Source organism: Lissotriton helveticus, chromosome 1_1 (assembly GCF_964261635.1).
Source record: "Lissotriton helveticus chromosome 1_1, aLisHel1.1, whole genome shotgun sequence".
Classification (NCBI taxonomy): domain Eukaryota; kingdom Metazoa; phylum Chordata; class Amphibia; order Caudata; family Salamandridae; genus Lissotriton; species Lissotriton helveticus.
The window spans coordinates 1,462,855,050-1,462,976,945 of NC_136057.1; the positions used below are offsets into that span (position 1 = coordinate 1,462,855,050).

The 121,896-nt window shown below is 46.7% G+C and overlaps 1 protein-coding gene across 3 annotated transcripts; it reads left to right on the plus strand.

Annotated features, from left to right (window-relative positions):
- Positions 1-1,708: 1,708 nt before the first annotated feature.
- On the plus strand, positions 1,709-121,388 carry CNPY2 (canopy FGF signaling regulator 2). Of its 3 annotated transcripts, XM_078686149.1 has the most exons (7): positions 1,709-2,037; positions 21,708-21,834; positions 34,473-34,604; positions 51,963-52,078; positions 98,229-98,426; positions 102,501-102,597; positions 120,527-121,388. In XM_078686149.1, the coding sequence occupies exons 3-7, from the start codon at positions 34,505-34,507 to the stop codon at positions 120,568-120,570; spliced, it is 555 nt and encodes a 184-aa protein (XP_078542275.1). In that variant the 5' UTR covers positions 1,709-2,037; positions 21,708-21,834; positions 34,473-34,504; the 3' UTR covers positions 120,571-121,388. The 3 variants fall into 3 exon arrangements, with proteins under 3 accessions (XP_078542275.1, XP_078542269.1, XP_078542274.1); XM_078686143.1 differs by lacking the exon at positions 21,708-21,834 and having other exon boundaries at positions 1,710-2,037; XM_078686148.1 differs by lacking the exon at positions 21,708-21,834 and having other exon boundaries at positions 1,710-2,032.
- Positions 121,389-121,896: the final 508 nt, after the last annotated feature.

Sequence of the window (121,896 nt, forward strand, 5' to 3'; positions counted from 1 at the left end):
TGGTCAGTGGGAGAGAGAGCCTGTGTGCTCTAATTTGAGATGCTGGCTGAGCCCCCACCCACACGTGCAGCTCTTCTGCTGTATCTCGGTTATCTCTCCTTGGTAATGCCTTGGGAGAGGCCGGCGGCTCTCTGAAGCGACTGGAAAGGTTTTATTTATTGCTTGGTAAAGGAGCCCTCCCCCCACCCTCTCATTGGGCCTCCTTGTTTATTCAGAGCGACTCTCTTCCTCACAAGTAGAGGAAAAGATATAAGAAGCAGCACATTCAGAAGCAATCAGTCTGCCCGGGTCAGGGCAGCTAGCACAGGACAGCAAACCCCACTCCCTTAGCGAACACATATTTATTAGAGCTTATTATTAAATCGAATAAAGGGTGCCATGTTTATTCAGGAACTCAAATTAAATGCCATGGATTACTTTCGATTTATTAGGGCATTTTAAACTGCAGAGAACTTTAACCATTTAAACTAATAAAAACAGACAGTGCAAACATACTTGAAAGCTTACCCAGTTCTATGTGTGAAGTGTGGCTCATCTCAATCAGGTGCCTACCCACACACCTACTTGCAAATGCACTCCATTCTAGACTTATTCTGAGTTTGCCTGTGCCCCTGTCACTCACACAGAAGGTCTCTGCTTTGTTTTTCAGTTTCGTTACAGCTCAGGTCACTGGTGGCTGTTGAGTGAGACTGCGAGTCACTCAGCTGATTATAATGACATTTTCAACCACTTCCAAGCTGCTTTATGTAATTTCTGCAATTTTAGCTAGGGTCTGATCAATGGAAGTCGTTTATATTTCTTACGTTTTGCAGCAGTTAACTTAGTTTCTGGTTCCTCAAATGTGTGCATTTTCTAATATTATTGTTTCCCTCATCTTCATTGCTTAATTTTGCTCACGAGACCGTGTCACTCATAGTCATTCAAATGTCACTCATAATTACTCTAAAATTATTAAAATGTCACACACAGCAATCTGAAACCTTGGCAGCTATGGTGTGTGTGAGGAAGCTTTGGCAATGTTAAGATCTAACAGCACAGAGTGGGTATCTATAGGTATGGCGAAATTCCTTGGATGGGCTTGGATCATCAGAGCTAGGCACTAATTGGTGGAAAAAGATAAACAAGTTAATCGTATGAATCAATTGTTTTAAATCACCACGAATCATGACCGATATGTACATTTCTTTTCCTTTTATGACTCATGTAACGTCCTTCGATACTATTTAATTCTATTTTATTGTGTAAATATTGAATTGTGTTTTTAATATTTTTTATTATGTTGTATTATGTATGTATTTTATTGTTGTCTTTTATGAAGAAATTTCGAAATAAAGACGTTTTGAACTGAACTGATTTGGTTTCTAGTTAGTATGCACTTTGGGCCAGATGTACCTACATTGGTGGCAGTATGCTGCTTGGAAATATTTTGCAAATCGCTGTTTGGTGGTTGCTATTGCTGCTAAAGGATGTACTAAAGGATTGCCTAGACCTATTGGCTTTGCCAATGCTTGTTTCTCTCTTTTACCAGTAGGCTCGTCAAACAAGGAACCAAGACTGGCTGCGTGCTAATCCCGCCCATTTTCAGAATTGACCATTCTGTTTCCTGCATTGGAAGCGTCTTTTCCTCTCATTGCTCCGCTCTCCAGTACAAACCCCGCCCCTCCCTCGCGTACACGTGGAACGGATCCGCCACGCAGGGTGGGGTCCTAGCCTGACTCTCGTATGGACTGACCTCTGTGCGCCTGTCAGTGGGAGCAGCGGGGCCCGGGAAAAGACAAGAAGGCAGCTTGGCAGTGTAGCTACTACAGGCTAAAACGTAGTCTCCGGTCCTCACGCCGGCGGACGTCGAGTCCGCTTTCCCCCAAGAGCCAAAGATGTAGATATAGGCGAGCACGAGGCAGCCCCAGGGCAAAGCTAGCATGGTGGGTGTGTCGCCAGCTGGGCGGAGTCGAGAGGGGGCTGGGCCTGAATTAAATTCCGGCAGGCACCGATCCGCGATTGAAGTTACCGGGTTAGGAGAGGGTGCAAGGAGGTAACGTAAGTAAAACGTTGTTTTTTTTTTGTTACGTCTAGCAGTTCTTCGGAAAATCAGGGAGATGTTCACATGAGTTTTCCCAGCCCCCCTAATGAACGTAAGCTCCACAACAACTTTGTAGAAGAGTCATGAGTTATAGGAGCATCACTAAAGTGATGCCAGTCCATCGGTGGCAGGCACAGTGAAAGATAAATTGATTGATTGCATTCTGGGTTTTGCAGTTTATTTTTTAGCATTGTACTTTTAAGTTTGAAAATACCAGCAGGGAAACGTATTTATGTGGGACCTGCTAAAAGTGCATTGGTCCACACTACACAGTGCAGCTTTGTTATGCTTAGGTACTTGACTCCTTAAGCACGTTGGTTTTAGATACACGATAATATGCCTGCGATTGGAGGCTTGTTCATTGAGAATTTTTCTTGTGTTGGTGCACAAACCTTGTTGTGGTACAGAGCTCTTAAGCATTTGAGTTTCTATTTGCGTAGCTCCTCCAGTATGTTTTTAGGTCTAGACTAGGCAGCGCCTGCGCTGTCTTTGTGAGATCAGCTGTATACAGGTATGTACTTCAAACTCTGCCCATCTTTTCAAATGGATCCTATTACTGGCCTTTGTCAATGTTGGCTTTTGATTCGTGCATAAACTTAGTAGTCCCTCCTTAGTACCTTCCTCTCTTCTGTTGTTACCAGTGATTGAAGTGGGGTAAAAAAAGTTGGGGAACTGTGGGCGGAGAATCAGAAGGCAGGAATAACCTGAGGATAGGGTCAGTGGGCGGAGTCAAAAGTGTGAACAGAAAGAGCGAATCATTGTAAGTTATTAGGACATTCTTATTGTTGCCGAAAATTGCTTGAGGCCATGAAGGAGGCAGCCAGTGCTTTTAGAAACCTAATCCACTTGCAAACATGACCCCTCCACCCGAAGTCAGCGCCCTGTGCGATCACACCGCCCAAGAGCCACCCTGTGACCTCAGTAGCATAGTCACTTTCACTCTAGGGGGTGCTGCTTCATAGGCTTGCCTGCAAGACTGGGGGTGAACTTCCGCATGAATTGTGGGGGACAGGCCTTCAAGATTAGTCCACACTTGCCACCCGCTGGTGCTAAGACACAAGGGCTTCTAAGGTCTTGCAGGGCCTTCAACAGTCTAGCACGGGAATGTGTTTCCTCAGGAGAGTGGACTGGTCAATAATGCTGAACTTGGTTTCCCAGTTCCAAATTCGGCAGCTCTGACCATAGAGCCACATCCTCTCCCCCAATGAACACCATACTGCCCCACTGAGAGAAACTCGCACTGCCTTAATCTGTAACCCAATTGTGCCCCTCTATAAACACCTGGATATGACTCAATTCAAATTACGCACTAGACAAGAGTAATATGCTGGCAAAAAAAAAAAAAAAGTAACAACATCCTGAAAGAAGCAAACACTCAAGGAAATGCAAGATTGAGTAAAGTGTGTGAAATGTAAGCAGAACAACACGGTTACTTTAACGCTTTTACACTCCTTCAGAAATCAGTGAGTGCTTTTGTAGAAAAAGCTAAGGACAGGATTACAGGTCCCAGAAGGGACCTGTTTCAATTCTTATTGCTTATATCCTTGCAAAACATAAGCAGTATGGTTTATAAAGACCATATCCCTGAAGACAGAGCGAAAGTGCACAATTTGTTTTCCAATCCACCCATCAGCATGTATTGCACAGTACCTCCAGGAATGGTGCACTTCCCCACCCAGGGAAAACAATGTTGTTGAAAGAAATAAGAGAACACAAAAGTAGCGCTTCTCTGGCAAACTCTGTAAAGTGGCACTAATGTGTGGGTGTGAATAAAATCAAACTGTCCACTTTGGACCACTCTGTTTCTTTGGTTGTTTTTTACATTTTGAACCTTTTATTTCTCTCCAAAGCTACACTTTGGAATAGAAAAAGGCATTTCCAGCAAAAGTGCTTTTCTTTTTCTTGGATCCATTTCCCAGCAGCGGCAGAGCAGAAATGGAGACAGTCCTTGTTTTCTCTGGGCAAGGAGGATAAGACAGTCCTTTTCTGCCTGCCTGCCCATCCCTTAACTGCCACGAACGCCGAGCCTCCTCTGCAGGCCGTGACTATTTCTGCCGTCCTGGAACGCGTGTTTAAAAATTTTAAAAAGTAGGGGAACGGAATCTATTAAATTAAAGAAGTAGAGGCACGCCGTGCCCTGCCGACCCCTCCCACTTCTACCACTGGTTGTTACCTCCCATGAGGACTGCCTTTTACATCTGTTACTCGGAATGCTTTATTTATAGTCTTTGGCACTATTTTCTTAAATGGGTTTTTCCTACAACTGCTGTTGCAAGCACGCGTTTCGCTTCCCATATGACACACACAGCATTTGTTTCCTGCTCATCATCAGAGGCGTTTTGAAAGGCGCCTGTTCCATGTACTTCCCCCTCCATCTTTGTTTCCTGCTCATTAGACTCCTGAGTTTGGCTGGCAACATTTTCACCTGATCTTATAACTGTACTGGTTCGACTATTGCATAATTCTATTTGTTACATTTATTTAATGCCATCTGCTTATTTTTTATAGAGCCTACGCCGAGGTTCGAAGTCCGGTCCCCAGGACCAAGTCGGCAACTCTATTTACTATGCCATGTCATAGTTGTTGCAAGCACTAACCCCTCCTTCTTTGTTTACTGCTTTACAAAGTGTTTGGAGGGCGCCTGGTCTGTTCTGTGCACTACCCCCGTAAGCTTGTTTTCTTTTGATCTGCAACATTTGGTCACCCGATCTCGTAACTGAACGCTGATGCCGGCTCTACCAAATGGATAAGCCTACCAGGTACCCCTGCTGCCTTCTGTGTCGCAAAGACGTCACTGACTTGCTCTAATGAGCAGAACAAGCTTTGAAAATGCAATAGGTCTCGCCTTTGATTAAGTTAAAGCCATTTGCTTTGCTAATGGTATTGTATAGCGAAGCAAATGGCTTTAACTTAATGCTTGTAATTTATTTAATGCCATTTTATCTAGAGCCAACTTTACCCAAAGGTGTCAGAGCGCTTTACAAAAGAACCAATTAAATTACATAAGGACTTCTGAGGACATGAGTTACATAAAATGTATTTCAAAGGATGCCTTACATGTGTAAGGATGAATGCTTGAGCACTCCTGTAGGCAAAATTAATTGCTGTGTATAGGCGCGTGGCGGGTACACAAACGTTGATTGAGTGAGTTTTCCAAATTTTATTCAATTAGTAATGTGGGTCATATTACTTCATATGATCAGATAAACAGATACACTCCAATGTAGCTGTCGAGCCACGGAAAGAGCAATCTAGAAATGCGAACCAGGACCGTGTAAAAGATACCAGGCATACTGAAAAAGAATGAGTGTGCAGGAACAAATAAATCTAAGACAAGAAATAGAAACAAGTAATTGTAGACAGAAATATGCAAAAAAGCCAGAGAGAGAGCAAGCACGGAACTGAATCGAATTGTCAAAATTCAAAAGTAGCTGCTGTATTCCAGTCTCTCATTGAGGCCCGTCGGATGGATGGAGCTCAATTTGTGAATCCAATAAAGTTCTCGTTGTAACAGGAATTTTTTGGGGTCCTTCCCTTTTTGAACTTTATACTAGTGATAACGTAGATTTCCTACAATGGAGTGCAGCGGTTTCATCGTTTTCAGTTACATAAAATTTAGAAACAGAAAAACTCTAAATTCACATAAGAATGGTAGTAAGTGCACACGTCTACTACAGATGCTAGTGGTTAGAGTTGAATATGTGCGCGTTGTAAGTTCACTCAAGATTACATTATAAAAAGCGATTCGGGTTGTACAATTATATATTACATACTTACAGAGCATTAAATTGTTGCTGTTCAGCCAGTATTTTTTTTTTGTTTGTTTTTTGCAGTTTATGTAGCGCAAACTCGACACGAAGGTATTGGAGCGCTTTACATGAGCTCCGGTTACCTTACACAAGGACACATTAATTTTTTATTTTATTTTTTAGGGTAGAAACAGGGAGATTAAATGATTTGGCCAGAGTCACTGGATGAAAAGTCGTCCCCGAGGCTCGAACCATGGTTTGACCAGCTCCAAGGTCGGCAGCTCTGGCCGTCCGACCACATCCTCTCCGTGTTGCACTCACAGGCAGTGGACTTGTGTCTGTAGGGATCCCGGAGGCAGTGGTGGAGATGGCTGTAGGGGTAGAATGGCTGCCTTCCAGGAGTGCCCCAGCCTTTCATGGAACAAACCAGTGCATTCTGGAAGTTGTAGTGCAGCGCAGGGGCGCACTCGCCCTTTTCTGCTCTCTGCCCTCCAGGTGGATAGTGTGAAGTGACCTTGACACTATGTCGCCGCTCCATGCTTTAATGTACTCAACTAGTGCGTTCTGGAAAATGTAGTTCTATGTAGAGGTTCGGTGTCACTCCTCGGGATGGAGGGTGCAGCAGGGGACGCTCCTTCTGTCCTGCCCCCAGCCACCCACAAAGATGACGTGTAATATGCTGCAGCCTGACCCCTGACCCCGTCATGCTGTTACAGCAGCGCCCTTGTTTGTATAGCGCACATTCCCCCTGGTGCCGCCTCAAAAGAGCTTCCAGCTCTCCACAGACCTTCTATGGGTCCAGTGCGGACATGGGTAGCAGTGAATGTCTGCCACATCATAGAACAGTGCCGTGTGACCTGGGGGGGGGGGGAGGTTTAGAAGCTCAAGGGGCAGCCTCTGATCCTGGGGGCCCGGATCATGCAGGACTGGCTCCCTCCTTCCCCACTTTAATGAAGGGAAAACTGCAGTGTCAGCCTGGGAATTAAGGCTCTGCTGTTTCGCAGCATAAATGGCTGCCAGGCCACAAAGTGCCTTAATTCGGACAAGAGGTCACAAGCACCCTCGGTCGCGAGTATATGACCACTTCATGGCGCCTGCCTTAGGGGGGCATCTGCCAGATGATGACTGGGGCCATGGGCAGAACATGGAGGCCAGAGGGCACGTGAAGGGATCGACACGGACACACCTCACACCATCCTCCCCCATGGTCTGCAGTGTAAAGGCCTTCGCCAGTATCACCAACCCCACAACAAACACACAGAGCAGAGCACATGCCAAGCGGTGCAAGCGTCCTAGACACACTGAGCAGGCATAGTACAGGCAGTAGCAGCAGCGCAAGCTTCCCAGACACAAAACAAGCTGTCGCCATTAAACCCGCAATGTTAAAATGAAAGCGGGCTTGTGGTTCTCCAAATTTATGTAGCGCAAACTCGACCCAACGGTATTGGAGCGCTTTACATGAGCTCCGGTTACGTTACACAAGGACAAATTCATATTTGTTTTTTGGTAAGCAGTGAGTTTAATGATTTGCCCCCACGTACCTTTCAGATCAGACAGCATGGTCGCCCGTGCTGCTGCATTCTCTGCAGTTCCAGCGATTGTCTCAGTAAGATCTTGGCTTGTGCTTGCTGCCTCCCCCACCCCCCTCTCTCCATCGCACACGGAGCGGAGTCTCAACCATGGGAGGGGGCGGACACCGGCAAACGCGACTTAAAAAACAGCGCGGTCCCGAAAGTGAAAGAGTATCTCTTGTCTTTATGGGGCCATGTGTTTTGAACACGTGGCCCCATAAAGATAAGAAACGTTTTGCGACAGGAGGAAAGCAGGTGAGCATGTCCAAGTGGGCCGTCTGCAAAAGCTAAAAATATACGTCACAAAAATCTCTTTTCCAATGGCTGGCCACCGTTTAGCATAAACGGTGACGCCAGCCAATGGAAAAGAGGGGCAGGGCTTAAAGCCCTCTTACTGATTCTCCTTCAAAACATAAAATCTCGCCGAACGAACTGAGCATGTGCGCAGCCACACTAGCCGAGACCTAAAAACAGAAGCACGATAAAGCCTGGGAAGGGGCTGTTTCTGTGTTCAAGGGAAGCTTCCGTGACAACCCTGTCCTGGCAGAGTGAGTCAGGGAGCTGTCTTTTGTTCAACCACACGCTCCCTGTCTGTTCGTTGGCCTGTGCTTCTGATGTTTTTAGCAGCCTGACGTCTCATTTGTTTGTACCCTGCGCTGGTGCACTGCTATCAAACTACAATATTTTTCGGGTTTACGCAAGATCGTACGTCAATTTTCCCAATACATAAAGAAATAGTATGACGCACCAAACTTCACAGTGCAGTAAATGCGACATTACCCATCCATATTCACAGTGTACAGAAAAGTATCAGGCACCAACATTTTCAGTGTACACAGAGAGCCAAATAGACATAAATATTAAGTGTACACAGAAACGGGGGCAGTTCTTACTATTCAGCGTGCAAACATCAAGAGCAAACATCTATATTCACAGTGGAAAGAGACAATATGATACACCATTATTTGCAGTGCAAACAAGAAACCCAGACACCAATATTCACAATGCAAAGAGTAATATCATACATCACTATTCACAATGCACACAGAACAATATTGGACTCTGATATCAACAAGGCACACAAAGAACACTATCAGACATCAATATTTAAAGTACGCAGAGAAGCAGTGTAAAAAACCAATAGTGACAGCCTGAAAAGCAATAGCATATGTTAAAATTCAGATGGTGCACAGAGAACACCTTACACAGACATTGACTGTACACAGATCATAACTAGACACCAATATTCAGTGTGTATAGAAAACCGTATCAACACTACTATTTGCAGTGCACACAAACTAGATCAGACCTCAATATTCAGAGTGTGCAGAGGCAATAGAAGACACCGATATTTTCAGTTCACAGGGCAAGATGTAGCAAGACCAGGCATCAGTATTCATAGTACACACAGACCGTACAAGACCCCAATATTCAGAGTATTGTATTGTAATTGCATTTACATAGCGCTTACTACCGCTGACGAGGCGTCTAAGCACTTTTTCGGCGAGTAGCATGCTACTCTGGAATCCATAAAGGATTAGTGTTGAATTAGTATAGTGAAATATGAAAGTAATTTAAGTGGGTAATAGGTTAGTCAGTTATTTGGATTCAAAAGGATAGAAGGGGGGGGGGGGGAGTTTGTATTTATATAGCACTTGTTACCCCTGATGGGGTGTTGAAGCGCTTTTTTGGCAAGCAGCATGCTTCTCTGGAAACCCATAAAGGATTAGTATAGTGAAATATGAAAGTAATTTGACTTGTGGATATTAGTCAGTTATTTGGAATGAGAAGGATAGCGGAGGGATAGAAGAGGGGAAAAAGGTTTGCATTTACATAGCACTTGTTACCCCTGATGGGGTGTTGAAGGGGTTTTTTGGTGAGTAGCATGCTACTAGGAAACCCATAAAGAATTCTATTACAGGACCGGAGGCTTCGGATTATGCTTTCTCTTTCTTTACTGTTAAATCACAGCAGCCAATAAACACACAATTTAATATGAAAAAACTACATTGTCCATGATGCTTAGCCTTAGCCACGCCTCCTTAGCCCTCATAAGAGCCCTGGTAACAGTCCCCATCTTCCTCTTTCTTTTCTGCTCACAGCAAGAGATAAGTACCCTACTCATTACTGTCTGATTGATGTCTTGATATGACCTGATTGGTGTATATACTCTGGTTATAGCGCCTCGTGCGCTGTGGGACATTGCTCAGCTGTGCTGTTATTTCGCCCGATTTATCTGGGGCTGATTGTTATTTATGGTTTCACCGTTCTTATCCGGATTCTGTCATCTGTTTTCACTCGCGAGTGCTTCCCGCGCTGTTGCAGGGTATTTTTCAATTGTGTGACTGATTTATTGTATTTGTGGCAGTTTCTTAGCCTGGAGCCGCTAGACGCGGCGTTGTCTATCGGGCGCTCCTGCGATCACAGTCGGAGCTCGGCTCAGTGTAATTTCTTACCTCCGCTTCGCGCTTTGGCGCTGCCAGTACCGGGCCGCGGGGCGGCTGTGATTTCCGCTGTCAGCGGCCCGGTTGACAAGCAGGCGCGAGGGGCTCTCCCTGATCACCCGCAAGCGCTTGAGGAGCCGTGTACCACCCAGCCGGCCTGTGCAGCGTGATGCGTGCCCATTGGTCTTCTTTTTGGTAGGATTTGGGTGCGCGTTGGGCTGCACACGCCGGTTTGGTCCCGAATTTCGGATTTTCACCACGTTTTGCCTGAAGAGCTGGTGGAGAGGGACACCTGACCGGTTAAAACAGTAGTTTGCCTTTTGGAGTGCGCACACGCTCCTTATACTTGTACTATTGGCTCCTACGCCCTTCTGGGGCTGCAAGAATTGGACTACAGCATTGCTGAGGGGGTCTGGTACTGAGTTAACTTATTCATTATAATTGTGTGCAGTTGGGCTGGACCCCCCCCTCCCCCCATTACTCCTCCTGACTGCCTACCTCCGGAGAGCATTATTATTCTTACATTGCCCCACTGTAGTGTAGATTATGGAGGAGTGGGTGCATTATGATGAGGAGGTGGAGGATGAATATTATGAGGAACACTCAAAAAACAAAAAGGGTGTATGGAGGGTCAGGGGGAATAGTTTAATGACCTGTCTGCTCGCTCCCCAATCTTACATATACAAAACGCACGAGAGCAGATCAAGTCAAGGGAATGTGTGTGTCTGTAGTATCAACGTACGACACCAATGGTGAGACGTGAGACAAGGGTACCAAACAAAAAACCTCTTGGCGGCACGTGGCTGATAAAATTCCCATCAGACCACCCATGTGGTGGAGTTTGCGTCATGTGGGAATTCTGATAATCATGCCATCCAAAAACCAACCAATCAGTGTCGGTACAGGCAAAAATATCACAAATATGTGATCATTATGTGTATCCTAAAAGTGATGCAAACTAAAAAAGAGGGAAGTAACAGTGCTCAAAATAATTTAAAATTGGCTACCCAGACTTCAGAGGATGTACTAGAAGTCCGAGTGTCAAGGAATAAAAACACGCTAGGTAGTAAGACTACCATATGGCGCTAAATAGTGTGGTCATGTTGTGGTCGACATGTTTCAGCCGTCAGGGCATCTAGCCCGGCTTTCTTCAGGACCTCTATGTAACAAATCTTACTCCTGCAACACCAGATAAGACGTCACAGTGAAGAAGTGACAGACATGCACTCAAAAAGTTACAACCATAGCTAGAAAACTTAGAATACTTAAGCATCCACTCAAGGGGAAGTAATATTTCTTCTTCCTATCAAAGAGAACAAGAGAGAAAAATGTTAAAGTCACACCAAGTCCCATACCAACACCATAGTGTTCACACGTAAAGACAATTCAGACACACCTGCATGAATAATTTACATTCTGCATACAGGGAAAGCATACTAGCTTAATCACATTGAGGCATTTCCTCAACAGTGATACTCACCCAGCTTTGTGTGGGTGATGGCCTCACCTCACCCGGCAACCGCTCGGGAGTATGAGGCCCCGCTCTAAAATGTAGAGAGAGACACAGTAAGTGTACAACTTTACCATGTCCAACCAATCGTTCTACATTCAAAATCCAACAGACATACGATAGTATCCACTCTGTCAAGACTGAACCCAAACCCACATCAGAGCTTACAAAAAGGTTCTTAGAGTCATATTAGCAGGACAAGAAATAAATCAACTTGTGTACCGCAGGGCAGACCCGCCCGAGATAATGCATTTACAGTAATAGTAATAGCCTTATAATCAACTAGTGGACCTGGCTTATGGATGGACACGTTGTCGCCCCCCCATGGTAGTTGCCTGAGCTAATTCTTAAGTTCAAAAATGCTCAATACATACAGTGGTTTGCATATATATGTATATATAATGAATGGGATATAAGGCCACTCCCCAGCGAAAATTAACGAGGACTGGAGGCCACACAGGCTCTCATCACTTGGCCTAGCCTGGTATACTGTTGCTGACTCAATAGTAGACGATACAAAAACAGGCTGTGTCGCAATAAAAAAGAAGGGAGAGCAGCGCCCAACCAACCTACCTCTCCGTCGGTGCCTCGGAGTATTAGCGAGCGGAAGTGGAGGTAGGTTGCGGCGGAAGCCTGTTTCCTTAAATACCCGCCCCAAATGGGGCACACAGAACCCCACCAATATCTCGCCGAAATCTCCTTAGGCGCCATAAAAATGCGTGAACACGGAAGGGAGACCGCTATCATTCCGCGCATGTGCGGGAGTAGGCAACTGGCACCACTCACTCGCGCATGCGCGGACACGGAAGGAAGACCGTTCTCTTGGCGCGCATGTGCGGGAGTAGGCAGCTAGCACTACTCACTCGCGCATGCGCCTACACAGATGCCCTTTGCAATCCTTTTCTGATATCGAGATCCGTTATTAGGTGCAATTAGGAAGGTTGGTTCACAGATGCCCGTGAAAACCTTTTGCTGATACCAAGAAGTGTTATTATGTGTAATTAGAAAAGCTGGTTCAAGGCCAAAAGAGTTTTGCCCATCTCCCAATTAATTCGTGTAGTAAATCACTACCAAAGACTGATATAAGCTGGTGATTACACCATGTATAGCCGTCGTTAGAGACAAATATATACTTCTACGGGAGATAAACCTATACTTCTAAGTAGTAAAAGGGATTCATTATTCAATGTCCGCTTCGCTCGGGGAGATATATGGAGGGAATAACTGGTCAAGGCCATTTGTTTAGAGGAATAACATTATTTGCTTCTTGTTTACAGCCAAAAACGTAAATTGTAGGTACATATAACACCCTTAAATTCTTATGTGTCGAATGTAAGGATGACGGAACCCCTTTATGTGCAATAATGGGGAACAGGTAACAGCTTGACAGAGGGGCAAACATTCACAGTTAAGTTGGATGAGCTTAGGAGGTGCAAATTATACTGTATTTGCTACCAAATGTAATAGACCCGCAACCAAAGGCTGCACTAAATACTCAAAAAACAAAAAGGGTGTATGGAGGGTCAGGGGGAATAGTTTAATGACCTGTCTGCTCGCTCCCCAATCTTACATATACAAAACGCACGAGAGCAGATCAAGTCAAGGGAATGTGTGTGTCTGTAGTATCAACGTACGACACCAATGGTGAGACGTGAGACAAGGGTACCAAACAAAAAACCTCTTGGCGGCACGTGGCTGATAAAATTCCCATCAGACCACCCATGTGGTGGAGTTTGCGTCATGTGGGAATTCTGATAATCATGCCATCCAAAAACCAACCAATCAGTGTCGGTACAGGCAAAAATATCACAAATATGTGATCATTATGTGTATCCTAAAAGTGATGCAAACTAAAAAAGAGGGAAGTAACAGTGCTCAAAATAATTTAAAATTGGCTACCCAGACTTCAGAGGATGTACTAGAAGTCCGAGTGTCAAGGAATAAAAACACGCTAGGTAGTAAGACTACCATATGGCGCTAAATAGTGTGGTCATGTTGTGGTCGACATGTTTCAGCCGTCAGGGCATCTAGCCCGGCTTTCTTCAGGACCTCTATGTAACAAATCTTACTCCTGCAACACCAGATAAGACGTCACAGTGAAGAAGTGACAGACATGCACTCAAAAAGTTACAACCATAGCTAGAAAACTTAGAATACTTAAGCATCCACTCAAGGGGAAGTAATATTTCTTCTTCCTATCAAAGAGAACAAGAGAGAAAAATGTTAAAGTCACACCAAGTCCCATACCAACACCATAGTGTTCACACGTAAAGACAATTCAGACACACCTGCATGAATAATTTACATTCTGCATACAGGGAAAGCATACTAGCTTAATCACATTGAGGCATTTCCTCAACAGTGATACTCACCCAGCTTTGTGTGGGTGATGGCCTCACCTCACCCGGCAACCGCTCGGGAGTATGAGGCCCCGCTCTAAAATGTAGAGAGAGACACAGTAAGTGTACAACTTTACCATGTCCAACCAATCGTTCTACATTCAAAATCCAACAGACATACGATAGTATCCACTCTGTCAAGACTGAACCCAAACCCACATCAGAGCTTACAAAAAGGTTCTTAGAGTCATATTAGCAGGACAAGAAATAAATCAACTTGTGTACCGCAGGGCAGACCCGCCCGAGATAATGCATTTACAGTAATAGTAATAGCCTTATAATCAACTAGTGGACCTGGCTTATGCAAACCACTGTATGTATTGAGCATTTTTGAACTTAAGAATTAGCTCAGGTAACTACCATGGGGGGGCGACAACGTGTCCATCCATAAGCCAGAGCGGGGCCTCATACTCCCGAGCGGTTGCCGGGTGAGGTGAGGCCATCACCCACACAAAGCTGGGTGAGTATCACTGTTGAGGAAATGCCTCAATGTGATTAAGCTAGTATGCTTTCCCTGTATGCAGAATGTAAATTATTCATGCAGGTGTGTCTGAATTGTCTTTACGTGTGAACACTATGGTGTTGGTATGGGACTTGGTGTGACTTTAACATTTTTCTCTCTTGTTCTCTTTGATAGGAAGAAGAAATATTACTTCCCCTTGAGTGGATGCTTAAGTATTCTAAGTTTTCTAGCTATGGTTGTAACTTTTTGAGTGCATGTCTGTCACTTCTTCACTGTGACGTCTTATCTGGTGTTGCAGGAGTAAGATTTGTTACATAGAGGTCCTGAAGAAAGCCGGGCTAGATGCCCTGACGGCTGAAACATGTCGACCACAACATGACCACACTATTTAGCGCCATATGGTAGTCTTACTACCTAGCGTGTTTTTATTCCTTGACACTCGGACTTCTAGTACATCCTCTGAAGTCTGGGTAGCCAATTTTAAATTATTTTGAGCACTGTTACTTCCCTCTTTTTTAGTTTGCATCACTTTTAGGATACACATAATGATCACATATTTGTGATATTTTTGCCTGTACCGACACTGATTGGTTGGTTTTTGGATGGCATGATTATCAGAATTCCCACATGACGCAAACTCCACCACATGGGTGGTCTGATGGGAATTTTATCAGCCACGTGCCGCCAAGAGGTTTTTTGTTTGGTACCCTTGTCTCACGTCTCACCATTGGTGTCGTACGTTGATACTACAGACACACACATTCCCTTGACTTGATCTGCTCTCGTGCGTTTTGTATATGTAAGATTGGGGAGCGAGCAGACAGGTCATTAAACTATTCCCCCTGACCCTCCATACACCCTTTTTGTTTTTTGAGTATTTAGTGCAGCCTTTGGTTGCGGGTCTATTACATTTGGTAGCAAATACAGTATAATTTGCACCTCCTAAGCTCATCCAACTTAACTGTGAATGTTTGCCCCTCTGTCAAGCTGTTACCTGTTCCCCATTATTGCACATAAAGGGGTTCCGTCATCCTTACATTCGACACATAAGAATTTAAGGGTGTTATATGTACCTACAATTTACGTTTTTGGCTGTAAACAAGAAGCAAATAATGTTATTCCTCTAAACAAATGGCCTTGACCAGTTATTCCCTCCATATATCTCCCCGAGCGAAGCGGACATTGAATAATGAATCCCTTTTACTACTTAGAAGTATAGGTTTATCTCCCGTAGAAGTATATATTTGTCTCTAACGACGGCTATACATGGTGTAATCACCAGCTTATATCAGTCTTTGGTAGTGATTTACTACACGAATTAATTGGGAGATGGGCAAAACTCTTTTGGCCTTGAACCAGCTTTTCTAATTACACATAATAACACTTCTTGGTATCAGCAAAAGGTTTTCACGGGCATCTGTGAACCAACCTTCCTAATTGCACCTAATAACGGATCTCGATATCAGAAAAGGATTGCAAAGGGCATCTGTGTAGGCGCATGCGCGAGTGAGTAGTGCTAGCTGCCTACTCCCGCACATGCGCGCCAAGAGAACGGTCTTCCTTCCGTGTCCGCGCATGCGCGAGTGAGTGGTGCCAGTTGCCTACTCCCGCACATGCGCGGAATGATAGCGGTCTCCCTTCCGTGTTCACGCATTTTTATGGCGCCTAAGGAGATTTCGGCGAGATATTGGTGGGGTTCTGTGTGCCCCATTTGGGGCGGGTATTTAAGGAAACAGGCTTCCGCCGCAACCTACCTCCACTTCCGCTCGCTAATACTCCGAGGCACCGACGGAGAGGTAGGTTGGTTGGGCGCTGCTCTCCCTTCTTTTTTATTGCGACACAGCCTGTTTTTGTATCGTCTACTATTGAGTCAGCAACAGTATACCAGGCTAGGCCAAGTGATGAGAGCCTGTGTGGCCTCCAGTCCTCGTTAATTTTCGCTGGGGAGTGGCCTTATATCCCATTCATTATATATACATATATATGCAAACCACTGTATGTATTGAGCATTTTTGAACTTAAGAATTAGCTCAGGCAACTACCATGGGGGGGCGACAACGTGTCCATCCATAAGCCAGGTCCACTAGTTGATTATAAGGCTATTACTATTACTGTAAATGCATTATCTCGGGCGGGTCTGCCCTGCGGTACACAAGTTGATTTATTTCTTGTCCTGCTAATATGACTCTAAGAACCTTTTTGTAAGCTCTGATGTGGGTTTGGGTTCAGTCTTGACAGAGTGGATACTATCGTATGTCTGTTGGATTTTGAATGTAGAACGATTGGTTGGACATGGTAAAGTTGTACACTTACTGTGTCTCTCTCTACATTTTAGAGCGGGGCCTCATACTCCCGAGCGGTTGCCGGGTGAGGTGAGGCCATCACCCACACAAAGCTGGGTGAGTATCACTGTTGAGGAAATGCCTCAATGTGATTAAGCTAGTATGCTTTCCCTGTATGCAGAATGTAAATTATTCATGCAGGTGTGTCTGAATTGTCTTTACGTGTGAACACTATGGTGTTGGTATGGGACTTGGTGTGACTTTAACATTTTTCTCTCTTGTTCTCTTTGATAGGAAGAAGAAATATTACTTCCCCTTGAGTGGATGCTTAAGTATTCTAAGTTTTCTAGCTATGGTTGTAACTTTTTGAGTGCATGTCTGTCACTTCTTCACTGTGACGTCTTATCTGGTGTTGCAGGAGTAAGATTTGTTACATAGAGGTCCTGAAGAAAGCCGGGCTAGATGCCCTGACGGCTGAAACATGTCGACCACAACATGACCACACTATTTAGCGCCATATGGTAGTCTTACTACCTAGCGTGTTTTTATTCCTTGACACTCGGACTTCTAGTACATCCTCTGAAGTCTGGGTAGCCAATTTTAAATTATTTTGAGCACTGTTACTTCCCTCTTTTTTAGTTTGCATCACTTTTAGGATACACATAATGATCACATATTTGTGATATTTTTGCCTGTACCGACACTGATTGGTTGGTTTTTGGATGGCATGATTATCAGAATTCCCACATGACGCAAACTCCACCACATGGGTGGTCTGATGGGAATTTTATCAGCCACGTGCCGCCAAGAGGTTTTTTGTTTGGTACCCTTGTCTCACGTCTCACCATTGGTGTCGTACGTTGATACTACAGACACACACATTCCCTTGACTTGATCTGCTCTCGTGCGTTTTGTATTATGAGGAACAACCTGGGGCTGTTATTGAGGATAAGATTGTTTAGGCTCTGGACTCTTCCGTCCAATCCTCGGTCAATAAGGCAATTGAGAGCGCAGTACCCACGACTGTGCAACAAGCATTGGCAGCTGCTCTGAAACCTATCACCAAGCAGCTTGAAAGTTTCGCAAAGCGTCATGGGTTCACGAAGAATAAGGCTAGCAGGGATACTCCACCAGCTACTGAGTCAGTGAAAGATAGTCAATGGCCTCACGCTAGTGCCTTGGGTTCCCTGCCCCCAGCATCGGGTCAAGATCATGTGTATGCTTCCAGCGGCAAGGCGAAGAGTAAGCAAAAGGTCTATGTGGACACGGACATTGACACTACCGATACAGATGAGGAGGCCCCTCCCAAGAAGAAGGCAAAGAAGGCTGCCTCTTCAAGTTCAGCTCCTCCTGTTAACACCCCATTTACTTTCAATCCCAGTGAGATTGTTCACCCTAGATCTTCCGATTGGGTTCCAGTGCCAGAAGTGGCGGAGTATCTTCAAGATAACATTTAGAAAAGGCCTTGATAAGGAGGTTCGGAACTGTCTTCGATCGGAGTGTCCCCGACTGGACCTGGCCCATAAGGTCGCGGAGACCCCGGAGACAGATGTTAGCCTTCTCACTTTCTTAAAGAAATTTGCTAAGGACCCTAAAAAGGGGATAGACCGCGCCTGGCGCGGTTGTCAGGACAAGATGCTTGATGTGGTTGGCCCGCTGGCAAAGATTCTAGAAATGGCCTCTGCGGCCAAGGAAGCCAACATTGCGGTAGACCCCGACATTCTTGCAGGTTGGACCCAAAAAGCCATTTGTTTGCTCGGTAATGCCAACTGTGCAATATCCACCGAGCGGCGCAAATCCCTGCTTATGAGAATGGACACTAACCTGACTGATCTAGCGGCAGCGGAACCAGGGCCCCTGGCAGAGGGCAACCTGTTCGAGGGAGCGCTTTGTGAAGGATGTCTCCAAGTACGTTGACACCTTCACCTCACTTGATAAAGCGCAATCAGGTATTAAGCGTGTGTTTCAGCAGGGCCTTTTTAACAGGGCCGGGCGAGGCAGGGGACGCTCGCCAGGCCGCTTCTCCAATCAGGGTCCCACCAGAGGTGGATATGGACGTGGTAGAGGAGAATGGGACTCGACGAGAGGAGGCACCTTTTATCCCACCCAACGCCATTTTTCCAAAGGCGGGTTCCAAGGAGGTGGCAACAGAGCTGGTTTCCACACCCAGAACTCATCAAGTGAGCGCACTGGACTGTTTTCTTTTACCATTGGGGGGCCACACTCAGTTCTTCTTTCACAATTGGCGCCTTCTTACTCAGGACGCGTGGGTCTTGCAGACAGTTCAGGGGTTTCACTTAGACTTTTACGAAATGCCCAGGCAGAATACATCCCCGGGGACTCTCCATTTTTTCCCAACAAGAGATAGTTTTTATAGACAGCGAAATAGAGGAATTGCTTCAAAAGCACGTAATTGCAGTGTGCGACTACAGTCCACATGGATTTTGCAGCAATATCTTTCTAGTTGAAAAGAAAGGTGGAACTCGCAGACTAGTTTTGAATTTGAGGGAGTTCAATTATTTCCTGGTTTACAACCATTTCAAGATGGAGGGAATCCATCTGTTGGCAGATTTACTGCAGCAAGGTGATTGGATGGCCAGGCTAGATCTCAAGGATGCTTACCTCTCCATCCCCATTTATCCTCCACACCGACGTTTCCTTCAGTTTCAATGGGACGGTCGGTGGTTCGAGTATTTGGCCCTTCCTTTCGGGCTTTCCTCGGCTCCTTGGTGCTTCACCAAGGTGTTGAAGCCAGTGGTCGCGCATCTCCGAGAACAGGGAGTGCGCTTGATAATTTATCTGGGCGACATCCTGATCATGGCTCACAGTCCGAAGCTGGTGGCCCAGCATCTGCAGATGACTATTTCATTGTTACAGAACCTAGGGTTTGTAATCAATCAGGCCAAATCGGCACTGATCCCGTCACAATTGGCGGACTTTCTGGGCTTTGTGATCGATTCTCAGAGGGCTCAGTTGAACCTTCCGAAGTCCATGTTGAAGGACCTGAAGAAGGAGATTGTGTCACTTCTCGGCAAGCAGATGGTCTCACTCAGGACGATCGCCAGAGTAGTGGGGTTGTTGGCGTCGTCCATTCAGGCAATATTCCCTGGACCCCTTTATTACAGGACGCTACAGAGGCTCAAGATACAACATCTTCGGAGAGGTCTGGCTTAAACGGATCTAGTTCCTCTGTCGCAGGAGGTGGGAGACGAAATGCGTTAGTGGTTGAGCCATGTAGAGGCATGGAACAGCAGAGCCATTTTCGGCTCTCAACCCAAGGTGGTTATAGAGTCTGACGCCAGCCGTTGGGCCTGGGGAGCGCGCTGCGGCGGTGTTCCCACAGGCGGCAGGTGGTCGCCTCAGGAGCTGGACTTACACACACATTGTCTAGAGCTCCTCGCAGGGTCGATCGCAAATCGGACCCTTTTCCCCCCAGCAGACCTCATGTTGCATTCTCCTTCGAATGGACAACGTGTCTGCGGTGCGGTACATAAACAAATTGGGGGGGACGAGATCGTCCATGCTAGTGGAGATAGCCAAGGATTTCTGGCACTATTGCCTCAATCGTCAGAGCACGGTGATAGCAGAATACATTCCAGGACAGTCCAGTGTCATAGCGGACTGGAATTCGAGACATCTCAAGGATTACAGCGATTGGCGGCTTCTTCCCAGAATGTTCCAATGGTTACGGGACCTGTGGGGTCCGTTCCAGATCGATTTGTTTGCATCCAGGCTGAACCGGCACCTCCCCAGGTTTTTCAGTTGGAGGCCGGATTCAGCAGCGGCAGCTGCGGATACATTTCTGCATCATTGGTCGGGGGCAGTGAACTACGCATTCCCACCTTTCCATCTCATTCCACGAGTGACTTCTCACATTCTCAAGCAGAGAGCGGAGGTTGTCTTAGTGACGCCTCTGTGGAGGTCGCAGCCTTGGTTCCCGGTCCGGTTGGGGATGTGCTGCGACCTTCCCAGGATGCTCCCTTGGTCGGAGTCTCTTCTCCTGGGACCTCTCGGGGAACAGCACCCGTTGATTCTGTCACAACGCCTATCGCTGATGTCATGGAGGCTTTCAGGCAACAATGGGATTTGCCTGGAGTTTCGGGAACGGCTTCTGACTTCATCAAACAAGCTTGGGCCCCATCCACGAGGAGGCGATACTCATCAGCCTGGAAGAGCTGGTTGGGTTGGTGCGTGGAACGGGACTTTGATCCCGTGGGGCAGGACTTTCCCATATCGTAATTATTTTGTCGGAAAAGGCGGCTGGCGGTCTGGCTTATTGATCGGTGAATAATTTCCGGTCGGCTATTTCCGCGGGGCACACCCACATTGACGGGAAACCGGTGGGCATGCACCCTTTGATATGCAAACTTCTTAAGGGAATACGAGTGGCAAACCCTCCTAAACCCAAGTATTCAGAGTTATGGGATGTTTCCTTAGTGATCAAACTCTTCGATAGTTGGCCTTCTAACAACCTGCTGTCGAGAAAGCAGTTGTTTGCAAAGTTAGCTATGCTGTTACGCTTGTCGGCTTGCAGGCGTTCATCGGATGTACGGGCACTGGAGATTACAGGTAGAGTATTTACTCCGGAAGGAGTTTCTTTTACTATTACTGATCGTACGAAAACTCTCTCCAGGCAGGTTGCATATAATGATTTTCCCAGTAATGCTAAACTATGTGTTGTCCAATGCTTGAAAACTTACGAGGAATGTAATCGTTCTCTGAGACCGACTGGTGTCACCCAACTTTTGATTGCTGTGCAAAAACATTCAAACCTGTGTCTGCTGCAATCATTGCCAAATGGCTCAAGTCTATCATGAAAGAGGCTGGTATTGATGTTCAATTGTTTGGTGCACACTCGTTGCGTGGTGCCATAGCATCAAAGTCATATTTGTTGGGAGCTAACATTCAGGATATTATGCATTGTGCTGATTGGTCGTCTGAGTCGACATTCAAACAGTTTTATTATAAGCCGGTGGGAGACCTAAGATCTGTGGTTTTTGATAAAGCGTTAAACTAGCATAATCCGAAGCCTCCGGTCCTGTAATAGAATCAAAAATTAGCTAGCATTCGCGCCAAGAATTTTCAATTCTATTAAGGACATCCCACCCGGCTATGTTCAATGTTTGATCATGCTTACCCGCCCGTTGTGATGTAGCTTTATGCTGATCTTAAACAGAAGTTACGGGTTGTTCATATTTGTTTTTTCCAGGCGCTGACAAGCAAAAAGAATGAGGATTCTTCAGTTGAAGACTTGAGCTCCGGTTATTTCCATGTTGGAGAATATTATTAGACTGTTTGGTTATTGGACTTCTTCTGCAAGATCGAGCAAAGAAAGAGTAAGATGGGACTGTTACCAGGGCTCTTATGAGGGCTAAGGATGCGTGGCTAAGGCTAAGCATCATGGACAATGTAGTTTTTTCATATTAAATTGTGTGTTTATTGGCTGCTGTGATTTAACAGTAAAGAAAGAGAAAGCGTAATCCTTGCCTCCGTGTCTTTAATAGAATTGAAAATTCTTGGCGCGAATGCTAGCTAATTTTTGATTAGTGTTGAAAATTAGTATAGTGAAATATGAAAGTAATTTGAGTGATGGATATGTTATTAAGATATTTGGAGTGAGAAGGGGAGTGGTAGGACAGAAGACGGAAAGAGGTTTGCATTTATATAGCGCTTGATACCACTGATGTGGCGTTAAAGGACTTTATTTGGCGAGTACAGACACACAACCTAGCATACACCAATATCTGTAGCGCACAATGCAAGCCCAGGCATCAGTATTGATAGTACACACTGAGCCAGTATCAGACACCAATATTCACAGTGCACATAGGGATGATTTCAGACACCACCATTCACAGTGCACATAGGGAGGATATCCGATACCACCATTTACAATGCGCATAGGGACGATTTTGGAACTACCATTTACAGTGCGCATAGGAACAGTATCAGACGCCAACATTCACATTGAATGTAAATGTAAATGTAGTATACTTGTAAAGCGCACAGCTGCCCCAGCAACGGGGCGTCCCGGCGCTGTATAACTCTGGGGAACCCGTCCCGGCTTTCCCTGTGGGATGGTCCCTTGCTGGGAGTCCCCAAGGTGGAGCCAGGCATCCCCGGAATTGGTGGGGCCGTTGTGGAGATTAGGCAAGCTAATGCCCAGAGTTGCCGAGTGGAACCCCTGATTAGAGTAAGCACCGAAGCGAGAATTATCGAGTCCGCTGGCCAAGGTCCACGACCCTGCCGCGTCGGGAATTGAACCCTGGTCCCGGGCTGACTTCTGCTCTCAGGCCTGCCGCCTCTAACCAGTGAGCCACACTACTCCACAGACAATATCAGGCACCAACATTCACAGTGCACATAGGGATGATATCAGACGCCAACATTCACAGTTCACATAGGGATGATAGAGACCAATGTTCAGTGCACACAGACCATATCAGAAACCAACATTCACACTGCACACAGACAATATCAGGCACCAACCTTCACAGTGCACATAGGCATGATATCAGACGCCAATATTCACAGTGCATATAGGAATATCAGACACTACCATTCACAGTACACACAGACAATATCAGACACCCCCATTCACAGTGCACATAAAAATGATAGACACCAATATTCAATGCACACAGACCATATTAGACACTAACATTCACAGTGCACAGAGACACCAAAATTCACAGTGCACATAGGGATGATATCTGACACATATATATATATATATGTCCAGCTCCAAACACCAGCTAGCTGCACACATGAGCGGGTGCACGCCAAAACGGGGGTGTGCCCGTTGTATAAATCAAAGCTCCAAGCATCCACAAACGGTAAGTCTGTATAGAAAGCAGCACACGCAGGGGGTGATTCCTCAAAAGATTTTAATGGGGAACCTCACAGCATACGACGCGTTTCGCCAGAGGGCTTCGTCAAGTAATGCAAAGAGCCAAGGCGCTCAACTCATTTTTAAAACAAACAAGGGTGCATCCACATGATTGTTGAAAAGCAAAGAAGGACAACATTTGTGGCATCAAATGGATCAGCCATCTTTGAATGGTAAACTCAGGCATGTGCGCATGTATAAACACATAAAGAAAACCATCGTTTCTAAATATATGTACACATATATACATTATTTACATGAGATTCAACATAAATATGCATAGAATAACATGTGACATCTCGCCCGAAAATGGGCATAAACATTCCCTCCAAAAGCCTTCAATGCAAAGTGATGATCATGGGAAGCATAGAAGGACTATAAATGAGGCGACAAATGGGTCGGCCATCTTAAGATGTTAAACCCAAGCCTGTGTGCATGTATAAACGTAAACACAAGCACTCATTTTCTATATGTATGTACAAAATTTTGTTACATGAAACCCAACACAAATGTGCTAGCAAAAACCTGAGATACATGTTATTCTATGCATATTTATGTTGAATCTCATGTAAATAATGTATATATGTGTACATATATTTAGAAACGATGGTTTTCTTTATGTGTTTATACATGCGCACATGCCTGAGTTTTCCATTCAAAGATGGCTGATCCATTTGATGCCACAAATGTTGTCCTTCTTTGCTTTTCAACAATCATGTGGATGCACCCTTGTTTGTTTTAAAAATGAGTTGAGCGCCTTGGCTCTTTGCATTACTTGACGAAGCCCTCTGGCGAAACGCGTCGTATGCTGTGAGGTTCCCCATTAAAATCTTTTGAGGAATCACCCCCTGCGTGTGCTGCTTTCTATACAGACTTACCGTTTGTGGATGCTTGGAGCTTTGATTTATACAACGGGCACACCCCCGTTTTGGCGTGCACCCGCTCATGTGTGCAGCTAGCTGGTGTTTGGAGCTGGACATTTGATTTACTGGCTGCACCGAGTTTGCCATCAACGTGTACCGCATTTACCGGATCTCAAAGACATCGCTGTGAGGTACAGCAACACTCGCATGAATTCAGCGTGTCATTTGCATTCGGGTAAGAAGCGGAATTTGCACAACTGACGATTGGACTTCTGTTGTGCATTGGCATTTAACTTCGAGCGAGGGGGGGAGGCAGCTTGTTCAAATACAGGTAGTTGCGGCTGCACTACCTTTCATTATGTTCAGCGAGGCAGAGAGGCGGAACTTGGAATGTTCAAAAATAAGAAAAAAACAGACGGGACACTTAAGGCGGGCACTAGTAACGCTGGAGGGGGCAACACCACTTTAAACTCAAAACTGGCCACGTTAGAACGGCTTTACGAGAGAGAAATTCGTAAGTGGTGGGAGGCAACATCACTGCAAAACTATATTGATGTTGACCGAGTCCCTCGTGGCTTGAGAATATACACGATCCCAGCCTATGAGAATCCGGACCCCAAATTATTGGATGCTTGGGCAGAACACACCGCAGCATCCTGTAGGGGTAGTCTACAGATACTAGTTCGCTTTGCCTGGAGCGATAGAGATAAAGCTCTGACTCAGATCAAGGAGTTGGAGGACGAACTACTGAAGGAAGAGGATCAGACCGGCTTGGAGGATAAGCGTGAACTAATCAAAAAACGTCTGAAAAAATATGAACTAAAAATAAAACAACAAAAGGAAGAAAAATTCGAAAGGGACGAAAATGACTACAAAATGGGGAGAGTATTAACTTTTGCCAAAAAATACGATCACACCAGGAAACAACTGAGAAAAAAGGCAAGTGGTCCCAGCATTGAGGAACCTCCAACCTCTGAATCGGATGCCAATGCGGATGACGCCATGAGTGAGGAAGGGAGTGAAGAGGCATCTTCTTTTCAGGTGGAATATCAAGTCATGCGCAACAATTTGCTGGAAGGCAGCAGGGGCAAACCCCCGGACAATCAAAGACCAAGAGGAAGACGAGGAGGGGCGGCTGCGGGAAGAAAACCTCCAGGTTCACCACCAGTAACACGCAGCATGAAGACCTATGCAAAGAAAAAGAATTAAGCTGGGACTCCAAAGATTCCAACACATCCGACAAACTAACTATCATCAACCTAACTAATAAAGTACTCACCACTGAAGAACATTCCATTCTTCAATTGGGTCTATCTTTTTGTCCCCAAAGAAATTTCGAATTTGCTCAGACGCGGATAGACCTTTTCAAGTTCACGCGCAAACTAAAATTATATAAATTTTTCAAATTGAAGCCGCACACAGAGAGCACAGTGCGCAGCAGCGAAAACACTGGCGTTAGTCTTGGATGTCGAGAATTGAGGGGTCTGCAGGCCATGGAGAGCCTTGATCGAGAGATTAACTTGGATCAGGGAGTAGAAATTACGAACACCCAGATACTGGCGGCCTCCAATATTCGACAGGAAGGGGGATGTAGTGATTTTAAACCCCTATCTACCTTTATGCCGATGATGAGTACTGATGCCATTGATATATTTTCAGATGCTGTTTTGAGAGACCTCACCAGATTACGTAAGGTGAAACAACATGCTTTGTCAAATGACAATTTCACCAATAAACAGAAGATCGCTCTCAACAAATTGTGCTCAGACTCTGGCTTGGTCTGTAAACCCTCTGATAAGGGGGGTAACATTGTGCTTTTGACTGCCGAACAATATGAGAACGAGGCCAAACGACTTCTCGGTGACATTGACACCTACATCAAGGTGGGTGAGACTGATTACAACCGAAGTGTGGGTGAGTACCATGAAATGATAACCAAATGGTACAACAGTAATATGCTCAGCACAGATGAATATTTGTTTCTGCGTTGCCTTAGCCCTGTCATCCCCACCTTTTACTACCTGCCTAAGGTACACAAAGACTTATGTAACCCACCAGGAAGGCCCATAGTTGCCTCCAACGGCAGTCTTACGGAAAACCTCTCAATTTTTGTGGATTCGTTCCTCTCCCCCTTGGTCACGTCATTGCCTTCGTATCTTAGAGATACCAAACACTTTTTGACTCTCATCAATACTATTGTTTGGAAAGAGACTTATTGCATGATGGTACTGGACATCGCCAGTTTATACACATGTATATCACATGAGGACGGTTTAAGATCTATGGCGAGCTTTCTAGATAAACGTCCTATTTGTTATTATGAACACAATAAGATGTTACTTGACTTCATGAATTTCAGCTTGAAAAATAACATCTTTCTTTTCAGCAACCAGCTTTACAGGCAGATCTCAGGAGTCGCCATGGGAGCGTGCTCGGCTCCCAGCTTTGCCAACCTGTTTGTAGGTAGATGGGAAGAACAGGCCACCTGGAAAGTAATTGATCCGGAGTGGGAAAATAGAATTATTAGTTGGCATCGTTATATTGATGACTTGTTTGTTATTCTTGACAGTCCTGTAGAATCTGCCTATGTGTTCATAGATATGCTAAACAACAATGATATGAATTTAAAATTCACAGGGCATATCAGTAGGAGCTCTGTCAATTATTTAGATCTGACAGTGTATATTGATGACATGGGTATGGTGCAAACCAAATTATTCAGAAAAGAGACGGCAGGTAATTCCACCCTGTTTGCCACTAGTAGCCATCCACGCCAATTGGTCGAAAGTATACCGTACGGGGAACTTTTGAGGCTAAGGCGTAATAATTCTAATCCTGATGATTTTAAGAAGGCAGCGGCTGCTAGTCTTCAGAGATTCAGGGTAAGGGGTTATAGTGAAAAAGTGCTCAGCAGTGCTTTTGATAGAGCCAATAAGATGCAGAGGAAATCACTGTTGGAGACGAAAAAAACTGCCAAAACCAAAAACGGTGCATTTCGTCTGATTACCACTTTTTCCAGTAATGCTGGGCAAATTAAAAAGATACTCAAAAAGAATTGGAATATTCTTATGTCAGACAACATCATCAAGGCTGAGTTACCCAGTAATCCCCTTGTAACTTTCAGGAAGGCGAGATCTCTCAGAGACCAGTTGGTCTCAAGTCATTATATTGCTCCTGAGAAAAAATCGAAACTCCCTGTCCTGAATGGCTTCTATCCATGTGGCCGGTGTAAGGCCTGCAAACATAGCAAGCGGACGCTTGCTTATAAGGTGCCAGGTCTTTCTACACCCAAAAAGATAATGAAGTTCCTGACGTGCTCTACTGCATATGTAATCTACTGTCTCACCTGCCATGCGGCTTAAATTACATTGGCAGTACCACCAATGCTGTGAAGCTAAGGATATTAGAGCACATGCGTGCAATAGCTAAAAAGGATGTCACATACCCCGTAGCGAGGCACTTCGAGAAAAAACATAAGAGTAACAGGGATCTGTTAACTTACATCTGTCTCGACAGTGTAGCAGCTAGCATTAGGGGGGGCGATCGTTTACAAAAACTGCGGAGACTTGAGTCCAGATATATCATTGATCTACAGAGCAAGTACCCCAATGGCCTTAATATGCATGAAGAACTTTCGGTTCATTTGGGTTAATCATGTCTGCTCTGCTTGTGATTCTTTTTGTATCTGGACATTTTCTCATATGTAAATAGTTTCTCTTTAGGTCTCTTTTCATGTCAGTAACTCTGGTTTTAGATATTTGTAGATAATATTTGATTTTGGTATTTGTGGGTGCATCCACTCGATATATTTTCTTAACAGGAGTAGCAGTTGATACATAGCCCAATGTGGGGAATGATATTTATGAATTTGTCACATGTCATGTCATTGCAGAATGAATGTATTTTTATGATTAATTTCATGAGGATTTTTAACACTGCGCCATTGTTAGGTACTCTGATCAATGGTACCTTTATCACTGCTTTCCTGTGTTTTGCCCATTCAGGGCGGTATTGTGTATTGAAGGCTTAAGGGATTATTATTTATGCCCATCTGCGGGCTAGATATCTCAGGTTTTTGCTAGCACATTTGTGTTGGGTTTCATGTAAACAAAATTTTGTACATACATATAGAAATGAGTGCTTGTGTTTACGTTTATACATGCACACAGGCTTGGGTTTAACATCTTAAGATGGCCGACCCATTTGTCGCCTCATTTATAGTCCTTCTATGCTTCCCATGATCATCACTTTGCATTGAAGGCTTTTGGAGGGAATGTTTATGCCCATTTTCGGGCGAGATGTCACATGTTATTCTATGCATATTTATGTTGAATCTCATGTAAATAATGTATATATGTGTACATATATTTAGAAACGATGGTTTTCTTTATGTGTTTATACATGCGCACATGCCTGAGTTTACCATTCAAAGATGGCTGATCCATTTGATGCCACAAATGTTGTCCTTCTTTGCTTTTCAACAATCATGTGGATGCACCCTTGTTTGTTTTTAAAAATGAGTTGAGCGCCTTGGCTCTTTGCATTACTTGACGAAGCCCTCTGGCGAAACGCGTCGTATGCTGTGAGGTTCCCCATTAAAATCTTTTGAGGAATCACCCCCTGCGTGTGCTGCTTTCTATACAGACTTACCGTTTGTGGATGCTTGGAGCTTAGATATATATATATATATATATATATATATATATATATATATATATATATATATATATGTTCCACCAAAATGCGCTCGCGCTCTGAAAGGTCACTCTTGACATCCCCGCTATCCAGCTTACTTGCCTTGAGACAGCCAAAGTGCCCTTTCTCCAGTTATACTTCTGATTCCCAACGCGTTTCAAAGCAACTCCGCTTCTTCCTCAGGGGACAAACACACGAGCACGCTTGAGGCTCACTTTCACGTTTCACCTATATTTCAGTATAAACACCGCCCTCAGTGGGTGGGGCTTAGCGTTATGCACCATCAGGCATGATGGTATTTGTAGTCCATAGGTGAGCGCCTATTTACATATTCCTTTAGTAGGTTGCAAGCTCGTGTATTAGAGAAAATGTCCAATTTGATCCTTTAGTAGGTAAGGAGAACAGGGTAGGTTGGCCAGTCTTACATTCGGGATGTCGTGCCTTAGGAGAAAGACTCGTTCTTAAACCAAGGCATCTCTGCGTCGTAGTGGCGTATCTGCGAGCAGAGCGGTGCTCCTTTCCACGGCCAGGAAGCCGTGCATCTATTCCGCGAGCGCATTTTGGTGGAACACATATATATATATATATATATATATATATATATATATATATATATATATATATATATATATATATATATATATAATCAGACGCTACCATTCACACTGCACACAGACTATATCATACTCCAACATTAACAGTGTGCATTGGGATGATATCCGACACCACCATTCACAGTGCGCATTGGGATGATAGAGACAAATATTCAGTGCACACAGACCATATCCGACCCCAACATTCCCAGTGCACACGTACAATATCAGACACCAACATTTACAGTGCGCATAGGGATGATATCAGACGCCAATATTTACAGTGCACATAGGGACGATAGACACCAATATTCAGTGCACATAGACCATATCCAACACCAACATTCACAGTGCCCATAGGGATGATATTAGATGCTGATATTCATAGCGCACATAGGGACGACATCAAATACCCGATCTTGGGCAAAACATTTAGTGTGTCTCGCACAGATATGCACCGTGGAGACACAGGACAGGGTATAAGACACCAATGTGCTCAGGGAGAACAGAAGCTGACCATGTCCTCAGTGTACAATATCAGAAGCCGATATTCACGGGATATGCGGTGGATAAGAACAAACACAGATAACCTGTCTGCAGATACGTTATTTGTAAATAGAGTTGAAATGCGAATGACTCGATAGTTTAAAGGGCCACAGCAACTCTCGTGTAACACCCCAAAGTTCGCAATGCAAAGAAAAATACTAAAATAAACTGGTCACGCTCCTCAAAAATAGTCTGATGCCAATTAGAAAACAAAACATCACCGTGACATTATTCATTGGAACCAAACACAACAACACAAACCGCACTAGAACAAAATAGTATAGCGGGAAACCACAAATAGAGCAATAATACAAGGAAATCTAGTTGTAGCTGGAGAGCAGGCAGGGTGGAAGACCGTGATGTGCATTGAAATGGGCGGAGTACCGGTCATTACCTGCCATCGCATAGATAGGCCTGGCTTATTACTGAGTGCCTTGTCAGTCACTGGTGAGCTTAGGCACTCGACATGTAGTCACAAATGCTCTCTGCTGCGCACCCTCAGTGCCTGTATACCCTCACGGGTGACCAGAAGCACTCTACAAGTCTACTGATTGATTGATAGACAGAACAATGCATTTGCGAAAGTCTGAGCTATTGGAAATGACAAGGTAATTTTCAATTTGCGATTCCCAAATAGCGATTTTTAAGGAATCGATATTTGAGAATAGCAAAATGGAATGTAGGTAAAAAGTCGCAATTGTTTTGCGAATCTTTAACATTCCTTATTTGCGATTAGCAAATTGCGAATCGCAATTAAGGAATGAGTGTCCCATTCATTCCTATGGGCCAAAAGGCCCATAGGAATGAATGGGGATACATTCTCAAATTGCGATTTTCTGTGTGAAAATCGCAAGTTGAGAGTCGCAATTCTAAGGGTGCCAGGGTGTCCAAAGGACACCTGTTGCACCCTGGAATGTGCCTGTAAGTACATGTGGTGCACATACATGCCCTAAGGGCATGTCTGTGCGCCACATAGCACTTTGAATTTTTTGCAAAAATTCATTTTTGAAGGAAATCGCAAAATACCATCTACTTTGAAGTAGGTGGTATTTTGCGATTCCTTATGCAAAAATCGCATTTTTTAAAGCACCCCTACATAGCATTTAAGGAATCGCAAAATTGCGATTCCTTAAATGCTATGCACAATAAGGAATCGCAATTTTTGCGATTCCTTATTTTGCTAAGTGGCACCTACATATTAAAACGCCGTTTGCGATTCGCAAACGCCGAATTTCGGCGTTTGCAAATCGCAAACGGCTACCTACATATGCCCCAATGTCTTTTCTTTATATGTTTTGAAAAGCTGCAAGTGGTGCGTAAAACACGTACTTTGTGCTTGCTTACGAGAAGCAATTCTGGCAGTAACTGCACCTCTTTTACTGCCAGCCTTGCTTCTCGTAAGCACCTACTTTAAGTACAGTGTGTGTTTATACACTACTTGCGGGTTTTCAAAACATGTAAATGACAATGCCTGTTATTTATAATGCCAATAGCTCAAAATCTCGCCAATACGGGACCAATTGCATTTCAAATGCTTGTTTCATTGTATGCTATGGTTTGCACCTCAGTTTAATCCATTCTAAACCAGGACTCCAAATCCCAGAGTTCAAATAAAATACCTGGATTGGATGAGCTATTCACAGTTGTAACTGGTAAGCTTGAGATAAGGGGTGGCTGAGTCCTTTGGTTTTGTCTGATAGGCGGGGATTGGGTCAAGTGAGCTGCTGGTTCATCTAGTCCATGGATAAATTGTTAATGGTTTCTCTGGTACAACTCAGGGTGGTCTGGTCTGAGGTCTTCTGCCTAACTTCCATCGTGCACTTGAGTACTGGAATTCACCCTTGGGTGTTTTGTTGGTGGTAATATTATTATGCACATTCCTTGGTCTTTTCTGGGTGCTTTCATGAGTGATTGAGTAAAATGTGTGCGGCTGAATGTCTTGGTGTAAAGTGTTTAAGTTTGACCTAGAGTGAGAGCTACAGAGTTGGTCTGCTCATTTTTTCCCTCTAGATCTGTGTTTTCTAATCTGTGGGTCTCACCCCACTGGCAAGTCGTGAGTTGATTTTTGGTGGGGTCAGGAACTGAGCAATAAATAAGGATACCTTTAAATTCTCTGTTTATTTTGTCACATTTGTCAGTGCTTCAAAGACAGTGGTCAAATGTCAGGCAATGTTTTCTGACAATTGCTGCTTATTTTAATAGTTTGGTGTTGACTTTTCTTTCTCTGACTGCAAAGTAAAAAGAGCTGTTAAAGAAATTGTGTGACAATCTTGCTGGAGTAAAGGGAAAGTTGAAGGAATGGCGCTCAAGGTTTTTTTAAATTTTTATAAACAACATTCAAAATGTAAATACCTAGAAATAACTGCATATATTCAGCAGGTAGGAAAGCAAAAATGTAACACATTTTTTTTGTAATTCTGAAGTATGCTGGAAACGGAGATTAATACGATCACAACAAAACAATACTTTACTAGATGAAGCCACGTGATACTCATGTTCACAGAAATCCAATTTCCACCCATCATTTGTATGCTATATAGGTTTTTTTATAACCACATTTTATTGAATTTGGTAATACACAACTGCATCCACATATATGAACAAGTACAATAAAATAAAACATTTCTCTGGGTTTAATCATTGGGCACCAGCGATTTTTTTTCCCCCCAACCAAATTATCTTTCTAGAGGCAGTCCATAGTGAGCACACCACCCTCCCCATTTGTTTGTGTTTTCGAGGGCAACCATGGGCCTCATAGATGGGTCGTTCTTTGCGCACACACCAGTCGAGGCCCCTCTGCCACTTTTCCAATAGAGGGGGCCACCGGGCGCTTCCATCAGCGAATAATGTCCCTCTTGGCCACCAGGTACACCACCCCAATGAATATCTTCTCGGCACAGGATTCCCCAGTCCCCTCCAATAGTCCCGACAACGCTTTCCTGTGGGGCCAACTCATTATTATGATACAGGACTGCAGAGATGTCCTGCGTCACTCCTTCCCAGAAAGGCGTTAAGCGCGGGCAGGACCATGCCATATGAAAGAAATCAGCAATTGGGGATTGGCAATGTTTACAACCAATCTGCTCTCCCCCACCCATCCACTGCAATTGGCATGGAGCTAAGTAGGTAGCGTGAAGATGGGTGACTTGTACTATCTGTAATCTAGACGAAATAGCTAGTTTCTGTGGGGAGATACTAGCATCTCCCCAGCCCTTGTCCTCCATTTCATACTTATTGTGTAGATGCAAGATGAGATCTGGGGCATTGACTGTCAGGGGCCGATAAATCGTAGAAATCGCTCCCTTGCATAGGCGGCCCATCAGAAGCTTTGCTTCAAGGGGGCTGTATTTGGGGATCTGTATGTCTGCTGGGATATGAGTTAAAAGAGCTTGACCTACCTGTAAGTAACAGAAAACTGTGCACGTGATGAGCTATATTGTTCCTGCAGTTCTTGAAAGGACATCAGGAGCCCCTCTTAACGAATGTCACCTAAGTAGCTAATGCCAATGCGGTCCCCTTGAAAGAACCTCACAAGGCCGACCACTTGGTGTAACCAGGTGCCCTGCCACAGGAGTTTCATACCTGTGAGGAGTCTCATCTAGCAGGTGAGGATCATGTGTGCTATATAGTTTTATCAGTAAAACTGTCTCTTTGGAAATTTAGTAGCCATTTAAATGGAAAATGTGCTGTCTGTAAATGTGTGCTACCACATAATGCTTTAGTTACATTAAAAAATGGCCCTACCTCATTTCCATTGAAGGTAGTAGAGTCGCAAAAGTTTGTCTTTCTAAAAATTGGGTCCAGATTAAAAAAAGGTTGGTAAGCAGTGCTCTAGAGCATGGATTTCTCCGTGTTCATTAACAATAAGGGCAGTACTACATTGGTTGTCTTGTTTTAGCAGATTTCTAGTTCCCTGAAACAGTTTTTTCCATATTGTTCTTAATGTAAGTTTTGTTTTCTTTTTGGATGCAGTGTGTATAAGTTTCACTTGAGGAAATTTGGTACAACATAAATGCATGTACTACATTACCCATACAACATTAAGGGGACCCCACATTGCATGATATCAGCTCTATGTGAACCTTCATTTCACACATGCCTTCCTGTTCCACGTTTTCTTGCATATTTACCCTCAGACGATCACCTCGTAATACCTTACAGTGGGCATCGTCCTATATACCCTTTTTCATATTTTAGGGTGAAAGGTTTGGAACACCTGAATTTTGTACCCATAAGTGTAAATCCCATGTTGGTCTACACTACTACATCTATTTAACTGTATTCCCCTTTCAGCAAGGGTATACCACCTCTTATTTGATTATGAAGGGTTTGAGGTGAAGGTAGTGGTGTGTTGGACTTCTGTTGACGCTGTTCTGTTTATTTCACAGGTTGTAGCAGCTGCTTTGTTTTCGGGAGGAAGATGCACCTCAGAGAGAGCTCTATTTTCTACTTAGGTTTCCTCCTGGCCTCTCTTCTGACGGGCACATCTGCTAGGAGAGGCCAGGACCTGCATTGTGGAGGTAGGAGATAATCTGATTTGGTAGGAGATAATCTGCTTTGCCTTCTTGCCTAAAACTAAAAGCCATCTGCATGCAAGACCTAACAAGCATTTACAATGCAATGGTCTCGGCATTATTAAAGGTAGAGCTATTGGCATTGCGCATTACTTTTTTTTTTTTTTTTTTTTTTTACATCTTAAATAATGGCATTGTCATTTACATTGCTAATAGCTTAATCGTTAAATAAATGGCATTGTCATTTACAATGCCAATAGGTTAATCGCTCGCAAATGCATGACCTATTGCATTTACACACACTCAAAGCCACCCACACACACACACAGCCCCACGAACACACAGAGCCCCACGAACACACAGAGCCCCACGAACACACAGAGCCCCACGAACACACAGAGCCCCACGAACACATAGAGCCCCCCACACACACACACACACAGAGCCCCCCACACACACACACAGAGCCCCCCCCACACACACAGAGCCCCCCCACCCACAGAGCCCCCCACACACGCACACAGAGCCCCCCCACACACACGCACACAGAGCCCCCCCATCACACATGCACACACACACAGCCCCCCACACACACACACACACGTGAGAGTGATGTTATGTTTGTACTGTAAGTTTCTGCTTTTAAATCACACTACTATTACCTGTGGTGAATGCTGAAATAAAATCTTGCTAATGTATGGGAAGTACAGTTCTCTGGTTTTTGATCACTAATTACAGGTTAAAGAAGTTAACGGTGAGGTAATAAGAAAGGCAAATCTCCCTGTAGAATGATATATTGGGTGCACATATTTTGCAAATAAAGGCATTTTCCAATTGGCCTAATCCAAAAAAGTCATTCTTTGCACAATTTGTGTTGCGTGTCTGAGTTTGAACTGACAAAGGTGTACATGTGCAAAACTGGCTCTAGAAGGCATTCCAATGACTGTGATGGGCGCGAAGACAAGCACAGTGCTGATTCACTAGGTGTGTCCCTGCTTCTTCTTCTCGTCTTTCCACTGACTTCTGTCTACCTCAGAGCCTTTCACAAGGGCATGGGGATTGAGATCTAGGCCTCAGTGGCATTGATATTATCACATAATATAACATCACAGAAAGTGACACCACTCACACTTTAACACAGTGACTTTACAGAAAGTAAAATCCTATGACCATGTGACTGTGAAAGGAAGTGGGCAGCCTTCAAAGGATTGGTGCTAATTCTCAACCTGATTAGACATTACCCTAAAATATCATGGCACAACGTGAAGTGAGACAGTTAAAATACTGTGCTCTGTGAAAATGTAAAATAAATTGGTCTCCTTTTGGCCCCTTACCAGAGTTAGGCGGACACGCAAGCCTCACAGATGTCAGACCTGGCACTCACACCCTTGTTGCCCTTTGCTGAAGCAACGCTTTGACGCCCTCTTCCTTGGCAATCAGGACAGATGTTATCTTCTAGGAGCTACGCGGTGCCTCCTTTCTATTGGCGCCCTAGGAGTCATAGAAAACACGTCCTTAATGTAAGCAGGGGCCAGTTAGAAGGGAGTAGCACCACAGCAAACAGAAAAGGAAAACAACAGATTGTATTTATCACACGTGTTCCATAATGCACCGAAGGACACGTCCCTCTACCTTGCCGTCACTTTAGAGTGCGTCACTCATGGATCAGGTCCAAGGCTGCTGGTAAATTCCAGCCAGAAATAACTTCATGAGAGAACTGATACGGTCTCTTACTTGTAACTATTAGCTCGTTTTGGGGCAATTATAATTGGGGAAATGGTTGAGGAGATAAGTAAAGAATGAGTAACGGTGAAATAAAAAAATGAAAGGACAAAGTAAATAAAAAATAATTAAGACATTAGTTACTTTAAACTACTTAAAATGATGTGCTGAAACATTTACAAACACCAGTGCAGAGGAAACTACAAACAGGTGATGTAAGCTAAGATTGCCCCGTTTATAGCTGTAAGGGGTATTTGTAGTTTGCGCGGGGCTGCTGCTTCCATGCATTTACTGCCAAATAAAACTACTTCAATTCTTGATGCTAATCTTTGTGTGGTTGGTTGATTAAAAGATGTACCTTTTCGAAACATAGCAGCCTCTGTTTTTCGAGCCCTCTCCTTACGCCGTACTCTGTGAAGTCAGTCAAAGCCCCTATGCTGTGCTGCCATGCCACAATTTAGATTCATGGGAAAGCCCAAATTAGCCTGCCTACTACACCTTGTAAACGGGACATTGTGTGTCATGCATGCCGATCAGCGCGGCTCCATGTGGAACAGCGCTGAAGCGTCCGATGGATCTGAATTGTGCGTTTATTGTTGGTACTTTGCAGCGCATCTTCAGCCGAAATTGTATGTGGGGAGGAGTGAAACAAAACGGCAACGAAGAACCTACAAAAACACTTGGGCGGACGAAAGGGACTGCCAACAACTATTGTACACTGGCGCACTGGTGATGGGCTATTTTACAAGGGTGGGGTGGGTGGCTGAGTTCTCCGACCCTACAGAGGTCCAGTGTGTGTACGGTGGGGGAAAGAGGGGCAGCTACTCGGACAAAGTGACGGAAATTGTCTAACTCTTTAATAACCCGCATGCCTCGATGGAAGTGCACATTCCAAAAGAAACCCCGAGTGATAAGCGTCTCACCACAGTCTTTTTGCAGTCGATGAACTCTAATAGACGGGAACTGCCCCTTTGGCGTGCAAACATACTGTGGAAGCTGACTGTGGATTATAGTTAGCTGCACATCTTACACAGCCTCGAAAACCACCATACCGGCGCCTACAGAAAGAATACTGAAGAAAAGAGACAGGCGCGTGCGCTATTGCTACAGCGAACAGATGAACCATGTGTGCTGGTCCGATAACGGGGCATTCTTTCATTTTGGGGCTGGGGGAGATGCGTGTGTTAATCTAGAGCCGAGCTATCTGTGGAATTAACAACTGGTGCAACAAACCACCAATCCCGCTGTCACGCCTTGTTCTGAAGAGCGCATGGGGGGGTGCACGCGACCGTCCTGTGGATTTTTTTTCAATGTGAAGCGACAAAGAAAACAAGACAAGAACGAGGAAGCCCGAGTTTGTGCCTCCGACGCCTGGAGCTCGGAACGGGAGGAGGGAGAGCGCAGGGCGGGGGAGGAGGGCAGCCAGCGCTGCCGTAGGACGCCGCTTCATGAGGCGAGGGAGCCCGCGCTGTACTCGTGCGTCTCAGCTGGCGAGGGAGGGCAGCCGGAGCCTTGGTGAAGAGAGACCGGCTAACTGGGGAAAGGCAGCGCGGGGCGAGCACAAGTGGAGCTGGGGGAGAAGGGTGGCTGAGGAGGGGAACTGCGCAGGCTGGGAGAAAGAAAGGGGAGAGAGAACAGCCGGCAGGCAGGAAACAAAATGGCGGCCGCAACTCAGAAGAATTTTCGGATTCGGGGGCGTGGCTTAAAAGTGGAAACAACAGCACAAACACGCCCCCGAATCTGAAAGAGACGGAGCTTCTTTCGAGGGACGCCTCTCTCCTCCAATGGCTGGCCTCCGTTTAGGAAGCCAGCCAATGGAGGAGAGACCAGGAGAGAGGCGGGTTTAAGCACTCACTGAAAGACATTAATTCTCCGACTTCCGGCTGGCAAGTTAGCCGTCGGTCCGAGAGCTAAAAATGGTAGGGAATGGGAACATTTGAATTGCGTTTCAGGCATTAACTTCGAACATTAATTTTCAGTCTAAAATCTGTTGCTTATTGTGAGAGTGCATCTTTTGACATTCGATCCCACTTTTTGTCTGGAACATTGTTTTCTATTGTAGTGTGCAGGGTCCCTGTCAGCCAGGATCCCTGTCAGCCAGGGTCCCTGTGCCAGTGTTTATTCCCTAAAACTGGACCACGATTGGCAACTTCAGTCCTCTCTAAGTCCCTAGTAAATGGTACCTTGGGCATGGGAACTGAAGGAGGCCCCCTAGGGACTGCTCACCAATGCCATGCACCTGCCACTGCAGCTTGTATGCCTTGGTGCAGTGAAAAGTGACAGTCAACATTTGCACACTACCTGTGTGCCATGCCAACCGCCTACGGTATAGGTAAGTAACCCCTCTAGCAGGCATTACAAGCATGAGCAGATATGCCCCAACAATATTGAAGTCTATTATTCAATATTGTAAGTGCCAGGGAAGCCATAAAGAGTACATGGACTGGAAACTCGACAACTAGAGCTCCCCAGCACCATGAGGCTTCACTGAACCCAGGAGTGTTTGGTACCAAGTCACTCCTTTTAATAAACCCACACTGGTGCCAGTGTTGGGTTTATTAAAAAGGGTACTCAGAGGGCATATCAGAGGTGGCCCCTAAAAACCTACCAACCCTGGTGTGGTCTCTTACTGACTTTAGGCATCCTGCTACCACCAGACATGTGTCTGGACCCCTCGGACGAGAACCTCTTCTCTCCGAGGATAGAAACAAAACACATACTGGTCGGAGATGTCACTTCTCCTCCCCCAGAATTTGCACAGTGCTTGAGAGGGAAGCTTCAAAGGCCTGCCGCCTTTGTAATGCAACCCTAGCCTCTGCTGCTGGCAGCAAATGACCTCCCCTGATTAACCCCCCACTTTTTACGGGAAAACTTAGGAAGAAAAGGAGGTGTGCCTCCCTTCGCCAGCACCACCCCTCAGGTGCAGGGGGCGAAGTAAAGTACACTTTTCAGTGCCCACAATCTTTAAGTTAGTGGGACTTAGTCAATCGGGGCTATGGTTATGCCCCCTACCATGAGGGTGGCATAATAGTGGTTGTGGACACCCCAGGTAAGGAACCCATTGGTCCCTACCTGTTACTCTCCAGTAACGCCCCTAAAACTAGTGTTTAGGTGACTCCCCCAGACCCTGAAATCAGACTTCAACAACCTGCGAAGGACCGTGCAGCAGCGAAGACTGAAGACACCAACTGACTTGGCCCCAGCCCCACCGGCTTCTCTGCAGGCCTTAAAGATCGCGCTAAAGAAGAGCGACCCTTCCCGCGGACCAGCGACCTCCAGAACCCTGTCTGCTTACCTTCAAGAAAGATTCCTAATCTCCCGTGGACAGTGTACCGGTCCAGAAAAAAACATCTGCAAAAAAAAAAAGAACTATGCCCTAAGCAACTCCGAACTCTTCGCTGAACCCACCTTTGCACTCAACTCCAAGGCCCAGGTCCTAGTGGCCCACCTGTCGTGCGCAGGTTCCCCAGCTCTTCTGAGCCCAAGTCCACCGTGGGCTAACCCCCTGCTGGACTCCTCAGCTTGAAGACCCCCCCTGACCGCGACCTGCCTGGTTAGAGTTTCCGGCGCCTAGGGACACTCCTGCACCCGAAGCCCCTGGGCCTTGGGGACCTCGACCATCAGTGTCCCTATGTCCTCTAGCATCTATACTTACCTGGGCAACTGTGCATTTCCTTTGTCTGGACTCCTGGTCTGAGCCTTTGCTCAAAACCGATCCCCTCATTTGAAAAGTATTGGATACCCAATGCTGTGTTGGCACTCTTCACCCTGCCGCTCCTGTGTCACTGTGGATGTAAGTCTGGTGTTGCCTTGTGGCACCCACTGTGCTTAGCTTAAACGCAGGAGATCAATCCTTGACACCCCTTTACTCGCCTGCGAGCAGCTCATCTTCATTCACGCCCCCTCTCCATTGGTTTACATTGGGCGTCCGACCACACCTGTGACCTCTGCACCTGGCCACCCCTATCGGTGCACCTTTGGTCCCAAGTTGAACCTTGCCCGGTGCTAACCTTAACACCCAAAGACTGGATTAGTAAATTGTGTACTTACCTGTGAAACTGCAAAGTATTTTTCCTGAAAAAGTACTTAATTTTTTGCGAACAACTTGGTCTTAAAATCTTGAAAAAAGCAGTTTTTTCTAAAATTGGTGTGAATCTCCTTTTTGAGTTGTCATTTATTAGTCACTGTATGCATAACAATGCCTTACACTCCTGTGTTAGGCCTTAAGCTTCTCGCCCACCCTACCTCAAATAGAGCACTTTGGGTTTAGATTTAGCCCTGTACACTTCTTTTGGAATCTCTGGACTCTATGCACGATATAACCACTTAGTGGTATACCATATACAGAGCTAGCTTCCTACACTTATCCTTTCCTTCTCCCTGTATCCCAGCCCCTACACTGATGTCTTATGAATACCCATTTGCTTCCCCATGCCTTTTCAACTCTGACATTGCGTGTCAAAATATCTTCAGGTGGCCATCGTCAAGGCACATGTTGCTGATGGTGGGTGCAGAAAATGCTTAATCACCAATAGCATGTAGTGAAAGGTGATGCTCGAGTGTGAGTGAAAGAGGAGATGGGGAGTTCCAAAGCCATGCATGAATGTGTGGGGTGGGCAAGATATGCTGTTTCTTAACTCCTTTACTGGTCGGTTGTCCGGGCACGCTTGTTGTGCGGCTACATAGGCCCCAGGCATTGAACACCACCATTTTACATGTTCATGTTTAAAGTTGACATCCCCTGCGTGCTAAGCCTTTTTTTGGGCTATTTGTAGTAGTTCGCGCTTGGGCCCCGTAACTTTATGTCCAAATAAGGCATCTATGCCAAATGTGCGTTCTTTTCTTCCAACATCCTGGGGATTCTAAAGGTCCCCAGGGTTTGTGGATTCCCCTGAAGGGGACTGAGAAATATTTGAAAACTACACACCCAGGGGAATCCAGGATGGTTTGACTTGTGTGGCTCTCACTAGGTTCTGTTACCCAAAATCCCCTGCAAACCTCCGCCGTTAGTAACCAAACCAAACTCATTTTTGGCAGTCAAACCTGGGACGAAAAATGCAGATAATCCCCCTTGCAAAACCAGGTCGTTTTCTGATAGATACATTCCCACAATATAGTTTGGGCCCTTCCCTATCGCAGGTGCTTGGCTCACCCACACAAATGAGGCAGCATTTTTATCATAAGACCTGGGAAATATTGGGTGGTAAAACATTTGTGGAGGTTTTCTGATTCTGGAAGATTATGGCACAGTAATTCAAGGAAAAGGTGTGACTTTATTCACATTTTGAGGTTTGCAGGGCATTGTGGGTAAGAAAACCTGTTGGGATCCACAAGAGAGACACACCTATCTGTACCCCCTGGGTGTTTAGTTTATGAAAATCTCTTCAGTTGGTAGATTTTCTCTAGAGACTATGTACTCTCTGGCAAAGAAAGACAGAAAAGACAAATATTACCGCACAAGCATGTACACACACATACTGGCTGGATTTGGCACGAGGGTGAGTGGTGCTTAAATATATAAAATATTATTAAGAAGCAATGTCACAAAAATAAAATGCACTGTTATTAATTTAAAGTTCAAAACCCTGAACCAGTGACTCGCAGCTCGTGAGCTGTAAAAAGCAGCGTCAAGACCCCAACCGCTTTACAGTCTATTCACACACCTTTCATACGCGACACACACAAAACCATTCACACCGCCAACCACAGGCCCAGCACATTACAACACTCACATCAACAGACGGGGTCTTTCAAGGGCCCATCACTTTCATACACCCACATGCCTGATACAGCAGCTCCACCGGCTGATGGAGTGTGTGGACTGGCATTTGGCTACCAGTGTGTGAAGTGACCAGCAGCAAGTCACTACTCGCACACCGCCAGCCAAGTGGCGGTCCGCGCACACCGCCAGCCAAGCGGCGGTCCGCGCGCACCGCCAGCCAAGCGGCGGTCCGCGCGCACCGCCAGCCAAGCGGCGGTCCGCGCACATGGCCTTCACATTTTAGTTTTTCACATTTAGTTTTTCACAACAAAGAAAACACAAAGCTCTAACTCAAAACATCGCACTAATGCCAATCTTGAAACTGAACAAAAAAGTATAAAACTATACTGACCAGGCAGTTCACTTTTACACTCGCGGATGCTCCAAAAATTATTTTGCGTGTGGTTCATTCTAAAACAGGCAGGCACAAACAGCGCAGTTTTAGAAGGACACTCGGGCACTATATAAGAGTTTCCTTCCGTGCATCTCTTTACATAGAGACTCTGCATCTCCTACTGGGAAAGTCTTTTTTGGGGCGTGGGGAGAATGTGATCAGCAAAGTGGCAATCTAGCCACATCCTCCACCACTCCAACTCCTCCTACTCTAGGAACACTTGCCTATTCCACTACAACAAGGCTGCCTATCACCGACTCCTGAAACTTAATAAATGTTATCCTTAACTCTGGAGAACAATCCTTAAATACAATAAAAGCATTGAAGGTTGCTACGTAGAAAAGACAGATAGTCAACTTCTTATACCAAATGTAAGCCTTATGAAGAGCAGTGTAAGGTTCAAACCTCTGACCTACTCTATCAGCACCACCAATGTGCCTATTATAGTCTAAATTGCACACACGTTTGTGCACTTCAGCAACCTGACGCCAAACAGTCACAGGTGAAGTACTTTCATCATGGACTGTAGTCTGCATGTACACATCTCTCCTGTCTGCAAACCTCACAGTACGAAAAGCACTGCACTGTCCCCTCAAGTTTTTGTCAAACAAGTTATTTTGGGTAACCTTTGCGGTTAGAGCGGATTGTGCCACAAGCAACAGTGTCCACTTTGACCAATTCCTTGAACAATTGCACACCAGTGTAGAAGTTATCTACATATAAATGGAAGTCCTCTGACAAGTTCCTACACAATTTTCTGACTCACCCCGAAAGTGGACAGCCAACCAGGGGGGTTCAATCCTGGAATCTCTACCAATGTACACACTGAAATTAGAGACCTATCCAGTCCTACTCTCACACAGCATATACATTTTAATTCCATACTGTGCCCTCTTGCTAGGAATGTACTACCTAAAAACCAAGCATAGATCTCTGAAAAATGATCAGGCCGAATCTTAAAAAGGGTGTCACAATCCGGTTGATCATGGGCAACGCTAAACCATTATCGACAAAACGCAGCAGAAGCAAATACCAATCATGACTCATGATTGCAGGAAATATAGCCGTTGCCATCAAGAGACAAGTAGACCAATACGAAGACATCAATGGCTTCCTTATGCAGCCCATCAAAAAAGTCAAACTCAAGAATTTCCACTTAACCAGATTTGTGGGAGTCCACCTGGTAGCTCTAGAGGGGGGCTTAAGACTGGCACTGTTGTCCCTTAAGTGCTGCTCTGCATACAAATTAGTCTGCTCAACAATCTTATCCAAAAATACATCGTCCTTAAACGACTTAAAACAATGTATAGGCAAATGATTTTTAGTATCCGCTCCACACCCTGCGACAAAAAGGCAGGCAACATTGGCTGCACCATGTCTTGGGCAACCCCGAGGTCAGCTCCCCCTATGGGAAGCCTTGCAGCCCCAGGCTGCAATCCAAATGTCTCTTGCTGCACTATCGGCAAATCAATATCCTCCTCTAAAAAAGGAACTTCATCTGCATGGAGAGTGGCTTCATTATCAGATAATTCCTATCAGACAGAAAATTTACTGCCAGAATCTTCCACTACCTCCTCTGCCTCAGATGCAGTCCTTGCACGCCGCCAGCCAAGCGCCAGTCCTTGCACGCCGCCAGCCAAGCGCCAGTCCTTGCACGCCGCCAGCCAAGCGCCAGTCCTTGCACGCCGCCAGCCAAGCGCCAGTCCTTGTACGCCGCCAGCCAAGTGCCAGTCCACGCACACGGCCAGCCAAGCGCCAGTCCACGGACCGAAAATTCACTGTCAGAATCTTCCACTCACTCCTCTCCGCAGAAAACGGGCAAAAGTAATTTTAAAAAACGTATTGGCCCCAATAGGGGCAATCCTTGTCCAAGGGACTGCCCACAAACCTAAAATATCGATATCCCTAATGCTAGTGGAATTTCTGCCTCCCCAGGAGCAGAAGGGCCTCCAAATAGGGCTGATACACACCCTGACAGCGGTCAGAAAAGTGGCAAAAGTTACTTTAAAAAATTATATCCGCAATGGGGGCGATCCTTGCCCAAGGGACTGTGCCCATGCCTAATATAACAACATCCCTGATGCTAGTGGGTTTTCTGCCCCCCCTCCCCCCTCTGGAGCAGATGGACCTCCAAATAGGACCGAACCCCGGGGAGGGGAGGGAGGGGACAGAAAACGTCCAAAAGTTATTAAAATAATTTATACCCCCAATGGAGGCCGTTCTTGCCCAAGGGACTTTCCTACCATAGAACATGGTACTCTTGGATTTTCTGCATCCCCCCCCCCCCCCTCCCATGCAGGCCTCAAAATGGGGCCAATCTGCCCCCAAGAGGGCCAGAAAATGACCTAATCACATTATCCACATTGGGAAGCGACCCTTGCACAAGGGGTGCTTCATTTCCCAAAAATATAATCCCTGGTGCTAGTGTTTGCATTCCTGCTGCATGATTGCGACCCCATACGCGATCATGCTACAGGAATGCCCTGCAAAAAGACATTGGGGAAGATGAATAACTCTTTCCTCTCCCCTGATGCCTCTGTGAACGCCCAAACCACCCCTCCCTGCAAGTAAAATCCCTCCTTCCCCTCTTACGACTGGAAACCAAATGGCTTCCCACGCGTCTCGCAGCTCTTGATGACGTCACGCGCTGAAGTATGGATTGGGGGGGGGGGGGGAGGGGGCAGGGGTGCCAGCAGAACCCCTTCCATCACTGTTTGGGGGGGGAGTTAGATGGACAACCATGGGAGGAGTGCCAGCTTTTCTCCCATGTGAGGGTGCGAGGACAGAACGGATCCGTTATCAGCACACGCTCAGGACGAAACCGTTCGTTCCTCAGCACGCAGGGGGGTAAATGATTACTTTTATCACACATTTGGTTGCACATCCGTATGTAATAATGTTTTCAGAAATAGGTCTGCTTACACTTCTTTGTAGGCATATTATCGGGCCCATGAATAATCTGTAAAAGGACTAAGTTTATTGGGCAAAAAATCCTTTGTAAAATTGTTTCTGTTTGGCGACAGCTCTGCTAGAGTAGAATAAACAAAACAGACAGACTAGAACTCCGGCATAGGGAGTATGGGTGAAGATTATTATAAACTCTCCAAACCTTTTGTTTCGCCAGAGGAACGTTTTGCTGGCACTAGGGAGGTAGCCCCATGCCAGACATCCAGCCGAGCTGGATCCTGTTACCGTCCTGATAAAGTCTGCTTTACACCAAAGATGGGTTTCCAGATGACACATACCCTCACGTAATTGGGAGAGAGGCCACTCTGGGGCATTCTTGCAGATCTTAACACCCTATGCATATTTGATAGAAAGTGCTATGTGGGAGTATAGATGCAATTATATCTATTCATATAATCAATATAACATCACAATAGGTGAACAGATTTTTATTTCTTTTTAAAAAAATTTTTTTTACCATTCTCGTAATGCTGATGACTGTTTGTTTTCCATTATTCATTATTGCAGCACATGTATTTTACACCAGAATATTACTGCCTCAATAAATGTTTGAAATGCCAATTTGAGTATTTGTTGTGTTTCCCTTTGGGCATGCCTAAGTTTTTAACAAAGGGTAGAATCTGTTTCCACAATTTCCTTGGGGAGTGTTGTAATAACACTGCACACCGTTATCAAGCAGAAAGAGTTTTATTAGAGATAATCTCTTCAGTGCACCCAGCTGGGCGGAATGTCAATAAGAACGTTCTAAAGCTGCCTCCAGGATGACAGCTGGGAAGAAACCAAGTGGTGGGGAAGGCAGGGGGAAAATACACTGGGAGGAAGGGACCATCTAAAATTACAACACATCTTTTTCCCTAAGGGAACAGAGGAAAGGAAGAAGAGGGGGGGGGAAATTACAAGAGAAAAATAAGAACATTATGCCAAGAGGCTGTGATAAACTGAACAAAATGGATTCTGTATGAAACAATCTAATGTGACCTTTGAACCAGAAGGTTAACTCATGTTATACTGTCGGTGCCAGCAGGGGATGGTCTTTTTCCTCGAACTTTCCCTACGGTGCCCCAACTCCCCAGCACTGACACCTGGGACTGCCCTGTCTTCCCTTGACCCATTTCTTTCACTGGTGACTTTTACCACCCTGTCCTGACTCCACACTCTCCCATCTTGCATAACCACTACATTACTCTTCACCTCCTTAATCCTCCCTGGGGGGTAGAACCTGTCTTCACTCTTCCCCGATCTGTCTGGCTTCCTGATGTATACCATCATTCCACTACTGAGGTTCTTTTCTCTAACACCCCATTTTTTGTCGTACCACTCTTTATACTTGTCTTGCTTTTCTTCAATTTTTTCCATCACCTCTCCAGAATCAATTACTAAGCGACCTCCTCTACTCATCCACTGAGGGGACAGTTTTGATCCCGCTTTTCTCCCTCTCATTATTTCGAACAGGGAGTCTGCGTTGTCATGTTCTGAGGTTGCACATACCATCCAGTACCTTGTGGCGTTTAGAAGTTCAGATGGTGCATTGTGAGTTAGCCAGGACGATGGTCAACATATCCTAATGGTGTGCATAGACTTAGTCCTGCACAGTTTTGACTTTTATGTGGCCCAAACGCACAGTCTTAAGGAAATATTATGAGCCGTCTGACTTTCCAGTCCAGAGCTTTTCTTTCATGGTTGAACTGGCCTTGTGCAAATTTTAGAGGGCACTACCCTTGCCATTTGTGGATCATTCCTTTGTTGTATACATATACATCATAAGGTGCTGCTATGTATGCTTTTTTTATGACACCTGTTTATATGTCAATAGAGCAGTCAAGAGCTTAAAACTAAGCTCTCCTGCTATTTTGGTACCAGCTGTAGGAATTACCATATTTTGGATGGTGTACCCCCAGATTTTTGCCCTGACTGTTTTGCTCAGTGTTGATCGCTGTGTAAGTTTCCCCTGCTAATCAGTGATGACGTACTTGTCCTCCCCTTTCAACACGCTGAAATGAGTATTTACCTGATTGGCATGTTTAACTTTGCTCAAAGTCCCTAGTATATGTACCCAGGGCTTAGAAGTTAAATGCCACCAGCGAACTGCAGCACCTATTGTGCCATCCGCTACAGTGGCAGTGCAAACATGGCTTCAGGCTATCAGTGTACCCTGTTTCCAGCAGTGTAAAAACTGCACTGTGACTTGTCAAAGGAAACCCTTTTGACACATCAAAACCTCCTTTTTAATTAATAAGTCAACCCTATGTATGTCTTACACCCCCCCGCTGGGCAGGGTATATCGTATTTAAAAGTAGAACATGTCCTGACACTGAATCGCACCCAAAAGCTATGTTTCTCTGTGGCAGGCTTAGCTGTTTTTTGTAGAAAACCACAGTACATATAAATAAAAACTAATGCCACGTCTCTGAAATTGCATTAGCCTGAAAAATATTGAAAAAAATATTTGTAATAGTTATTAAAAATCCAATTCAATGGCGGGGTTGGATTCTTAATAAATATTAAGGAAAAATTACTTTTAGAAAGTTACTTTTTCTTTGCCTGCAGTTCCTGCAGGCTAGATTTTCATTTGCTCTTCCAATTCTGCCAGCAAGGAATTGGCATTTGAATAGGTGTGGAAAAGGTGTAAAGTGCTTCCCAGAAGCAAACTGTAGGCTGACCAGAATGGTCAGAGATTACTTCTCTAAACATGATACTGTGCCAGGTGGGCCTGTGAGCATTAGTGACATTTGTGTCAAATACTTCTTGGCAGGTCTGCTGGGTTTACATATAATACTTTTGGGTGCAATTGAAAAGAAGGGAAACAGGGTGCCAGAACATTTTCTTTGCAGAGAACCCTACTTTTGCTCTGTCAAACTTGTGTATCTTGGTATTACATATAACTGTCTGTGAGAGTGCACTTGAAAGGAATGGAAACAGGATGCCAAAACATTATTTTTTTTTTATCCACTGTCTGGTTGCTGGAAAACCCTACTTTTGTTCCACAAGACCTCTGTTTCTGGGTTTATTGTGGGTACAGGGACTGCCCCAAACTGGATTGTAGTGTTAGATGTGCGAGGACACTAGGATTACCGTAGCCCTCAGAGCCCAAGTTTAATGTGGTTCAAGGCTCCCACCATCTTAAACATACCCACAGTAGGTAGGGTTGGCACTGGGAACTTTTATCTCATTGGTTAGGGTGTGCCTAGGAGTCATTCCGACTCGCCAGATTGTGCCAGACATAAACATGCCATCTCCAGGCACCCACTTCAGCACTCTTCTGGACTTGAGTAAGATCAAAAGATGACTGAACCTGCTGTCTGCAACCAGAGAAGAGCCCTCGACCTGCTCCCTCTTGTATCCAGGACAAGGAAATTTACTCTAAAGCAGGCTTCTCCAGCAAGTAGCTCATGGGCTACTGGTAGCTCTCCAGCTACCAGTAAGTGGGTCTGCTAAATTTGAAGCTTTTCCTTGGCCAAATCAATGTATGCGTACCAAAATTGTAAAGTCTCTTCAATATTAAAATTTCTATATTTTCTGAACTCGTAATCTGATGTTCGGAGAAAAATGGTTGAGTTTCCAAAATATATTTAAATCTGATATTTACGATGTGGCGTTGGGGGATACATTACTAATATTACCTTAGTGACAGGGACATTGCAGCTATGGCTATTGTGTATTACTCGTATAGATACATTCCGCTTTGACGGTCGTTTTACTTTACTGCAAGCACTCCTGCAAGATGTACTGATGTTTGTTGCTAGTAATCTTGCATATGATGGCCAATAATGTGATCTTGCCTGATGTGGTCACTATTACAACATTAAATCTGGAATATTTTCATTGAAAAGAAGTAGCTCTTCTCACAGAAAAGGGTGGACACCCCTGTTCAAAGAGTTATAGGGCTGACTTCCTGTTAAAGGTGCAGGAATACAAGTAGCAACAATAGGTATTTTTCCACAACTGGCCAGTGGGAACTGAACCTGGACCCTGCTATTTGGCTTTTACCTGGCAAATCTGTGAGTTTCTAAGTGCCTCTGTTGATGTCCTGGTGGACTTAAGAAGTGTAACCCTGTGATGGATTGGGTCTTAAAACCTAAAGTCAGAAGGTAAAATCTTTAATTAGTGCGAACCTGGTTAGTGTATACAACCAACACTCCATCGCAGTGAGCACCAAATTGTTCCTTGGTCCCAGTCTACTGTGACCATTTACTACAATTGGCCCTTTATGCTTCTTGGCTCTAAGTTTGAAAATTCATGTCTTCGGTTGCTCTTATTGGATTTGAAATTTTGTTTGTTACATTTTTCACTCTATTTTTTATTTAACTTTTTGACTTAATTATTCTTTAGGTACTGCATAAATACGTTACACATTGCCCTAAATAAAGCTTGTCAGCTCTATGCCATAGCTATCGGGGGTTGACCTCAGGTTAATTTATTGACTTTGCTGGTTCACGCTGACTAGTATTGTGGTTGTTGTTTGACATGGCTATTCACACTCCATTATCTTACATCAGCCCTCCTCTGATGATCTGTCTAGTTTCATTTGTCTGTCAAATGCTTTAGCAAAATGGATGTGACTGTACCCCGAGTTCCAAATCCAAGCCACCATGTGGCCTGAGCCGTTGATATGGCGAATGGATCAACAATTCAAGGTGAGGCCTCAAACTATGTAAACCTAGCCCATGCCACTCTCGACAAGCAGTTCCCAAACTAAAGACGTAGTAGAGTGCTCTTAAAATACCCCCCACCCCCGAATCCTCTGTACTTGGGTAAATTAATTACAGCCTCCCGCTGTTCCTCCTTTCACCCTGACTTCATTTGGGATTATAAACACATCCTTTATAAAGAGACTAAGTGAAATCTTCCAGGGTACACTGTTTTGCTTGGGTTTCCAGTTATTTCTGACCCTCATTCTATCCACTCAGATCCCACCACTCTTCATTTCTGCTTCTTTCTATATCTTGCTCGCTCTTTGTCTCACCGGCTTGCCCGGGCTCTGATGCTCACTTCTTCCCAATCAGATGCCTAAACTCCATGTTTGACAACCCAATGTTTCTTACTCTGGTGAGCTACAAGGGTTTTGGAACGATAATTCTGTTCATAATGCTTCATACTCATTCAAAAAGCACTATTTGACCATTCAAGACAACATCGCAAAATAGTACAAATTAGGCTCATTTTTAATTTCAGCTGAAGATTCTTTTTTTTTAATTTGCCATTTGGAGTATATCCATTTTCCTCTTTGTCTAGTACAATGGACGACTCATCCTTTTGTAAATCTTGTTGTCTATTCTCAAACATAAAGGAGTCTAGCCTTTAGCTTACAGCCCTGGCAATCTCCAGAAAACAATGGGGGGAGCCCTCAGAAACAAGTCAGTGTAGTTCATGGATGAGCCAGGTTGGAGCATGTAATATTTTATCAGAGGCAGTTTTGATTCTAAGAATGTGTGTGTGTGTGTTTTTATATGTAATAACACTGGCGGTAATAGTTCCAGTGAAGTTATGGGTAGGTCAGAGTTTCAATAGAGAAGGTAGTCTTGCTTAATAACTTTTTTGCTATTCAATACGAAATGTTTAAAAATAATTAGAACATTGGAATGTTGGGAGCTCCATTGAAAACAATGGAGTGCTCCGGCCTTATAATGGCTGGTATAAGCCCGGAGCTCCAACATTCCAATGTTTTTGTTCACAGCTCTGGCTGTGAACAAAGGCTTCAGGGAGCCTGGGGGGATTTCAATTCTGATAGGATTCCCTTTCTCTTTGATGCAGAAAAAAAACCTCTAAACGGAACTACACAAGATTTGTGACAAAGGTAGAACTTTTCTCACAAATTATGTTTTTGTTAGTTTGGTTTAAATCCGTTCAGTAGTTTTCAAGAAGCTTGATTTGGGCATGAAGCGGTTAAAGTTGTGAGAGATCTGGTTAGCTAATTTGGGGATCATGGGAATTTGCAACTTCAAGGAGGATTCACAAATCCATAAAAAAATTATAATAAAGGCTCCCCATTGAATTACAAAGTATTTGCTCCTTTCATTAATTGTAGATTCACAAATCCGCCACGTTCTAAATGACTAGCTCTCACAGACAATTTTTTGTTTCAGCTGCTAATACCAAGCACGGTGCACTTGAGCACTGTGTTGAGAAACATAAAAAATAAAAAGGGCATAAGGGGGCATGGTGAACCTATCCGGACCCACGTGGGAGAAAGGGTACCCAAAGTATTAAAATAAAAAGTAAAAATATTTTTGTCACTGGATTCGCCTGGAATCTAGGGGGTGTTTAGTGTGAGGCCACAGAGATCGGATAAAGCAATTCTCCATTATCAGCTGAGATGTATTGCCAAAACCCAGGACCTCAAAGTAGGATTTGGAAATCTGTGATAGAAATTGGAGGAGGAGAAAACTATTTAGAGTACAAACTTCACCCGCTAATGATAACCTCAGGGATTGCAGAGACGCTTGTGGGTTAGTAGTTTGACAGTGCTCTTATGTGTCCATGTACAGCAGGTCTAGCAAACCTTCTTTCTTTTGTCTTTTAGCATGTCGAGCACTTGTGGATGAGTTGGAGTGGGAAATCGAGCAGGTGGACCCTAAGAAGACTATTCAGATGGGTTCATTTAGGATAAACCCTGATGGCAGTCAATCGGTATCTGAGGTAGAGTAATTTCCCCTGTGTGTCAGGAGCTCTTCCATCATGTAACGTTATGAAGTGAGACACTGGTGCCAGCTTCCTCAAAGATCTCAAATTGTTTCAAATCAAGTGAGTTGAAGCAGCGCTCAGTGGCTAAGTTAGAAGCTGATATGCACAAAAGATGATTTTGAGGAATGCTTGCTGTTGGAACTGGGGTCACCAACTCCCCGAGAATAGCATGGCACGAGCGGGTAGGCATCCGAAAGCTTATGTGTAAAGCGACCACACAGCACACACAACCACTGAGACAGTAAAAATGGGCACGCAATGTGTGACGCCACTCCAGTTAGTTTGTATAAAAATGAGATAACTTTTATATAGTGCAGAGTCGGGGTAATCAAACATTACAGTATCAATTACTTATTAGTTTTCCTTCAGAATACATATGTTTCAACACTTTGTAATAAATACTCAGAGGAATAAATATTAAATATCAGATAAATATTGAATATTAGATAATATTAAGTATGGATAACCACAGGCTTGACTGTAGCTTTGCTTCTTGTCAGCACCTGTAAGAAATACATTAAGGAGACCACCAAATGACATTGCATCTCATTAGTTCTGCAGGCATTTTACCCACTTCTCACCAAGCAAGGGTGGGCGTTTTACAGCAGAAAACATGTAAATAAATAACTGTAGGCTTCCAGTAAATGCAGCACTAAGTGGGAGAAAACATTTCATTAAGATTAAACATCCCCTTGTGCAGGATTAACCATCTCCTTAATCAGGAATAACCACTGTAGGAATCACTCCCAGTAGGAATAAGCATTTCCTAGTTTAGGGCATTAAGCAGTTCAACAACAGGAGTAGAAGTTTCCATTAGTTATGCATTAACATTTCCTCCAGGAGGTAACCACTTCTCTGAGCAGAAGTAAACATTTAATAACCGGTAAACCATGCATAAGGCCTAGGCTGAGCAGGACACTAGGCGAAATATGGATAATCCCTGGGTTTGGGCCTAGCCCTCGCTAATACTCTTCATCCTGGTACTGTAAGCATTCTATTACAGCCTCTAATCAGGGGTTAACCTTTTATGAATTGAGGCCTATAAACTGTGGGCCTTGGGACCTCTAAAACAGTCCAATACCAGGGTAAACACCCCCTTAATCTAGTAGGGACTTTTCATTAGGAATTATCCTGTTCGCATGTGAGAACAACATTTCAATAGAACATTTCATTAATCCTGTCAAGCAAGAAATAATGTTTCTTGACATAGCAGTAAACATTCCAGGAGGTAGGAGTAAGCATTTCACTCTGCAGGAATAAACGCTTCAGGGTAAAATCAGGCAACGTGTGAAAAATGTGCATTTCCCTAAGCATATAAAACTTGGCTATGCATATCAAACATTTCCTCAAAGGTTGGGCAACAGCTCATTATACAGAACTAACATCTTATCAGACAAGCCAACCCTTCTTTAGGTAAAAATAACCATCTCATTTAGTGAGGCAACCAGTTCATTAAGGAACAATAAACAGATCATGGAAAATCAGGCAGGGATTAACTCAGAGCCCAACTATGGCACCTCCTCAAGACCGTGTTCTGGCCCGGGTTAATTGGGACCTTCGCAATATTCCTCGGTAGGGAGTAGCTCACTCTTTATTATAAACCTCTCCCTGGTGGACACGGCATCCTGTAAAAGAATTGGCCCTATTCAGGGCCCAACAGGCCTACAGTCACTTTCACAATCCACTCTGGCCACTGGGCCCAACTACAGTTTTGTCCCCCAGGGGAGGGGTGAACTCGGGCCCTATCTAGCCTTCCACCCTCCTCCCCGGGGTTACCTTCTTCTCTTCGGCCTCTCGGGCCCTTGCGTAGGCTTAGGGGGCTGGGGGAGGGCTCCGGCTCCTCGTGGAGCCCTCTAGTGAGGTGAGGCGACCGCAGGGGTTAACCAGGGTTCTTCGGCTCCTTGGGGAGCCCTTGCGGAGGTTTCAGCTGGCCTCGGGATGGAGGGCGCCCTTCTAGGGAAGCCCGCTCGCTCCTCCTGATGCTGGTGGGGGCTCTTGCACTCTCGCTACGCCCTCCGGCGAGGACAGGCTGTTCCCGTAGTGCTCACGGCCCGGGAACCAATCAGGATTTGGCTCATGAGGGGCCCGGCCCCAGCGGCCAAAAGCAGAGCGGCTCCCGGGGGTGTGATAGCGGCAGCCAATGGCTGCGCGGCTTCAGGCGGGGGCGCGGCCTATGACGTGCCGGGCGCCCCCGTCACGTGAAGCGAGTGAGCTTGCTTCCAAGGCCTAGCGAGGCCTGACTGAAATACGCGGCGGCCTTTTTCAAGCTCCAGGGCCGCCGCGTGATCTCTTCACCCTCAGGCTGGGCCACGGTGGTGATTCCGGCCTCCTCAGCACAGCGGCGGCCCTCTCCTGGCACCGAGAGCCGCCGGGGGTAGCCAACGGCGCTCCGGACCCAGCCCTTCCCAGGCAGTCTCCCCTGAGGTGAGTGGGGATTGACGTAGCACTCCGTGGGGGACACACCGTGCTCCCGCAGCACAGCGCCAGGAGCGGGGACAAGCCCGGTCAGTCCGATGCTCGGGCATATAGGTGGCAGGCAGGCTGGCACGGAAGATTTATGTCCCTCCCAGGTTCAGGGGTCACGGAGCATAGCGCTTCTCAGGGGCACACATTAGAGCAGCGCCCGGCAATTCCAGCGCTGGGGCAGTTTCAGCAATAGCGCTTCTCAGGCCATAAAAGTCTCCAGCACCTCAGCGCTTCGAAAGGGGGCACTGTAGGGGAGCGCTGGGTAGGCAGGGCCGGCACTCTTCAGGTAGATTATTTAAATCAGAGCAGATCAGACAGTGTAGGCAGTGCCAGCAGGACAGGTAGTTCAGGGTGCTAGCGCTAGGGAATAAGAGCGCTTAGCCAGCAGTCAGTTTATTTAAGGTGGAATCAGATCAGCAGGTTCCACAGGACAGATCACACAACAGTGGCAAACCAGCAAAAGGGATCCCAGGTGGCGTCCAGGAGCGCGGGGAGCGACACAGCGCCAATACCTGGTTGATTTCTCAATAGTCCTGTGGTGACTTGGTTTCTTCTCGGCGCTTTGTTTCTTGCGCCCTTGTAAATAGCAGTCTCTGGGTTCCTTGAAGGGGGGTGGAGTTGATGGCTGGTATCAAATCTCCTCAGCCAGTCTCCTCAGATGGACTCTGGGTTACCCTCCCACCGGGCTAGATCAGGGGGTAAGTTCAGGATTCCTCAACACTTGGAAGGCAACACCTAAGCCCTGTCACTCCCAGTATCATAAGTCCCTGGCTAGGCCCCACTGCCTAAAACTCCTGCGTAGGTTCTTCCCCAGGTCTGGGCTTTCTCAATCTGACAGGAAAGTTTCCCTCCCTTTCCTTATATAGTGCCAGTTGACAGTTGGCAGTGGCAGTTGGTGCCACCACACCTGTTCCAGAAGGTTCCAGGAGGTTCTAGGAGGTTCCACCATTCTGGCTATGGGCAGGCTGGCAGGCTAGTATTGATACATTGTTTGTGGGTTCCAGCCAGCTCCTGGCCACTAGAATGCACCTGAAAGGACCACGCTGCAGTAGCAGGGGCAGCCATGTTAGGGGAAGAGGGCACCTGCACCTTAACATTAGTTTAACATTACGCAGGGCATCTCCACTACACAAGGCCTATTCACTTTTGTTACAATAGGGGGCACCCTAAATTAAAGGAATAAAAAGCGAAAAATTTCTGGGAAAAGGGCCAAGTCCTACACTTGCAATACGTCTTACCACTGCCAATTGCTAGGGGAGCGTTCCAACCTCCCTTTCTTGTGCCCACTATGCCACCTCAGTTTGGACTTGGCTATATGCAAATCAGCCCTAATCCTGCTTCTAAAGCAACAATCCAGCCCAAACTGCTAGATTAGGTCCTCCCTGAACCAGAACACAAGCATCTAAAGACACGTTTTGCCCTAAGAGTCAGTTGGGCTCATCTTGGCTCCAGTGGCACAGAGAGCAAGAGATGCATGTCTGGGCAAAAACCTGGCCACTGAGACTGTTACATAAAACACACAAAAGATGATAGGAGGAATGCTTGTGATAAGTCTAACCACTAGCAGTCACTCTGGCTAGCATTCCAACCCTTTGTTCTTTTGGCCACTATGCCACCTCAGTTGGCTGTAGCCATATGCCAATCAGTTTTGACTGTCCTCTAGTTGGAACAGTCTAACCCAAATTGCTAGGCCGTTCCTCTTCCCGAGACCAGGCAAAACTGGTCGGGGTTGCTAGAGGTTCCTTCTGGAGGGGTTCTTGCGCAGCATTTCGGAACAGACTGTTCCAGTGAGGAGCAGGGTCGGTACTGATTTGCATATGGTGGGCATTTGTTTAGAGTGGCATGGTGGGTGAAAAACAATGGAATGTGGCCAAATCAATTGCCCGTGGCTGAGATTAATGCAAGCATTCCATCCTTCACCTTGTGGTTGGAAATGATAAGGTGGGTGGGACAGTATTTCAAGAGTGCGATACCACACCGCCTAAATGTAACCAGCCCACTGTTCTGCACTGGTGTGTGTGTGTGTGTGTGTGTGTGTATATGTATATGTATATATATGTATATATATATATATATATATATATATATATATATATATATATATATATATATATATATATATATACTTTATTTCGGCCAATCGTGCCAATAAAAGAACGTGAAACAAAACCAGTTTAAAATATCCATGACACATCAGGTAAGATGGAAAGCACAATTGTGCAAAAGCCACAGTTCAAGTAACAGTAAACAAATCTTTGAATTGCAATGGTTTATAAAAGAAAGAGGAATAAATAAACCCATCAGTAAATCAATTCAATTCATCTCGTTACAAATCCCATCTAAAAATGAATCTGGTCATACATGTCCAAAATGGTTTCTTAACTGCATTGAGCACATTAAAAATTGTGTCAGGATCATCGGTTAATCGTCAATCCTTTAAAGACACAGGTACTCCACACAGAGCTTGTGCCTTAACCTCCAGGCGTTGTGCAAATATTTGGCTACCGCACACACATGTAAATCAGTTTTGTCTGTTAAAATCTTATGGGCATTCACAAAGTTCCTCTCTCCCAACTTACTTTCTGCACACGGGGACCAACCAGGATTTCCTGATACCTGCATACACTGGGCAAAAAAATATAGTGCGCTACTGGAGGAAGCACAAGTTGGACATTTTTGGGATGTTTGTGACTGAGCTCTCCAACTGCTCCTTAATCTGTTTACAGGAAGAATACCATATCGAAATTTCAGATATAAATCTGTTGCCTCCAATGCCTCAATATTGTCAAGAAATTCTTCAAAAAGCAGTGAGAATTCTTCACCAAAATGGTGCCTACTAAATGTGTGGAAAGCTACCGACCTTAGTACCAAAGAGAGAACCTGGGTGACATGGGATTGGTAATTACGAAGTGCAATATTGCGAAGTTGTGTTGTGAGCACCCGAAACACCAACGCCACAAGATTGTATGAAGGACCTTGATTGGTGTAGAGCAGTGGTTTGTTCCAGGAAATGGGAACCGATCTGAGGGAAATGGAACAGCTATCGAGTGAGCCCATGTATGAACCCACCAGAGGGGCCGCATAGGAGGATATATAGATGAGGAATGCTTCCCCGGTTGTTTCGCTGAGTGCCTATATAAAACTTTATAAATAAATAGATCACTTGTAATATGACAGCAATTTGGTGTTTACATTTATAACTATATTCTTCCTGATGTAGGAAATGAAACTGTACGAACTGTATTGTACCCTATTATGTTACTAATCAAAAATTATTTTTTGTCCGACTGCCTAAAGAAGGCTTTAGATCACACTTGCTGCTGACAAATGCCCAATATCTAGTCTTCAATTGTTCAACCATCCAGGTACTGCTTAGGGATGGGTTATCTCAGCGTTAACTCCTGTCAGGATTAATGAACCAGGACTTGATGGATTTGAGCCCAGGGAATCCTACCCCAGCATCTAGTCTTGGAGCTCCTTGAGTAATAGCTGATACTGAACTATATCTTTACTCGACCGCAGCCTTATCCAATACAAAAGGGGTTTGAGGTTCGCAGTATGTGAGATGTATTGTTGTGCCAAGTCTAATCTTGGTGGAATCTAGGGGGTGTTTAGTGTGAGGCCACTGAGATTGGATAAAGCTGTTCTCCATTGTTATCAGCTGAGATGTATTGCCAAAACCCAGGACCTCAGAACCATAAAGAGCATGACTGCTTTTTCACTATAAATCTCCAATGCTGACGATAAGGGACAATAGATTTTAGTGCCCTCTGTTCAATCTTAGCCCTGTGTTTCAGAAGTGCCTTACTTTTCATAGTCTGCACTGAAAATGATAGTGTTTTGTCAATTGAACCCACTAGTAATCAAACTCCTTCACTCCCTCTAAACCTTCACTCTCTCTAAAGGGACACCATCCGTGTACATTTTCCCTCCGATCTTGATGGGTCAAAAGTCATAAACCTTGTAGTATAAATATTTAATTCTAGCCTGTGCGAATCACAGAAACTAGAACAGAATTTGCAGACCACCCGTCTTAAAAAAAGAAGGGCACGGATTTTCTCACCTCCCAAGCGAGGGAGTCATTGTTACAGTTCTGCAAATGCTGAATTACCCCATTGATATAGAGAGTAAACCAGGCTGGTGCCAAGACTCAATCTTGGCGGATGCCCCTTTCAATTGGAATTCTATTAGTCCACTCACCCCCGCCCCCCCTCCCCCCCCCATCTGACCTGTGCGTAGATATTGCTGTATAATCTTACTATTAGAGATAGCAATGAATCTGGCAACCACATTTTGTGGAGAGCGAACCAGAACTGCCCCCACGAACCAGGTCAGAGGTTGGCCTTCGATCTAAGATAGCCATATACTGGTGATCTCGCCTTAATCAGACAGTCTTGCAGACCAAGAGGGAGAAACGGAAGACTTGATCGATCACACTGGTTTTCTCCCTAACCCCAGCCTGCAAGTGGGAGAGAACAGTCCAGGACAATAGTCTTAATACAATCAGGTCCGACATATGTTCAGTCCCAGAGGAACGGTCCATATTTGGGGCAGCACACTAACTTGGAAAACTCACTAGAGTTATTCTCCGGTTTCCCAATTTCCACCCTCATTTTTAATGGGGGAGGACACTCGATCTCATGTTGGTTAGGTAATGGGTGATCAGCTGGCAGTGCTGGATGATTAATAAGTCAATCAATTCCCCTTAAGTCTGAGTTTGGGGACCTTCCCAGCGTTCTATTCCATGATGGAATTTCAGGATCCTCCTTCTCCATCTGGAGCTCTTTGGGTGCCTCAATAGACGTTGAATCAGTTGACGGGAGGGCCCTTAATTTAAATCGAATGCAAAACCCATTAGTTGGATTTGATTGTAGGTCGAGGTCCACTAACCCTTCCGCTATACCTCTTCCCTTGATTTTAATGACAATGTGGTCATAAGGGTCATTCGTAGGAGATACTCGTTCATCATGATGGAGATCTGACGTTCTTACTGAAAGGCATTGATGCGAGTACCTAATCCAGTGTAATACCTTGTTTTTCGAAGATTCCATGTTCTCTCTAGAGGCATTAGAAATGTTTGACACTTGTCATGTGCAGTGTCTGATTAGAATTATCAGGCACGTGATATGGATCTGTGTTATTAAATTGTGGGCTAGGCCTGGCCAGTCGTGTATAATTATCTTGAAAACAATTCCTATTTCCTTGATCAGAGCACTGTAGCGAGCTTAGATTAATGAATTTAGGGCAGCTCGCAGCTATAGGTACAACGATGTGTGCGCCGGTAACTCTATAGACCCTCTCCAGTACCACCTTGCCACTGGAGTCCCTTTCGCCAAAGGCTGGACTCCTTGGTTAAGGCAGTGCTTGATATTCTCTACTAAGGGCAGGGTTAACATGGCTACCATCCACACCTTCCCATCCTTCAATGAAAGGACTTGAGATTGTAAGGAAACCACCTTTTGTAGATAGATGCTTCACCAAGGCTCCTAGCTGCTTAACTTCTTACCTTTTTTTTTGTTGAAAATTGTGTTTATTGCAGATAACAGAAAAAGACACATTCCAATAAATACCTGCGGCAGACACTTAGGTAAATAGCCAAGGGCAACCTGCAAGATAAAACACAGTCTCTAGGCCCACATCCCGGAGGCCGGGCGGCGTAGTGTTGGACGTGCCACAAGGATAACATAATCGTTTACATGAAATATACTCAAATCCCCTGTATCCGCAGTTTTTCAATTATACCCCCGCCCGTGACGTTTTAGGGAGCAAACTCCCATCCGACTATACAGAGCAGTTGTCCAAAAGAAACACAACCTAACATGAAACAACAACAATTCCCCCCCCCATACTTGGCATCGATAGAGTGTGTACAGAAATCAGGTTACCTTATCACTGTCCAAAAGGGTGCAGGCATCACAGTCATAGGCAAACTTGTGGGATTCAAGACAACTCACAAGGTTATGCATTAGGGATCAGCCGTGCGCGCCCAGGGCACCACCCCTAAACAGGTCCCCCCTCCCCACCGCCCGCCACATCTTCCTCGGATTCAGACCCCTCAGGGGTAAACAATTCAGCACTAGTGGCATCCGAGTCCACATCCGGCAATCCCTCAGCACACATCATTCTCCAGGCCAACAAGTCTGCCTGAAGTCTGTCATCGCGGCGCGTGCGCTGCATGTGGGTTTCCTCCGCCAAGGTCCACTCTCTAACATCTCTGAGCCACAGGGATAACTCAGGGGCCCTCTGCCCCATCCAAGTGATAGCCACACGCCTCCGCGCCAACACCAACAGCAACTGCAGAATTTTGTAAGACAAATTCCTCTTTTTGGGCTTGGGCACCAGAGCCAAGAGACGATGAAGCGGATCCAGGGCTATCCGAAGGGCCGTAACTCGGCCTACGTGTTCCACCACTGCCCCCCCAAAAACTACCTATCTGCGGGCACTCCCAGGCCAGGTGGAAGAACCCAGCTCTCTCCGCCCCACACCTAGGGCAGTCATCCCGTCTATCAGCAGCAATGCGATTCAGGGAGACTGGGGTCATGTAAGTGCGGTGCACAAAATTAAAGTGGATCAACTTGAACCGTGCATTACACGAGACTTTCCGGGTCAAGAGCCCAATACGCCTGCGCTGCCCCGGCTCCAGAGCCACCCCCAGGTCCGCCTCCCAGGCCGCCCAAGACGGCGCGATCGGCGGAGCCGAGTCTCGGCGCATGGCAGAGTACAATAGGGAGACCAGCCGTTTCCCCCTACCACAGGAAAGAGGAATGTTGAGGGAATGTGTCAGCGGAGGTGTCTCCGGGAACTGGGGCCAGGTCGCCCTTGCCATCTCCTGGAGCCCCCTGTAGCGCAGGTACTGCCCTCTGCCTAGGGCAAAGGTCTCCGTAGCCCGCTCGAAGGACACAAAGCAAAAGTAGTAAGTCCTTAACCTCCTCTCTGCTAATATAATTAACATCAGTCAAAGTTATCACAGGGGGTAGAAAACCTTCAGTTCTCCCATTGTCGATGAATCCAGTCGTTGGAGCAGTGCTGGTAGCTGGTTCCAATGGCATAAGTGGATTATATCTATTATCACATTCTACCATAGAAACATTTATTATAGTTGTAGTTAACAAGGATCCCTTTGTGGCCTCTATTGGCTTTACAGTTGATTTAAAGTTGGGAGCATTGAGTGGGATTGCTAAATCTCCAATGGGCCTTGGAGACTGTGGGTTTGTGAGATGGCCAAGTGGCTGCCTTCGAGGCACACACTTCGGGTTTTTAAAAAAAAATAGCTGGTACCCTGGAGCCTTTCTGACAAGATAATGCCTGTTTGGTGGGCTTTAAAATTGATTCCACCTCTTCTAGCATGTCAATTGCTTCACGTGTACAGTTGGGCAGGGCTTTGCCCATGGATTTTTTTAGGCTTTCCTGTCCCATGGGGACTATCTGCGACTTTTCTTTCCCCCATTTTGAGGGTATACAACCACATTTTGCTGTCCCAGTGAGTGAGTGAGAAGCATGTGAGCACAGGCTGTTATTGAGGAAGAAACATCAGAGTAAAAACGTTAACCTTTCCCAGATAGCGAAAAGGGGAACTTTGCAGATCATGCAGCCAAGAGGGATTGCCCAGCTCAGCCTCTTTTGGGCGCAGATGGGCCTGGTCTTCGCCCCAGTGTGTCCTGCGCCGCGGTGCTCCCAAAGCACATAAAACTGAGCTTCAAGGGCTTCTGGGGGGGGATGTAATCCAACCCCAGCAGCACAACGGGCAAGTGTGAGAAGATTTGTGACCTGCACTGATATATATTTGTAACACCAACACATTTTACAGCCAGAATATCGCATGAGGTTTGGGCTGCGAGTACTGCATGGCCTATACCTCTGGTCCCTCCCCTCCATTGCCCGATAGAGGGTGAAGATACTCACCCTGCCAGCTCACAGCCTATGCTGTCACCTGGAACAGCCCAGTCCCCTTTCAATATATGCCTCAGAGCAGTAAAAACAAAATGGAAGCATATTTGTCCCCAGAAAGAGGAATTCGCATAATTCCTGGTTTACATGTTAATCCCCATGCTAGGAACCAATACTAGTAAAAGCCACAGTTGTGTCTAGGGATACCAGCCAGAAACTTTATTCAGCCACACTGTATCCCCACACATAAATCCTCGTAATCTAGGCCCATGTCCTGTTTTTCATTGCATTCTGGTGTGGAGTTTTTTTCACACATTCAGAACTACAGACTTTCTAATTGAGGAGATGTTTGAGAATGCTGACACATTTCTTCTATGATTTATTGCTTATGTGACTTTCACCCCCCAATGGATATTATTTTGCTGGTGTGAGAAAGTGCCATCTTTCTTGCATGGTATGCCCCACTATTTGCTGAATTGCTGAGGTGCTTTGACAGAGTGTGCCCTGGGCTCCTGCCAATCAGGTGCCCAGGGCCTGTGTTCCTTCCCTAAAACTGTATTGAAGCTAAAACACAATTGGCATCTCTGGCCACATGTCAGCCCCTGATAAATGGTACCCAGGGCATTGTGACCAGAGAAGACCCCTAAGGGCTGCAGCACTTATTGTGCCACCCTTAGGGGCCCTGCACCTCGACACCCACACCCTGCCTTTGCAGACTGAGTGTCCTGGTGCAGACATAAGTCGACATGGCACACATCCCTGTGTGCCATGCCCACAAACCCACTGCCCTGGCATACATCAGTCACCCCTATAGCTGGTTGCCCTATGCCAGTGGTGTGGGCACAGGTGCATGATCCCGGTTGTATGTCAGCACAACGCGGGCTATTAACACGCGTGCCATTACAACGCTGTTTTTACAACGCAAGTCATTACGACTTGCGCTGTAAGCGCTGGATAGTGGAATAGTTTAATTTTCTATTCCAACTCCAGCCCACGTTACAGTAGGGAAGGTGTTGGAATAGAAAATTAAACTATTCCTTGTCCAACAGCGCCCTCCAGCGCAAGTTGTTGAAACGACTTGCGTTGTAAAAGCAGCGTAGTAATGGCAGCGCGTGGTAATGCCCGCGTTGTAAAGGCTGTTCCCCATGAGGCCTGTGCCCTACAGTACCCAGGACCATTCCTGGGCACTGTAAGTGCAGTGATGCCATTAACAGTATATGGTGCTGGGAGGTTGTCATTACGAACTCCACAGCACCATAATGGCTACACTGAAGACTGACACGTTTGATATCAAACTTCTCAGCACATTAAACCCACACTGATACCAGTGTGGGATTTAATGTAAAGTGCAGTACAGAGGGCATCTTAGAGATGCCCCCTGAAACCTAACCTACAATCCACATCTGGTCTGAGAGGCTGCCTAGGCTGCCACACAGCAGACATGTTGCTGGACCCCAGGGTGGAGAGACCCGCTGTCCTGGGCCTGCAACAATGCACATCCTGGGCGAGGTGCTAGCTCTCCTCCCCCAGGATGGGCAGGGGGAAGCTTCAAAGGCATGCCGCCTTTGAGCTTCTCCAGACTGCTTGCTGTTCTCCACAACTGGCCCCCACCAGTTCTGACCCCCACTCTGGCGGGAAGATTGGCGGGAAATCCTACGTCAGGAAGGGGGGGTGTGCCAGCCTTTGCCAACCCCACCCCTCAGGTGGGAGAGGCGAAGCACAACTCCGGGCCCCGGCCATCTTGAAGATGGAGAGCCCTGCCCAATCAGGGATAGGCTCCGGCCCCCTCTACCGCAGGTGAGGAGCAGGATAGGTGTTGTACTCACCCCAGGACAGGGACCTATTGGTCCCTGCCCTTCCCCTACCTGTAACACCCCTAAAATTAGTATTTAGGGGCACCCTGATCCTTCCTTCCTCAGATCCCGATTTCAAAACAAGAAAGAAGATCAAGAAGACCTGCCGTGCAGCTGCTAACAAGAGGATGACACCAACTGAATTGGCCCCAGCCCTACAGGCCTGTTGATCCTTGAACCTGCACCTGCTAAATCCCGGCGTCTCCTGCGGACAGCAACCTTAAGTACCCCGGAGGACCTGCCTGCCTTGACACTCTTAGAGACTGGGACTCCCACGAGCAGTGGCTCTGCTCAAACAGCAATACCCCTGGTCCCAGCCAGGAACCACAAATCAAGCCCACTCTGCACCCGCCAAACCTGGCCTGTGCCTGAGTGGACAAGACCCTGAGAACGCCCCTCCGGCAATTCTTACCTAGAATCCAGTGCCCAAGGACCCTCCTCAACGCCTGCAGCCTCAGAACCAGGGACCCTTCCAACCGCGACCAGCAGAGGGTAGGATTTCCCGATGTCCAAAGACACCCCTGCACCCGGTGCCCCCGGCCTCCTGTGCCCAACTCTCGGGTGCCTACCTACCCTCCAAGATCCCAACTTACCCCTCGAAGTGTTGGTCGCTCCAGATGATCCTCCGTCCCCGAGCCTGCAGCCTTTGTTCCCTTTTCAAGATCTCCATTGAATAACATCGAGCGCCCGACGGCTCAAAAGCACCCTGCACCCAGCTGCCCGAGTGCCCCTGGCAGTGCAATCTTTGTCCTATCCTACTTCCCCATTTGCCCTGAGCAAGTGACCAGGAGCCCAGCTCCCACAGCCGCGTGGCCTGCTAGCCAGAAGCCACCAACCGAAGGCCCCCTGCCTCTCATTGGATAACATTGGGCCTAACTACCTCTGCTCCCGGCTGCCCCAGTGCCGCTGACCCTGACCCTGGAAGACCCCGGAGTCTATGCCCAGAACCTTAACTCTGCCAGTCGAGTACTTACCTAAAAGCCAATAACTCACTTTTCTTTCATAGGCTAGCATTGACTGCTTTCACTTGGAAAAGTGTGGAGTTTTGGAACTTTAAAATATTCACCTAAAATCAGCCGAACAACAAATTCCGATTTACTCACCTGTTTATTTATTTATTTATTTATTTAATTTCGATTTATATAGCGCGTTATAACCCAGGGGTCTCTAAGCGCTTTATCAAGATCAGGGTCCAAACATCGAGTACTGTGGAGAACAACTGTTCATAAAAGAGAAAATTATAAAACACCCCATGCTTGCTGGAAAAGCACTGTTTTTAGATTTTTTAGGTGAAACTTTTCTAAGTTGTCGGAGGAGGCCAACGCAAGTCCCTACCACCGTCCTCACTTGTTTTTGCATAGACAGCCTACCGTCCACCTGGATGCCTAGACTCTTGACCACAGCAACTGGTTCCGGAGGTGACCCTAATTCTCTAGGCCAGAAATCCTCAATCCATGGGTTCCCTGCGATGGTGATTGGCAGTACCTCGGTCTTATCCGGGTTGATTTTTAATGAATTTCTGGACATCCAGTTGGCTGTATGCTTCAAGATGTTCTGCAGTCTTACGAGGCCACCCGGACCCTGGTCGAGTTGGATCACTATTTGGGTGTCATCCGCATAGTTATATACATGGCAGTCCATCTGGTTGAGCAATCTAATCAGGGGTTGTAAATAGATGTTAAAAAGTAGGGGCGACAGGGCAGACCCTTGTGGCACTCCGCAGGTGATCGCTGAAGTGGTGGAAAGAAGGTCACCAAGCTGTACTCTCTGAGACCTCCCTTCGAGGAAGGAGGAGAGCCAGGCGTGTGCTATGCCCACGATGCCGAAATCCATCATCCGCGACAATAGTTGTTTATGACAGACGGTATCAAATGCCACGGAGAGGTCTAACAGCACCAGGGCACTTGGAGTTTTCTTATCTGCCCTGTTCCTCAAATCATCCAGAATAGACAGCATAACGAGTTCCGTGCTGTGATTCGCACGGAACCCAGCTTGGTTTGGCTCAAATAGGTTGTTATTCTCCAGATGTTCCGACATGATAGTGAGTACGTGTTGCTCAACCACCTTCGTCAGAAACGGCAGCTGAGATATGGGCCTGAAATGTTTTAGGCATTTCACATCCGCCCCAGCCTTTTTCAGCAGGGGAATCAGCCGAGCTTCCTTAAAGAAAGACGGAACTTGGCCTGTTAGTAAAGAAGTATTTAGTAGGTTCAACATTTCGTCCTCTATGCCTGGCAGTGCTAGTTTAAACACCTCTGGTGGGCACGGGTCTGCCAAGGAACCCGATTTAACCCGACTCAAAAGAGCTGGCAACCTTTCCTTCGTAATCAAGGAAAAGGCCGTTAACGGACTAGACACCAATGTTCTGCCAGGGGTATCCAACAAGGGACAGTCAAACTCGGGAGTTGTGGCAATCTCAGCTACTAGGTCTGAGATTTTGTTGACAAAAATCTTGAAAATTTTGGCAGTCCTCTTGCATGAACTCCAAAGTTTGTTCTTTGTTTTTCCTGAGTTCCGTGAGGACTTTAAAGACTTCTTTCTGAGGGTTATTAGAAGTCGTTATTCTCTCCTCAAAGAACTCTGCTTTCCTGGCTATAATCGCCTGTTTATATTGAGCGAGTGCCTGTATATACTGGCTCCGTGAGTTGGAATCATAATGCTTCCGCCAGGCTCTTTCTAATTTCCGGAGTCCTCGTTTCCTCTCCCTAAGGAGTTATCAGGAGAGACTTTAGTGCTGCACCTTTCAGCCCAGCACAAACCCTGAAAAGTAATTTTAACCGTACTTACCAGTAACCTGAATTTTCTTCCATAAGAAACCATTCACTGTTTTTCTGTGAAATTTCTTCTAAGTGTCAATTTTTGCAAACTACAAATATTCTTTAAAAATCGTACCAACCCCCAAAACGTCATTACCTGTTTTAGATAGAGGTCCCAGTGCTGAACCTAGGAGTCCAGTACTGGATTACAAAAGTAACGTGAACATACACCTGAATATTGAATTTCCTTTCATAGGATAACATTGGTAATTTCAACTGAAAAAGTTTGTGTCCACTTTTAAAATACAATAATATTCCTTAAAAATCACTACTGTAACAAAAACGCTTTTACTTAACTGTTTGCAGCTCATGTCCTGGGACTGAATCTAGGATCCAGTCGAGTGGTTAGAAAACTAATCTACAAAGTAACTAATTGCATTTAACTAGAAATTCCTGTTGAGCTCAATGTTGCATTGTGTTTGAAATTGTGTTGCCTATTGCAACAAACTGTAACTATTGCATTAAAAAAGTCTATTGCCTTTTTGAAAAGTATTTAACTAACGTAACTCATCCTGAGAAAGTATATTTTGATACCTTGTTGATTCTAAAATGAAACAATTATTTCTTTTGATACAAAACAATTGGCCTAGAGTTCAGTTCTTGGGTGTACTTTTTGCTGACTGAGTGTGTGCAACAAATGCTTTACACTGTCCTCTGATACTGCCTTATCGTAGTCGTTTCCTGTGCAGAACTTGCTGGGTTTACTTCTGGACACAGCCCTGAACTTAGGACTTGCCTGTGGAACCTTGAGCCTGTGTGCTCCATCCCTGGGTTTCGTGCCGTCTCTGAGGGAGAGGGACGCCTATCCAGCTAGCGGGACTGCGAGGACCAGAGGTGCTTGCGCCTGGTCATCGCGCGCACCTGGCGGAAGCGCGGGCGAAGACCGGGCAAAGAGCGGGCCGTTCGAGTACGGTAGAGTCCGGTCCGGGCTACACCCCCTGGCTTTATTCTTGTTGCTGTAAACACACCTGTTACCTGTGCTTGCTGAGGATAAGGCGCAATGTCCACACGCGAGTACAGAAGCAGGGCAGCCAAGGGGAAGTTGCAAAATGGAACACTTGATGACTTTATTACTAGAACTAACACCGCCATAGATATGGAGATCGGTAAGATGCAGCATAGGGTCTCCATTGAACTTGACGCAGCTAGAAGGTTATCACAGGAGATGGCCATGACAAAAAAATCCTCTCTGGGCCATTTTGCCTTTGCGAAAACACCAGACCGACCAATGGGCCCAACACCGATTCTAACACAGGCAATTATTCATCATCCAATAGTCGCACCTCTTCCAGCCCCAGCATCGAAGGTGGGGTCTCCATGTGTAGCCCCCCCATCATCAGTCCATCAGTATGTGGGGTGGGAGTGGTGGAGGGGCCCCCTTTGGAGATGATACCAATTGCTAAGTGTAAGGTCACGAGTACGAGGATTTCCCCTATCTCCCTAAAGGGTTTCAACCACAAGCGGAAGCGTAACAACATCAGCGCCTATTCTAGGAAAAAGGCTAAGGTTGCAAAGGCTCAGTTGTCCTCCCAAGTCCTAGCCCAACCATCCCACTCACTACTTTCACTGGCAAAAAGTTCCCCCTCAGTACCAGAACCTAGTCCTGTAAAGCCAATGGGGGAATATGAGAATCTTGTAATTGAAAGTGAGAATGGTGGGGTACCATTTTGTATGATTAAAGGAAAGGATGTGGAATTTTTAACAATTGTGTGGGAAACGCTAAAAAAACTCCTAACCCCCTTGGAATTAAGACTCTCTCGAATAGAAACCCAGCTCCTCGAGACAGAAAAAAGTATTTTAAACCTTGCCACCTTGACCATACCTGGCAACAAACCAACTAGCCCACCAGTTGCGACACACATACCATCAGTAGTGGTCGCCATTCCACCAGCTCCACCAGTGACCAAACCTGTTCCGAAACCTCGGCATAAGGCTCCCGCAAGCACTACGGCCAATAGTGTAGCGGGAAATGCAAATAAGTTGCCGGCTCCATCTGCACCAGCCCCAAAAGCAACGGCTGTCCCGAGGGCTGAAGATCGTAATACTTACCATTCCACCCCACAGAGACAAAAACATTTTAAAAATCACTACAGGGGCTATGTTGATCTTCCCCCAGACGTAAGACCATATGTATTAGTGCTCACGGGGGTGCCAGAAATCTCATACCAACAGCAGGAGGACTTTGGGTCGTTAAAGAACAAGGTAATCCACTGGCTCAATGTAAATAGGCCACTGCCCAATCACCTGAGAAGTACAATTCTCATGGTGCGACGTGTCCCTTGGATAGGCGCCTCGCACAAGTCCATCACAGGTGATTGTGTCATTGTCTCATTCGAAGACCCTAACACCGCGCACTTCATTCATTCATGGAGCAGCCATGGAGCTAATTCACCCATAACAACTAGACCACTAACTTATTTTTATCCCCCGCGCTTTCATCCCAATACGGGGGGAAATTGGAATACAATCCCGATAAGAAACCGTGCACGGGGTGGGACATCTAATCACTGGCAAGACACAAATGGGGGGTGGAATGGGGTACCCATTCATAACAGATATGGATGTCTCGAGGGTGTGGATTGACTTTCCCACAGGGCCACTGATACACCGTCCTTGGTAGATTCACACTTACACTTCTCTCTGCCTTACGCTTCACCGTGTTCTGCACTACCAATAAACCACAGGGCTACTGACATACTGTCCCTGGTATATTCATATTGTTCCCCGTCCCACTCCTTTCCACGTTCTGCCCTACCATCACCACAATATCTCCCTGGAGAGTGTAACCAAACCATGGGTGAGATCAGGCATATAGAGGAGCAGGCTGTTGATTATTTCGCAGGGGGCACACTCACTGAGCTCACAAAAGATGATACTATCAACTTAGGCATAGCTGGCCAAATCAACAAAGATAATCCCCTTCCTGAGGTGTCCTATGCAACATGCCTAATGGAAACAGAGGGACTTTCCTGCTCCAACTATAGCCAGTCTAGGACAAGCATGTGTCCCCTGGTTTCTAACTCTAGTGACAAGGTGGGGGCCCCCCGGAATAGTTTCGATACTTTCCTGGAACGTTGCCGGGTTGGCTAACAAATTAGATTCCTCAGAGTGGGTGGAATTCATTGAGGAATATGACATATGTCTGTTCCAAGAAACGTGGGCTAGAGGACAACAGTCCCGTACAGGCTACGCTACCTTTGAGATTGCAGCAAAATGGGGCGGAAAGGGCAGACCGTCCGGTGGGTTGTCGATTTGGGTAGGATCCCATCTTGGATGCAGGGCGAGAAATCTCGAAACCAACTCACTGGATTTTCAGTGTGTTTTGGAGTGGGCATCTGGTGCGAGTGTAGCATTAATAAATGTTTACTCTAGACCGGCTGGAATTACGGGCACCTCGGGGACAATTGAGGATTTAGCTGTGTTCCTCGACTCTGTCACCCTCTGCCCATCTCTTATAGTCGGGGGGATTTTAACATCCAGTACGAGCCCCTGCCGGACCATTTGGGTGGGGTAATTAGCGAAGAGGACGATCTCTGGGGGATACCCTCCCTGCCGGGCCCACCAGTAAAATCATGGTCGCCCATAGCCACTCAAATAACATCTTTCACTTCATCCCATTCATTGAGGGCCTGTAATGGGCGACTAAAGGGAGACATTCCACCCCAGCCCACCTTCAATAGACCAGGGTACGAGTCACGGATAGATTATATCCTGGTTTCAATGAAGGATTGGGCTAAAGTGAGGGACTTTACGATAGTCAAAAGGACCGACAGTGACCACAACGTATTGTCATTGAGGATCACTGTCCAGGGAATGCCCACGGTTATCACAGATGGAAATTTAGCATTTCCTGTCGGTCTAGTTGCATCTAGCAACAGACGCAGAATTAGATGGCCAAGACTAGTGGAGAACCCGAAAAATATCCAGAGGTTATACGCGGCAGTCGTCCCTGCCCTTGAAAAACTTCTGGACCTCACTCCTCAGTCACTCACCCCCGACAAGTTCACCGCGCTTGGGGATATTCACTCCGAGCTTTGTTCCAACTTAGCAGAAGTATTGAACCCAGTGGCTAGGACGAAAAAGAATAAGGGGAGAAGAGCCTCATGGTTCAATGCTTCTTGCAGGAAGGCAAAGGCCGACCTATTGGAGTCCCTTAAAAACCGGGAAACTCCTAGTAAGATCAGGGATAAGCGGATGGTCTATAAGTCTACTACCCGCAATGCTAAAATAGATTGGGACCAGGATAACTGGTCTGAAATGTCGGCTGCCCTTGCATTACGAGACGCCCGTAAATTTTGGCAGATCGTTAAGCACGGTTCAGCCGAACCAACAGCGGCAGTAGATGCAAATATTGCAGCGGCCGTGTGGGAGGACCATTTTAAATTTTTGTACAGCATGCCCGATCAGGATCAATCGGGGAACCCACCTGAACCAGCAATGACTCTACCCCTTGAAAGTGTATCCCAGATGGATGGGTTCACTTTGGAAGAACTCAACAGGGCAATCCTGGGCCTCGCTGCTGAAAAGGCGCCAGGCCTGGACAAGCTTCCAGGCGACCTTTACAAGCATGAAGTTAAGATTTGGGCACCGTATCTGAGGGTGCTGTTCAATGCTATTGTGAACGGCATGATGATCCCCCCAACTTGGCTGGGGGCAGAGATAGTCCCCATAGTCAAGAAGGGCTCCCCTCTGCTCCCAGCCAACTACAGGCCAATAAGCCTGATAGATGTTTCTCAGAAACTCTTCACTAGGCTACTTTTGGATCGTCTGACGGAGTGGATGTTGGAACATGACATTCTGAGTCCATTCCAAGCGGGATTCAGAAGGAAGATTTCCACCACAGACCAGGTCTTCCGGCTCGCCCTCATTTACTGGAAAACGGTACAGTTGGGGGGTGGCAGCCTCTATACTGTATTCGCGGACCTGAGGGCGGCCTTTGACCTGGTTCCCCGTAGAAAACTCTGGGAGGTGTTGGCTAAACTGGGGGTCCCCGGGGGCTTGCGGGAGATGATTATTCGTATCCATACTACCAACTTTGCCCAGGTGAGGTGTGGTAAGGAGGGGGCGTTGTCGAAACGGTTCCCCGTTGACAGGGGGGTAAGGCAGGGTTGTGTGCTCGCACCAACCCTGTTCTGCCTCTACGTCAACGGGGTAATCCCCCACCTCAATGGGGTTGCCAACTCTGACGCTCCCAAGTTGGCTGGCAGCAGGGTCCCGGCGATTATGTTCGCTGATGACACCCTGCTGCTATCAAAGTCCCCAATGGGGATACAGCGTGTTTTAAATGGCTTTGTGGATTTCTGTGGGGATCACGGGTTAGAAATCAACACTCTTAAGACCAAATTTATGGTTTTTAATCCCCCGCCAAAGCTACGATTTAACCCTACCATTGACCAGACTTGAAAGGGTGCGCACTTTTGAGTACCTCGGACTCCTGTTAAATGAGAATATGACTTGGTGCACACAACTAGAGAAAGCACTACTCACACTGGCCCAGTACTCGGGAGGGGTTATGAGGCTCATGGGAAAAAAACAGGTCATCCATCAAGCCCGTCGGCCCACCTCTCCAGATCTATAGGGCACAGGCAAGGGGGGCCGCTATGTATGGCTGTGAGTTATGGGGTCATGTAGCTTCACCAGAACTGGCGAGAGAGGAGAACAAGTTTATTATTTATTTATTTATTTATTTTAACGACTTGTAGAGCGCCTGGTGACCCGAAGGCATCCCCGCGCTGTAATGATTTTGATATCCAGATGAGATGGAGGAGAAAAAAGAAGAAAAAGGGGGGGACGTTATTTCGGAAATAGAAGTGTTTTCAATTTTTTTCTAAAAATAAGATAGCTGGGTTCCAGTCTGAGGGTACGGGGGAGTGAGTTCCATCCGGTGGAAGCTTTCACAGAGAAGCGTCGGCCTCCAGTGCGTGTCTTTTTAAATTTGGGGATGTTGGCTAGATGTTCATTCTCGGACCGCAGGGATCTGGGAGCTATATAAGGAGTTACCAGGTCGCTGAGAATCGGAGGGCCAGCTCCATTAATCAGTTTGTAAGCCGTGCACATGGCTTTGAATTCCACCCTTTGACGCACCGGGAGCCAGTGTAGGGCTTTGATGGCAGGTTTAGCTGACACTCTGGAGGGAAGGTTCATGAGTAGTCGGGCTGCAGCGTTCTGTGTTCGTTGTATTTTAGCCAAGGTGGCCTCAGGGGCACCCAGGTAGACCATGTTACTGTAGTCCAGGCGTGACAGTATTAGCCCTTGGACTAGGAGTTTTCTGGAGGTGGGCGGGAGTAGGGGAAGAATCTTGCGGGTGGTGCGCATAAGCCCAAAACAGGTTCCTGCAGTTTTGGCCGCTTGTGTTTTCATTGATAGCTCGGGTTCTAGCCAGACTCCTAGGGTCTTAATTTCTTTTTTCGGGGTGGGAATTTCCCCGAACACGTCTGGCCAGGCTGATGGGGGGATGGTCACCCATTGCTTTCCCATGAGCATCACTTCGGTCTTCGACCCGTTTAATTTGAGTGAAGATTCACACATCCAGCCATAGATTTTCGTAAGGCAATTTGCCAAATTGTCTGGGTGGTCGTCTAGTTGGGATAGGGAGACGACCAGCTGTGTGTCATCCGCGTAACTCACAATTTTGATGCCGAAGGGTGTCACCACGTCTTCAAGGGGGGCCATATAAGCATTAAAAAGCGTAGGGCTTAGAGATGATCCCTGGGGGACCCCGCTCGTGAGGGGGAGGGTGGACGAGTGGTGATTGCTGTCCCATACCTGGAACGTGCGCCCGGCAAGGAAGGACTCTATCCACCTGAGCGCCATCCCGGTGAGCCCTGCTGCCGCCAGCCGTTGGAGGAGGACACGATGGTTGACTGTGTCGAAGGCTGCACTAAGATCCAGGAGGATCACTGCCACTGACCCTCCTGAATCCAAAATGCGCCTTGCCTCCTCGATAACTGTCAGAAGGGCGGTATCAGTGCCATGACCCGGGCGAAACCCAGTTTGGGATTGCCGTAAGATGTTATTTGCCTCGAGAAACTGAGACAATTGTCCGTTGACCAATTTCTCGGCTACCTTGCTGATGCCAGGGAGGAGTGAGATTGGCCGGTAGTTTACCATGTCTGCTGGGTCTAGCTGGGGTTTTTTAAGGAGTGCTTTCACGACTGCGCTCTTCCAGCTATCGGGGACAGATCCTTGGGCAAGCGAGCTGTTAATAAGCTCTGTGATCGTGGGAACTATGACAGGGGCTACGGTTTTGAGGAATCTAATTGGTGCTGGATCCAGAGGTGATCCGCTTTTCATTTTGGCCAAGGTTGCATCTACCTCGTTGCAGGTTACTGCCCTAAATGTAGCTAGTTGGGGGCGCATGCTGCTCCCTGCTTGGCTGGAGGGTGATTCATTGTCCGTGTGACTAGAGGGACAGGGGGGGGGGGGAAGGGATGTTAAGATTCGGGCAATTTTGTCATTAAAATAGGTGGCTAATTCGTTGCTTCGGTCAACAGGGGGGGCGTTGGAGGAAGGAGTGGTTGGTACTTTCAGTAGCTCTTTTACGATTAGGAAGGATTCCCTAGCTAAGTTGGTAGATTCTCTTATCCGAGTGTCGTAGTGGGAGGCTTTAGAGCGCTTAATGGAGGCTTTGTAAAATCTAACTGAGTTCTGGTAGGCTTCCTTGCTGGCGTGCTGCCAGTCTTTCCTCCATTCTGTTTTTAGAGACAAGGGAAACCCGAAGGAATAACACTAGGGTCCTTGGGTAGTATTATGTTATACAAGACAGGGGACCCTAGTTATTTAGGATCATTTGAAAGAATTTACGATATACTAAATAGTATATAGTCTCTGTCCAGCCGGACAGGAATTTATTAATTCTGATTCTTATAATAATTCATTATTTCACATTAATACAAAAAGTGGGCACAACCTGTGACCCACAGAAAACAAGACAAAACAAGTGACAAAAATTCATGTAGAAAACGCATCAGGTGGTCTGCACTATTATTCAGTAATACAGACTAGATTCATTTCTAGCAGCCCATTGTTGGCAACATTATTGTAAATTCATGGCAACATGTTGCCATGAATTTACAATAATGTTGCCAACAATGGGCTGCTAGAAATGAATCTAGTCTGTATTACTGAATAATAGTGCAGACCACCTGATGCGTTTTCTACATGAATTTTTGTCACTTGTTTTGTCTTGTTTTCTGTGGGTCACAGGTTGTGCCCACTTTTTGTATTAATGTGAAATAATGAATTATTATAAGAATCAGAATTAATAAATTCCTGTCCGGCTGGACAGAGACTATATACTATTTAGTATATCGTAAATTCTTTCAAATGATCCTAAATAACTAGGGTCCAGTCTTTCCTCCATAGCCGTTCGGCTTTCTTGCATTTTTTACGTAGTAATCGAAGTTCCGGGGTATACCACGGGGCGGAACCTGGTTTCCCGTTTTTGTCCTCCCGGGTTCTAAATGGGAGTACGGAATCCAGGGAGGTAGTAATCCATTCTCTGAATTTACTATCGGCGATAGCCGGGTCTTCTGCATGTGCAGGGGTAGTTGACTCTAGGGTCCTGGCCCAGTCTTCGGTGGGGAGCTTGGACCAGGCCCTGTCCCTGGTGTAAGTGGGAGGTTTTTGAGATTTCCTGAAAGGTCCTAATAGTTGGAAAGAGACTAAAAAGTGGTCCGTCCAGGGGAGGGGGAGGGACTCGTTGAATTGCATGGTGGGGGTGCTTGTAAACACCGAGTCCAGCAAGTGACCTTTGTTGTGTGTAGCTCCGGAGTTTAGGAGGTGGAGGTCGAGAGCCGCTAGATCGGTGATCAAGTCGGCTGCCCCAGTATCTAAAGGGTCATCGAAATGGATGTTCAGGTCTCCTAGTATCATGAAGTTGGTGATGGAGTGGGCCTGTGTTGCTACCGTGTCCAGGAGAGCGCTAGAAAAAGAACCAGGGTGACCGGGGGGGGCGGTACAGTAGGATGCCTGTGAGAGAGTTAGTCGGGTCTAACTTAATTGTGAACTGTAGGCTTTCAGAGTCGGGAACCTGCGCGTCGTTGTATTTGCAGGGGAGATAGTCCCGGTGAATAATGGCGACCCCACCACCTCTGCCTAAAGGGCGAGGCAGGGACTGAATGAGGAAGCCCGGAGGGGTAGCTAGAACCATGTCTGATGCCGAGTGTGGGGAAAGCCACGTTTCCGTCAAAAATAGAACGTCGATCTCATGGTCTTCTATAAGATGGTTAATAAGCGTCGCATGTTTAGGGAGAGAACGACAGTTCAGAGAAGCAAGTTTGAGGGCTGAGGGTTTGTAGGGTTGGATAGGGAGTTTGAGTAGGACTGGGTGGCAGTAAGTGCAGCTGATAAATGGTCCCTCTAGATCGTGAACAAACTCACAAGAGGAGGAGATGGTGGGTCTGAGACTTAGGAGGTCCCGACGTGAGTAGGTTATCTTAGGGGCAGTTTTATCCGACAGGGGTTCTGGCCCTAGTCCCGGCCGTGCGCAGACGGGCGCAGACGGGCTTGCCTTAGGCGCGCAAACGGCGCTCCCGCTGCGCTCGTCCGCTGCGCTGGTATGGCCGGCACATTTGTAGTGAGTGTTATGGGCGTGGCCTCGCAGTGGGTGTGGCTCCGCCTAGGGCCCGCGCTGGCGGTGTGGGCGTTTTCCCCTGTGTCAGCGCTGGAAGTCGCTGTGTCAGGGGGGGTCTGGGAGGGTTGCTTTAGCGCGTACAAGTCGGCGCTTCAGTGCAGGTAAGCTCAATGCTTTTTAGATCAAACACAGAGAAAATGACAGTTTTTAAAATCAATTTGCTGCTTTAGCGCGTGAGAAGTCAGCGCTTCAGTGCAGGTATACTCAATGCTTTTAGATCAAACACAGAGAAAAATGACAGTTTTTAAAATCAATTTGCTGCTTTTGCGCGTGAGAAGTCAGCGCTTCAGTGCAGGTATACTCAAAGCTTTTTAGATCAAACACAGAGAAAAATGACAGTTTTCAAAATCACTTTGCTGCTTTAGCGCGTGAGAGTCAGCGCTTCAGTGCTGATATGCTCAATGCTTTTTAAAATCAAGCACAGAGAAAATGACAATTTTTAAACTCAGCGTCACGATAAAATAGCATATCTGACATGATATCAAAATGAGAGCAAGATAAGTATAAAACAATATAGATGTGATAGAATATGATAGGTAGAGTAGATTAATAAATCGGATAAAAATAGAAGTTATACATAATGACGTAAAATAATAAATAACACAATGAACATTCCAAATAGCAATGAAAAGAGTTAGGAGGCGTCACAATACAATAGCATATCTAACAAGATAACAAAATGAGAGCAAAATAGGTATAAGACAATATAGATAAAATGCGATAGATATATGATAGGTAGAATTGATTAATAAATAGGATAAAAATAGTAGTTAGTTCACGGAGTGTGAAGAATATAGATAGGAGAGAATTGAAATAGAAAAGAGTGACAGGGAGTAATAAGATGTAAAGCGGAGTAAGAGTGATAGTGGAGGTCATAGATAAAAAATTTAAGGTGATGGGGCATAAACAACGGTGATTATTGAATAAAACAAAGGCATCTCAGATAGTCCTCTGTTTGTTTCTATGATTATAGATAGTAGGGGAGAAGAATAAGGTAGTCCTCTGTTTGTTTCCTGATCCTGGGCCGGTTAGGATAGTCCAGTTTCTAGCTTTCTGAGTGACTGAGTGGGGAGTACAAGTCCTATTTCTATTTTGATGTAGCTATAGCCATTAGGATTGTTATTCAGGCTTGTGTGTGCCTGGTAGAAGATGAAGGCAGTTTATTGCTTTATTTTATGGCCCCGGCCATTTTGGGCCATAGTTTTCCGGTTGAATGGGCAAAAGAAATACAAAAATAGAGAGAAAAAGGAGCAGGAACAGTACCTTGAGAGATTAATGAGGAGTAGTCATGATGATGTCATCCGTTTTTGCAGTGTATTCAACGGTGCCGTCTTCGGGAGTTCCCAGGACTCCAGCTTGCTCCAACTGTCCATCAGGTCGATGCGAGAAAACAACGCAGTCCCCAGGAGTCTCTTGATGTTCTAGATCAGCAGCGCGGATCGTGTAGGTGCCGGTATGACAATGAAGGTGCCGGCAAGATGCGGGAGACGTCGCCCGATGTAGTGGGAGCCTTGCGGGGTCTGCAGCCTCAAGGGGGACGAAGGGTGGCTCCGGGCAGTAGTGTAGACAGCCAGGGCGAGGAATGAAGGACGCCGCCCTCATGGGCGGAAGCTCAGCGGTGTCCACGATCTCCGGGCGGGAGACAATACATAGTCATTGCATGAAAGGAAAAACTGACTGCATTTCTTATATTTGCAGGGCACGCGTCCCAGGTGGTGCCGGTCCAGACTCCCTCCGCTCGGCTCCGCTCAACGAGAGCCGCCTCGCTGCGTCGTCCTAAGGGTGCCGATTCGGAATCTGTGTCCGCAGGTCAGGTTGGGAGTGGGGGGGGGGAGGGGTCTCCCACCGCGTTGATGCAGGGTCACGGCTCGGCACTCCTCGTTGCTAGGACCGGCCAGGCATGTCCCGCAGCTGCACTCCCCTTAGTCCCGCTCAATCTGCTGGAACGACTCTGGGGGTAGCCGGTTATTAGGATATCGGTATTAAGCGGATGGTACGACTTCCGCCCAGCACGCCCCTTGTCCCACTGAGGCTAGACCTAGGGTTGCGTCCTTTAAGCGAAGAACTGGCACTGCGTCCCTTGGTTTATTGGCGTAGGTTGTGAGTAGTCCCAGAACTGATCAGTTATAGGCAGGGTCTACAGGAGGTGCTAGCTATGCCTAATGCTGGGAAAATTAAATGGCTTAAATTTATTAAAACTGAGCTGGAGGGTCTAGGCCTATCGACACTCTGGTCTGATCCATCATGCACATGCCCGTTAATTCCCAAAAAGAGACTGGCAAAGGTCTACTATGACAGTAAACTAGTGGCACTCTGTCGTCGGCAACATTTGGGGACACTCACGGAGTCATTCCTACGCTTTAAAGACACTTACAGTTTTGAACCAGCCTTGGACAAACTATACCCTGCTCTACTCAGGAAACTCTACTTGCAATGGAGGCATGGGACCCTTCCACTCCGAGTTCTAACTGGCAAGTGGAGTGAATCAACAGTTAGTTTATGCCCGGCTTGTAGAGTGGGCAACAAATCTGAGCTCCACATAATCTTTTTCTGCCCGGCCTATAACGACCCCCGTAAGAAATGGATTGTCCCTGTATGCAGGAATTTGGGGTTTGTGGAGTGCTTGGTCGCGTTTAGAGTGCTCAAAACAGACTTGTCTGAACCCATTGTTTTTGCTGTGGCCAAATATCTAGGTGCAATGTGGTTTCTCAGAAGTCAATGCCTCAAGGCCGGCTATTGATCTTCACTGTAGCACGTGAAACTCTGAACTATCGAAAAATGTTATGGACTCTGATGGACTTGAAATGTTTTTAAATGTTTTATTGTTTTAACAATTATGAAATGGGTTTTTGTATATCTTTTATGGTGGTAAACCTACCGAAATAAAGATTTATGAATGAATGAATGAATGATACTGCCTTACTGCTTGACCAAGCTACCACTTTAGAGAGTAAGGTTATACCTAACTTTAGCCTCTGCCAAACCTCTGGGTACTGGGGACTCTATACACACTGTACCTTACTTTGGTCCAGAATATATAGATCCACTTTCCTACATTGGTGGCAGCAGTGGGATACAAACTTGCATTTGTTGGACTACTTGGTTACCATCTGATCACACAACAGAACTCTTAAAATTGCCTTTAGAATTCTGAAATAGTTTTTTCCAAAATACTAAAAGTCTTGTCGGGTCTTGCTTAAGTTCCATTAGAATTTTAGAAAAATAAGTCGCCATAGTCCAGGGTAGAGGGTTAGAACTGTCAGGTTAGAATGGCTCAACAAAACCCAGCTATTAGTGAAGGTAACACCGTGGACCTGGTTCAGGAGCTCGACCTCACACCTAACTTACACTTGAATTTCAAGGAATTGAGGTTCTTATTTGAACTTAAAAATATACCAATGGGCCTGCATCCAACCAAACTAGGGCTCCAGGAGCTCCTGGCTGAGTATGCTAAAGGCCACCCCTCTGAACATGGTGATGACCAGTCAGAAGGGGGTGAGGTGTTAGAGGAGAAGGATAATTCCCCCCGTCATGCAAATCCCACAATCCATTGCCTGCAGTATCCTATCACTCCAAGGAACATTCTGATTTCTTTCTGAGTACGGGGTAACTGCATCTTTTGAATTATTCTCACTCTTTCTGACGTTACTTTCCTGATGCCTTTCTCTATCTGGTGCCCCAGATATTTCACTGATTTTGCACAGAACTGTAATTTTTCAGGGGCCACTTATGTCCCTTCTCACTCAGGTGATTCAGTAGGGCAATGGTGTCAATCACACAATCCTTATGACTTTTGGACGCCACCAAGAGGTCGTCAATGTATTGCACCAAGACAGAATTTCCAGGTAAGACCAAAGTTTCCAAGCATTTTTTCAAGATCTGATTAAAGATAGAGGGGCTCTCTGTGTACCCCTGGGGGACCCTGTTCCAGACATACACGTGACTGTTGAAGGCAAATGAGAAAAGAAATTTGCTGTCTGGATGCAAGGGAATGGAAAAGAATGCATGACATAGGTCTATCACAGTGAACCACTCAGCATCCCAGGGAATCTGGTACAGAATCACTGCTGGGTTTGGCACAATAGGGCAGCAAGGAACCACTATCTTGTTTACCTTTCTTAGGTCCTGAACTACTCTGTACTTGCCATTAGGCTTTTTGATGCCCATAATTGGTGAGTTGCATGGGCTACTCATTACTTCCTGTATAATGTTTCCTTCTAGCAATTTCTGTATTTCCAGGGCAACACCTGCTCTCACTTCTGCATTCATTCTGTAGGGTTTAGTATTAGGATATACTGCATTGTCCTTTATTGCTGTCTGTATGGGGTCTACGTTTTTCATTAATCCTACATCTTTTCCGGTAAAGTCCCATACCTCTGGCTTCACTGTTTCTTGGAGTTCTTTGGGCAAATCCTGCATAGTCATTCGTTTAATTTCTGAGTCAGGTCTGATCAACATTAATTTATAAATGCCATCTTCGTCTGGGGTCTGAATTTCAACACCCTTTGGTGTGCAAAAGATGGTACAGTTCATTTTGCACAGCAAATCACGTCCCAGTAAGTTCACTGGACTGGTGTCACAAACGACAAATCTATGCATTTCTTTAAAGTTTCCAATTGAGATCTCCATGGGCTCGGTAACAGGAGTACTAATCAGTTGATTAGATACCCCCACTACTTGGATTGCTTCTCCCGAGAGGGGTAGGTTTGGAACGTCCACTGTTCTTACAGTAGAACGGGTAGCGCCAGTGTCCAACAGAAAAGTGACATCATTTCCGTCAACCTTTCCTTCAATGTATGGCCCTGACTGGTCTACCGGCAAGGAGGCGCCAAGTACGCACTCCTCGTCCTCCCCTCTCAGGCCCCGTCAGTACTGGTCATCACAAAGGAAGGTATCATTTAGTAAATACTGCGAAGTTGCTGTATTTCTGTTCTCATTGCTTCCCCAGACTTCTACGTCATCACCCTGCGTGGATTTTCCCTTAAATACTTGCTTTGGTGCTCGGGGCAACTGAATCGTTTTTACCTGTGGTTGGGTCTTTCTTGGTCTTTCATTCTGCGTCTGTGGAGTTAAATCAGGTGTTTTGGAGTTATCATCCGGCAAATAGGGACACTCGTCTCGCCAGTGTCCAATTTCTCCGCACTGGTGGCAGGGAAATTTCTTCTTAGCCTCCTCCCTGCTCATTTTGGGCCGGGGCTTTCCTCCACCCCCACGACCTTGGTTCTGAGTAGTTTTGGACATTTTATTCAATTGTTTTTCCTGCTGTTCTGCGAGCTTCACTTGAGCCCACATAACCTTCTCCTTGAGAGCCTTTTTCTTTTCTGCCATCTCGTCCTCACAGTACTTTGCGTACCGTAGGACCTCATCCATCTTTTTAGTATGCCAACAGATTTTGTTATCTTTTATCCACTGACAAATTTCGGGTCTTAAACCATTTACAAACCTGTAAATAAAATGTGTCATATCCTACATCTCGATGTTATCTATTCCACTGTATGTTTTGAACACCTGCAACAGCCTTTCATAAAAGGAGTGCACTGTCTCGTCTCTTTCCTGCGTGGTTCTATCTATCTTGGTCCAATCAGTTTCCTTTGCTGGCACTTTTAGTTTCAGATGCTGAATTACTTGTTCATATTTTCTCATCACTTCTTTCGATGGTTCCCCTGTTTTGTCATCTCTCGGGTATTCCTCACTAGGCCAAGCTATGGCTATTTTACACTCGGTCCATAGATCTACAGGGACCACAATGTCAAAGAACCCATCCAGGTCTTTCCACAGGCCTTTTTGCACCTTTACGAACCTTTCCACCTGCCTGTACCAGTCAACTGGCTTTTCGCGCAATTTCGGGAAATCGTTAGTAAAGGACACAATATCCTGTCTGGACCATGGAACGTGCACATACTTTCCACCTGGTACTTCGCGCATAGGGCATAACTGTTCTGGTTTCTCAGCTTCTTTTAGCAAGAATTCGGGAGTTGCCTGCCTAGACCTGGCCTCATCCTTTTTCTTGACCCATCTGGCTTTCCACCTTTCCACATCTCCCCATTTTTGCAATACGGTCAATAGTTCCTTGACCTGTGCTTTCTTCCCGGAAACATTCAAGTTTTCCAAATCCTTGTCTGAGAAATCTGCCCTATATGGTTTCTGCAGTGGTTTTGATTTTGAAATATCTATTCCCATGCTAGCAGCAGTGTCTGTCAGTTTTTCATGAAGCACTCTGGTATTTCGAGTGAGACTCTTGCAGATAAACAGCATTTCGTCTTCAGAGTAGGTATTTAATCTGTCTAATCCTACGTTTCCTGCCATCAATTCCTCTATTTCTATTCTCAGCTTGTAGAGATCTAAAGGTTTCGTTGGGGACGCTTGTTTTTCAAATTCTTGACTCCATCTTTCGATTTCTTCAGGAGTCACTAATGTGACACTCTTCGTACCTGAGGTCGATTCCATCTGAATTTCCCTCGCGTTAAAAGGATTATGTATTTTCTGTATCCTTTTTCCTGTATTTCTAACGGGCAGATCTAGCAGCGAGACCTCCGACTCGCACTCACTTGTCTGGTCATCTACAATTAATGGTTCTGGTCTGGTCGGTGCAATGACAGGAGTAATTACTGGAGTTTTCGGACTTCCTTGACGGTCCCCGTACAACGGAACCACCGGTCCGATCGTTACTGGGATCGTTAAGGCTTCAGGACTTGCATTTAGCTGTGACATATTCTGTATTATCTCAGCTCTCTGATTTCCTAATGCTTCTCGTTCTTTTTCTTCTAATAACCTGTCCAAAGTGTTTCCATGTAACACCTGCGGGGTTAGAATGGGAGCATAACTCGGGACAGTGGGATGTGTCTCACTTGGTCCTCCGCCATAATTAGGTTTCTGAAACAGACTTCCTGTGCCTAGAATTCTCTGATCTTCCTCATCCCGGGGCTGCAATAGTGGCATTCCTGAACTCAAGGACCTCACCTCACCTCCGTAGGGGGGGCGAGAGCAAAGATCTCCTTCACGTGAATATCCCGTCTCCCCGCCCACGGGTCTCCTGGGGTAAATACTTCTGGTTTCTACGGGTCCTAGATTCTCAGTATAAGGAGGAATTAGATAATCCCCTCCTACACTTGCGGACCTGACCTCTTCCCTTTGTTGGGGTCTCCGGGGAATATCTCCTGCACTCGAAGGTCGGTGTCCCTCATTATAAGGAGGCGGACTTCTCATGCATATGTCATCTAACAATTCGTCATCTGATTCTCCCAGGGGCCCCCAGTGTTTGGATTTCTCTGTCCTTTTGCCCCCCCCCAGGAGGATCTTCTGCTGGCATCATGGGAAACAGTCCCTCAACAATCATGCTCTGTCTCCATTGTTTCATCTTTTTGTCTCGGGTTTCTTGTCTCAGTTTTGGGTAATACTTTGTCAGCCCTTTGTCCATTCGGGGCTTTTCTCTTTGGAAAGCCTCAATCTCCCATTCCTCTAATGCCTCATACTGCGTTAGTCTCGGTCTGGGATGGAATTCATTCATTCGGGTTCTTAAATTGAATAGGATCCTACCATTAAAGGTACCTTCTAACGGAAAGGCCATTATTCCGTCGTCTTTTGTGTATTTCACCCAATTTTCTAACCACACACATGTATTGTACCCTCTGTCAAACATCATGAAAGAGGCGGGAGTATTTGGTGGTGGAATAACAATGCCCTCTCTAGTTTGAATCGGCTTGTCCTTTTTGAAGTAATTCTTTACCTTATTTACAAGGGACAATTTTCGCTTATTTCCGTACATAATGCCGTATCTATTAGCCTTCCACTGATCCCTTTCAAAACCTAGGTTTCTTGGATCGGGTCTAGTCTCTGGAGTATACGAGTGCCACATACGATTTCTACGCTTAACTTTGTTTACAAAATTACCTCCAATCAGAATGCGTCTTGCAATTCCGTGCGACCAATGGGGTGCACGAGTTCAAATATTTTCAGCCAATGGGTGCGCGACCTTTTCGCGAGACAGTTCTCACACTTCGGCGCTCACCCCTCCTTCACAATTCCAGCCCCGCTACCCGCCCGCTGTTTCTACCAATCCCAGCGCGGCACAGAGTGACGTCAGAGACACTTCGCGACTGACTCCCTCCCTTCACAAGGTAACGGAAACTTTCTTTCTAAAGTGCTAGTGCTTGGTTATTTTACAACGAATACACATTCGCCACAGTGCTCAAGTGTCTAGACAGAAAAGAATTGTTTTACTGCAAGTAAACTACTTCCATTTACTTTTCACACGCTGCGGGTAGATCTCTTCCGCCTACCCTTCACTCTAGCATCAGTGAACCTGTTACTTCCCTAGACCCATCCACTCTTTCCGGGATATATCCGAGTCTAAGGTTTCCCAGCGGACCCCTTTGCTTTCACCCAAGCTCCGATGAACCTGCTACTCTTCCGATGTGACCCTTACTAGGTTACGCCACTATTGGAATTTTGCCAATGAACCTCGTTACTAACATTTATTCACACATGTATTCAGGAAAAGCCCTAGTTAGTGCTTCTGGTTCTACCTAACCTGCACCTAACTTTCCTTGAGCCTGCGACCTCACGGCAAATGGATTCTATTCACCACTTTGCCATTCAATTCCCCGGGGAGTTCCGACAACACTTAACAAAACGGTTTACATACGCATGGATTAATACATATAACAATATAAGAACAAGAATAACAATTTTCAAACAATTCATAAATTTCAAAAGCAACGCATCTCAAGAGAGTGATCAAGTCCCCCGAAATGGCCGCTTCTTATAGCTTCAATAATGTTAGCAGCTACCGGCTTGGCTAGCTTAACTAGTCCTACCTAACCTTTAACTATTCCCTAACCATAACTCTGCTACCAGAAAAAACTGATAGAGTGCGCGGGTCACCCGACCAATAATTTCGCCACTTCCGGCTTCGGGCCCATATATTTCAAATCACCATATACATTGATCGGATGACCTCACGGTCTACTATCAATAATTTGTGAGTTCCTTTCGTTATTCTTCAGCGTACCCGACTTACCATCCACCGACGCGGGTACCTATGACCACAATGGATCAGGGAGCTAGCTGTAAAAGGAAAGGCAGCAAAATACAAACCCAACAAATAACATTCAATAATCTTTGTAAAATGACCACGGACAACTGGAAGTTTTAAAGTCTTTATCTAATTTAGTAAAATTCAGAAATCATCAAATTCACAGTAATTAAGCAATCAATAATCAGAATAACAGAAAGTACATAGCTGAATAGCAAATAAGTCAGTGCAACCATTAATAAACTAATGGAACCAGGACACATTCAAAATGAAGGATCAGGAATTAGAACGTTTTAAGATGAATCACTAAAGATGGGATAGGCTTCGATTAGGACTAGTATTCTAGAATTATCTCAGAGAAATCTGAGACAGGAGTTCGGGACATTTATATCTATAGGAGAGTCTATGGAGAGAGACACGCTATGCTTTAAGGCAAAAGTTCTTTAGACAGTTTAAGTAAGGAGGTTCTAGACCATATCAGGAAATGACAAACTGCAATGCAAAATATAATTTCTAACAGGTAGGGTAACATAGGAACACGTTACGAAACAAATGCAAATGACTTTATGATTCAATGGTTGCGGCAAAGCATGGAAAATTAACATATGCAAAGGTATGTCTTTATTGAAGCAAAAGACAGAAATTCAGAAAGGTGCAAGGTTCAGAGTTTTCAGAGTGATATTTACCTAGACTGGTGTGAAAACCAAACCCTGGCCACGGGTCAGTTAAGGACAGGAAACCCTCAAGGAAGGATACCCCTCAATGGACAGCAGGTGCAGAATGAACACCCAGGACAGGACAGGAAGACCAGATTAGGATCAGGACAGGACCCTCAGGACAGGAACCCTCAGGACAGGAACCCTCAGAACAGGACCAGCACCCGCAGTTCGGAAGCAACGCCTGCGCTCCACCCTCTCTGCAGCTATCGATCAAGACCCCGATTGGGTCAGCGAACTCCCAGCAAAGTGCTCCGCCAGCACTTTAAGGTTTAGTAAAACCTTAGTCTATGGTCAATTTCGGACAGAGTGCTCCGCAGTACTCTGTATCTTCAGTCACCTATTGAGTGCGTTGGGTCAGTGACAGGTCAGCTAAACCAGACAAGTCGGACAATTTCCCTAGGCGAACCCAGGGTAGATATACTGTTTTGGGACGGTGTACCACCCCCCAATGTTGCAAAGTGTCAGAATCCCTCAATTTGGATTGGTCCTAAGGTAGGGTTTGGGTAACACACCAATCAGAGTAGACTATTTGGAGGCCTAATTTACATCTCTGGGCACCGCCTAGCGAGATTGGGGTTCCCATGTGAAAGTCGCACAGAATACAATGAAAAAATACATTTCGATACAATAGAACATAATCATGATGCTTCTGCTGGGTGAAGGTGCCCTTTCCCAGGGTGGCTCTGGCATCAACCTTCTTTGGCCTGAGTTCAATGCCATAGCAGCTTCTAGCGATTCTGCGCAGAAATACCCTCCAAGATGGACTCCCCAGCCCAGCACCCCTCCGAGTCGAGGATACATGAAAAGTAAGCGAAAACAAATTAAAACATAGAAGTGACGGTATGAAAAACACATCATGGGTTGTGTACTTTAAACTTATCATTATAAAAATATACTATGCAGTTTAAATGTTAGCAACATATACACTGTCACAAGAGCATCACCACGTTATTCACGAAAGCTGTGTATTACGCATGCGCACCCTTTCCCACCAAACTTATAACTACGTCAGGTCACGTGAGTGTGACTGACGCATGCGCAGAAGCAATTTTCCAATCGGTGGCCATGTTTTAGAGACATGGATTAGTTGTATTAGAAATACACATACGCAAGCTTCATCTACTTCGTTCGAATATAAAAATAAAGATTAGTAAGACGTACAAATTTTATTAATTGATTACACACGGGCGAGGTTCATGACTCGAGCAAGTCGCGATGCGAAGCTTGCTCTATCATACCCAAAGAGATTGTCCCTAAATTTGAGGAAGGTGATGACCTCACCAAGTGGTTCACAGCCTTTGATAAGGCTTGTGATATCAGAAGAGTAAAGAAACCTCTCCGGGGGCACTCCTGTGGGAACTGATCTCTGGTAACAGCAGATACAGGCTTCTGACCCTCTCTGGGCCAGAGGCAAGGTCCTATGATCTCATGAAGAGCACTCTGATTGAGGTATTTGGACTCGCCACTGAGGAATACAGAATTAGATTCAGGGGGGGCTCAAAAAACCCAGACCCAGTCCTGGATTGACTTGTGGACTACTCAGTGAAGACACTGGATGGTTGGTTGGCTGGACATGACATGCATGAATTTACTGGTCTTTACACTTTGTTTATAAAGGAACACATATTGAATCATTGCACAAATGAAAAGTTGCATCAGCATTTGGTAGACCTAGGTCTAGTTTCTCCCCAAGAATTGGGAAAGAAGGCAGACCATTGGGTCAAGACAAGGGTGACCAGGACAACCACTGGGGGTGACCAAAAGAAGGTGGTCACAAAACCTCCCCAGTGGAAAGGTGGTGAGAATCCCCAAGATAAAAAGTCTGAGTCTTCCAAAGGGCCCCAAAAACCTGTACAGGTGAGTGGGTCCCAAACGACTCCCTATGTGCCTCAGCCCTATAGGGGGAATAACTTTGATCCCTCCAAGGCCTATTGTAACAACTGTAAGAAGTTGGGACATTTAACTGTAGACAAAAATTGCCCCCTAACAAAGCCCCTAAGGTAATCCTGATAGCTATTCAGGACTTGTTGACCATGTACATGTACAGTCATTTTTGTGGGGGCTGTTTGTGTTTGAAATTAATATAAAGATTTAAAAAAAAGAAAAAAATAATAAAACTCCTAAGGCACCAAGTACAGCTACTCCTGGGGGGGCAGTACGTCTGCAATTGGGATCAGAGGAGTGCCCAGAGCTAATCTGGGAATACACTCAAGAAATTCTAGTTTCCATGGGGGAGGTTGAGTTTGCCAATGCAGCTGTGTGGCCACCCAACTTTAAAGTAGTATTTACACTACCCCTGGGTGAATGGGAACAGAATAGAAGCTCTGAGGGATACAGGTGCCAGTGTCACTATGGTGAGAGATACACTGGTTTCCCCTGAGCAATACCTAGTTGGAAAATGTTTCCAGTCACCAATGCTGACAGTGTCACACCATTCATCCTATGGCTATGGTGACACTAGGCTGTGGGGGTTGGGGGTTACTGGCCTGAAACGAGTAGCAGTCTCTCAGAAATTACCAGCTGCCTGCCTGCTTGGCAATGACCTAGAAACCTCAGCCTGGGCTGAAATTGAGTTGATGACCCATGCAGCCATGCTGGGTATCCCTGAATTGGTGTGTGCGCAAACAAGAGCACAGAGCAAAAAGAAGGGTGAACAAGTATGTTTGGAGCCTGAAAGTATGGCCCAACCAACCAAGAGAAAAAGAAAGAAGACTGAGGGACCAGCTTCTACACAGCACACCTCGCAGGACCCCTCTCCTCAGGGAGAAGACTTGGAAACCCTAGTCCCTCTAGCCCATGGAGCTTGAGCCTTACCAGGTTGAACTCTTAGGCCCAGAGGGACCCACTAGGGAGGAGATGTGCCAGGGTCAGCAAGACTGTCCCACTCTTGAAAACTTGAGGCAGAAAGCTGTTTCAGAAGCACAGGGGAGATGTCAGTGGTACCCACAGAGCTTATTGGGAAGAGGGATTACTGTATGCTGAGGCAAGAAACCCCACTCCTGGAACCACCATGAGGGTGGTAGTGCCTCAGAAGTACAGAGTTCCTCCTAACTTTGGCTCATGACATCTCCCTAGCTGGACATCTGTGGCAAACCAAAACTTGGGAAAGGCTAGTGAGTCACTTCTACTGGCCCCAGATGCACCAAAAGGTGAAAGAGTTTGTTAGTTCCTGTGTTACCTGTCAAGCCAGTGGCAAGGCAGGTGGCCATCCAAGGGCCACCCCAATACCACTGCCAGTGGTGAGGGTTCCCTTTGAAAGGGTAGGCGTGGACATTGTGGGTCCACTTAAACCTCTCACAGCCTCAGGGAACAAATGCATTCTAGTGGTAGTGGATCATGCCACTAGGTACCCTGAAGCAATTCCACTTAGGACTACTACAGCTCCCTGCAGTAGCCAAGGCCCTCCTGTGTGTATTCACCAGGGTAGGGTTTCCTAAGCAGGTGATTTCAGACAGAGGTTCTAACTTCATGTCTGCTTACCTAAAGCACATCTGGAAGGAGTGTGGAGTGCAGTACAAGTTTACTACCCCATACCATCCACAAACCAATGGACTTGTTGAGAGGTTCAACAAGACATTGAAAGGTATGATCATGGGGTGCCCTGAAAAACTCAAGAGGAGATGGGATGTCTTTGTTACCTGCTTTTTGATTATAGGGAAGTGCCACAGAAGGGAGTAGGGTTTCCCCCCTTTGAACTTCTGTTTGATCATCCTGTAAGGGGACCTCTTTGTCTTGTGAAAGAGGGTTGGGAGAGGCCTCTCCAAGAACCAAAGCAAGACATTGTGGACTATGTACTTGGCCTAAGGTCCAGAATGGCTGAGTACATGGCAAAAGCATCCAAGAATCTGGAGGCCAGCCAGGAGCTTCAGAAGCACTGGTATGACCAAAACGCTGCACTGGTTGGATTTCAACCTAGGCAACAGGTGTGGGTTTTGGAGCCAGTGGCACCAAGGGCTCTCCAAGATAGATGGAGTGGCCCTTACCCTATCCTAGAGAAAAAGAGTGAGGTCACCTACTTAGTTGACCTGGGCACAAGCAGGACACCCGAAAGGGTCATCCATGTGAACCACCTAAAGCTCTACAATGACAGGGGTGACATCACCATGCTGATGGTGACTGATGAGGAACAGGAAGCAGAGAGTGAACCTCTCCCTGATCTCCTCTCCTGCAGTCCAAAAGGTGGGTCAGTAGATGGGGTTGTCTTTTCAGACACACTCTCTGCCCAGCAGCAGACTGACTGCAAGCAAGTCTTGCAGCTGTATGCCAGCCTCTTTTCCCTGACCACTGGCCTGACAAACTGGTGTACAAGATCTATCGCCAGTCAGACCAAGTCAAAGAAAGCATCAAGGTTAAAGTCAGCAAGATGCTGGAGTTGGGGGTTATTGAACTCTCTGAGGGACCCTGGGCTAGCCCAGTGGTTCTGGTCCCCAACCCTCGTCAACAGGGTGAAAAGAGAGATGAGGTTCTGTGTGAACTATAGAGGGCTCAAATCTGTCACCAAGACAGATGCTCACCCTATTCCAAGAGCAGATGAGCTGATAGACAAATTGGGGGCAGCCACATTTCTCAGTAACTTTGACTTAACTGCAGGGTACTGGCAGATAGGCATGGCCCCAGGAGCAAAAGAGAAAACCGCATTCTCCACACCTGATGGGCACTATCAGTTTACTGTAATGCCTTTTGGGTTGAAGGATGCCCCTGCCACCTTCCAGAGGTTGGTGAAACAAGTCCTGCCTGGGTTGGAGTCCTTTAGTGCAGCTTATCTTGATGATATTGCTGACTTTAGCTCCACCTGGCAGGATCACCTGATCCACCTTGGGAAGGTTTTAGCAGCCCTGCAGGCCTAACTATCAAGGCATCCAAATGCCAGATAGGGCAGGGCACTGTGGTGTACTTGGGACACCTTGTTGGTGGAGGCCAGGTACAGCCCTTACAATCCAAGATCCAGAGTATCATGGACTGGGCAGCTCCAACCACCCAGACCCCAAGTCAGGGCATTCCCTGGCTTGACTGGGTACTACAGGAGGTTTGTGAAGGGATATGGGTCCATTGTGACTCCCCTCCTAGAACTCCCCTCCTAAAAGATGCCCAAGAAAATCAACTGGACTGTTAGTTGCCAAAAGGCTTTTGACACCCTAAAGGAAGCAATGGGCACACTCAGTCAAAGCACCTCAGCAATTCAGCAAAAAGTGTGGGCATGCCATGCAAGGATCAACAGGCCTGTAGGGCTGGGGCCAAGTCAGTTGGCGTCGTCCTCTTGTTTTGAAATCGGGATCTGAAGAAGGAAGGTTCAGGGTGCCCCTAAATACTAATTTTAGGGGTGTTACAGGAAGGGGAGGGGCAGGGAACAATAGGTCCTCTCCTGGGGTGAGTACACCACCTATCCTGCTCCTCACCTGCAGGAGGGGGGCAGGAGCCTATCGCTGATTGGGCAGGGCTCCCCATCTTCAATCAATCAGGGGTTTGTTAAAGCGCGACTACTCACCCGTAAGGGTCTCAAGGCGCTAGGGGTGGGGGGGGGGTGCAGGTTCCATTCCATCAAGGAGGGGGTCTGTCGAAGAACCAGGTTTTGAGGTTTCTTGCGAAGATGGGGAGCGATGTTGTCTGTCTGAGGTGGAGCGGAAGGGCGTTCCATGCTTTGGCCGAGAGGAAGGAGAAGGAGCGGCCTCCCGATCTGGTCTTTCTGGTGCGGGGGACCACGGCGTAGGAGAGCTGGGCTGATCGTAGGGTCCTTTGGGGTGCGTGGAATTTGAGTCGGCTGTTCAGGTATGCTGGTCCGGTGCCGTGGAGGGCCTTGTGTGCGTGGGTGAGCATCTTAAAGGTGATTCTCGCCTCGACAGGAAGCCAGTGGAGTGTGCGCAGGTGCTGGGAGATGTGGCAGTGTTTTGGCAGGTTGAGGACCAGTCTTGTGGCGGCGTTCTGGATGTTCTGTAGCTTGCGGATGAGGTTTTTGTTTATTCCGGCGTAGAGTGCGTTGCCGTAGTCGAGTCTGCTGGTGACCGGGCGTGAGTGACTGTGTTTCGGTGTTCGAGGGGGATCCATTTGAAGGTCTTACGTAGGAGGCGGAGGGTGTGGAAGCAGGAAGATGACAGGGTTGATCTGGCGGTCCATTTTGAGCTCGGAGTCCAGGATGATTCCCAGGTTGCGTGCGTGGTCTGTGGGGGTTGGCGGGTTTCTGAGGGCGGTAGGCCACCAGGTGTCGCTCCAGGCGTCGGGGTTTGGGCCCATGATGAGTACTTCTGTTTTGTTGGTGTTTAGTTGTAGGCAGCTGTTATTGAGCTCCTGAGAATGTATATGTTGATACCTTGTTGGTTCTAAAATAATACAACTATATATTTTGATTCAAAACAATTGGCCTAGAGATCAGTTCTTGAGTGTGTAAGGCCATTTGCTGACTGAGTGTGTACAACAAATACTTTACTCTGTCCTCTGATACTGCCTTACTGCTCGAGAAGCTACCCCTTTAGAGAGTAAGGTTATATCTAACTTTAGCCTCTGCCAAACCTCTGGGGACTCTATACACACTGTACCTTACTTTGGTCCAGTATATATAGAGCCACTTTCTACAGCTGGTTTCTTATTTTTATGTAAAACAGGATAATCGTTAAAATTCAGTTGGGAGGAAAAAAAACAGACATTTGAGTAAGCAAAATTGTGGTGTTTATGCAGTAGTGCAAGTTAGTGAGAATGATATGTTTTTCAGGACTGACCTAGGATCTTCAGAGCTCTTCGTGCAACTAGGTGTCCAGATTTAATGTAATTAATTCCAGGTGGGTAGAATTGTATTTTACTATCATGTATCAATAAGCCTTCATTTGAACTAGTAGCTTTTAGGTCGAGCCCAGCGACAGAGCGCATGCACTGCTCGCTCTGCGAGACTACTGTAGTAGAGAATGGAAGAGAAGCCGCTCCCACACTCCTCCCATATTTTTCATTGGCTTGTGTCATTGTTTTTCATAAATGCTGCCTTCGGATTCGTTAATAGGCTTGTTAGTCCCTCCTTAGTACGGCCTTTTCTTCATTTATACCCTCCCTTGTCAACTGGCCCTTTTACTTCAGTTGTTACACGGGACCTGTTATTTAGTCTGTAAGCACCATATACTTCATTGAGTTTCTCTTACTGCAGGCCGGCCATGCGCTGCTTCAGCTGAAACTGCTTTTGTTTTTTTTAAACGACACAGCCGCCCCCGTAACACAGGCTCCTGTTTTCAATCCCTTTAACCTGGCATTATCTCGTGTCTGTTTCAAGCCCCCATGTAAAATGGATTTAGAAATGATTAGTGAATTAAGTTATGTGAATTCCAGGTAGCACATAATCCTGTGCTAATGGGCTGAAGGTGACAACAGCACATCTGTGTTACATGTCATGTACTAAAGCCACCTGACGGGTTGTTTTCAAAAGCCTGTTTTATTAACAACACCAATACCACCGCCAATACCACCACCAATACTGATACCACCACCAGTACCACTACCACTAATACCACCAACCCACCAATACCACCACTAATAATACCACCACCAATATCACCACCACAAATAACACTACCACCAATATCACGATTACCATCAACACCACTACCACCACCAATACCACTACCACCACCAATACAAATACCACCACCACCAATACCACTACTATCACCACGAACACTACCCCACCAATACCACCACCACCAATACCTCCACTAATAACCCCACCATTAATACCCCTACTTCAATCAATACCACTACCACCACGACCACCAATATCACTACCAGTACCAATGCCATCACTCAAAACCACCAACGCCAATACCACCACCAATACCAGTACCACTGCCACTACCAATCCAATACCACAACCATTGCCACCACCAATACTTTTGCCACCATTACCAGTACCATCACCACCACCACGAATACAAGCACGACCACCACTTCCACCAGTACCACCACTAATACCATTATACCACCACTAATACCACTGCACCACTAATACCACCACAAATAACACTAGAGCCACCAATGCCATCATCACCAATACCATCACCACCACCAATGCCAACAGTACCTCTACCACCACCAATATCAACAATACCACCACCAAAACCAATACCACCACCACCAAAACCACCATCGCCACCACCAATACCAGTACCACCACCACCAATACCACCAGTTTCCCCCACCAATACTACTACCACCACCAATACCAGTACCACCAATACCACCACCGATACCAGTACCTCCACCACCACCAATACCAGTGCCACCACCAATGCCACCACCTCAGCGCCACTCGCTCACTAGTGATAGCAGGGGAACTGTACGCAGCTGGAGCTGCAGCAGAGACCATCCCTCCCTTCCTCTGTGCGTGCCATGAAGCACAGCCCGCCCTGCACACTGAAATCACGGAGAGGGCAGGAAATGCCCTCCCCCCCCACTCTTCCTTCTGAGCAATGACCGTGTAATCACAGAGCAAAAGGTTGGAGCGCTTTGTTAGTGTTTATAGCTCAGATCATATGTAACTCTCACTTCACACTTTGTGTCTGTGTAATTTAGAAAACTTGCACATCTTCTTCACTGCACTATTTATCACTACTTTGAAGACATCACAGGCCGGTCTCTTCCTCTGATATTTCAATCTAACAAGCGGTCGAGAAGGCCCTTTAATGCAACGCAATAGGTCTCGCATTAGCAAGAATCTAAGCTACTCTTATTGTAAATGACAATGCCTTTTATTTAGGTTTTAAAACCCAAAACATGAATAAAAGGCATTGTCATTTACAATGCCTATAGCTCCAACGTGCGTGAATGCGAGACCTATTGCATTGCAAATGCTTGTTTTTATTTCGGCTTGGGTGGTGGTTGCAGGAATTATTTCAGGGCTCCCATGGCAAACAGGAGTTACTGGTTCAAATTGTAACAATGAGCACCTTTTACTAATGACGACATGGGGCTTTAACTTGTAATTCAACCCAAAATTGAGCACCAAGTGCATGGCGTTGGCATTTAACCATCTGGTTGACGAAGTCCACAGCTCACTCAAGGAAATGTTGTGTGGCAGAAACTCAGAACTTGATGAGACTTATAGTGACACTCCATAAAATATTGTCCTGCCAGTGCTTCTACTTAAAAGAAAAAGTAGTTTACTTTCAACACAGCTTAATACAGTACACAAAGAGCAGAGGGCAATAATATGGTACACAGTTATCAACAAAGTAAGTACAGTATGGAGAACAACTGGTATATGGTTTGGCTGTTCCCATTGGTAAAGTAGAATACAGATAGAGTTGTTGCAAGTTAAGACGCATTGCTCCAGCACGAAGAAGTGGTGGTAAGGATCTCTTAACATTCCTGTAGGTTCACTGCCTAGCCGTTGAAAGTGATACATTTCTAGTAGAACATGAACTGTCCCAAAGGCCAGGTTCTCTCCACAATGTCTTACTCTTGTGCTGTATCTTTGATTTTAGTCCTCAGCAGTCAGGGCTTCTTTCTGCTGGCTGGGGGCGTAGGCTACATAGCTCGCTCTTGCATGTATGTAGCCCCCACTTGCATATATGTACCCCCCACTTGCATGTGGTCCTACTGGGAGAAGCCACACGGACCCTATCCCACGTGGCCGATGCTGTATCCAGCCTACCCCTTCTGTGTGCAGTTGCTCTCATCTGGTTGGCAAAGGCGAGATGTGCAAACCAAGGCGAGATGAAAGCCATGCTCTGATTGCAGTAGGGTGGAAATCCTTTTGTGGATCTTGCTCTGGCCTCAGCACAGTTCGTCTCTCAAAAGGAAGGCGAAGAGCCAGAGAGCAAGTACTTGAATGTTACTGGTTGATCCATGCATGTCATGCCGAATGCTCTCCACCTAAACCAGACGCACCCCAGAGTTAATTATTTTTGGTTTTGTTTCTTTTGGATGAGTTCTGTGCACCTACCATGGGGATCTTAAGATCCTCTGGATCGGCTACAGTTTTTTTTGTACCAAATGAACCTGTGAACCTTGAAGCCTGTAAAACTTAAAACCACCGCACGTGCTGAGCCACAAGTACACCCCTCCAATATGTTACCAAATTTGGATACTTTCCTGTAAAGCAAAGTACTTTTTTGTTAATATATAAACTGAATTACTCCCTTCCCAGTAACGACACAGTGACCAAGTATCACTTCCTTTAATCTCTGCTTCACAATGTTTCCTTTGGGCTGTACTATGAACAAAAATATAACTCTCCCTGTGAGTGCAGAGCTGGGAGGTTGTCTGAAAACTGACAGCATCACTAAAAGGCGTTCATTTTTTACTCCGGAGTCGTCTTTTGAGGAGGCTTTGTATGTATATTTTGGTATTTGCTCATTACACACCTTCCTAGAAAGCAACAGGGCGAGAGCCCAGTGTGGCAAGTTTGTCAGTGTTACAGCTAAAATAGATGGCCCGTCGGTCCTATTATGATCAGTAATATTCTTACCTGACTGGGTGCGTCTTCAGCTTCTTCGTGAATTGCAGGTGGATTGGCGCATTCTTATGTCGATTGAGATGCTGGTTCTTATCCTGGCCCAGATGGAGAAAGCCTGCCTCATCATAACTTGAATAGCATGCGTGGTAGAAATAGAAGCAGAAAATATTATTAGGATTTTATGGAGAGGTTCATTGCTAATGATCTTTTATGCGTAGCAGCAATATGCCTTTTTCAGGAGTTTTTCCAATTACAAATTATTATCCGAAAATGGTTCTTAAAAAACCAAATACAATATATGCTTGTTTCTGGTTGAAGTTCATAGGACTAAGAGTAGTTTGTGATGCAGCTGGCAATACAAATTATATAGTGAGTGTTTTTGGCATCACTTGAATGGGCTGGAAATTAAGATATTAGCTCAATTGGTGTTCTTGGTACCGAAAGAGAAAGTCGAAACTAATGCATTTTTTCAACATAAGACCGCTGTATACATTATTGGTTACAGACTGCTTCATTTCAGTGTTTTAGAATGTCTTGGCGTAACACTTTATTTTTGTTTCTCAATTCTTTATTAAAATAAAAATAAAACGTTAAAACAAATGGTGATCAGCAGTCAAATACCATAGCAGCAACATACAGCTCTGATGATGCATAAAAGTATAAGCAGGACAATGAGAGAAAAAGAACAGAAGAAAACATTTCCAAGTACTGCTTCTTCAAACATAAATTATCAGTCGTCTCAACACTATATATGTATGCAACAAAACAACAGATTATGTAAACAAACGTTGAATGGATATAGACCTATCCGTAATAAATGGATACGAAAAGATCAGATCTTCAATGAACCTAAAAAAGGGCCCAAAATGTGATCAAAATGATGCAAGTTGTCATTTCATTTATAAATCATTTGTCCAAATTTAGCCTCTTCAAACATATCGTCAAGCCAACAATGAATCGGCGGAATAACATTTGTCCTTCAAAATTGTAATATATTAACTTTGGCTAAACTGGGAGCAGTGGAATGCCATTTAAAGAAATAAATGGAGATGGGAGTCAATTCTGAGGTGTTGTGTTAAAGCGAGAAATGCTTTGTGTGACCGGTCTGACTAAATCATAACTCTGCAACCAGCAAAGATGTTCATATTTTAAATGTATTTTCGGTACTAAATGTTCTGGTTGACGGCCTTCTTTCAGTTTTCCTACGCAGGCGCTGGTGTGTGAACGATGCCTGCATTTCATGGTCCCCTTCTTGCTCACACTGCAGGTACCGTATGCACGATCTGAAGCTCACCTAACCGAGCTCCTAGAGCGGGTCTGTGAGAAGATGTCAGACTATGGGGAGAAGGTGGACTCGTCCACCCAGCGCAAGACGTACGTACGTGTCCTGTCCCGGGACGGCACCAAGATGGATCTGTCGGGCACCAAGCTTGACAAGGACGTGACTTCCAGCCTGAAGTTTGCGGTGAGTGGGTCTGGTTGGAGAACTCCCATGGGTGGCCTCTGGACTTCGAGCGATGGAGTCCGTGCCATCGAGGGGCTTTCTGCTTTTAGGAAGGCAGTAAAAACCTTCCTCTTTCCCCTGGTCCCCTAGTTATGTTTGCTGTGTTGTGTTCTTGGTCTCTGTCCGGCTTTTGGTTGTGTTCTCGCGCCAGGACGCCCCTTTGCTGGGGCATCTGTGCGCGTAATAAATCCGGTTAACATAACATAACATAACAGTTCAGCATATGCACCCTCTGCTTCTGCTGTGCAATTGTTGAAAAACGAGGCAGCATCTGTGAGGCCTGCACAAATAAAATGACACATTTGTCCTTCACTGGGAACCAAACGCCCTAGGGCAGCGTCTGACTCTCAGAGGGTAGCATTGCAGAGCAGTCTGAGGCTTACTCAAGGGAGGTGGTGTGGGCTAGTAATCGCCATTTGCAGGTGCGCAAAAATAACACTCAATAATTGATTGTCCAGTCTGTACTTTGCTTTTATAAAAGTAAGAGTACACTTATTAAACACACACATCACTCGATACTATACACCAATTTACAAATATATACATAAGCTGATGGAATTACTTTGTGACATTGCAGAACATCTCCACCCCTCCCGCAGGGGGGGTGGGGTCTAGTACCACCACTCCCATGTATGCACATCATCTTGCCCCCAATGCAGTGAATTGGTCTTAACCTGGAGCGAGGGCCCTGCGCACTGGCACCATCCCAGTGGCGACACCCCCATTACCTCAACAAGAATTAAACAGGCTACACCTGCCTTGGTGACACATGACCCTGACTGAGCATCGCGTTCATCAAAAGAGAGGGATGAGGAATACTTGTCCCATTCAGTTCCCCAAGGACAATATTGTGATAATCAAGTAGAACTGACTGAGCATCTCCTACTGACCATACAGTATGCACCTCTTCATCTTAAGGGCTAACAGTCTGGGGTCTTCACCTAAGCGCAGCAGCAGCAAGAACACATTTTTACGCACACTTTAGAATGACAGTACTAAGCACATTTGGATATCATTAAAAATGCAGTGCAGTTACAGCCCCTAAAGGCATCACAGATGATCACAGGATTGAGTAAATACAGCCAGACACCCTAGCAGGAGTGTCTAGCCACTTAAGTCCACTTTGCTTATGACATCACCTTAAACCAGTACTTCAGATGGAACACCAATCTCTTGAAAAGAAACAACCATTAATAAATGCATTTCGGTGCAATTACACTCTTCACCTCCAGGGATGCCCTTCTCTAGACATCCTCCACTCAACCCTTTCCTCCTTGATGCAATTATCAAAACGCCCTCAGCTGAAGAACAAAAGTTCCAGCCCAGAAGGTGTTAACTGCAGGTTGAGCCCTGGAGGGATTCTTCTTTTCAAATCCCCAGGACACCTAGGGTGACTTGTCTCTTCATGCTGGGGGGGGGGGGGGGGGGGGGGGGAGAATGCACTTCTCCAGCAGCTCCCCCCAGTACCTTTTCATCATTAAGAGTGACCCCCCCCTCTGGGGGGCCACTACGCACCAGATTAGCAGGCTTCCAAATGCCTGGCAAGGCATTATGGGGCGAGTTCTCTCCTTTTCTTGAATATTTGATGAGCGGCTCTCCCGCTGTGCTGGGGAGAACCGCGGTGACCTGCTGGCGGCTTCGCCGCATCTTCAGGCCTCGTTGGGGGGGGCCCAGGCCCACCCGGACCCCCAGATAAGTCATTCGGCTCTGGGAGCCCAGCCCGCGGCGATACGCTGATTTTCTGGGGCCCGGTCCCACCTGGGCCCCTAGCACCTCCTTTTCCTTTTTGGGCATCTTCACCCAGCTTGGCTTCTTCCTGGGGCAGCCCCCGGGACCTGACCCACCCCGGGGGCATGATTGCGACCGGCGGCGGAGCCCCACACGCTTCGTCGTGGCTCCCAGGCAGGGTCAAAGGTCTCCTACCTTCTCTGGGGCATATCTTGGACCCCTGGAGGCCGATTTTCCCCATTTTCGTGTCTTCTCGCTCCTGGTGGTGTCCCCCAGCCACTGGGAGCTCTCTTCTTCGTCCTCTGGTTCTCAAAGAGGGTGCATTCTGCAGGGAGCGGTTTTCACTTGCTCCCTGCGCCTCTTCTCCCTGCGCAGAAGCCTCTTCTTCTGCGCCAGGTCCTGGGCTCTTCTTCAGGCGCTGTTAGGGGCCTGGGGTGCAGTCAGGGGTGTCCTCCTTCCAACTGTCCATTGCACCAGGCTCCAGCACATTTCGCCTCAGCAGACCACACCCCAGAGAGAGCTTCTCTTTTTGTTCAAGGACTTTTTAAAAGTTGAGTAGGGGGCTGGCAGGAAGTCTCTGTGTGTCCTATCAAACAGCGACACCTCACTTCCCTGCCCCTGCTCCCCCTCCTTGTCCAGCCTCTGGGTTTGTTCAAAATGGCGTCGTCCAGTGTCTCTGGCCACATGGCCTCTGAAACCCTACTCCTTCCCCCCTCACTGCCTTCACCTGGTGCCGCCTGCACCCAGCGACAGCAGTTGATGGAGTGGCTTTTAGCTCCACCTATCTTTTCTCCTTGGAGAGAAGATCTTCGTTCTGGGAAGAAAGGTCGTTAATCTAACCTGCCATGGCCAGACCCCAGCCAGGGACTCAGAGAAATATGACATTTCCGGATGACCCAAAAGCAGTACACAAATGACACTCTATCCACTTTGAAGGCCTTGTACATAAAGATAAACAATCTATGACTTGCGCTGATCTCCAACAGCACATCCATCACTGCTGTAACAGCAGGAGCATTAGGAAACTCCACTAGATTTCTCTGGCTTGGCTATTTTAGTCAATCTGGCATATTGCAGGATTTGCTCCGGTTGGACACCAAATCAATATGTGCATCTGTAAAGGTCACAACCCTATTGTTCGGGTATAGGTCACCTAGAGTACGACAACCACCGCCCCTCCATCGGATTTTAGTCCTGTCCCTACTAATGTTACTGAAGGGCTGTCACCAATTGATATTTGAGGGCAGGTCCTTCGAACGTTTCCTCCTCTCAGTAGGATAGCTGGCAGTGTCTCTCCCTGTGTTGTTCCACTTTTAAGGGGGTGCAGCTTACACCTGTAGGTATTATGTGATTTTTTAAACCGTCATAGGCTCTTTTGTCTGCCTTATTTCTAGGAGTTTCCATTTTATTGTCATACAGGGTCCTGTCCCTTTGTTACTTGTGGCACAAAGTACAGGCGTAAGATATTTTCTTAAGAACCCATGAGAACAATGCGCTGAATGTAACATACTCTGGAGTATAATTTCTTCAAAATTAATTTTACATGCCACAATTCATTTTTTGTATTGTATATGTATTCCATTGCTCTATACTTCAAAGGTTTATGATTACAGATAAATATTTTTCCCTTTGCATTTTCTCAGTCAAGCAATTTACACTTGCCCTCACACCATAACTCACTGGTGGTGGTAAAGCTTAATTTGTGGTGCAGCTGAATAGGTTAATGTCCTATAGATTATAATCATTGAGAAAAGACACAACCACACCTTAAATTCATGTGTCGTATTGTCCTTTTGAGTCCTTGACACACTGATAAAATAGCTCATACAAAAAGAAATTGTATAATATTTTCATTTTCCATCCCTTTTCAAAATATGTTTTTTAACCTAGGTCAACATAACTTTATAACCAAACACAATCCAATTACTTTTAAACTGCAATGTGTTGTATAAATTAAGCTAAAACTAGCCGACAATCCATGTAATTGTATTCTGTGGCAAAAAATGCTCTCATTTGTATGGGTACAGTGTTTTCAGCAAAGGATTAGCATATGTGGGTTTTATCATTGGGCATATATTTCCTGGGTCTTATCAAGGCACACAACTCTAGGCAAGATACAGGCGTGACGTGTAATTCCGAATGGTCACTGACTATATCTCTTAAAATGCTGGCCAGCAAGTGCAAGTTGTGATGCATTCTGAAATACACATAGCATAAAATACCCTCGCTGCTGAAGCCGATTCAGTTGTGTGATTAAACGTATGCTTACTTAACACACTAACTCCTTCTCTGCTTTTATTTCCACAGTGTGAGCGTATTGCGGAAGAGTATGAGGATGAGCTGATAGAATTCTTCTCACACAAGTCTGACAATGTGAAGGACCGGTTGTGCAGCAAACGTACAGGTGTGGTTGAGTTTTGACACCTCCTCCTTAATCCCTTGTGTGCTTTATACACAATTTCCCAACATCTAAGTGGATACGCACTGTTGATATTTCCAAAGGAAAAACTTGGGAGCGCTTCTAACATTGGGCAGTTGGACATCCTTCACAAAGTTTTCCCAAACATGTAGAGTGGATGTATGTAAATGTGATCTTGGGAAGCTTCACACTAATTAGTTAAGGGGAGTCCACTCCAGTGGGGTGGCAAATTGTCTTTCCCACACCAGCTTCCATAGGAAAAGTGTATGCTGGACGATCTCAAAACTTGTGGGTAGATTTACACCTCACTTTCACAGAAGACCACATTACAGATTGTTTTAGCCAGAAAAGCGGTGGTTGGGTGATTATAAACTGTGTGGGACCCGCTCTGAGAAGTAATGTCCTGGTTCCTTGTAGAAAACAGCGTAAATGGTGAGCGCACCAGACCTCTTAGAAGGAACAGTGCACACCTCTCAGGATGTTGGAGAATGCCCCTTAGGTTCGACAAATCGCATCCCCCTAAAAGTCAGATTTTTGGTGGTAGAATGCACAGGGGTGTAGCCTGTTCTGCAAATATCATACTTGCGATGCCTTGAAACATCAGTCCTGAGAAGAATGTTTGTAGACTTCCACTGATGACTGTTTAGTTGTTCTGCAAAAGGCACAAAAAATAGAAGCATATATGTAGGGGTCTGGTGTACTAGGCACGAATCACTTCCCCCCTGCCAGGTGCATAGAGGGCAAGGTCTAGGTTACACCATTCCTGTGCATATGAATTAATACCATACCCAGTACTGGCATGATCCCAAACCACGTTTTGAGATGTGCGCGCTTAACACATGGTACGTGAAGTATCCTTTCCCATCGGTACCGGACATGGATGGGTACTAGTCATGTCCAGTACCCGATGCATCGAGTAAAGGATACTGTGGACAGGGCTGCTCGCCTTCCCCCACCCCATAGCCAGATCTTTCTTTGCACGCATACAGTTTTCCTCCTGTGGTGAAGTAAGTTGTGGGAGTTTGCATCAAGTATGGACAGATTGTGGAAAATGTGTGTTTTATATTTATAAGCATTTTGCAGAGCAGGACTTTACCTCGGGCTAGTATTATTTTTGTTTCTGGTATTGAGGCAATAGTTATAGGCAATGTTCCCTCTAATTTTTCTTTCTTATGTGCGGCAATAGAATGTTGGTGTGCACTCTTTTATTGCCTGTGAGCGTAACTGAGTGATAAGATGTGCAACAAGGCAAGTTGATCCGCTGCCACGTATAGGTAAATAACAAGCATTGGCACTGTCCATAAGCCTTGCTTTTAATTTAAAGTGACTTCTTGGTGACTGTTTGGTTTAAGCACTGAATAAGTCATCACACATGCACCCTGGCAATCATCCTTGCACTTGTGCATCCATAAATCACTTATTCATTCTTGCATTCACCAACTTACACAACCACAATACAGCATATGCACAAGTTGAGTCACATTTGGAAGATAAATTGAAAGAATAAAAGTAGAAAAAATACAACATGCTATTGGCTAAAAATGGCAGACATGTGAGCAATAATAAAGTGAAACAACGCAGCTCATTTCTTGCCCTCTGTTTGTGCCTTCTCCACTCAGTTCAGTTCAAAAGCTTTATTCGATTTGTGAAACAAACCATACAAGCAGAACAAATTTACATATGCAACATACATTTCTAAAATTCTCCACTCATTTCTTGCCCTCTGTTTTGCCTTCTCTGCTCGTTTCTTGCCCTCTTTTTAGGTCGAGCAGACGGAGTGTCTGCTCGACTACTATTGTTGCCCATTAATGGGAATGTGGACACCGATGTGGACGAGCGTTTCCTTCGCGGTTTTCACCGCGGGAGCGCGCGTCTCACCCGCGCATGCGCAGAGTAACTCTGCCATTTTTTATTTTTTTTTAAAAAAATTTTCCCAGCCCCGAACCGAATCAGGTATCAGAACGCTTCACATATAGGCAGCCCCCACCCCCCACCCCTCTGCATGCGCACACACAGGCGAGCGCATGCACACGCAGGCACACGGCAGACACTCGCTCACACACACCCCCCCCTCCCCCACAGTCACACACACGCACTCCAGACACATACACACACGCACACACATACACAGCCCGCCCCCCCCCCCCGCACTCGCGCGCACACATGCTCCCCCCCCCCCCCCGCCCCCGCTCAGCAACCCACTCACCGGCTTCATTCCTGCGGCGGCTCTCCTCAGCTGCAGGGCCCGGCAGCAGGACTCTTCTTCCCTTCTTCGGCACCCGCAGGGTAGGCTCCTGCCAGCTCCGGTGCTTGAAACGCGGCTCCGGCTCCTGCCAGCTCCGGTGCTTGTTCTTTCCGTTGCAGTCCTTTCTTTGTGTCAATTGATGTGGGCGGTGGGATAAGCGGGTGCAGGTCACAGCGCCTTGGGGAGTCCTTTCTTAGTTTCACTGCAGCGCGTGCCGCGGGGGCGGTGCCACGCGTGGCTGTGTGTGTATCCGTTACCAGGGGCGGTGCGCGTGCGCAGTTTCTTGGTAAGGGGCTGCCGCAGGCTGACGATGGACGAGTTTCAGACCGCGGAAGAGGTACGGGATATGTGAAGGGTGTGAGGGTCGTCTTGCGGGGCGGAAGGGTGGTCGTGGTAACCTGCGGTTCCACGGCCCCTTTGGGGACAGAGACTTTTCCTCTAGATGTCAGAGAACGAGTGGCGAGAACCAAGTCCTTTTTAGACAACCCTTCTCACGCAGGCTAGAGAAGCCTCGCGCCCCAACCCTCAAGAAAATGCCTTTGTATGTTCCGGGCTCTGGGTGTTAAACCGTTGCGACCGGTAACGGCGCACGCAGAGTTCTTGACATACACTCTCCCAGAATTCTAGGCAGTTGTAGAGTTAACGGTTTCCAGCTGGAAGTGCCACCCGCTGATGTAGACTCCCTATCGCAAGCCCCCACCACCCGTGTAATGTGATCACCCCCCTCACCACCGCCCCAATCGCCGCCGGTATTTCCGTTTGTGTGCGCGAGACAAAGAGCAGTGCTGTCAGATGCGCAGAAAGCTCATGGTACCCCTCCCACTCTTCATTGGCGGCCACTAAGGCGCAATGCGGTTCTGGGTAGGAAAAGGCTGAAATGTAGTAAAGGGCCTGCATTTTTATCTCTTAGCCTAGAGTCTTCGCCCTGTCAAATGCAAGAAGTAAAGCACACATCAGGTACTCCCACATTTCAAGCGATTCGATATAAATGCAAATCTGTTCTTACTGGCGTTGCTTACTCTTTCACACTCAAGCTGCCTTTTGATGGAAGCGTCATTAGCACACATGCCTGTCGGATAGCCTCGTGTCACGGGAACATCTACTTTAACCCCACGGGCGAGATGTTTTTATTTTATATAATTATATGTCACCAGATTTCATTTGGCGCAAATGTTATTTTCACTTGGTTCAGTCATTAGCCTCGAACACACTAAAGATGTTGGGAGGAATGCTTGCAATAAGTTAAACTTCTGGCTATCGCTAGGGGAAGCATTCGAAACTGCTCATGTAGGCTAGGTTCCAGAGCACAAGCAACCCAAGATAAGTTACTCTATGATTGGTATTGTTTGGTGTATCTTGGTTCTAGTGGGCTAGTGAGCATGGGGCCCACGTCTGGGCATACATACCCTTGCAGCTTAGGGCAGTACATCAAACATACAAAAGGTGATGGGAGAAATGCTTGCAATAAACCTAACTAATGGCAATACCCCAGGTAGCATTCCCACTCATTCTTTTGCCCACCATACCATTTCAGTTTGGACCCAGCCAAATTCAAGTTAGTTTTGACAACGCTTTTATTGGCCTCACGTGGCAAATCCTATGTATTCTTTGTGACGCTACTCATATTTTACTTATACCTACCATAAAATGCATTATCAATCGCAGCTGAGTGATAAGTGCTCATTGACACACCATGTCCAAATCACCATGAATCTCAAAGTACACAAAATAGCTGAAATAATTGATAATTCTTAATGAAAACGCTGGATTTTGATAGCACCAATCGTATGTAGTATAGTCAGTCTTATTAAGCATTTTCAGTAGAATATGCCATTTCGTGGACAGACGAGGTGATTCACTGAGTATAATTGGAAAATGCAAGAGCAGCCGAACAAAGAGCATGTACCACCATCCATTCATGATTTTACTATGTTTGTTAGTCCCCAGAAAATGTCTTTCCAAGATCTAGGTTGCTGGTATTGTCTCCAGATTATCAGACTCGCCATAGAACATCTCTAACATAGCGACCCCGAGAATAGTTGTGGTTCAGAGCTTTTACAACTAATAAACACGTGACTCCTTTTTTACTATTGCCAAGTGTTAGCCAACTATAAAAATCATTCTAAACTTCTTTCAGCCTTATTTCCTCCAGCTAGGTATTGGCCCAATCTAGAAGGATGGCTAATGAAGGTCAGATCGCTCACTTTTTGCTCTGTCTACTACTACACTGCTGTGGAAAATTATTTGCAATAATTACTCGGTTGACTTGAGGATTGTTATGTAGCCCTCTGGGATCTTTCTTGTAATCGGTAACCCATATAGTCATTCTGACATGTAGTTGCACACAGTGGATTCAGAAAAGGAAGTTGAACCTATCCAAGACCCGTAGCACAGAAAATAACTTCTTATAGTGGTGGGAGTAAGACTCTGCCACACTAGTATTTATCAACATGGAAGACTTCTCACAGTTAATTTTGTACGCTGAACTAGTATCAGTTACACTGGATATTGGTAACAATATACCAGTCTGAAACAGAATCTACTGTGTGCCAGTTAACAACATAAAATACAAGGAAGCCAGCATTTTTAACTCCGGAATGATGCACCAATCTGAAAGTTGCCAGAGTATATGGGATCCTTATCTTCCAAGATAACTCATTATGTTGGGTTGACGGCTGAGTTGTCCAACCCATACCAATCGCTGATGTTTTTGTGGGCAAACTAGATATTGTTTCCTGAGCTTGCTCACTCTTGCCCCGACAACCTAATATTTCATTTTTAAGATGATTTCAAGGACAACATGTAGTCTTAAGTGCTGCTGGGCACATCCCAGGGAGATGCGGTAGACTCTTTAGACAATTAAAGCAATTAAGTGGGGGCATTGGTTAGAACTCTTGTTTTCTGTAGTTAGATATCAAATCGTTGAAGGAGTGTGCATGCATCTGCGGGCAAGTATTGGGTACATGTATTACATTGTAGCATTCCCTACTTACTGTTTCATCCACTGCATAGCCTTTCTGACTGGGTGGTAGCTATTGGGCGAGTCAGGCCTCAAAAAAATCTTTAAAATGTTACCAAACCTGCATGTCTAGTGACATGAATAATCGAATAGAACTAACTGCAGTGCGCATGACCCATCTATCTGGTCGTAAAATATGTGATCTTCGCCAAATATTTAATTTCAATGCCTCATTTTTCTTCATTATCACATTAAAATCACTATTCAATATTCGAGTTCAGTATGACTGCTGTACAAAAATACATCTAAGTCATGTAAATACAACACATATTGCATTACAAATGCTATAGGTGTCACATTTGCGAAAGTTATAACTATTGGCATTGTAAATAACTAAGCTATTAATTTCGCTATTTTCAAAACCAATACATAAATAAATAAAAAATGTCATTTACAATACCAATAGCTCAAACTTTCCTAATGCGAGACCTATTGCATTGCAAATGCTTGTTGCCTTTTCTGCCCATTTCTTGCCCTCTGTTTTTTTACTTCACTGCTAGTATCTTGCACTCTATTTGCCTTTTCTGCTCATTTCTTGCCCTCGATTTGTCCCTGCTCTGCTCATTTCTTGCCCTCTTTTTGCTTTTTCTGCTCAATACTTGACCTCTGTTTGTGCCTTCTCTGCTCAGGGGCGGCCTTAGGCATGTGCAAGCTGTGCACCTGCACAGGGCCACCAAACCCCAGGGGCCACCACGCCAATATATATCCTTAATATAATAATCCTCTGAGGATGGATACATATCTGCGTGGCAGGGATTTCGCGGCCTTCGGCTCTGTTCCACTTCCAAACACCCTGACCCTCCCCATTTCACTGGCCTCCGCGCTCTGCCCCTCTCGGACCCCCTCTTCCGGTGCCCCCTACCTGCGCACCCTGCCCAGGGCCGCCATGAGCCTAGAGCCGCCCCTGCTCTGCTGCTTTCTTGCCCTTTTTTGTCTTTTCTGCTAGTTTCTTGCCCTCTTTTTGCCTTTTCTGTTCACTTCTTGCCCTCTGTTTCTGCCTTCTCTGCTCATTTCTCACCCTCTGTTTGCCTTTTCTGCTTAACGTCTTGCTCTCTGTTTTGCTTTTTTCTGCTTGACTCTTGACCTCTTCCTGCCGTTTTCCTCCTCCCGCTGCCCCTCCTTCCCCCCAGGACACCTTCCCTGGCGGAGTTAAGAAACAAACTCTAAACTTGGCTTTTTGACGGAGGCCTTGCATCCCAGCACCCAGATATCCTTAGGGGCGACAGCGCTGCACACTAAAAATGCAGAGTGAATGATTGATTCAAATAAAGATACTTTACAAAAGGTTATGATTGTGTGAAAAATGTTGATTTGCAACGTTTCTAATGTAGGTGAGCGGGAGAACTTGGTGAACTGGTTTGTGGGCAAAGGCCTATTGTTTGGGAAGTCCACTGCCAGCTCTTGCTTTCTGGCTCACGTTCCGAAGTACTTGACGTTTGTTTTATAATGAGATGAGTAATATTACGAAATCATTCCCCAAATGCCTGATGACCTTTTAAGTGCTTAGTGCCTGGGCAAGTATTCCCAGTGGCCACTTAGTGTACTCTCTGCTAAGCCTAAAATGTTTGCCCTATTTGTTCATCTTTTGCTTTGGCATGTGTATACAGTTGGCAATAACCTGCTTCACTAATAAAAGATATGAGAAGGGCACACACTTGTTCCTAATCTGTCTGGGACCCCAAAAACCCTAGAACAAGCCCTGCTGCTGTGTGTGTAATCGCTGCCTAAGTGTCAACGGCAAATACTGCAGAGCTCCAGGCAGTTTCGAGAAGTGGAATGAAAAACTAACATATTGAGCAGTTTGAGTTGGGAGACACGAATGTGAATGGCAGCATGCAGTAGAGAGCATTTTAGGAGTCACTGCATATGTAAGTGACTAACAATAACAGCTGAAGGTGCTGTACTAGATGGAAGCATCTTACAAACAGTATAAGCACATGTGAAGCTATTGACATCACACAGTGCAAAAAAAAAAAAAGAGAAGAACTGGAGATATCAGGAGGTGGCCTGGTCAGAGGCAGTGATGTAAGGTGTAACACGCTGGTGCAGAGGTGAATGGCCAGCAAAAATAGCAGAGGCTGCTGAACTGAGACCAACCAGCATACCAACTGATAAGGCCTCAGACAAGCATGTGTGACGCCACAGCCAGACACAGAAGGAGAAAACAAAAGGTGGCGGCAGCTCTGCCTAGTACCACGCATCAGGCATTAGACTAACGCATTTCAGTGTGGTGATACGCATCACCACACTGAAATGCAAATTCATGCATTATAGAGCCTCAGCTGTAAAGCTGAGAGCGCTGCTATAATTATAAAGCACCATACAAGCTGCAGTGGCAGCGCGCGGTGTGCGCTGCTGCCGGCAAACTAAGGGTGCTCTTTGTCTGAGCTATAGCTTAGTTCAGCTGTACAGAGTGGTGTGCTACAATGTTACATATACACCAACATGCCGCAATATCCTTGATGTCAGAGGAGGACGGGTCAGAGCCCAATTGCTAAGTAGTGTCTTGACTGACATGTGACTTTGGGCGGGCCGGGCTCCAGCTTCCTGAGGCGGAAGCGGGTTGGCCACCACGCATATCAAAGTTGGCTGATGGAGCAATAAGGATACCGTCCCCATGGCTGACTGCTGCAAACAATAATGGCTTACTTTTAGTAGCTTGCTCACCTGTGGTATTGGGCAGCTGCTACCGGACCCGGCACCACCGGCGCCATCATGGATACATGTGTAAGAGGTGTGGCGAAGCGACCAGGGTGCCTGACTCTGACCACAGGGTTCACGTTCGATCCCCGGCACCAACGGCAGGTTAGCCAGCACCATGTGAATCTGGGCAATAGTTCGCTTAATCTTCCCAAGGGCTCCCAGCACCGGGACACACCTCCGGAGGTAGCTGTGCACTTTACAAATGCTGGTATTTATTTATTTATGTGTGTAATCAGGGCTGATCAGAAGAATCATTGCCACAGGACTGAGCCAGTCAGTCCACGGTACTCAGCATAATCATTGCTTACGGCCAGCGGGGCCGCCAATTGCCCATGTCCGTGTTCCCAGTCAGGTCAGTGTTTATTTTATATTGATACGCGGCAGGGTCGTGAACCAGGGTCAGCGGACTCGATAATTCTCGCCTCGGTGCCTACTCTAACCAGGGATCACACACGGCAACTCTGGGCATTAGCTTGCCTCATCTCCACAACGGCCCCCCACAAACGCTGGGGATGCCTGGTTTCACCTTGGAGATATCCAGAAAGGGAACATCTCACAGGGAAAGCCAGGACGGGTTCCCCAGCGGTCTATAGCGCCAGGACGCCTCCGGGTAGCAGTGCGCTTTACAAGACACACACATTTACAAGACACACACATATATATATCCTCATGGCCTGTGTTCCGCTGCGCCTTGGGTGTCTCTCTGTGGAGCCTTGGGAGGGCGGGTATCTGAAACGGTTTGTGGCCTGTTTTATTTCTTGGTCAAGGCTCCCCCCTGTTTCTTGACGGCGCCAAGTCTCTCTTCCTCACATGCAGAGGGAAAAAAGTCAGAAGCCGCACATGAAGGTGGATTCTTCACTTAGTTAATCCAGAAACCCTCAGTCTGCCCGGCCGGCTAGATCAGCTATCACAGTATAGCAAACCATCTCCCATAGGGAACAAATATTCATTCGAGCGTTTTGTAAAATAGCGAAGGCTGTGTCCGGTTTATTCTTGGTGCCCAATTAAATCGCACAGTTTACTTTCGATTTGTTAGGGCATCTTCTTAAAATACAAAGAATTTCGAACAATTATTGTAATGGAAACGGACAGTGCAAACATAGGTGAACAGCTCACCCAGTTGTACGTGTAAAGTGTGGATCATGTCAATCACAGTGCCTTCTCATAAAGTACTGCTGCTTGCTTATTTGTGACCTAAATGCATGTCTCCCACTCAGCTTAAAAATGCAACTGTGCTTACTGCTCATGTCGCTGTGTGTGAGTCTGCGAGTCACACAGCTTTTTTTTTTATTATTTTTTTTTTTTTTATTAAGGAAGTTGCATTCCAACAGTACAATATAATGCAAAAGCTTCATGCTGAGACACAGTTAAAAGTTGCAAGGTACATTCCAACACAGTCATATCCTGTACAGTGAGTTCCAGAATGTCCTCATTAAGATCATGAAACAACATCATGGCAGCGCAGTGTGCTTAAGGCAGAAGTGCACCTATGAGGGCAGGCATGGGAAGGGGAGGCCCCCGGGGGAGACTCTCCGGGACAGTCAGGAAAGAAACAGTGAGGGGCTCGGCAAAGACCAGCACCAGCGGCCGCTGCGGACCAAGGGCCGGCAGGGAGCGCAGGAGAGGCAACACCGGGAGGGGTCCATGAGCAGCAAGGGCATTGGGGGGGGGGGGGATCCGAGAAGGAATCGGGCAACGGTCTCTGCCGCAGCCGCCGCGGGCATGGGGCTGGCGGGAAGCACAGGGGAGGCAGCTTCGCTAGGGGAGGAGCGGGAAAGGAGGTAGGCGACCAGGGGGCCCCAAATGTCGACAGGTCGAGAGCTAGCAGGCATCAGATCCCAAAATTCAGAGAGGAGTATTTGACAGCGGGAGGAATCCTCCAGCCAACTCGCAACCACGGGGGCAGGCCGCCGGCCCCAGCACATAGCAACCCTGCATCTCGCCAGCACCAAAAGCATTGAAAGCAGTCGACTTGAAGCGTCGGGACATGGTTTGAAGAAGCCAAGAAGACCGAGAAGAGGGTCCGGACTAACCGCTACACCAGTAATCTCAGAGATAGCGGAGCAGACCTCCATCCAGAACACCTGCACCTTAGGGCAGAGCCAGGCCAGATGAGCAAAGTCCGCAGCCGATGCAGAACATCGCATACAAGAGTCCGTGGGGATGAGCCCCAAGCGGTGAAGATACAATGGAGTGCGGTAGAACCTGTGCAAAAACTTAGTGAATCAACCGGAGCCGGTAGTTCGGGGAGAGCTTGGTAATTTGGTTGCAGCAATAGAGCCAGTCGGCGTCCGATATATCCACACCGAGATCCGCGCTCCACGCTTCACGCGCTCGAGACGAGGAGATGGGGGAGGCTACCAAAGCAAGAGCATATAGTCTAGTGACAAGCTTGTGTGGGGACACAGAGGTATATACTAAATCCAATGCTGGGAAGGTAGGCGGAGGCCGCGGAAAGGTCGGGTGTAGCTTCCGGCAGGTAGCACGCAGCTGATAAAATAGAAAAGTATCCAACAGGGAAGGGGACTCAGGGAGGGAGTAGAAGGAATTGTCTGGGTGCAGATCCGCTACAGTCCTGAGCCCCCGCGACGACGTGTGCCGAGACATGCTAGAGGACTGAAGGGGCGGAAAGTCTGGGTGGTCAATGATGGGCATGGCATTGGCGGACAAGAAAGAGAGTCCAGAGAGGCAACTCAAATATAACCATGCCCAGCGCAGCGTCTCCACAGTATTTACCTCCGCACGAGGGCGCACTGCAGGGGCAAACAATGCAGTGGATAGAGGCCAGGGGGAGGCAACATCCGATTCCACCGCAACGTGAGGTTGGTAGGGAGTGGGATGCAGCCAAAAATGAAGGAAACTGGCCTGGGCGCAAAGCGCGTACAGACGAAAATCCGGCGCACTTAGTCCGCCAGCCGACATAGGCAGGGTTAGAATGTCATAGGCAACCCTGGGCTGCCGCCCCGCCTAGATCGAGACCATCAGCGAACGAATCCGCCGGAAGAAGTACGAGGTGAGAGGGATAGGTATGTTAGAGAAGAGATAGAGGAACTTGGGTAGGACCACCATCTTGGCAATGGCAGTGCGACCAGCCAGGGACAAGGGCAACCGACCCCATTGAGGGATTTTGGACTCTAACCAATCCACCGCGCGGCCAAAATTGGATCTCCAGAGTTCGTCCGGGTCCCTGCTCAGCCAAATGCCCAAGTAACGCGTAGGGCCAGACGCCCACTCAAACGGAAAATCCGGCGTAAACGGGAGAGTGGCGTCCGTCGGGGAGAGCACGGACTTACTCCAGTTAATCTGAATACCCGAGAGTCCACCGAACAACCTCCCGCACCAAGGGGCTGAGATTGTCCTGGGGGTGGCGAACATAAAGGGTGACATCGTCAGCGTGCATGGAGACCAGGAGGGTGCGAGACAGAAAACCAATGCCCCTGTGCGTATGGTGTTGCAGAAGCTGGCCCGCTAGGGGTTCCATGGCTATGGCAAAAAGCATGGCCGATAATGGACACCCCTGCCTGGTTCAGCGGGCGATGCTGATGGGGTCGGATACCTGTCCATTTATATGAAGCCGGGCTGTGGGGTCCATATATAGAAGCCGAATGTTGCGCAGACAGTGGGCCCTAAAACCCATACGAGACAGGACATAAAAAAGGAAGGGCCATTCCAGGGTGTCAAACGCCTTCGTGGCGTCGAGCAGTGCCTCCACGGCTGGAAGGCTAGGGTTAATTTGGTGTAATACGGAAAAAATAGTGCGGTAATTGTGGGAGGTGGCCCTACTGGGGATGAAGCCGGATTGATCAGGAAGGGCGATAGTGGGCATTAATAATAAGAGGCGAGAAGCGATCAGTTTGGCGAATTTTTTATTGTCTATATTAATCAGGGAGAGAGGGCGATAGGAGTCACACCGATCGGCGGGCTTATCGGGCTTAAGAAGCAGGATCAGCGAGGCCTCGCGGAGAGACGGCGGAAAAGTGCCTGTATCGAAGGATTACATAGCAGCCAGATGTGGAACCATGAGAGGGGCAAATGCTTTGTAAAAGGAGGCAGGCCATCCAGGCCCGGTGCCTTGTCGCTCGGAAGGCCGTTAAAAGCTGCCAATATCTCTTCTTTCGAAAAGGGTTCGTCCAGGAATTTGCAGTGATAGTCCTCCAGCCAGACCAGGGCGATGGATTCAAAGTATTGGTCAAACTCCTCCAAAGGAAGAGGGGAGTTCGCGGAATAAAGGCTGGAGTAAAAGGCGAGGAAGCGGGACCTGATTTCCTCCGAGGACGTGGTACGATCCGGACCCCCATCACTAAGGGCCGCGATATAAGAAGCAGCACGCGGAGGACGCAGTAGGTTAGCAAGGGTACGCCCCGGGAGGTCTCCCTCCCCAATATGGCGAGCACAGCCTTCCCTTCCCAGGAAGGACAGCTCGCGACCGGCCTCCTCCGCAAATTCAGAATGCTTCTGGCGCAGTAGCGCCAACGTGTCGGGGCTAGAGTCATTTACCAGAGCTGCGTCTAGGTCACGAATCTCCCCCTCCAACTTAGCCAGCGCGGAGCGAATAGACCGAAGTACGCCTGCCCTTTTTAGAGATGCATTCTCCCCGAATAAAAACCTTAAAACCCTCCCAAAGGGTAGAGGCGGAATCCACTGAGCCCACATTAACCTCAAAATAGTTAGTGATGGCGGTCTGGATCTCTTCGCAAAATACAGAGTCCCTAAGGACGTTAGGAGGAAGACGCCAAGTGAAAGCCCGCCGTTTAGAGTTAGGGGTCCGGATAAGAAGCCGAACCGACGCGTGATCGGAGAGGGTGCGGGCCATATCTGTGGCATCAATAGTCCAAGACAGGACGTCCGGCGAGACAAGCCAGAGGTCGATTCTCGACCAGCAACCTCTAGCACCCGCGACACAGGTGCCCTCCCGGGCTTCAGGGGGGAGATGACGCCAAACATCGAAAAGCTTCTTGTCGGCCAAAATGGAGGAAAGAGCATTGGCAGCACCCGGGTGGGATAGGTGAGAACCCGATCGGTCCAATGTCGTGGACAAGGTAACATTAAAATCCCCACCCCAAATCACGGCAGCGGGACCGCAGGAGGAGATCATGTGCCAGACGCGGTGGAAAAAATCCGGGTCGTCTGAGTTCGAGCCGTATACTGCGGCAATGGTGACCGGCTGAGCAAACAAGAGACCATGCAAGATCACATATCTGCCTTCTGGGTCAATAAGGGCACTAGAAGTGTGCCAGGGTAGGCCGTGGCGCAGCAGGATCGAGACCCCCCTGGCGTAGGAGGAGTAGGTAGATGAGTGGGATTCCCCCCAATAACGTGCATGAAGCCTGGAAACCGAGCTGGGAAGCAGGTGGGTCTCCTGTAAGAGACAAATATCCACGCTATGGCGCTGAAGGTGAGCATGAGTCAAGCGAGCCTTGCGGTAATCATTCAGGCCATGGACATTCCATGTCCAGCAAGTTAAATTAGCCATGGGAGAGGTGATAGAGAGCAACGCAGCGCGGGGCAGGCCGCAGGGGGCACAGTCGCGCGCAACACCCAATCACAACGGGGAGGTCAGTAGACCAGTTGGGGGGTGCATGATCGGCAGGAGATTACGAGCCAGCCCAGGTTGGGCGCCAACCCGTACGTGAAACGGGGGGGGACTAAGGGTGCCGCAGGCGCGCCAATGCAACCAAGCTGCCAGATTGAAAAGGAAGTACATCAACAGTAATGAGCATAATCCACAACATGTAAGAAAGCACCCTGCTTGAGAGTCAGACAACCAAAGTCTCGAGCACTGCAAAGCGTCTACTAAGGCGCAAACAGTCTGATGCAACAAAAAGGCAGCAAAACAGAGCCACCACCCCGCCAGAGGAACAGAACCCCCCACCCCCCAAAACAGAGCCACCACCCCACCAGAAGAACAAAACCACTCCCCCACCCCCCAGTACCACCAGACCAGATGCAGAACGAATCCCACAGAGCGGCCACACCCCACACCCATCCCTCCAAAACATACCCAACACCACTAGGCAACAGTAAGCCCACCACCCCACACCCACTCCAACCCCCCAATCAGGCTGAGCAACCCACCCACTTCACCCAGGGAACCCACAACTAGGAGAGGACAAAGAGGTAGAGATCATGGGAATCATCCCTGTTGGGGCATGGCAAGACCTGGTGGTCACCCCTGCAAAGAAGCAGGGTGGCCAAGCTTAGGTAAGAACAGAGGCATCATCCTATATAACTCACAGTGACATAAATTTCAATAATCACACATTGAGTCATTGTCGCTTAGGCGGCCGTCATTTCCCAGCGGGGACTTAGAAGGCGAAGTGCTTGAGTCCTTGTCCAGGCGCTTGGCGAAGGCCATGGCTTCTCGGGGGTCGGGGAAGATAAGTGTCTGCGCACCCTGATGGACTCTCAATTTGGCGGGATATGCCAAGGCGTATGAGACCCCATGCTTTTGAAGGATGCGCTTGGCCGGTAAGAATTCTCTCCTGGCGATTTGGACAGTTAAGATGTAATCCGGGTAAAAGGAGAGGGAGTTCCCCTGATGAGTAATGATGCCCTTTTCCCGCGCCACCCGAAGAATGGCGTCTCGATAACGAAAGTTCAAGATTTTCACCACTATAGGCCGGGGTGGCAGCCCAGGCTTCGGGCGAGGGCCAAGGAAGCGGTGGGCTCCCTCCACTATGAAACTTGGGACAGAACGTCCCTGAAGAGGTCCCTTATGAGTTACTCGACTAAATCCTCCATCTTGGAGATGTTGGTGGACTCGCAGGTTGCTCCGCCGAGTGCGCGCCTCAAAGTCCTCATTCTTTTCACGAATAACAGCAAGTATCTTGTCCATCTGGAGGATCTTTTGCCTGTCCTGAGTGGCAGCATCTTCTGCATCTGACACCCTAGACTCGAGATGAAGTAGTCGGTTGTCGTGGGTCTCCACACGGGCCTTCACAGAGTCCAGGCGGGCAGATAGCTGATCGAGCTGGGACGCAATGCTGGTGACCGTCGATTTTACCTCCAGCATAATTGCTTTCAGGTCCGCCACCTGGCCCGGGGAGGGGTCCATAGCGGCAACAGAGTCGGCCCCCTCTAAACCGGCGCCGTCCTGGCGCGAGGACCTCCGAAGGTCGGAGGCGATTTTAGGCTGCCTGGGGTCGTTCTTCCCCATTTCACTGTCCACTCCAGATGGTCCCAGCCGCACCCCGGGAAATAGGAGTCGGGAAAGGCGATGGGGGGTGCCAGTAGTAACCAGGCCAGAGCAGGGACATCAGCAGAGGGCACGAAACAGTGTCCAGCAACGTCCTTGGTTACAAGACCCACGAAGATGGCCCCTGACACTCAGCGCAGAAAGCAGCCAGTGATCCAGCACAATAGGCAGGCAGCCTCCAGCCCAGTCAGCCCTCTAACCATCTCCAGAGGGCGACTCGCAGAAGGAAGCAATACCTCACCCCAGGCCGGGGGGGGGGGGGGCGTGTAGATGTTGCCAGGGGCCTCCAACAGGTGGAGCGAGGAGCACAAGCAGCTGCAACTGCGGATGAAGAAGAAGATGGCGCCCGCTGCCAGCGCCGGGGTGAGTGGTCACGACTTAAGGAGGGAAGCAGTGTTCGGGGGAGCGGTGTCTCACGCCGGCTGCAGGCGGGCCACCCACGGGGCCCCGGAGATCAGCAGAGCGATGTAGACAAGGGAAGGGCCTAGAGGCCAATGAGGCTGTGCGCGGAGAGGAAGGCAGGCGCACCCCGAGGAGCACCGACTGTCCGGGAAGGAGGGTCCACACAAGGCACAGCAGGGAGGCGCAGGGCCTAGCAGGCGGGACTAGTCCAAGCAGGACCGGGGCCCCACCCGATGGAAGTCGTGGAGCGGCAGCAGGTTCCCCCGTCGCGGGCCCAGAAAGCGACGCAGGAGTTGTGATCCGGGGACCCACAGCAGGCCCAGTGCCAAGGTAGGAGCCGGGGAGGCCAGAGCGAGCAGGTTGTAGGCACCCACCCAGCCAGCCGCCGCAAGGATGCACCGGATGTCGCAGTGAGCGCGCCGCCGGGGGGGGGGGGGGACGCCAGCGGAGGATGCCAAGGGGGACCGCCGCTCCCACAGCCCGGCCCAGGCGCCGCAGCAATCAGGCAAGGCCGGATGGAGGGGGTAGGCCGCGGCGCCCGCGGCAAGGACAGCACAGCGGGAGCCCCCAGCCCCGCTGGCAGATCCTACCACGGAAGCGCCATTCACCGGATCGCTGGGCTGACAGCAGGCCGCCTCCTCTGCAGGGCTCAGCTCGCACCGCCAATCACCAGGCCGGACGGGAGCAGGCCTCCGGTGCGGGCCCGCGGCTCCGATCACGAGGCGTAGATCTCCGCTGCTATGGCCCGCAGCGGGACCAGAGTCGGGTCCACAGATGCCCCGGGGTCGGGAAACCGCTGTGTGGTGCAGGTGAGTCAGCGATGCCTGCCGGATAATGCCGGATTAAAGAGCTTGGCCGGCAGACCCCACTTACAGTGCGGCCATCTTGCAGCCGGCCAAGCCACGGCCCCCCCCGAGTCACACAGCTTTCAGTGTGTGCCTTATCTTTTTTCTGCAATTTTGGCTATACTCTGATAAAGCGAAGTTGTTTATATTTCTTACGTTTTGCAGCAGTTAACTTAGTTTCTCGATTCTCAAATGGGTGATCTTTCTGATATTTATGTGTTTCCCTTGTCTTCATTGCTTGATTTTGCTCGCGATAAACTGAATGGCATTCGTTTAGGAAACAATAACACCTGTTTTATATAGAAGTGAGAAGCGCCAAAAGATCAATGAAAAATGCTATATAAAAATCAACTTAATATTATGGGTTCTCTAGTAAAGCACATTTTACCAGTTTCCTTTTCGGTGTTTTAGGATGCTATATTTTTTATTGGACCTAACAAATAAGTGTGGTGTTGCATCTTAAATACATGGGCTTTCACACCGCTCTACTTCCTATGCCAGACCAGTAAAATGAATCACAAACAAAAACGAACATAAAGGCATTATTTTCATATCAGTAGGGGGACAAAAAAAACTTCTCGGACACAGAATGTAATGCTATCGCTATCTGTTACAGGAGAGAGATTTAGCAATACACATTTTTTTGATCGATATATTTATTGGTATAGAGGAAAAATATCTTTTGTTTTAGTTTCTGAATTAAATCGATTTTGGTTAAGGGCACCGCTGTCCTGATTAACGGCAGTCTAATCAATTTAAAAGCTTGAAAGATTTCTCATATACTTTCAGCAAAAAATATTCCAATTTTATTTATAATGACATTCTCAATGTCACTCATAGTCATTGAAATGCACTCATAATTACTCTAAAATTATGAAGATGGCAATCTGAAACCTTGACAGCTATGTGGAGGAGCCAGAGGTACGTGGACTTTGCAAACAGGACTCGGGCTGCAGAGAAAGCTTTGGGAATACACTCCTGCAGTTTGACAGCGTTGCAGGCATTTAAACATCCCCCATTAGCATTTCTAAAGACGAAAAACACGTCTTTAGAAATGCATTTGGAAGCGCTGCAGCATCACCATGAGCCGCACTTCAGCGGCTCCAGGGAAGTATTTACTGAATGCGTGGAATCCTTTGTGATGCGCGCTGACTGTAGATGTCTGCGCGGAGGGAAACCTAGGTTTGCGCGCCCGCTCAGGCGCGCAGGTTAGGGGGAACCATGGTTATAGGCACATCTGGCTAGCATTTGTTTCTTTCTAATGCCTATTGTGATGTTCCAGTTTCAGACTAGCCTGGCTACTTTAAGATGAACGGTCCAGCCAGACCTTTATTTGTAGTTTCTCGCTTGGAAGCCTCTTGTTGAAATGAATGCTGTTGTGGACTGCTTTTTTATTTTCGATGATCCATAAATAAATTGACACACTTGGAAGGCAACCATGTTTGAGTGCATAATGCATCTATGGCTAGAAGTGTTCCTCACTAATCCTTTTTCTGTTTCTACAGATCTTTGTGACCATGCGATCCATCTCTCTCACGATGAGCTGTGATGAAGCATTCCTCTTCTCTGGATGGTTTAATTTTTTTAAACCTCTCGAATTCCATCCGGGTCCTGCATCAAGATGCACTCTGGGAGGAAATCGGAACATTTGGTGTATTTCAGAGGAAGTGAAAAAAGCACAGCTATTTATTCCCTTTTCCCCCCACAACAAATCCTCAATATTGCTTGTATTCCATATTCCTCAAGGTTAGGCCATCAAGGTGTTTGAAATTCAGGTGTCTGCTGCAAGCTGTGAAGACTCTAGCGCTGCCTTTCCTTCATTGCTTTCCTTTGTGCTGGAGCCCTGATCCTGCAGTTGGTGTTTTTGGTCGCTGGTTCCATTCGAGTAGCTACTTGAACAGACCCTTCATCCTACCCTGACTGGAGACCCGTCCTCTCAACCTGCTGCACACTGGGGTGGCCTCGGGAAGACCAGCAAACATTTTCAAACAGCAGCTCCTTTTGAAATGTGTGTGGTGCGCAGCCTTCAGTACAGTTTGTTGTTCCCCTGCACGCTTTCACTAGGACATTTGCTTTACTGTTGCTCCTCAGTGTGTACCCACTGGTCTTGGTTGCTAATTCAGAGTATGTATAAATCTGCTGTGGTGTGGTGGGATGTTACTACCAGGACTTCTCAGGAGCATGGTGCCCAGCAGCCAGCTTCATGTCGATGAAAGCAGACACGATCCAAGACATCTAAAGAAGTCTGTCTGTTGCAGGCCGCCATCTTAAACTCTATACTGTTTCTTTATTGCACACTTGTTTTTTGGTGTTAATTTTTACATACTGCTTTTTTTAAATTAAAGTCTGTTACTTCTTTTCAATCAATCAATCATATCCTTTGTAAAGCGCACTACTCACCCGTGAGGGTCTCGAGGCGCTAGGGTGGGGAATGCTGCTACTGCTCGAAAAGCCAGGTCTTGAGGAGTTTTCTGAAGGTCAGCAGGTCTTGGGTGGATGGGGAGGGTGTTCCAGGTCTTGGCGGCGAGGTGGGAGAACGATCTGCTGCCTGAGGTCGATCTTCGGTATCGGGGGACTGTAGCGAGGTCGGCGGAGCGGAGCTGGTGGGGGTGTAGAAACTGAGTCGTCTGAGGTACGTTGGTCCGGTGTTGTGGAGTGCCTTGTGTGCGTGGATGAGGAGCTTGACGGTTATCCTCTTGTTGACCGGGAGCCAGTGCAGGTCTCAGGTGGGGTGTGATGTGGCTGCGGCGAGGGATGTCGAGGATCAGGCGTTCTGGATGCGTTGGAGCCGTCTCAGGAGTTTGGCCGAGGCTCCTGCGTATAGGGCGTTTCCATAGTCCAACCTGCTGCTGGCAAGGGCCTGGGTGACTGTTCT

Coding starts and splice junctions, on each gene's coding strand:
- CNPY2 (XM_078686149.1), top strand. CDS start 34,505: ATGCACCTCAGAGAGAGCTCTATTTTCTACTTAGGTTTCCTCCTGGCC. Junction 34,605..51,962: donor CCAGGACCTGCATTGTGGAG/GTAGGAGATAAT, acceptor TTTGTCTTTTAG/CATGTCGAGCACTTGTGGAT. Junction 102,598..120,526: donor GTTGTGCAGCAAACGTACAG/GTGTGGTTGAGT, acceptor CTGTTTCTACAG/ATCTTTGTGACCATGCGATC.